The sequence below is a fragment of the Urocitellus parryii genome, chromosome 3, assembly GCF_045843805.1.
Source record: "Urocitellus parryii isolate mUroPar1 chromosome 3, mUroPar1.hap1, whole genome shotgun sequence".
Classification (NCBI taxonomy): domain Eukaryota; kingdom Metazoa; phylum Chordata; class Mammalia; order Rodentia; family Sciuridae; genus Urocitellus; species Urocitellus parryii.
This window is the reverse complement of record NC_135533.1, coordinates 52458918-52598030: the sequence shown is the minus strand read 5'-3', so window position 1 is coordinate 52598030 and position 139113 is coordinate 52458918. Positions and strand designations below refer to the sequence as shown.

Sequence of the window (139113 nt, the reverse complement as noted above, 5' to 3'; positions counted from 1 at the left end):
GGGAAAGCAGGGAAGGGGAAGAAGGGGTGGTGTAAGGACCAAGAGACAGCAGAAGTGCAGCGCAAGGGGCATGGAGGGGAGCCCCGTAGGGGGCCCAAGCAAGGAGCTCAGGTTCGACCCAACACTGAGCGATGCCATGGGATGCCACATAACACTATGAATGCCATCATGGACCCAGGTGAGGAGCCAGGCCCGGGGACTGGAGCACAAAGGGTCATGGTACAGGAGGGCTGGGTTTGGGTAGGGCAGCATGCAAAATGAGAAGGCAGAAGAGGGAAGGGAGGGGATCCGGCAGGCTAAGGTCGACTCAAGGCCCATGTCCAGTGCCAGGTGTCCGGGTTCGGGCCATAAAGGGGGCTCTGGAGAGGGGCAGGGCTGTGTTTCCCATGAGGAGTCTCAGGGCGCAGAGGCCAGCCAATTCTACTCCTCTGCCCCAGGTGACTAGATCCTCAGAGAGGGACCTGGACCAAAGGAGGGCCAAAGGAAGGCACTGTGTGGGGATACCTTGTGTCTGGAAGTGGGGGCGGGGGTAGCTGGGTGGGTGGGGAGCCAGGACCCATTGGAGCAGCCCAGGCTAGGGAGAAGCAGGGGGAGTGGAGGGTCTGGACAGTGCTAGGATACCACAGCACAAGGGAAACAAAGGGGAGGCACAAGAGGGGACTCGACCAAGGGACCTGAAATCAAGAAACAGAAACAAGGACAGGGTCCTCAAGAAGGGCAGCTGGGTGCTCTAGGAAGTAGCCAGACCCAGGAATAGAAAGCTACATGCCAGGGCCCTGGTAGGCCTGGAGAGAAGAGGGAGGGGAGTGAGGGAAGTGGGTGGCACAGGGTGAGGAAGGCTCAAGGCCCAGAAACACTGTAGGGTGTCAGGTTTGGGGAGCAGGTTCTGGGCTGAGGGAGAACAAAGGGCCCAGGCAAGGGGCAGGGCTACGTTTTCCCCTAGGGAGCCCGCAGGGCCAAAAGGCCAGGTTCACTCCTCTGGCCCTAGTGAGCATCCTGGGAAAGGGATCAGGAAAGGGGGCCTGGCAGGGACAGTGACGAAAGGAGGGCCAAAGGAGGGCACAGCATGAGGGGCTAGAAGCTGGGTAATGGTTGGGTGGGGGAAAGGAACCCAGCAAGGAGCCCAGGCTAGGGACCTAGAGGAGGGCCCACACCAGGGGAGAGCAGAGGCGGGCAGGGTCAGGCAGGAAGTCAGCAGTAGTGGGCTGCAGTGCACAGAAACTAAGGGGAGCAGGGATGCCGCCCAAGCAAGGGGCCTGCAACCAATGCCCAAGGATGCACTGACCAATAGGGGCCACCAGAGGCTCAAGGAAGGAGCCAGGCCAAGAAATGGAGAGCCAAGGGGTGGGGCTGGAGCAGAGGGCTCAGGACAGTGGACAGGGCTGAAGAGGGAAGACAGAGGATCTAGCAGGGAGCAGGCAGTCTCGAGGCCCAGGGCCACTGCCAGGAGTCAGGGATCTGAGTGCAGGACCAAAGGCCCAGGGAGAGCAGGGGTCCAGGCGAGTGTCAGGGTTCTGTTTCCCATGAGGTGCTCTGGCCCAGATGAGAATCCTGGACCAGGCACCTGGCAAGGTGGCTAGGCAAGTAACAGGGACAAGAGGGAGGGGACGGGAGGGCTTGGCACAGGGTCGCTGTGGGTGCAGAAAGGGGTGAAAGCCAGGACCCAAGCAAGGAGTCCAGGCAAGGGACCGACCTGACTTAGGAAGATGAGGGACCCAAGTTGGAGGGAGACCACGCAAGGGGAAAGCTGGGAATGAGAGGAAGGGGCGGCACTAGAACAATGAGACTGCGGGCAGGCAGTGAAAGGGGCACATAGGGGAGCACGATAGGGGGCCCAAGCAAGGGGCCCACAGGTCCTACCAAACACAGAACGATGCCACACAATGCTGCTCGACATCATGCAACAGGATGAATGCAGCGAAAGGCCCAGGTGAGGAGTCAGGCCCGGAGTTTGGAGTGCAATAGGTCAGGGTACGGGAGGGCTGGGTGGGGTAGGGGCAGCATGCAAGGTGGGAGGGCAGCAGAGAAAATGGAGGGGATTGCACGGCCCAAGGTAGGCGCAAGGCCAATGTCCACTGCCAGTCGTCAGATTTCGGGCAGCAAAGGGGGCCCAGGTGAGCGGCAGGGCTGTGTTTCCCATAGGGAGCCTTCAGGGCGAAGAGGCCAGCCAATTCCAGTCCTCTTCCCCAGGTGAGTAGTTCCTCAGAGAGGGACTAGTACCAAAGAAGGGCCAAAAGAAGGCTCAGTGTAAGGATACCCTGTGGCCAGAAGCAGGGGCAAGGGTGGCTGGGTGAGTGGGGAGCCAGGACCCATGGGAGGATCCCAGGTTAGGGAGAAGCAAAAGGAGAAGAGGGTCGGGCAGTGCCAGGATACCATAGCACAAGAGGAACAGAAGTGAGGCACAGGAGGGGGCATGAGCAAGGGGCCTGAAATCAAGGGACAGGGACAGAAACAGTGTTCCTGAGAAGGGCGGCCAGGGACTCAATCAAGGAGCCAGGCCCAGGAATGGAGAGCCAAGTGCCTGGGCCCCAGCAGAGCTAGGGAGGAGAGGTAGGGGAGAGAGGGGATGAGGTGGCCCAGGGGGAGGTAGGCTCAAGGCCCAGGTCTACTGCAGGGTGTCAGCTTTGGGGAGCAGGGCCCAGGCTGAGGGAGGCCAAAGGGCCCAGGCAAGGGACAGGGCTACATTTCCCAAAGGGAGCCAGGAGGGCCAAGAAGCTAGATCCACTCCATTGGCATGAGTGAACATCCTGGGAAAGGGGGTCTGTCAGGGAGAGGGAAAAAAGGACGGTCAAAGGAGGGCACAGTGGGAAGTGCTGGAGGATGAGTACTGCTGGAGTGAGGGTCAGGACCCCAGCAAGCAGCCCAGGCTAGGGACCTAGAGAAGCGCCCAGGCCAGGGGAGAACAGGGTAGGGCGGGGCCGGGCAGGCGGGTAGCACTAGTGAACTGCATACAGAGAAACCAAGGGAAGTAGGGAAGTGACCCAAGCAAGGGACCCGTAATTAACGCACAGGGACGCTCTATGCACCAAGGGCCACCAGAGGCTCAAGCAAGGATCCAGGCCAGGAAATCGAGAGCCAAGGGATGGGGCTGGGGCATGGGGCTCAGGCCAGTGAACAAGGATGGGGAGGGAAGGAAGGGGATCCAGCAGGAGGGAGGCAGGCTTGAGGCCAGGGCCAATGCCAGGTATCAGGGTTCTGGGTGCAGGACCAAGGTGCCAGGGAGAACAAGGGGTCCAGGCAAGGGCAGGACTCTGTTTCCCATTAGGCCCTCTGGCCCAGATGAGTATCTTGAGCCAGGGACCTGGCAAAGGAGGCCTGGCAAGGATTGGGGGCTGAGTGGAGGGGATAGGAGGGCTTAGAGCAGGGTCATAGTGGGTGCAGAGAGGAGTGAGAACAGGGACTCAAGCAAGGAATCCAGCCAAGGGACTGACCTGACCTAGGAAGATGAATTACCCAAGGAGACCGTGCGAAGGGAAAGTGGGAAAGGGGAGGAAGGGGCAGCGCCAGGACTAGGAGACAGCAGGTGGGGGCGCAAGGGGTACTGAGGGGATCGTGGTATGTGGCCCATCAAGGGACTCCCAGGTTCAACCCGACATGGAGCAATGCAATGCTATGCCAGGAGACGCCACGGGAGACCACGCAATGCGACGAATGCGGTCAGGGGCCCAGGCAAGGAGCCAGGCCTGGGGACTGGAGCTCAAAGAGTCAGGGTTAGTGAGGGCTGGGTTGGGGTAGGGGCAGCATGCAGGGCTAGAGGGCAGGGGATAGAAGGTAGGGGATCACGCAGAAATAGGGAAAGGTCAGCCCTAGGCCCAAGTCCACTGACAGGCATCAAGGTTCCGGTGATGAAGGGCATGGGGCAGGGTTGTGTTTCCCATAGGGAGCCTTCAGTTCACAGAAGCCAGCTAATTCCACTCCTCTGCCCCAGGTGAGTAGATCCTCAGAGAGAGACGGGACCAAAGGAGGGCCAAAGGAGGGGATCCCTTGCTTCCGGAATTGGAGGGTGGTCAGGGGGAGCCAGGACCCATTTGAGGAGCTCAGGCTAGGGAGAAGCAGGGGGAGGGTCCAGGCAGTGCCAGGATACCACAGTACAGGGAACTGAGAGAGGCATAGGAGGGTGCTCAAAAATGTGCCTGAAATCAAAGGTCAGGGACAGGGTCCTCAAGAAGGATGGCCGGAGGTTCCAACAATGAACCAGACCCAGGAATGGAGAATTAAGCGCATTGGCCCTGGCCAGGGTTGCATGAAAATGGACAGGGCTGGGAAGGGGAGGAAGGGGAGAAAGGGGAGCCGGTGGCACAGGGATTGGAGGGTTTAAGGCCCAGGTCCACTGCTGGGTGTCAGGATTGGGGAGCAGGGCCTGGGCTAAGGGAGGCCAAAGGGTCCAGACAAGCGGCAGGGCTACATTTTCCCAAAGGGAGCCCACAGGGCCAAAAGGCCTGGTTCAGTCCCCTGACCCTGGTGATAATCCAGGGAAAGGGATCAGGAAAATGGGCCTGGCAGGGACAGGGATGACAGGAGGGCCAAGGAAAGGCAGAGCATGAAAAGCCCCAGGAACGATGTTGATGGGGTGGGGGCCAGGACCCCAACAAGGAGCCCAGGCTAGGGACCTAGAGGAGGGCCCTGGCCAGGGGAGAGCTGGGAAGGGCAGAGCCAAGCAGCAGGGTGGCACTAGCGTTCTGCAGTGCAGAGAAGCCAAAGGGAACAGGAAGTATCCCAAACGAGGTGCCCACAGTCCAAGCCCAGGGATGCACAGAGAAAGAAGGGCCATCAGAGGCTCAAGTGAGTAGCCAGGCCAGGGAATGGAGAGCCAAGGGCCAGGGCTGTTCCAGGGGGTTTAGGACAGTAGACAGGGCTGAGGAGGGAAGGCAGGGGATCTAGCTGGGGGGAGGCAGGCTCGAGTGCCAGCACTACTGCCAGGTGTCAAGATTCCGGGTGCAGGACCAAGAACCTAGAGAGAGCAAGGGGCCCAGATGAGAGACAGGGCTCTGTTTCCCATAAGGCACCCTGGTTCAGATGAGAAGCAAGGGCCAGGGACCGGGCCAAGGTGGCCTGGAAAGGGACAAGTTTCAGGAGGTTGCAAAGGGAGGGCATGGCACATGTTTGCAGTATGTGTGGAGAGGGGCAAGAGCCAGGACCCAAGCAAGGAGCCCAGGCCAGGGACCCACCTGACCAAAAGAGTATTAGGAATCCAAGGAGCAGGAGTCCTGCCCTCCAGGGGAAGGAGAGGAAGGGGCGATGCTAGGATGAGAAGACAGAGGGCGGTGTAAAGGGCAAGGAGGGGATCACATTAGGAGGCCCAAGCAAGGGGCCCCCAGGTCAGACCCAACACAAAGAGACACCACTTGAAGACATGCAACACCAGGAATGTGGTCAGGGGCTAAGGTGAGCGGCCAGGCCCAGGGTCTGGAGCGCGAAGGGTCAGGGTTAGGAGTGCTAGCTGGTGTGGGGGCAGCATACAAGGCTAGAGGGCAGGAGATGGAAGGATGGGGATCAGGCAGGGCAAGGTCAGCGCTAGGCCCATGTCTACTGCCAGGTGTCAAGGTTCAGGTGGCGAAGGGGGCCCAGGAGAGGGGCAGAGCTGTGTTTCCCATAGGGAGCCCTCAGGGTGCAAAGGCCTGCCAATTCCACTCCTCTGCCCCAGGTGAGTAGATCCTCAGAGAGGGACCTGGACCAAAGGAGGGCCAAAGGAGGGCACTGCAAGGCGATATTTTTTGTCTGGATTTGGGGGGGTGGGTTGGTGGGGATCCAGGACCCATTCGAGGAACCCAGGCTAGGGAGAAGCATGGGGAGGGAGTGTTGGGGCAGTAATGGGATACCACAGTACTGTCGTAGGGTCAAACGAGGCAAGGCACAGAACATAGCAGGAAACAGTTTTATTTGGCTGCAGCCAAGCTCAGAGTGCACAGCTTTTGCTGTAATTAGTCAATCCCCTGGACCCTGAGTTCAGGCAGTTTCAGGATTTTATACCCAGCATGTAAGGGGAGGGGCTCAGAAGTTCATAGTCTGCAGAAGTTCACATAAAAGCAGCTTTTTCTTTCACTGTTTTGGGCAAGTTAACTCTTCAAGGACAACACCTGAGAAGGGGAGAGCTTTCCTCTCTCTCCCAGTTGTTACCATGGAGTCCAGTTGGTAACTTATCTTAAAAATGTAGACATCTCTGTGAAGCCCAATTCAAGGACAGGGGCCTGTTTGCACATTTCTACAAACTACTATACTGGATATATTTGTGAAAAACTAATAAGTGGGTGTCCAGCACCTGGAGTGCTGGTATCTTCTCGGCCAGTGGCCAAGTAAAACAGGGCGACACAAAAATAGGAAGTTTATCTACATTGAACTCTTGCAGAGACACTTTTGCTGAAAGTCCTAAAATCAGCCATGGTGAAGATTTCTGGAGAAGCCCAGATAAGACTTTTCTGTGGTGAAAGGGGGTGCCTCTTCAGTACAAAGGGAACAGAGGGGAGGCACAAGAGGGGGCCCAATAAAGGGGCTTGAAATCAAGGGAAAGAAACAGGGTCCTATAGAAGGGTGGTCTCAAGCAAGGAGCCAGGAATGGAGAGAGCCAAGTGCCAAGGCCTGGGCCGGGGTCCCATAAAAAACAGACAGGGCTAGGGAGGGAAGGGAAGAGAGAAAGGGGAGTGGTGGCACAAGGAGAGGAGGGCTCAAGGCCCTGGTACACTGCTGGGTGTCAGGGTTGGGGAGCAGGTCCTGGGATGAGGGAGGCCAAAGAGCCCAGGCAAGGGTCAAGGCTACATTTTCCCAAAGGGAGCCCACAGGGACAAAAGGCCAGGTCCAATCCCCTGGCCCTCGTGAGCATCCTGAGAAAGGGATCATGGAAAGGGGGCAGCAGGGACAAGTATGACAGGAGGTTTAATGAAAGGGCCAGAGGACAGTGTTGGTGGGGTGGGGGCCAGGACCCCAGCAATGAGCCCAGGCTAGTGACCTAGAGGAGGGCCCAAGCCAGGGGAGAGCAGGGAAGGCCGAGACTGGGCAGGCGGGCAGCAGTAATGTTCTGTGGTGCAGGGAAGCCAAGGGGAGCAGGGAAGCAGCCCAAGCAAAGGCCCAAAGTCCAAGTCCAGGGATGCACGGAGGAAATAGGACCACCAGAGGCTCAAGAAAGGAGCCAGGCCAGGGAATGGAGAGCCAAGGGCTAGGGCTAAGGGAGGGGCTCAGGACAGAGGACAAGACTTGAAAGGGAAGGCAAGGGATCCGGTAGGGGTGAGGCAGGCTCAAGGCCCAGGGCCACTGCTAGGTGTCAGGGTTCCTGGTGCAGGACCATAGGCCCAGGGAGAACAAGGGACTAAGACGATGGGCAGGGCTCTGTTTCACATAAGGAGACCTGACCAGATGAGAATCCATGGCCAGGGAACAGGCAAAAGGTGCCTGGCAAGGGACGGGGGCCAGGAGGATGGTGACAAGAGGGCACAGCGGGGGTTGCAGTGAGTGCAGAGAGGGGCGAGAGCCAGAACCCAAGCCAGAAGCCCAGGAAAGGACCAACCCAACCAACCGAAGATGAGGGACCCAAGGACAGGAGACTCACAAGAGCCAGGGGACAGTGCTAGGGCAAGGGGAGGAAGGCCTGCACTAGGACCAAAAGACAGGGAGCCACAAGGTGCACCGAGGGGAGGGCACTAGGGGGCCCAAGCAGGAGCCTCCAGGTCAGATCCCACACAAAGAGATGCCATGCCAAGCCATGCGACACGAGTAATGCTGTCAGGGACTCAGGCAAGCAGCCAGGCCCAGGGATTGGAGCGCAAAGGGTCAGGGTTAGGGAGGGTTGGGTTGGGGTAGGGCCAGCATTCAAGGTAAGAGGGTAGGGGAGGGAAGGGAGGGGATTGCTCAGGGCTAGTTCCAAGCAAGTCCAACATTCACTGCCAGGCATCAATGTTTGAGTGGCGAAGGTGATCCAAGTGAGGGGCAGGGCTATTTCCCATAGGGAGCCTTCAGGGTGAAGAGGCCAGCCAATTCCACTCCTCTGCCCCAGGTGAGTAGATCCTCAAAGAGAGACCGGGACCAAAGGAGGACTAAAGGAGGGCACTGTGTGGGGAAATCCTGCGTCAGGAAATGGGGGTGGGGGTGGCTGGTGGTTGGGGAGCCAGGAACAATTGGAGGAGCCCAGGCTAGGGAGAAGCAGAAGTAGCAGAGGGTCCAGGCAGTGCCAGGGTACCACAGCAAAGGGAAGAGGGGAAAGGCATTGGAGGGGGCAAGAACAAGGGGCCTGAAATCAGGGACAAGGTCCTCCAGAAGAGTGGACAGGGACTCATGCAAGAAGCCAGGCCCAGAAATGGAGAGCCATGTGCCAGGGCCTGGGCAGGCCTGGAAGAGGAGAAAGGGGAGACAGGGGAGCAGGTGGCACAGAAGGAGAAAGAATCAAGGCCCAGGTCCACTGCATGGTGTCAGGATTGGGAAGAAGGGACCGGGCTGAGGGAGGCCAAAGGGCCAATGTATGGGGCAGGGCCACATGTTCCCATTGGAAGCCCACAGGGCCAAACCTCCAGGTCCAGTCCCCTGGCCCTGGTGAGCATCCTGGGAAAGGGATCTGGAAAAGGGGACCAGCAAGGACAGAGACAACAGGAGGGCTGAAGGAGGACACAATGTGAAGGGCCAGAGGAAGGGAGTTGGTGGGGTGGGGGACAGGACCCCAGAAAGAAGCATAGGATAGGGACCTAAAGGAGGGCCCAGGCCAGGGGAAATAATGGAAAAGTGGGGCCGTGCAAGTGGGCAACACTAGGGTTCTGAGGTGCAGAGAAGCCAAAAGGAGCAGAGAAGTGGCCCAAGAGAGGGGCTGGCAGTCCAAGCCCAGGGACGCACAGAGGAAGATGGCCACCTGAGGCTCAAGCAAGGAGCCAGGCCAGGAAATGGAGAGCCAAGGGCCAGCGCTGGGGCAGGGGGCTTAGGACACTGGACAGGGCTGAGGAGGGAAGGCAGGAGGGGATCCAGCAGGGGGACAGCAGGATCAAGGCCCAGTGCCACTGCTAGGTGTCAGGGTCCTGAGTACAGGACCAAGGGCTCAGGGAGAGCAAGGGGCCCAAGTGAAGGACAGGGCTCTGTTTCCCACAAGGTGCCCTGGTCCAGATGAGAATCAAGGGCCAGGGACAAGGCTAAAAGGACCTGGCAAGGGACAGGGGCAAGGAGGATGGCGACGGGAGGGCATGGCACAAGGTCGTAGTGGGTGCAGAGAGAGGCAAGATTCAGGACCCAAGCAAGAAGCCAGCCAAGGGATGGCCTTGACCAAAAGAGGATTAGGGACCCAATAAACAGGAGGCCTGGGCTCCAGAGTAAAGCTCTAGGGGAAGGGGAGAAAGGGGAGGCACTAGGATGAGGAGACAGAGGATGGCGCAAAAGGCACAGAGGAAATTGCGATAGGGGGCCAAAGCAAGGGGCCCCCAGGTCAGACCTAACACAAAGAGACACCACGTGAATCAAAGCGACACAAAGAATGCAGTCAGGGGCTCAGGCGGTAGCCAGGCCCAGGGACTAGAGTGCGAAGGGTCAGGGCCCAAGGGAGGGACCTACAGTCCAAGCTCAGGGATGCACAGAGAAGGAAGGGCCACCAGAGGCTCAAGTGAGGAGCCAGGCCATGGAATGTAGAGCCAACGCTCAGCGCTGGGGTAGGGAGCTCAGGACAGTGGACAGGGATGAGCAGGGAAGGCAGGGGATCCAGCGGGGCGGGGTGGGGGGTGGTGTGTGGCAGGATCAAAGCCCAGCACCAATGCCAGGTTTCAGGGTTCCTGATGCAAGAACAAGGGCTCAGGGAAAGAAAGGGTCCCAGGCAAAGGGCAGGGCTCTGTTTCCCATAAGGCGTCCTGGCCTAGATGAGAATCAAGAGCCAGGGACCAGGATAAGGGGACCTGGCAAGCGTCAGGGGCCAAGAGGATGGCAACGGGAGGGCATGGCGCAGGGTCGCAGTAGGTGCAGAGAGAGGCAAGAGCCAAGTCCCAAGCAAGGAGCCAGGCAAGGAATGGACCAGACCAAAATAGGATTAGGGACCCAATGAGCAGAGGTTCGAAGTCCAGAGGAAAGCGCTAGGGGAAGGAGAGGAAGGGGCAGTGGTAGGATGAGGAGACAGAGGGCAGTGCAAAAGACAACGAGCAAAGTGAGCTAGGGGTCCAAAGCAAGGGGCCCCCACATCACACGAGAGACACCACTTGAAGCCTCACGGCACAAAAAAAGCAGACAGGGGCTCAGGTGGTAGCCAGGCCCAGGAACTGGAGCTCGAAGGGTCAGGGTTAAGGAGGGTTGGATTGGGGGAGGGATAGCATGCAAGGCCAGAGAACAGGGGAGGGAAGGGAGGGTATGGCCCTAGGGCAAGGTCGGCACTAGACCCATGTCCACTGCCAGGTGTAAAGGTTTGGGCCCAAAGGGGACCTAGGCGAGGGCTAAGGCTGTGTTTTTCATAGGAAATCTTCAGGGCACAGAGGCAAGCCAATTCCAGTCCCCTGTCCCAGGTGAGTATTTCCTCAGAGAGGGACCTCGACCAAATAAGGGCACTGTGAGGGGCTATCTTTGGTCTGGGAGTGGGGGGTGGGTCCCTGTGGAGTCAGGACCCATTTGAGGAGCCCAGGCAAGAAAGAAGCAGGGGGAGCAGAGTGTCCAGGCAGTGCCAGGATACCATAGCACAAGGGGAACAGAGGGGAGGCACAGGAGGGGGCCGGAAAAAGGGGCCTGAAATCAAAAGACAGAGACAGGGTTCTCCAGAAATGTGGCCAGGGGCCCACTCAAGAATCTAGGACCAGGAATGGAGAGCCAAGTGCTAGTGTTTGGGCCATGGTACATGAAAAGAGACAGGGCTGATGGGGCGGGGTGGAGGTGAGAATGGGTGGTGCAAAAGGAGGAAGGCTTGAGAACCAGGTCCACTGCCAGGTGTCAGGGTTCAGGAGCAGGGCCGGGGCTGAGGGAGGCCAAGGGGCCCAGGCAAAGATCAGGGCTACGTTTTCTTCAAGGGAGCCCGCAGGGCCAAGAGGCCAGGTCCAGTCTCGTGGCCCTGGGTGAGAATCCTGAGAAGGGGATCAGGAAAAGGGCCCTGGCAGGGAAAGGGACGATAGGAGGGCCTAAGAAGGGAACAGCCTGAAGGGCAGGAAAAAACAGGTGTGGGTGGGGTGGGGGCCAGGACCCAGCAAGGAGCCCAGGTTAGGGACCTAGAGGAGGGCCCATGCCAGGGGAGAGCAGAGAAGGGCAGGACCAGGAAGACAGAGCTGCACTAGGGTACTGCAGTACAGGGAATCCAAGGGGAGCAGGGAAGAGGCCTCAGCAAGGGGCCTGCTGTCAAAGCCCATGGAGCAAGAAGGGCCCCCAGAGGCTCAAGCGAGAAGCCAGGCCAGGGAATGGAGAGCCAAGGACCAGGGCTGGGGCAGGGGGCTCAGGAAAGTGCACAAGGCTGGGGAGGATGCTGCAGGGTGGAGCTAGGCTCTAGGCCAAGGGCCATTGCCAGGTGTCAGGCTTCTGGGTGCAGGATCAAGGGCCCAGGGAGAACAAAGGGCCCCGGTGAAGGGTAGGGCTGTTTCCCATAAGGCATTCTGGCCCTGATCAGAATCCAGAACCAGGGACCAGGCAAATGGGGCCTGGAAAGGGAAGGGGGCCAGGAGGAGGGCACTGGGAGGACATGACTGGGGGTCGAAGTGGGCGCAGAGAGGGGCAAGAGCCAGGACCCAAGACAGGAGCCCATGCAAAAGACAGACCCGACCGACCAAGGATGAGGGAACTAAGGAGCAGTGAACCCGCAAGTGCAAGGGGAAAGCACAAGGGGAAGGGGAGTCAGGGGCTGTGTGAAGACCAGGAGATAGAGGGAGGAGCAAGGGGCACTGAGGAGAGCAGGCTAGGGGGCCCAAGCAAGGGGGCCCCATGTCAGACCCGACAGGAAGCATCGCCAAGCTACTGCTTGCGACCTAGGGAACACGGTCAGGGTCTCAGGAAAATGGCCAGGCCTGGGGACGGGAGAGCAAAGGGTCAGGGATAGAGAGGGCTGGGTTGGGGTAGGGGCAACATGCAAGGCAAGAGGGCAAGGGAGGGAAGGGAGGGGATCAATCAGGGCTAGGTTGGCGCAAGTCCCACCTCCACTGCCAGTTGTCAAGGTTCCTCCGGCTAAGGGGACCCAGGCTAGGGGCAGGGGTGCATTTCCCATAGGGAGCATTCAGGGCGCAGAGGCTAGCCAATTCCACTCCTCTGCCCCCAGGTGAGTAGATCCTCAGAGAGGGACTTGACCAAAAGAGGGCCAAAAGAGGGCACTATGAGGGGATACCTGGCGTGCGGAGGTGGGGTGTGGGGTCAGTGGAGAGCCAGGACCTGTGGAGGAGCCTAGGCTGGGAAGAAGCAGGGGGAGCAGAAGGTCCGGGCAGTGCCAGGATACCACAGCACAAGGGGAACAGAGGGGAGGCACAGGAAAGGGGCCTGAAATCAAGAGACAGAGACAGGGTCCTCCAGAAGTGCATCCAGGGGCCCAAGCAAGGAGCCAAGCCCAGGAATGGAGAGCCAGTATGAGGGCTTTGGCTATGGTGCATGAAAACAGATAAGGTTTGGGAGGGGAGATAGGGGAGAATGGGGAGTGGGTGGCGCAAAAGGAGGAAGGCTCAAGAACCAGGTCCACTGCTGGGTGTCAGGGTTTGGGAGTAGAGCTTGGGCTGAGGGAGGCCAAAGGGCCCAGGAAGGGAAAGGGCTACATTTTCCCCAAGGGAGCCCACAGGGCCAAGATGCCAGGTCCAGTCCCCTGGCCCGGGTGAGAATCCTGGGAAGGGGATTGGGAAAAAGGCCCTGGCAGAGACAGGTATGATAAGAGGGCCTAAGAAGGGCACAGCCTGAAGGGCAGGAAAAAACAGGTGTGGGTGGGGTGGGGGCCAGAACCTCAGCAGGAAGCCCAGGTTAGGGACCTAGAGGAGGGCCCATGCCAGGGGAGAGCAGGGAGGGGCAAGGCCAGGAAGACGGGGCTGCACTAGGGTACTGCAGTACAGGGAATCCAAGAGGAACAGGGAAGAGGCCTCAGCGAGAGTCCCGCTGTCTAAACCCAGGGACTCACATGGAGCAAGTAGGGCCACCAGAGGCTCAGGTGAGGAACCAGGCCAGGGAATGGAGAGCCAAGGGCCAGGGCTGGGGCAGAGAGCTCAGAAAAAGTGGACAAAGCTGGGGAAGGAAGGCAGGGGATGCGGCAGGGGGAAGCTAGGCCCCAGGCTCAGGGCCACTGCCAGGTATCAGGGTTCTGGGTGCAGGACCAAGGGCCCAGGGAGGGCAAGGGTCCCAGGCGAGGGGCAGGGCCCTGTTTCCCCTAAGGGGCCCTAGCTCAGATGAGAATCCAGAACCAGGGACCAAGCAAATGGGGCCTGGAAACAGAAGGGGCCAGGAGGAGGGTGACGGGAGGGCACGGCTGGGGGTCACAGAGAGGGGCAAGAGCCAGGACGAGAGCCAGGAGAGCCAGGACCAAAGCCAGGAGCCCAGGCAAGGGACAGACCAAACCAACTGAGGATGAGGGACCCAAGGAGCAAGAGACCCGCAAGCGCCAGGGGAAAGCTCAAGGAGAAGGAGAGGAAGGGGCTGGGGTCATAGCTCAGAGGTAGAGCACTCGCCTCATACGTTCGGGCCCTGGGTTCAATCCTAAGCACCACATAAATGTAAATAAGTGAAATAAAGGCAATGGGCACCTCAGGAACTCACTTGGGTATTCACTCATACATACCTGGGCCACTGCAGGCCACTCTTAACCAGTGGGGCATTGATGCCGTTGGATAAGCGTTTGCATGTTCTGCCGTGCTGTCATATGGCTTAGATGGTCCTTCAGGATAAGATGCTCAGATGCCCGTAGCAGTGTCCAGCTCCATGATGCAATCTTGTATAGCTTTCCATCCTGCCCTGTTTCAGTTTTCCATCCCTGGGTTGTGCTCCCTAGTATCACACTCTAAAATCAACCTGCATACAGGTCTTTGTCTCATGCTCTGCCTTCAGGAAATCCAGATGAAGACAATCTTTGCAACTATGATACAAGTACTCTTATTATCCCAGTTTCACAGGGAAGGAACTTGAGACTGAGAAAAGTTCAAAAACTTGCCATACAGTGGGAAATAGCTAAACCACTGAAATGTAGGAAATGCTCTAGGAGTGACAGAATGAATTTTCCAGGGACCTGGCATTGAATCGGGCTCTGTGGTTTATTTGCAGAGTGACTTTGAGTTGTTCACCCAGTAACTCTCAGATGGATTGTGTGTAAAATGGGGACAAAGGCTCCTCACACCTTGCATGGTCAGAGAACAGATTAAAGAAAGAAAAGAAAGAAATCAATAAGTCTTCATATGTACAACAAGCACTATGCTAGATGCATTAATTTTTAAACCTTCATAAACATAAACAGAGTTGGTTGTTGTTAGAGCTCAGTGTGGCAGCTAAGAGAAATTAGCTGCTGAAAATGAATTGACTTGTTGGAGGTCCCACAGCAGTGAGAAACATATCTACAATGTAGACCCCCTAGCAGTCCCATGGGGGTCTATGATCTTGGCTCCCCCTACCCACTCCCAGACTCCCCAAGGACTTGCTTTATAAAAGGCAGCCAACCAGTGAAGGTAAACTACTTTCCTTAAGTCTGGTAGGAAGACAGCTGTCATTTCCTTGTTCCTTTTCCGGCTGGCTGGCCCTGGCTTTTCTTTCTTCTATGACCCCAGTTCCAGGTCATGGAGGGCAGATTGAGTCATAGCCTCCCTTTCCCTGGCTACAAACTGCTCAGGGGAAGAGCCACTGACCTCTCTTTACTGAAGCTTTCCAGAGGAGAGGACTGGGGAGACCTCAGTCCCTGCCTGGCTGGGGAGGGGGTGGGTGGCCTCTGATTCGTGGTCTTCAAGACACAGAGGGAGACTGTTTTGGCAGGATCCAGAGCTCCGCCTCTAATGTCCTTCTTTGCCTGTGAGCTTGGGGCCCTACTCCCTGACCCTCTGCTTCCCAGCTGCTTGAGGAGTTTCCCAGCCATGGGCCCATGTGGACAGCTTTTCTCACTTCCTCCCTTTGGCCTCCTCCCAGCGCTAAGCCCAGGGCCCAGCCCTGCCCCCTACTCAGGCTCACTCCACAGGCCAGGCCTGAGCTCAGCAACTGTGAAGGGAAGCTGGGACCCAGTAAGGGGAGGCCTCAACATTTGGGGCCAAAACTGGGAGTGTTGGGATGGATAGAGGTGATGAGTGCAGTCCAGGAAAGAAATTCATGAGTGGAGAGTGGAGTAGTTTGGGTGCCCTTGATTTCTGAGACTGGGTATAGCACTTTAATTATTTGTTACTTATTGACTACTTATCATGTGCCAACCATTACTTAAATATTCATATTCTCTCTCTCTCTCTCTCTCTCTCTCTCTCTCTCTCTCTCTCTCACACACACACACACACACACACACACACACACTCTGTGGGATGAAACAGCAGGACCTCAAACAGGCTAGACAAGTACTCTACCACAGAGTTACACACCCAGCCCTTTTTAATTCTCTTTATTTTTATTTTGAGAAAGGATCTGCCTAAGTTGCTCAGGCTGGCCTCAAAATTGCGATCATCCTGCCTCAGCCTCCCTAGTAGATGGAACTACAGGCTTGCATCACCTCTCCTGGCCCTCCTTAGTTCTCTATCTACATAATCTCCCTTTATCCTCCCTGCAAGTCTCTAAAGCCAATATTGTGACCTGCAGCTTACAAACAGGGAAACTGAGGCCCTGAGAGAAATTAGGGATCTGCGGAAAGCCACATGGAGTACAGGGACTTTGAACCCAGGTCTCGAGCTGCTTTTCCCATAAACTCCTGAGATGCGGCAAAGCTAAACTGAGAAACCCTGAAGGTTTCCACTGGCAAGGAGACAGGCAGCCCCAGCCCCAGGAGCAGTGACTTTGTGTTTATGTTCAGGGTCTCATTCTGGATCTCATACAGGAGACATTCCCCACCCCCACACCCGCCCCACTGGGGGCTGCGTCTGCTCTCTGGGTCAGGACCCGCTTGGGGCCCCTGGGCGAGGTGCCCATGGGGAAGCAGGCGCCACGGGGCTGAATGATGGAAGCCAGGGGCCCTCCCTGAACAAAGACTGGGTGGGAGGCGGTCTGTCTCCCCACCCCGCCTCCCCCAGCGCCTGCTGAGCCGCGACCGTAGACAGCAAGGCAAGCCGAGCTGGGCGGGAGGAGCGAGCATGGCCATGGCAGGGGCCGCGCTGCTGCCCCTGGTCCTGCAGCTCGGGAGCCTGGCGCTGACTGCAGGCAGTGTCGCCACTGGAGGTGAGTTGGGAGCCAAGGACCTGGGGACCACAGTGTGTCCCTGCCTCTTGCTCCGTCCAGCCTCCAGGACGCTCTGGGGCCCGGGCTGCTCCTCCCTGCTCAGCCGGGCTGAGCGCCCCTCGGGCCAGCCTGGGTCCTTTCTGTCCTCCCCGTCTGTGGGGCGATCGGGGCTGGGGAGACGGCGACTAAAGCAGAAGTCCAGGAAAGGGAAAGGGCCTCCGGCTATCTGGGCAGAGGGGTTCCTGCAGGCAGCGGTGGGGTGGGAGAGAGGCAGCCCTGAATCTGCGAGTCTGAAGTTAATTATTTGTCATGAGGAAGTGGGGTGGGGGGGTGGGGGAAGGAGTTCGGCCATGGGAGTTGACTCTGAGTCTGGCCCTCCGCCAGGGGACAGGCAGGAATGGAGGGCTTTCTGCAGGGACTGAACAGGGGGAGGCTTAGAGGGGAGCAACCAGGTTTATGCCACTCTTGGGAGCCCTTTCAGCAGGTGTCTCCAGGTGAGGGACTGGCCCTGTCTTCACCTGAGGTCGCCAGAGGAGCCCTTGTGTCTTCCTGACCCCCTTATTGTGCCTGCTTAAGCAGGACTGGAGGAGTGGCCTGGGATGCAGAGCCATAGCAGTAGGGTGAAGCTGGACAAACTCAGGCTTGGGTGGAAGGTTTCAGATGCTAAGACCACATGGTGGGCAGCCTAGTGTGAATGGGAAGGAAATTGGGTCTTGGGGTCATGCCAAGACAAGGTACCATTCCCAGTGACAAGATGACCTGCACAAGAGAAGGAAATGAGAACATGAGAGTGCTGGTGAAGTAAATCTGGGGGCTTAGAATCTCTGATAGGGGTAGGTAGCAGGGCAGGCTGGAAAGATGGGTGGAGCTGGTGAGAGGTCACATTTGAGCTTTTGGCTGGGAGACTTCAGCTTGTAATTCAGAAGGTCACCTGAGAGAGAGGAGCAGCTAGCTGGAAGCTAGGGAGATTTTTTAGCCTCTCAGTAGAGACAGAGGGAAAAGGAGAGGAGGGGCATGCTTTAGGGGGATTTGGGCGGGGTACAAAAGAGAGATGCTGAGCTCCATATTTCTGGCTTAGGTATCTGGATTGGTGGGATGGCATTAACCAAGCCAAGAGGCAAGTTTAGTCTGGAACTAGAATCCCCTCCTGGCTTGGTAGTGGCTGTAGGGGGACATTGTTTCCTTGCCTCATAGGCCCAGTGAGAAACCCTTTCAGCCACCAGAAACTAGTCTCACTAGCGAGCTGAGCTGTGAAAGTTCACTCCCCTCCCTCAGGCTCTTCCTCTCTCACCTCCTCCTGGGACCATCCACTGCCCACCCCCTTCCCCCCTAGATGTCTATGGGAAGCAACCCCTGGAGTCAGCATGTTGTCCCCTGCCTCCTCCTTACTTTCCTGACTCAAGAGAGAGATCAAGGTGAGATTGTGCCAGCAGCCTTCCCACCCTAGGCCTGAATTTAGAGACGCACCCCACTGCTCTGGCATAGCATCATCTAAACCCAGGGAGGTCTGTCTTCACTGGGCCTGGGGTATTAGAGGCTAGTGGAGACCCTGCTGGCACTTCCCCAAAATTCTTCAGGAAATGCAGCCAGGCCCTGCTTTCTGGCCTTGCTTCCTGTGGGATCACCAGACCCTCTGCCACAGGCCTGTGAAAGAGTAGTCAGGCAGGGGTGGGGGGACAACTGCCCCTCCCTAAGCACCTTTCCTGCAGTGGTGCCTTTTTTTTTTTTTTTTTTGACAGGTGTAGACAGGGGAGGGTGGGACTGCTCTCATGAAAAGACTCCTACTAGATCATGGCTACTTCCAGAAGCCCCCTTGTAGGAGTCTAGCATCCCCAATCCTGCACTTGAGTCTGCATTGGCCCTGGACCTTTCCAGCATGACATGTCAGGTCCCTAGATCTTCTTTGACCCAAGAAATGATAGATGATCCTGACATTCCCACCCCATGACAAAGTCATCAGAGATTCAGGGCAGGCTGCAGGGAGGCCCAGGTCTGGATCGCTCTGTGTCCCTAGTAGATCAGTATCCCTGGGTGTCACACCTAATTAGGAGGCAGAGTTGGTCTGAACCACTTTTGTTCCTCCACCTTCTCCCATATCCCCACCCCAGTTTTCACTACCACACCCCCATAGTCTCCGTCCCCTTCCTTAGATGATGGACAGAGTGTAGTTCAGGAGGTGACCCTCCTCCCCTACCTGGCTCAGAGGACAGAACTCAGGAAACCTTGCCAGCCCTCGCCTGTAGGCCCACAGTTCATTCTTGTGTCCTTCAGGTGATGTTGTCCCCAGGGAACCCTTTGGGCTTGCTGACATCCATGACTACAGGCAGCAGGCACACACCCATTCCCTGGCCCTTGCTGGACAGCCCTTGGAGGAGCGGTTGGGACAGCTAGAGGCTGAGGTGCTAGAGCTCAGAGAGCAGGTATGATGGGCAGGGCCCTGCGAATTGGGTAGTATGGCTTTTACATAGTCAGGGGAGGAGAGTGGGCTTGGGTGTGGGTGGCCTGGGGTCCCTAAAATAGAGTTTAAGTTTAAATGCCCATGGAGTGGTTCTTATCGGAATAGTTCTTAACATCTGTTTTTTCATGAAGAACCTACAGGTTCTTTGTTTTGTTCATTCAGATTTTCAGTCTCATGTGTTTGGCAAATATTAAAGAATCCCTCCTACATATAATGCATCACCAGGGAAGCTTCTGGATGGGTAAAGAAGTCTTTAACTATTGGGTGGAGGACAGGTCCCCATTTTGTCCAAGGAGGGACTTGGGAGCTCTGTGTTTCCTGAGAACTATTTGAGCTAAATGCTGATTGTCAGTTTTCCTTCTCATCCTGCCTCAGTTTCTGTACCCACAAATCCATGAGAACTGGGGGAAGCTGAGCCAGTGCCTGCTACCCCTTCCCTTCTCTTCTCCCAGAACAGGGACCTGCAGGAAAGGGTGAAGCGGCTAGAGTCCTGTGAGTGCCACCTGGCCTCTTCCCAGTGCTGGGGGCTGGGACGCATCTGGCCTGAAGGGGCTCGTTGGGAGCCTGATGCCTGTACAGCCTGCATCTGCCAGGATGGGGCTGCACGCTGTGGTCCCCAGCCCAACCTGCCCCATTGTCATGGTTAGTGCCACCCCATCCACCTACTGATCCTGCCTCAGGACCTGGAGATAGTGTTGAGTACCTAAGTGGTGGCACTGTCCCCTCCTCAGGCTGCAAGCACAATGGTCAGACCTACAGCCATGGGGAGACCTTCTCCCCAGATACCTGCTCCATCTGCCACTGCCAGGTGAGTTCCTGTGACATAGCTAGTTGTCCCAAACCTGACCCTCTCACTTGTCCGTCTCACTTCAGCTACCTGTTGACAAAGTGGTAAGCTGAATGTTGGGTGACAGGTTCTGCCTGCCCCTCCCCCAGTCTTTGCTGAGTGGTTCTGCTTTCTGGAATTCAATCCTCACACACTATTTTTTTTTTTTTGGTACCAGGGATTGAACCCAGTGATGCTTAACCACTGAGCCACATCCCCAGCCCTTTTTTGTATTTTATTTAGAGACAGGGTCTCACTGAGCTGCTTAGGGCCTCACAAATTGCTCATGCTGGCTTTGAACTTGAGATACTCTTGCCTCAGCCTCCCAAGCCACTAGGATTATAGGCATGTGTCACATGCCAATCCTTATGCTCTTGATGGTGCCCCGAAATCCTTTGATTTGGGCCTGTCCAACAGTGGCATGGGGGATAGCGGATGGTGGTGGGCTGAGGCTGTCTTCCTTCCTCACTCTATCCTCTGGGTGACCCTCATCGTCCCCACCCTTCCACTTGCCTGGTCTTCTATCTCAGACCTTCCCTGCTTGCCTGTTCTTTCTCTCCCAGCTTCAGAAGCCATCGTCTTTCGGCCTTTTCTTACTCACTCCTCCATGTGAAAGCACTTAGCAGGCACATTGGTACACACCTTTTAATCCCAGCCACTCAGGAGGCCAAGACGGGTGGATTGCGTTCAGGGTCAGCCTGAGCAACTTAGTGAGACCTTGTCTCAAAATAAAAAATAAAGGGCTGGGGATGTAGCTCAGAGGTAGAGCGCCCCTAGATCCAGTTCCCAGTACTGTAAAGAGAGGAGGGGAGGGGGAGAAAGGTCCAGGGGGGAGGTTGGGCAAAGGTTCTTTATACCCTTCCTAGGATATTCCCTCCTGGGAAGTTGCAGGCACTTGTAAGAGAGGGATCTCAGGGGTCAAGGATGATGGTGGTGGGCTGAGGCATGTCTTTTCTGCCTTTGAGCTGAGTAAAACCCGTATTGTCCAAGCCAACTCATCCTCTTGCTCCCTGACAAGCCTAGCCTGGGGAGAGGTTGGGGTTCTGGAGGCCCCGCAGCCACTCTAGTCTGCTTCCCACAGGAAGGAACCATAACCTGTACCCAGAGGCCATGCCCAAGAGGACCTTGTCCTGAGCCAGGAGCATGCTGTGCACACTGTGAACCAGGTCAGCCTGCTGCCAGGCTCAGTTGTCCCTCCTGCACATGTTCTAGGGACCCCAGAGCTGTAGTCTGCCATCTGGGCGTGTGTAAGCTGGCTCCCTCTCTCAGTACTGGAGAAATAAATGATCAGTGCTCAAGTCATCAGACACTGACCCTGGCCCGGGACAGAGCCAGAAACCATAAGGGAGACAGGCACTGGACCTTTTTCCAGTTCTTAGGGAGCTTCTAATCTAGTTGAGAAGATAAATGTATATTTAATTTTACACAAGATCTAAGATCCAATGAATAGATGAGAGGTAGTGTAGAAGGTAGAATATGGTTTGCCAGAGGAAGGGACACAGACCAGCCAGTCAGGGTGGCTTTATAGACAAAGGGTTGCCTGAGCTGATCTTCAAGAGAAAGTGGGATTTCACCAGAAGGAGGAGTAATTGAGGGCCCTTTGCGCACAAAAACTGAGTGGGGAGAGGTCTAAGGCACACATCAGTCAGTGAAGGCTCATGGGAACAGGCTGCTAAAAGCCTTAGAGTCTAGACATTTGTGAGTGTGGGAGGGGGCAATGGGGAGCCATTGAAGCCCCAAAAGTCAGAGTGTGGCATGTTCAAAGAGGTGTTTGGGGAATATTCATTTGGTATGGGCTGGATGAAGAGAGATGGGGCAGGGGCACATCTGTTAGGGCTGTTGTGTAGGCATGGAGTCAGGTATGGCAGAAGGCAATGGAGAGGGTTATGTTTATAAAGGATGGGCAGGAACTGATGACTGGTTGGATTCTAGGAATTAACAGAGATTGAACTTGGGAAACTAGGAGAGCAGTGGTCTAGTGACATGAGGAGAGATGGAAGGAAGAGGAGGCAGTAGCTCTACGGGGGTTGACACTGGTTCCTAGTAGAGAGTGGGGACAGGTTGTCAGACTCAGCAAATAAAAAATATAGGATGCCTTGTTAAATCTGATCCACTTGTGTGTGTGTGTGTGTGTGTGTGTGTGTGTGTGTGTGTTCACTGCTCAATTTGAATTTAAAATAACACCTAATTTTTTAGTATAAGTATATCCCATGCAATATTTAAGACATTCTTATACTAAAAATTTATGTGTTATTTATCTGAAACTCCAATGTTACTGAGTGTCCTCTATTTTATCCAGCAACCCTACCTGGAGACAAGACTCAGCTGGTATTGAGAAAGGAAGGGCAGTGAGGGCTAAAAATGAAGCCTGAGAATTTTGACCAGAGCCAAGGACTAAAGCCTTGGGAGTTGATGGATCTCAAAGAAAAGGGACACTGGTATAGCTCAGTAGCATAGCACTTGCCTGGCACACACAAGGCCCTGGGTTCCATCCCCAGCACCTTAAGAATAAAATTGTACAACTCAAAGAAAAGGACACATACACACAGCTTTCAGGGCATGTGATGCCTCAGGGCCACTGTTAACCTACATGATGCTTTTGATGAAAGAAAAAAAAAGGCACTGCTTTCAAGACACACTTCCCATCTGCTGTGAAATAGAAGAAATATACTGATTATGTTAGAGACAGACCCTTGACTCCTATCTGCTGAAAAGGTGCAATGAATATCAAAGTCTCTGAAGTCTGGGCCTTGAATGGTGCTCCCTTGGTATGGTGCTCAGTCCTCTGGGTCTCTTACTTGTGGGCCTGGGCCTGGTTTTGCAGGCTGCCCTGAGGGCCGCAGGGCTGGGGAAACATGGCAACCAGAGCCCTGTGTCACCTGCACCTGCCAGGTAAGAGAATCAGCACCTGGCCCCAGCCACCACCCACATACCTGCTGCTTAGCACAAGCCAGGCCTGGCCATGTCATGCCAATCTGGGGCCAGATAGGGCTGCTGCCTCTACCCAGGCAATGGGTCCTGAAGCCTGCTAGATCTGCAAGGTCAGCAGAGTAACCCAGCTTGGGCAGTGGAGAGGGAGGAGGGAGGGAGGGCTCAGTGTCTGCCCACAGGCAGGGACCGTGCGGTGCCAGGGGCCTTCATGCTCTGAGCTCAACTGCCTGGAGAGCTACACTCCACCTGGAGAGTGCTGCCCTGTCTGCCGGCCAGGTGACTTCCTGCCCTGCCTGCTCCACCCCCTCAGCCCCAGCGGTCCAGTACCTACCTGGGGTCATGCCTTCCCTTCGGGGGATGTCTACCCTCCCTGCCCTCTAGTGACCCATGTATCATCCTGGCAACCCTCCTCAGGCTGTGAGTATGAGGGACAGCTGTATGAGGAGGGGGCCAGCTTCCTGCCCAGCTCCAATCCCTGTCTCCAGTGCTCCTGCCAGGTGAGTCCCCTGCCACCTCTGCAAGGTCTGCTCTTTTTTGGACAACCCTGCCCCACCTTGGACCATGTTAAACACTCTGTCAGTCCCTCGCATGCCTTTTGAGAGCTTGTGCCAGCAAAGTTCTCCCTCCATCCCTGCCCAACACTTGCCTACCACACCTGCTCTGGGAGCCAGGTCTGGTGGGGTTACAGCCATTGGTGTGTTTCAGAGGAGCCTGGTTCGTTGTGTGCCCCTGAAGTGCCCACCTAGCCCCTGCCCTGAGCCAGTCTTGAGGCCTGGACACTGCTGCCCAGCCTGCCAAGGTGAGAACCCCTGACCCTTTCCTCACAGAGTCCCCAGTGGGGCTATCACACCATTTCTTCTATGGTTTGACCAGTGAGGGAGCATCGCCAGTCTAAGCCTGCTCTGGAGCAGCAATGCCTGAGCTCAAATCCTGCTATTGTCACACAGTGGTTGTGGGACTCTAAGTCCCTTTGTGCCTCAGTTTTCCCATTTGTAAGATGGACGTGATGATATTCTGTACCTCATAGTGTTGCGTAGTAAATGATCATGGTTTTCTACTTTGGGAACCCCAACACAGAAGTCAAGGGGTCAGTCCCCTGGGATGACCATTAGAGGGTAAACCTGAGTTATATGGCAATATTGTAACATAATGTCATAAAAGCTGGGGCCAGGTACCCAGGAAACTCAGGGGAAGGAGAACTAATCCAGCTGGACACAGGAAGGAAAGCATCCCAGAGGCCACTTAAGGCAACACTTAAGGATAAAGAGCAGTTAGCTGGGTGATGGGCTGAGAAGGCAGAGGACATTCCAGGAAGAGGGGACAGTGTGAGTGAAGACTTGGACTTGACACTCAGGGTTGGGGGATGTTCGTGGGACTGTGCACATAGGCACAAATGACCAAGGTTAAAGAGAGGAGTGAGCTGGGCAGGTAGGTGTGCCTGTGCTGTCCAAGGGAGGCAGGGGAACGGTAGGCTAGAGAGGAGGCCTCACCCTGCCTGGGGTTTAGGCCGAGGCATGGCCTGGTCTGGTGAAGGCATGTGAGCAGAGGAAGGAGAGAAGGCTGACGCCGGGTACTAGGCCAGCTCCCACCAGGCCTCTCTGTCCCCAGCCCCAGGCTGCACAGAAGGTGGCTCTCACAAGGACCATGGCCAAGAATGGACTGCACCTGGGGACCCCTGCCGGATCTGCCAGTGCCTGGTGAGTCCCAAGACTACACCTGATCTGTCCCTCACTCCACCCTGCCCTCATAACTACAGTCCACTGAACAGATCCTCTGGGCAGTGGGAGGGGACAGTGATGGAGAAGACTGAATCCTGGGTGCTGTGAGCCCAGGGCCTAGCAGGCACACCTGTGTGCCCAGCTGTAAGCACAGGTGTCTGGCAGGGTTTGTGATCTGTCCTAACTCAAGGAGCTCAGGGGTAGAAGGAGGGGAGGGAGGTGACAGGATATGACAGGCAGAAACTCCCTGAGGGAGAAGCACAGTTTGACTTTGGCACCCAGTTCCATAGCCACTGCTGCATGTGTCCCCTGAGCCCTTGAAATGTGGCTGGTCAGAATTGAGATGAGGTAAGTGTGCAAGGCACATCAGTTCCAAAGATGTATTAGGATAAAACAAAATGTAAAATAGCTCGTGAACATATTTTGTGTTGAAATAATATTTTGAATATATTGGATAAATTGAATATATTATTAAAATTTATTTTCTCTATTTCTTTTTTTATTTTTTTAAAAGTTGGCTCTGAGAGAATTTAACATGACCTACATGGCTTGCATTACATTGCTCTTGGGCAGCACAGATCTAGAACAACTTCATGGAAGGGATGGTATTTGCCTAGACATTACAGGACGAGTCGGATTTGAGGAGGGGAAAGTGGAATAGGGAAGCTAGGGACCCGTAGGCACTAATGTCAGGCAGGTACACAGAGGAGGGTTGTCCCATGGGGGCTGGAGCCAGGGCCAGAGTTTCCTATGGCCTGCTAAAGAGTAGGACTCCATTGTGAAGGCCACTGGGGTGCCCAACCCCACTGGAAACATGTCCTCCCCCTCCCTGTTCACACGGGCCCTTGCCATCTGTAAGAAGAGTCACTAACTGCCCATACCCTGGTGGGGTTGAAAGTAAAGAGCCCAGGGATGGAGAGTGAATTGAAGGGATAGTGTCTGTTGCAAATAGACCCCAAGAATGTAGCAGCAGCTTCCAGCCATGGATACCACGCCAACCCTTCTCTCATTTCATCCCACCATAAGTATGTCTATTTTTTCCAGGTAGGTATAATAAGTCACAGAGTGCTTAAGTAATACGCTAGGTTATACTATATTAATTTCCTGGGGCTGCCATAATAAAGAACCCCAACTGAGTGGCCCAAGCAATAGAAATTTATTCTCCCACAGTTCTGGAGGCCAGAAACCCAAGATCAAGGTGTAAGCAGGGTTGGTCCTTTCAGTGGGCTATGAAGGAGGATCTGCTCCATGCCTGTCTCCTAGCTTCTGGTGGTAGCTGGCAGTCCTTGGCTTCTACAGCACCTGAATCTCCGCCCTCATCTTCTCATGGCATTCTCCCGTGTGTGTCTGGGTCTAAACTACCCGCCTCCTCCCTTTTTTTAAACATTTGGAGATTTCTTTTTTTTTTTTAACTTTTTATTTTAGTTATTGATGGTCCTTTATTATTTATTTACTTATTTACATGTGGTGCTGAGAATCGAACCCAGTGCCTCACACATGCTAATCAAGCACTCTACCACTCTCCCTTTTTATAAGGACACCACTCATAGTGGATGAGGGTCCCACCTACCACTATTCTCTCATCTTTGTTGTTTTTTTCTTTTGGGGGCTGGGGGAACTGGGGATTGAATTCCAGGGCATTCTACCATTGAATTTGCAATCCTCTTGCCTCAGCCTCCTTCCTGGGATTACAGATGTGTGCATCTATACTGGCTAACCTCTTCTTAACTAATTATATCTATAACCCTATTTCCAAATAAGATCACATTCTGAGGTACTTGCATTTGGGGGACAGTTCAACCCATAATAACCTCCAATGGGCAAATGGCTGGAACTCCAGTGCTGTTTCTGCCATGTGGCTGATCCCTGACAGCTCTCCCCTGCTCATCCTGTCCTCTACCAGGAGGGCCACATCCAGTGCCGCCAGCGAGAATGTGCCAGCCTGTGCCCATACCCTGCCCGGCCCCTCCCAGGCACCTGCTGCCCAGTGTGTGATGGTGAGTTGGTGGGTGGAACAAGGTTCTGAGCCCAGAGGGGCTCAGAAAGCTGATGGCTGGCCCAGCTTGGGTCTCCCGTGAAGGCCAGGAGTGAGGCTGGGAGGGGACCCTGAGCAGTCTGGGCACCTCTTCTCTGCAGGCTGTTTCCTAAATGGGCGGGAGCACCGCAGCGGGGAGCCAGTGGGCTCCGGGGACCCCTGCTTGCAGTGCCGCTGTGCTGTGAGTGTGGCTTCCTAGCAGGGAGGGCCTGGCTTCCTGGCCTGCCTGCTGCCTGCTGACCAGACCCTATTGGCAGAATGGGAGTGTCCAGTGTGAGCCTCTGCCCTGCCCGCCCGTGCCCTGCAGACACCCAGGCAGGATCTCTGGGCAGTGCTGTCCAGTCTGTGACAGTGAGTAGGGCCTGGGGTGACCATGGGAGGGGAAGGCACTGGCTGCAGAGAAGTTCCTAGGTGGGTGGACTTGACTTCCCTTGTACCCACTCAGGAGAGTCCCCACCTCACCTTCTCATGGCAAAGTGATGCTGTGGTATGAAGAGGGTGCTGGCAGGGTCTCCAGGAAGACATGGCTGTGTGTTCTTTGTCAGAGGGGAGAATTGATGCCTTGGGGTAGCATGAGGTTTCTCCCTCAGCTGCCAGCCCTGTCCTCTTAGCCTCCTGTCCTCCTGTCCAGGCTGTGAGTACCAGGGACACCAGTATCAGAGCCAGGAGACTTTCAGTCTCCAAGAGAGTGGCCGCTGCGTCCGCTGCTCTTGCCAGGTGGGCAATCCTATCTCCTGCCCAGGTCTGTCTCACTCCTTGAGGGCCTCTTACCTGGCCTTCCTTCTAGGCTGGTGAGGTCTCCTGTGAGGAGCAGGAGTGCCCAGTTGCTCCCTGTGGCCCACCTACCTCTGGCCCCCAGCTCTGCCCAGGTGTGTGTCGGGGCCTCAGGGGAGGGGGTTGGCAACTGCCAAAGGTGCTGCTTCCAGGGGAATGGAGAGGGACCTTGCTTCTTTGCAGTAAAGGGGGAGGGTCCACTAATCATTCCAGAGTGTGCAGAGCCTAAGGGGGGGGGGGCGGTGATGAGCCAGGGTCTCTGTGGGTTGGTGAGGACAGGATAGGTGGGAGGTCTTCCAGTTGCCATGGTGACAGCCCCCCTTGCTGTAGCCTGTGTGCTTGATGGAGAAGAGTTTGCTGAGGGGGTCCAGTGGGAGCCCGATGGTCAGCCCTGCACTTCCTGCTCCTGCCAGGATGGGGTGCCTGTGTGCAGGGCTGTGCTCTGCCCCCCAACCCCTTGCCAGCACCCCACCCAGCCTCCTGGTGAGTACTCTTGCCCAGATCTTGGCTTTCTTCCCCTGCTTTGCCCAACCCACCCTGACCAGCCTGCCCTGCCAGGTGCCTGCTGCCCCAGCTGTGAGAGCTGCACCTACCATGGCCAAGTGTATGCCAATGGGCTGAACTTCACGGATGCCGACAGCCCTTGCCACACCTGCCGCTGTGAGGTACCTGCTGAGGCTTGTGCTGCCCTGCTGAGCCCCTCCTGGGGCCTGCCCCCATGGCCCTCTCCCCTGCTCCCAGGATGGGACTGTGAGGTGCTCTTTGGTCTACTGTCCTCCCATGACCTGTGCCAGACCTCAGAGTGGACCCGGCCAGTGCTGCCCCAAGTGTCCAGGTATGTGCTTATTGCTCATGGTCCCATAAGCCTGATGGATGTCTTTGAAAGCAATGGCTTTCTAAACTATTTTTAGTTCCACACAGCTAAGAATTCTCTGGAACTTATAGGGTGTGGGTGGGTGGAGAGTAGGGATTTATTAACCCTTTGTACACTTCCTCTTCCAATGCCCACCTCTCAGATACTCACATATGCACCTGAATAACAGGGTCCTGCAACAAGTATTTGCATCTGCCATGTAGGAAACTGGGTGCTGGGGTGCAGTGGGACATTATCTCTACATGCATGGAGAATTCTGTGCTAGGGTGCGTGTCACAAACCAGGCACATGTGTGTAAGCTCTTCACCCCTTCACCCTCAGAGACAAAACTGCCTGCAGGTACAAGCTCAAATTCACACACACACACACACACACACACACACACACACACACATACTAGCATACGCTTGGAGCAATATACAAATATACATGCATGCACAGGTGCACACGGCCCTCCTTGGGGGCAGCTCCCAAGCTGGTACTTTCCCAGTGGCTCTGGACTCCATGGGCAGAGGGGCTTTCTTCTGTACCTAGTGCTGTCAGCCTTTGCCCTGTTCCTGTCCCCACTGTATACTTCCCAGACTGCATCCTGGAGAAACAGGTGTTTGTGGATGGTGAGAGCTTCTCCCACCCTGGAGACCTCTGCCAGGAGTGTCACTGTCGGGAAGGCCATGCCCTCTGTCAGCCTCGGGCCTGCCCCAAGGCCCTCTGTGCCCACCCGCTGCCTGGTACCTGCTGCCAGAACAACTGCAGTGGTGAGGTCAATGGGATCCGGAGGGGGTGCTTCTGGTACAGCTCTGCCCCACCTGACAGGCATTTAGGCCTGGGCGCAGCAGAGCCTCCCCCAGACCTATAGCTGCCCCTTCCCTAGGCTGTGCCTATGGCGGGAAAGAGTACCCCAACGGAGCAGATTTCCCTCACCCATCTGACCCCTGCCGTTTGTGTCACTGCCTGGTGAGTGCGACAGAAAAGAGGAGCTCAACAGAGTGGAGGTGGGACCTGGGGAAGTCAGGAGGGATCCACGAGATGGGGTGGAAAGGGGTGGGGGTCTCCTTGGCCTCCTCCCACTCACCGGGCTGGCATCTATCCATCCGCAGGGCGGCAACGTGCAGTGCCTGGCCCGCCGCTGCCCGCCGCTGCCCTGTCCAGAGCCGGTCCTGCCACAGGGAGACTGCTGCCCGCGGTGCCCGGGTAGGAACCGCACTCTTCGGCCGCTGCTCCCCAGGAGCCCTTGGCGCCCCCTCCCTGGACTCTCTTTTTGCAATTTCTCTCCCCGCAGCCTCTCCCGCGGGCTGCATGTGGCCCGGGTTCACTGTCCCTGCCCGCCACCAGGAACACTTCTCCCCTCCCGGCGACCCCTGCCGCCGCTGCCTCTGCCTCGATGGCTCGGTGTCCTGCCAGCGTCTGCCCTGCCTGCCCGCGCTCTGCGCCCATCCACGCCAGGGACCCTGCTGCCCCTCTTGCGATGGTACCGCCTGGGCGTCTCCTCCGGACTGGGCAGCGGCCTCATCTCCTGGCCACTGCCTGCACCGGCCACGCCAGCGCCCTTTGCTTGGCGCCCCCTGCTCAGCCCTGGATGCTCTGCCACCCGGATCTCCCTCCACCATCCGGACTCCCACACTGGGGTTCTCAGTAAAAATGTAGGAGGACTGGGGGTGTAGCTCAGCGGCAGAGCACTTGCCTATGATGCAGGAGGCCCAGTGTTCCATCCCCATCACACACACACACACACACACACACACCCTGCACACAGTAAGGACCATTGTCCTTCATCAGGGCCTGGGAGCTAGCCGCCCACCGCCCCTCAGCCCAGCCCTCGCCCTTCTCCCTAGGCTGCCTGTACCAGGGGAAGGAGTTCGCCAGCGGGGAGCGCTTCCTATCGCCCAGCGTTGCTTGCCACACGTGCCTCTGCTGGGAGGGCAGCGTCAGTTGTGAGCCCAGGGTCTGTGCCCCCGCACAGTGCCCCTTCCCCGCCAGGGACGACTGCTGCCCTGCCTGTGATGGTGAGAGGCAGGGGATAGGGACTGAGGGGAGCCAGGGGAGGACTGGAGAGCTGGGTCAGCATTCTTGGGAAGACCTAGAATACTTTTTACAGAAAGAAAAGGGCTCTGAGCCAGGTGCGGTGGTGCAGGACTGTAGCCCAGCTACTCTAGGCAGGAGGATCGCTTGAACCCCTGAGTTGAGACCATCCTAGGCAATAGAGTGAGACCTTGTATAAGGAGATGGGGGAGCAGAAGGAGCCTCAGAGACTGAACATCCTAGTCTAAAGTCTGTATTTGCTCTTCTCTTTGATACCGTGTGTCTGTGTGATCTTGGGCAAGTTAAATAATTGCCCTGGGCCTAATTTCTTTTCTTTCCCTTTTTTTTGGGGGGAGGGGAGTGAGATTGAACTCAGGGCACTCAACCACTGAGCCACATCCCCAGACCTTTTTTGTATTTTATTTAGAGACAGGGTCTCACTGAGTTGCATAGTACCTCACCATTGCTGAGGCTTTGAACTTGAGATCCTCCTGCCTCAGCCTCTCAAGTTGCTGGGATTATAGGCCTAAGCCACCATGCCCAGTCTCTTTCTTTCTTTTTAAAAAATATTTTTAGTTGTAGATGGACACAATACCTTTACTTTATTTATTTATTTTTATGTACTGCTCAGGATTGAACCCAATGCCTCACAAATGCTGTACCACCGTGCCACAATTCCACCCCCCCCAAGCCTAATTTTTAACTCCTGTAAAAAAGAGTTGAACCAGACCCAGTTCCCAAGTCTTTGTACTAGCTTAGAATTTTTTGCTATACACCTCCTACCAACTGTAGTTTATTTAATACTTTTCTTCAAATGAACTCACTTATTAATTTAAATTTATTTAGAAAGGAGTTATATCATATAGTACATAAATACAATTAAAATATAATATTGTTAGATTCTAGTTAGATACTTTTTCCTGTCAAGACTAGAGCCTGAGGAGCCTGAGATTCACACTCACTCTCCTTTTTTTTTTTTTTTTTTTTTTTGAACCAGGGATTAAACCCAGTGGTGCTTAACCACTGAGCCACATCACCAGCCCTTTTATTTTGAGACAGGGTCTTGCTAAGTTACTTAGGGCCTCACTAAGTTGCTGAGGCTGGCTTTGAACTTGTGATACTCCTGCTTCAGGTTCCAGTGCTGCTGGAATTGTAAGCATGAGCCACCATGCCTATCTTACCCTCTCCTTTTAAAAAGGGCTGTAAGTCAGCATCAGAGAGGAGCCCAGCACAGGCTGACCGCACCATGGGGCCCCATTACCCTCCTTGAGTAACAAGAGGGCTTGAAACAGCATTGGAAAGGGTATACCCTGGGCCTCCACCACCTAACCCACTTGGGCTACTCCCAGCTCTCTGCCCGTGGCCTGCTGAGTGTTTATCTCAGGAACAGATCCTCCTGGGCTTTCTCCTATAGATGGACAGGGGACTTTCTTCAGGCTGTCTAGTCCAAATCCACCTGTCCCCTTGTGGTTCCTTTGCCTCCTGGCCTGGACTGGTCCCCTGCCTTCCTCCTAGGTACCAGGTCTTTGAGGACTTGGCCCCTGCTAGACCCAAGATCAAAACCAAGCAACTGGCTTTCCTCTCATCCCTTTCTTCCCATACCCACCCCTCTCTCTCTCCTCTCTGGAAGGCTGTGAGTACCTGGGGGAATCCTACCTGAGTCTCCAGGAATTCCCAGATCCCCGAGAGCCCTGCAACCTGTGTACCTGCCTGGGAGGATTTGTGACCTGCAGCCGCCAGCCCTGTGAGCCTCTGGGTTGCAGCCACCCACTCACTCCACCTGGGCGCTGCTGCCCAACATGTCAGGGTAGGTCCGCACCTGCCCTTCCATACCTCCTGCTAGGGCTCCCCAGGGCCCTGGTTGCCAGAAATCCAGAGCTTTGCCACCCAGCTGAGCCCCATCAGCCTTCCCCTGATACACACACACTCTCTCTCTCTCTCTCTCTCTCTCTCTCTCTCTCTCTCTCTCTCTGGACTCCTCTCACACCATATCCACACTCACACCAGATTGTCACACCAAATACCTGGTCCTTTGGCTTCCATACCTTCAGACTCTCCAACTGTCTTGCTCTCTTCCTAAAATGCCACGAGGCCCTACTCAAATTGTTTGATGGCTCCCATGCTTGCCCTGGAATCACCAATCAGGAGGGTGTCTTCCTTAGCCTACCCTGCCTGGCCTGGCCCACCTGGTCCCACATCTAGTGTGCCCGTGCCACATGTCTTCTTCCTGTGTGGACAGGATGTTCTCAGCAGTCTTTCAGCTCACCTCTCCCCTCTGCTTCTTCAGTCTTTGGGCCTGAAACGTGCAGGAGCATGCAAATCTTGCCATCTGCAGCCTAGCTGATGGCTGTCCTCCACATCCCTTACTTTCCTCCTCTCCTAGCCACACTGATCTCTCCCTAAGCTTTGAGGGAGGCCCCCAGGCGTGGCTGTGTGTGTGTGTGTGTGTGTGTGTGTGTGTGCATGTGACAGCAGAGGACTCCATTGATGGCGGCCTTCCCATTGCGTTCCCCACTCTGCCAGGATGCTTCTACCACGGGGTCACTGCTGCCCTTGGAGAAACCCTTCCTGATCCACTTGATCCCACCTGCTCCCTCTGCACCTGCCAGGTGAGGCAGTGCCTCTGGGGACTTGGTAACCTTTATCTCTTATCCTCTTTGGAAGGGGTTATCTCCACCCAGGCCACAAGTAGTTCCCTCTGCCTGCAGTGTCTTGGGGGACATGGTCGGGCTTAGGTTTCCTGGGCCAGGGAGGGGGTTGGGGCCTGGCAGGTTTAGTAGGAGCACCTGTCCAAGGGCAGCACAGCCTAGTCTGAAGATGCGATGGAGTGACTTAGGGGTCAGAAGTGGCAGCATGGCCTCTCTCTCCCAGGAAGGTTCCATGCATTGCAAGAAGAAGCCATGTTCCCCGGTTCTCTGCACACACCCCTCTCCAGGACCCTGCTTCTGCCCTGTTTGCCATAGTGAGTCCTCTTCCATGTGTTGGGGCCCCCTCTTCCTTCCCTCCATGTCTGCAGGCCTGGGGTTGGGCAGGGCAGGGAGGCACAGGCCCTCACCCAGGAGGTGTGTCCCCTACAGGCTGCCTCTCTCAAGGCCGGGAGTACCAGGATGGTGAGGAGTTTGAGGGGCCCTCAGGCAGCTGTGAGCAATGTCGCTGTCAGGTACAGCAGGGATTTGGGAAGGTGCTGGGCGAGGCTGGGCCACCTCGCCTCCAGATCTTGGCGGCAAATCTCTGATTCTGCATCTCCTGCAGGCTGGCCAGGTCAGCTGTGTGCGTCTGCGGTGCCCACCCCTGCCCTGCCTGTTACAGGTCACAGAGCCAGGGAGCTGCTGCCCTCGATGCAGAGGTATGCCTGGCCCTTGGGGCTGCCCCATGTTTCAGCCCCTCACCCTGTATCCCTCCATCTGCCCCCCCCACTCTCCCTCAGCTCTTCTGCTGCCTTCCCACCTCCCTGTCCAGCTTCTGTCCCTCTCTTGCCTCTGCCCTTGACTGTCATCCTAGTCTACCTCAGCTCTTCCTCCCTCTCCCTGCCCAGACCACCCTTCCAGGTGCTCATTAGATTCCCTAGAAGCTGCCCCTATTCCTAACCACACCCCATTCATAATAATAATCATGATAATTGACATTTATTGAGCACGTACCATGTGCCAGGCTCTGAGCTAAGCACTTTACTACTATTATCTCATTTAATCAGACTCTTCCCAGATAAGTGCTGCCATTACATCTATTTTACAGACAAAAAAAAACAGAGGTACAGGGCTGGGGATATAGCTCAGTTGGTAGAGTGCTTGCTTCACATGCACAAGGCCCTGGATTCAATCCCCAGAAAGAAAGAAAGAAAATAGAAGTATACAGAGCTAACACAACTTGCCTATGGTCACTGGGGTGAGTAGGTAGCAGAGTTGAAATGTGCATCCTAGCTAGGAACATGAGCCTTTCTTAGCTTGCCTGCTGCCCCTCACCCAGACACCACTCAGCATGGTGTAGTTCACACAAAGCCAGCACAGCAGCCCCACTTGCCCCAGAGGACAGGACGGCAGGACAGGTGCAATCCCATTTAATATAGGGGAGACTGAGGCCTGAAGTTACCTGAGGCACATGGTCATTGACAGCTGTTCATTCATTCCAAATGCATATATTACCCACCTGCTGTATGCCAGTGCTGCCCATGCTAGACAGGGCCTGCTGCTTGCAGCTTGTTCTAGCAAGCAGACACAGAGCAGGATTAGAATCCAGGTGCTCTGACCCCTCCACACAGATGGGAATTCTGCCCCAGCGCATCTCCCTGCCACATCCCTGTAGACCCCTTCCTAGTGCCCACATGTCCTGGGGACCACAGGGGTGGTGGACAGGGGCAGATGATCAGATCTCAGACTCAAAGCTTATTCCTGTCCACCTGGGACTGCAGGCTGCCTCGCTCACGGGGAGGAGCACCCTGAAGGCAGTAGCTGGGTGCCCCCCGACAGCCCCTGCTCCTCCTGCATGTGTCATGAGGGTATCGTCACTTGTGCCAGTGTCCAGTGTGTCAGCTCCTGCGCCCAGCCCCAACAGGGGCCCACTGACTGCTGCCCTCGTTGCTCTGGTACTGGGACCTGGGAAAGGGAGGGATCATGGTGGTCTTACCTCCCTGTGTGCTGGACTGGGCAGCAGAGGGGGTGGCTCTAGGAGAAGTGGTTCCATACTTACATTCACCCCAGTTCCTGGTGAGGGGGACCTGGAGGGAGGATAACCCCATCCTGGCATGATGCCAGCCTGAAAACTCCCTGCTCTCTCTTACCCCACCCCCAAGACTGTGTGCATGACGGTCGGAAGTATGAGCCTGGGGAGAGCTTCCAGCCAGGGGCTGACCCCTGTGAATTGTGCATCTGTGAGGTAGGACGGGTGGAGCTGAGGGCTGGGGGCATCCTGGGGAGGCCCAGCCAAGCCGGACATTGCATGGAGCAGGCACCATGGGAGTCCAAGACAGGAGTGTGACCCTGAAGCCAAGAGCTGAGGCAGGGTTTGGGCCAGTGGGACCAGAAGTTTGGGTCGAGACACAGGGCGCAGGGCCCGAGTGTGGAATGAGCAGTGCGTATTGCTCCTGGTCAGACTGTGGGGTGGGGGGGTAGAGGACGTGGCAGGGCCAACTGGTGTGCAAATGCATCGAAAGGTAATGGTGAGTCATGGAAGGTGAATGATGTCATAGATCAGGAGAGAGGGGGAGGATGGCATGAGAGGACAGAAGGTCAAAAGTCACATGAGGCCCAAGTGACTGAAAAGGGGAAGGGACATCACCTCTGGGAATTAGGACATGGGGTGGGGGGGCTAGTCTAGGGAGACACTCTCTTCAGAGTTGGACCACCCACAGCCTGGAGAATGGCACAGCAAGCAGATGGTGTGCCCGGAGACCAGGGAAGGGGGTGGCTCTTGGCTTTCATGGCCTGGGTCCCACTTCCGGCTCATTCATTCTTTTTTTTTTTTTTTTTCATTCATTCTTGTTGTAGTCACAGCCTGAGGGGCCTCCCAGCCTTCACTGTCGCCGGAGGCAGTGTCCCAGCCTGCTGGGCTGCCCACCTAGCCAGCTTCTGCCCCCTGATGCCCAGCACTGCTGCCCCACCTGTGCCCGTGAGTCCCGGGAGACGGAAGTAGATGAGGGAAGTGCAGCCACCCCAGGTTGATGCTGGAACAGCTAGCCAGCTCTCCTCCCCTGCCCCTTCCCACCCTTTCCTGGCTCCAGGGGACTGTTCTGTAAGCCTTGCACTGGTCTTGCACTGGTCTGAACAAGCCCCAGGGGGAGAGAGGGAAACTGGAGGTGGACCCTTGCAGCTCTCAAGTGGGGTGCAATTAGTACAGCTTCTTGCCCAGCAGGTGGCGCTGCAGGGTGGCAGTTGGCTAGCTGCTGACTCCTCTGGGGTTGTGAGGTGAGGACCAGCAGGGACATTGAATGCTCAGTCTCAGGGGTGGAGAGAGCTATTCTGTTTTCTGTTCTGTTGGTCCCTCCCTCCTTTTCTTTCTTTTTGGAATAATGACTTATAAATATTGGGAGGAAGAATAAAGAAATGTTATTCATTCAAATACAAAAAGATAGTCATATTGGTCTGGTGCAATGGCACATACCTATAATCCCAGCAACTCAGGAGGCTGAGACAGGAGGATCACAAGTTTGAGGCCAACCTCAGAAATTTAGTAAGACCCTCAGCAATTTAGTTAGATCCTATCTCAAAATAAAAAATAAAAAGAACTGGGAATGTAGTTTGGCAGAGAGCACTCCTGGATTCAATCCCCAGTACCACCCCCAAAAGAAAGACAGTCAAATTATTTCTTGGATTTATTTCCTGGATTTAATCCTTGCAGTTTACCTGACACAGCCATTACATATTTGTTATGAAAGCAATATTTTTTCAGCATCTGGTAGTACACCAGCTTTGAAATGATAACCTAGCTTTGCAAGGCAGGCTAATGTGATCCCACATATATAAGATGTGCTTTATAGGATGAGGACCACATTCTCCTCCCTTTTTTATAATTTCTTATTGTGGCAAAATACATATAATGGTATAATTTACTATCTTAACTATATTTAAGTGTATAGTTCAGTGATGTTAAAAATATTCATAATTATGCACCTATCACCACCATCCATCAGGGAGAACTATTCTTAAAATACTTGCTAGAGTGAGAAGTGGACAATACTTCCAGAGATTAGAAGAAGGATCATTTGTTAAGCACCTAATGCATGTCACACACTGCACATAGGGCTTCTAATGAACACTATTTCATTTAATTTTCACAATTACCTTTTTACAGATGAAGAAACTGAGGCCTTGAGAGGTTGATTAATTTGCCCAAAAATGGCACAGGAATTGAGTGCTGGAGACAAGATTAGAACCTGGGAAGTCTGGCTCTTTATGGTTGTTATTCTGTTTGAGCCAAATTATATCAAAGGAAGTAACAGAGAGCAGGTCCAGAAGTCTGGCTGTTCCTAGTGACCTCAGGCTGAAGGAGTCATACTATCAGTTTTCAGGGTTCCCATCTTGATACCTGGCAAAATTCCTTTAGAAAGACCAAACTTTTCTTTGCTGAGCTAAAGGGAAGCACATTTATCCTCCCTGGAGTCAAAATGCTAGTAAGTACACCTTGGGCCCAAGAACTCTGGAGACAGCTAGGGTGGCAGTCCCTGCCCCCGACCCTTCCATCCCCCACACTGGGTCTTGTCTTCACAGAGGCGCTGAGTAACTGCACAGAGGGCCTGCTGGGCTCTGAGCTGGCCCCACTAGACCCCTGCTACACCTGCCAGTGCCAGGTGAGTCCTCCTGCCCTAGGGGCTCTGAATCCCATCCTCCTCTGTGGTCTGTGGGCTCACCTGAACTTTGCTCATTTGTCCTGAATGTCACATCTCACCCACATCCTACTCGTAACTATGTCCTGCCAACTCTGCTGTGCTCTACCCACTGTGTTCACATGACAATGAACAGGACCTGACATGGCTCTGCACTCACCGGGCCTGTCCTCAGCTCAGCTGTCCCCTGTTGGAGCATCATATTCCCCCAGGGAGCTGCTGCCCTGTGTGCCAGGGTAAGTGACCAACCTTGGCCTCACCCTCAGAAAGGATCCCAGGAGAGACATGGGAGGTGGTGACATTCAGGAGGTGGCTTGGGCTCTGCACTCAGATTTCATTCTGTTGTAGAAATGGAGAGGATATCTATATGTTGGGGTGGAGAAGAGACCCATGAGGCAGAGGGAGGTGGGGGATGAAGTCTGGATTTTCAAGTCCTGGCCTGAGGCTTTTCCAAGATCTCAGGAACCTCAGGCCACTAACAGGACACTGCACTGTGGATCTAGCAGCTGGTCCAGAAAAGGGTTCCAGGCTCTGGCCCTTTGGGCCTCTGACCCTAATGACATCTGGCTTTCTGTATATTGATTGAGGAAATCAGCACCACCAAGGTGCTGGTGGAATCGGGTGAGCACTTCCCTACCCAGATGCTCAGAGTGAGCTCCAGGGAGGGAGGGCACAGCTGGATGGCTCCCATTCATTTCTCCTTAGAATGTGTGGTAGAGGCCAGTGGCCGGAGAGTGGCCGATGGAGAGAGCTGGCGGGACCCCAGCAACGCCTGCATTGCTTGCACCTGCCAAGTAACCTGGGAGAAGATGTGGTGGGGGAGGGGTGGACCATATAGATAGACCCAGAGAAGAGCGCAGGGCATCCATCAGCAAATATGGGGTCTTTGAGGGGCTGAGGCATCTCTGTGCTGGGGTAAGGAGTTGGGGGCTGGATTTTATTCCCTGCTTGGATCACAGTATGGGTGTTCTTGTGGGGTAGGGGTAGGCAGCCAGAAGGGGCTGCTGCCTAGGAGGCCCCCAGAAATGTGAGGCCAGGGTCTCCAGGTCTTGCAGAAAATGCCTACAGCAAGGATGTTGTCTGCAGCGGGGTCATGTGGAATGCCACCTTGAGGAGTGCCAGGCCCTTTCCTGTCCCCATGGCTGGCTGAAAGTGTCCAAGCCTGGCAGCTGCTGTGAGCAATGCCAAGGTGAGGGGCCACAACGATGGGGAGGGGGAAGAGAGACCTGGCGCATATATGGGGGAGGTGCCAACACATCGTGTCTCTTGTCCCTTCAGCTCCCACCCAGTCGTGTGTCCACCAGGGCCGTCAGGTGGCTGTCGGGGAGCACTGGGCCGTGGACACCTGCACCAGCTGCTCTTGCGTGGCTGGCACTGTGCGCTGCCAGAGCCAGCGCTGTCCACCGCTTTCTTGTGGCCAGGTGAGTGCTGAGGTTGAGGCAGTGGAGGCAAGGTTGCACCTGGCACTGCCATCCCAGGGCGACAGGGGTGGAGACTAGGAGTCTGAGTTTCCGCTGGGTCTGGGAGCAGACGGGTAGGAGGGAAGGTGCTGTTCCTAAAGTAGCCACCAGGTGGTGCCCTGAGTCCGCTCGCAGTGAGCCCGGGAGCAGGCGTGAGAGAGGCTGGGCGATGGGATGGCCTCCCAGAGCGTGGGCTGGAGCTCCCCTGGTCTGACGGTGTCTGGGGCTGAGGCCAGGACGAGGCCCCTGCCCTGAGTCCTGGCAGTTGCTGCCCTCGCTGCCTACCCCGGCCCGCTTCCTGCATGGCCTTCGGAGACCCCCACTACCGCACCTTCGACGGCCGCCTGCTGCACTTCCAGGGCAGCTGCAGCTATGTGCTGGCCAAAGACTGCCATGGCGGGGACTTCAGGTGCGCACCTCCTCTCCCTTCCCTTTACCCCTACACACTACCTAGCTGAATCTTGTCATACTGACCTTTTTTCCCCATAGTGTGCATGTGACCAACAATGACCGGGGCCGCAGAGGTGTGGCCTGGACCCAAGAGGTGGCAGTGCTGTTGGGAGATGTGGTTGTGCAGCTGCTGCACGGCAAGACAGTCATGGTGAGCAGAAGACCCAGGGAAAGCTGGTCCTGTGTGGTGCACCTCTCTATTCCACTTTGGCCTTTTCTACAGGTGGATGGCAGCCCAGTGGCCCTGCCCTTCCTGCAGGAGCCTCTGCTGTATGTGGAGCTGTGGGGACGCTCTGTGATCCTGCACACCCAGCCTGGGCTCAAGGTGTGGCAAAAGGGAGAAAGCTGGTTGGGGCTGTGCTCCAAACCCAGGGCTGGGGAGTCTTGGGCCTGCTAAAGTTTCTGTATCTGTAGAGGGAGTGGGAGTGCCCTTACATCCTGGACCTAATGAGGTAGTGGAGGTGGGAGAGTTCTGCTGGATTCCCAGGAAAGAAATCGGGCGCAGAGACCTCTGGGGGAAGCCAAGGAGTTCAGCGCCTAGTTTTAACTTGGCTCAGCCACTCCTACACTGGGCTCTTGAGCTACTACCAACCTTCTCTGGACCTCAGTTTTCTCAAGTGTGAGAATGGGGTTCGTAGGGGTCGGGAGGATGTCAACCAAGGTCTCCTAGGAGGTATCTGAGGTTCCTCCTGATTCCTATGTGGAAGAGAAACTTGTTCCCTGCCCCTGGCCAGAAGCACAGCTTACAAATTCTTAAAATCAAGCCGTGTGCACTTCTGATCCAGACTCAGTTGTGCTCTGTCTTGTGTAAGGCCCGAGTGCCCAGGAGACTGCGAATCTCTGGAAGTGGGCTGCATTCCACCTTGGGCCCAGTTTAGGGATACAGATGGAAGCCATGGCAGCACTTCCTGTCGTGTTTGCCCTGGGATGCACCACATGTGCCAACTTGGCCCAGGCCAAGGCAACATCCTCTCCATGGGGAGTCTGCACTTGTTTATCTTCCTCTGCTATTGCCCAGGGTGTGCCAGCTCAGTGCATGGGACCATGATGAACCTGGGCTTTTGGGGGTCCTTCTCCTTCCCCATTTCCCAGACCCAGGCCTCTCTGCACAGGTACTGTGGGATGGACAGTCCCAGGTGGAGGTGAGCGTGCCAGGCTCCTACCGGGGCCAGACTTGTGGACTTTGTGGGAACTTCAATGGCTTTGCCCAGGATGATCTACAGGGCCCTGATGGGCTGCTCCTGCCTACAGAAGCTGCATTTGGGAACAGCTGGCAGGTGAGTGGCACAGGAGCCAGAACCTGTGAAAGGCTGACCTTAAAAAAGTTGCTCACTTACCGTGGGCCTTGGTTTTTCATCTGTAATATGAGGTCAAGGAGAAGGTAAACAGTGCTTCCTTTGCTTTTATTGGAGTTTTTGAGGTTAAAACAAATGACTGTCTGGGAAGAGCTTCAAAGGCCCCACAAGCAAAGATCAAGGCTCACCTCAAGGTTGTTCTCCCCACCTAGGTTCCAGAGGGGCCAAGGCCTGGCCGGCCTTGTTTTGCAGGCCAGGAAGTGGATCCATGCCGGGCAGCAGGTTACCGTGCCAGGCGTGAGGCCAATGCCCGGTGTGGGCTGCTGAGGTCCTCCCCATTCCATCGCTGCCATGCTGTGGTGCCACCAGAGCCCTTCTTTGCTGCCTGTGTGTATGACCTATGTGCTTGTGGCCCTGGCTACTCAGCTGACACCTGCCTCTGTGATGTCTTGGAAGCCTATGCCAGCCACTGTCGCCAGGCAGGGGTGACACCTGCCTGGCGGGGCCCTACACTCTGTGGTGAGGGGGTGATGCCCAGCATTGGGGGAGGGGACAGTGCAAAGAAGGGTAGCCCAAAGCTCAGCCCAGATGGGGTCGATACTTAGAGGCCAGCAAGGAGGGGGCATACAACTGAAACAGTGTTGGGGATCCCTGTGACCCCGCTTTCCACTCTGCCTGCAGTGATGGGCTGCCCCCTGGACCGTGGATTTGTGTTTGATGAGTGTGGCCCACCCTGTCCCCGCACCTGCTTCAACCAGCATGTTCCCCTTGGAGACCTGGAAGCCCACTGTGTGAGGCCCTGTGTTCCTGGCTGCCAGTGCCCTGCAGGCCTGGTGGAGCATGAGGCCCACTGTATCCCTCCTGAGGCCTGCCCTCCAGTCCTGCTCACCGGGGACCAGCCACCCAGCACTCTGCCCAGCCCCAGTTGGGAGCAGCTCCTTGCTTCGCCCTGAGACAGGAAGATAACAGACCAGGACTCATCAGGCCTAAGGTCTCCCCTTGGTGAGCAGCAGCCTCCCTGGCCAGAGCTGTGGAGACAACGCCCTGGTCAGACATGGGGAGCCTGGACCCGTGTCCTGCAAAACCCCTGTTGGTATTGAAAAACAATAAATTCTGGGCCTTCCCAAGACTTCCTTGTTGTGTTTCCTCCTGGTGCTGGGGAGGCGGCTGGGCTGCTTGGAACATGGGGCTCAGTGGTCAGTGTCCTTCAAGTCAGAGGGTTTTGCACAGTCCTCACACTAGTATCCCTGGGCTTCGTCAACTGGCCATTGCTTGGTGCTGTCTGGGGAACCTAAAAGTGTGCAGGAGGACCCAAGTGCCCTGGTCCTTGCCCTGTGCTTAGTCTATGGCAGTACCAAATGCTCAGGTACCTTCTGGGTCACTTTAAGAACTCCATGCCTGGGGAAAAGAGATGATAGGCTGTGATGAAATACAGATACATGTGCATGCATGCACACGAACACTCTTTAGAAACACGTGTAAAGTGTGCATGCACACTTGGGAAGACTCATCATAAGGGGAGAACATCATAGGGGCTTTTGAAATGAACAAGGTCACCAGGCATGTTAGTGCACCTCTGTGGGGGACCAACCTCGCGTGTGACTGAGTTAACTCCCCTGCTGGGCAATATGTTGTCAGGCACCCATGCTGCTAGACTGCCCCGCTCTTCTAGGGTTGGAGTGACTGTGTCTTCATGCCTGGGCATGCTTCCTACAGCCCCACGGGTGAAGCTATGCTCACCTGTTCCTTTGTAATATAACCCCTTGCCCTGTTTAGGATAGAATCTTCCATGGAAGTGCTTTGTGTGTGTCCCCTTCTCTTACTGTGCTCTTGGGTGTTGTCTACCCAGATGTCAGTCAACCTGCTGACAGTGGACATCATGAAGATAGACTCAGCCCCCTGAAACCTGACCCCTTGCCTCATTTGAATAGCTTCTCCTCAATAAAAGGGGTCAGCGCATGCTCTCTCTCTCTTCCTGCAGACCCGTAAGGTCAGAGGAGCCATCACAGTGACTCCAAAGAAAAAGGTATTTGTGTCTCTTGTGTGGTTATTTTGCACAGCACAGTTAGCCCAGTTTACCTGGAGTGACCCCTGAGCCTTTTAGTCGTGAACAGAAACCTAGCACACCTCCCTAATTCCAGCTATTGGTGAGGCTGAAGCAGGAGAATTGCAAGTTCAAGGCTGACCTGGGCAATTTAGCAAGACCCTGCCTCAAAATAAAAAATGAAAAGGGCTAGGGATGTAGCCCAGCAGCAGAGCATCCCTAGGGTCAATCCCCAGTTATCAGGAAACAAACAAATGACAAAGTCAGAATTTGAGCTCTCTTTTGCCATGTACTGCTGGGGACCTTGGAGTTTTAGGGTCCCTGGATGTAAGATCAAGGGAACTCCATTGTCATTTTAGGTCTCTAATGTTCTAGTGGGAAGTGAGGGCTCGGTGATCTAGAAAAGGACACAGCCCAGTCCCTTATTGTTTACTTAAGTAAAAGAGCACTGAGTTGAAATTGGGGGTCACCTTCTCTGCCAGCTCAGCCTTCTCCAGGGGAAGCTGTTCTGAGACCCAGAGAGGAGAGTTTGCTCCATTCACTCCTGGAGCAGTGACAAGGATTCAGTCAGGTGAAGTTACTTATGATGGAAAGGATGTAAAGGATTCCAGACTGTATTAGTCACCTTTCTATTACTATAATGAATACCTGAGCAATTAAAAAGAGAAAAGGTTGCCAGACACAATGTTTCACACCTGCAATTCCAGCTACTTAGGAGGCTGAGACAGGAGGATCACAAGTTCAAGGCCAGAATCAGCAACTTAGTGAAGTCCTGTCTCAAAACATAAAAAGTGCTGGGGATGTAGCTTGATGGTAGAACCCGGGGTTTAATGCCCACTACTGGAAAAAAATTTATTTTGGCACATTGTTCTGGGGGTTCACATCTGAAATCGGTGACCCCATGTTTTGAGCTTCTGGTAAGAGCACTGGATCTAAAAGGTGGGGAATGTGTGTCAGAGCCAACTGCATGCTGGGCCTGGTCCCTCCCAACGTGAGCTGGGAAACAGGAGGAAGCAGAATTCCCCCAACCCCATCAAAGGTACACCTAAGGCCCTCCCAGGAGGTCCTATAGGTCCACAGCACCTCCCACTAGTGATCCTGGCGACTAAGCCTTGTACACACAGGCCTTTGAGGAACATTCAACATCCCAGCTTTAGCCCAGATAGCCTCCTGCATTCAGTCCCTCTCATTATAACTTATACAAATGGTTTCCTCATCTGTAACATGACAGCAATGTGTATATGTGTGTGTGTGTGTGAGTGTGTGTGTGTGTGTGTGTGTGTGTGTCTGTGCGTCTGTGTGCATGTTAGGAGGAGTCCATGGGGTGGCCTGTGGACAGCACTTATCAGTTGATGATGGGCCATTTTTGTGCCTCTTACTGTCACACCTCTTAGTGATGGATGCCTTGCCTCCTGGGAGCCATGTGCCCCCAGAGTGTTTGTCACTGTGGTTGTCTGTCTTCACAGGCAGGGGAAACACTACCACGAGTTAAAGCAAGTTACTCTCTAGAGCCAGTTTCCCTTTCACCCAGGGGCACCCTTCTCCTGAACCACATATCCCAGCTCTTTTTTGTTTTTATTTTGAGACAAGATCTCACTAAGTTGTTGATGATGGCCTCCATCTTACTATCCTCCTGTTTCAGCCTCCCAAGTAGCTGGGATTATAAGCATGTGCCACTGTGCAGCCCTGGATTCAGAGCTTCTTATCTGTAAATTGGGACAATAGCACCTATTCATGGAGCTGCTGAGGAGGTATCCACATGTGCTGCCACCTCTGCCCATCCTAAACACATTTGTACCACATATCACAGTTTGAACGTTCACTGGATGTTAACTTGTATATATGTGAGCCTGATACTCACTGGGGGTTGCAAATGAGCACATGCACACACCTCTTTCTGTCAGGGTCACTCTCTGCACTGTACTCTGCTACCTCCAAGTGGTCTTGGAGTCAGGCCAGAGTCTCTGTAAGGCTCCTATGCCCCAGGCCCTGCTCAGGTGTCAGTCGGCCCTGAATTATTGAGATCAGAGTCTTTGTTTCTCCTTGCTCCTGGTCCTCAGTGCCCAATCCTCCATCTCTCTTCAGGCTCTGATGGCAGAGGCAGAGGAAAGAGGGGGCATCTGCCCTAACCCCTTTCCCATGGCGCAGGCAACTATACCTGGGAGCCCAGGGCTCCCTTGTAGTCCCAAGCAGGCCTTGGCCCTGTACTACCTCATCTTCAGGCACCCTGCAGGCCTAGGCCAGCTCCGGACTGCACTTCGGCAGGTGAGGAGGCCAGATATTGCCAAGGGGTACAGGCAGGAGCCTGATTCTACCTCCCCTCCCATCCCCACCAGGTGCAAGAGGGCCAGGGCTGTCCCCCAGGGATGGAGCTAACCACAGTACTGCTGGAGATGGAGTGGAGCCGGTGGGCCCAGGAGCAGGTAGGGGCTGACCACGGGGGTGGGGGAGGGCTGGCTGGGTGCCCCTCACACTCTGGCTCTCCACCTTCCTGCAGCTCCTCTGGGAATTGGATCTGCTGACTGGAGCAGGGCTGGGCCTCTTCAGGGCCCCTTGGACCCAGTTTGGTGGTTGGAGGGACCAGGCCCAGCGTGCATGGAGCCAGCACAGCCAGGTGAGTAGCAGGATTGGCAGGGGCTTGGAGCAGCTGGTGAGTGGAGAGAGACACTGTGTGACATTGGGGTGGTTGTGGTGTGACCCCCTCAAGGTCACCAAGATGCTTGAGCTTTAGAGACTAACAGCCCTGGATTCAGAGCTCTGCTCTGATGCTCCCTGTGGACTGTGAGCCTCCATTGGCTGTAAAATGTGGACAATGGCAGATCTTTCTCTGAGGACCAGTGAACTCATCCAAACAAGGGGTTTGAACCTCTTGCTACTTATGGGGCCTAGTGTTATTCCATAGCTAACTACTGGCTTGTCAAATCAACTGTGCAGTGACACTGGGGAGACTGTCCACGTGACTGTGTGAGGGAGAACTGTGCCTGGAAGGGTCCCTGAGAGCAGAGGCACTGGTGTCTAGGGTGGCACTAAGACAAACACACTGAGCAGCCCCTGCTGAGTGGGGGGCTCCCTCCAGGGCTAGAGCTGTGCTAACCCTCCAGGAGGGGGATGTTGTGGTGAGGACCCCAGAACAGAGCTAAGAACTGAGGATGTACTTCCCAGTCCCAGCTCAGCCACCAGCTGCCAGAGTAGCTTTGGGCCTGTTGGTAGCCTCTCTGCAGTGGATGGGAAGGGAGAGGGGCCACATAAGGCCACTTATGTGTCCACTTCATGAACACCAGGAGACAAGGATTATGGGGGGCAGGGAGCATCTTAGAGGCTGACTACCACACTAAAGGATGATGCCCTGTGTCCTGAGCTCCCCAAAATTTTCCAGAGTTCCAGGCTGTGGCCTTCATCCCAAACTAGGGATTCCCTGAGCCAGAACCATCAGTTCCCAGAGGGGTAAGTCTTTCTCCCAGGGACTCTGGCACTCCCTTGTTGACATACAAAGTGACCAAGAACCTGGCCTTTTCCCCCTGTCTCCTCCCACAGTCTTGCTCCACAGCCCCTGGAAGGGTAACCTCAGAATTCCAGTTCCAAAATCCAGTGGGTTTAGGGATTAGAGGAGGACACCCTGGACTCAGAGTTTGGGTGTTGGGGTGTTGGGGACTAGGAAGACTGAAGCAAGCTCCCTCCTTTCTCCAGCACCTATGGGGCTGCTGAAGGTGCCTCTGAGGTAGCCCCTGAATCCTGCAGGATGCAGACAGCAGACCCATCATCTGCCGTGGATCTGGGTGAAGCTGGGAGAGATGCAGACCCAAGATGTGGCATACCTACAGAGGCCACACCTGGTATGTTGACAGGACGTGATGGGCAGCCAAGATAGCAGGGAGCCCCTGAAGTTGGAGAAACCAGATTAGATTGGGAGCAGAGAAGTTCTCATCCCAAGTCCAAAGACTTCCATCATTTTTCACTTATTCTGCATCTTGCACCTTTCATTGGGTGCCCAGGGATGGCAAGTCAATTTTATGTGCCAATTCCCTGACTGGCACCAGTTGTCTCAGATGCTGTGCCCGTTAGGGTTTTTAAGCTAAACTGGGGCTCTGTTGAGTGGGCAGGAAATGACCATCACTGACTGCCCAGGGAGAAGGAAGAGGAATAGCAATTCTAGGCCACCTGTTTGCCACCCTTATACCAGGCACTGGGGACATATGGAGAACAATAGATACCTTGAGTCTTTGAGATCAAAGCCCAGTGATAGAGCATGACTCTAAACAGGCAATTAGAATTCAATGGGATGGACACTGTGGGCATGAGCCTGTTAATTTAAAGGAAACAGACTTAAATTATTTGTTAAACAATAATAGCAAAGTCATAAACTTTTAGTTGTCCCATCACACACATGAAAGAAGAGGACTGCCAATGATTCTCTCCTGATTGACAGATAAATTTTTACAAGTATTTTATCTCTTGGGAAGACAGAGATGTCAATTACACTATTACCTGGGAAATAAACTCTAGGAATACAACAGGTGAGCATCTCAGAGACAGGTGTAGGAGGCTGCTTTCACAGTTCTGCAGCAATCATTTCTGAAGTCTCTCCTGAGACTCCTTTGTTCACAAAACCCTTTGAAATTCAGATCTAGTTCCACAGAAACCACACCCCTTTGGTTACTGTTATGAATATTCACAGGTCTCCGCATTGCTTACCAGAGAAAAATGCAATATTCTTGTGAAAGGTTTTTAATACTTATGAAAGCAGGTTCCTTCAATTAGTTTTATGGATGCAGAACATCTCTCCTTCCTCCACAGCTGCAGGAGCAGTGACAGCACATCCCTTTTTTAGATTTCTTTGTTCATTATGAAGACTTGCAGTTTTTTAGGCCAGGCTCTGGCTTAAAATTTTACTTAAGTTTCATTTGATTTTGTTACCAGAAAGAAAAAAAAAAGGAGGGGGGGCTAAGGAGGATTTTAACAACAGGAAAAAGCATGGCACACACAGTGGGTTTCTACTGTGAACCTGAACACACATACCAGGACAAAATGGGGATATCCTTAAGCAGAGGGAGCCCAGGCAAACAGGCCTTTCTCACTCCCAGGCATTGCATAGTGGCCAGCCTTGGCTGGGAGGATGAGGGAGATGGAATTGGCTGTTGGCAGGCACACCTGACAAGCAGATGCATGGCAGGTGATGGAAATAAATGTGGAATAATAAACTGTGACAGCCATGAAGTTCAAGCAGCACTCTCAGGGCTCCATGGTCCTTCATGCACTAGGAGCCCCTTAGGCTTCCAGGTTACAGTTCAGGGGGGAATGTGTGTGAGAAGCTGGGACATGCACAGGGAGTGCTCTCTCAACATTGATCCTTCTCTCTTAGGTCACTTAAAAGAGCTGAACCCTACTACCACTAGCTCTGGGGACTCTGGACCAGGACCCTCTCAGGTTGGGACCGCAGGAATGGAGCTTGCCAGGGAGGAGGCTGCGGGATGCATTGGGGCTGCCTCCTGCAGCCAAATGGAAAAAGGGATCATTGCTGGAGCACCTCTTACACCACATAAAAGGGGTTTAGTAAATTCAGCAATCAGGCAAGGACTAGTCACTGGGGTCTCCAGGCTCTTCTAGGGGAAGGGCCCTGGCTTGGGGATTCCCTCTCAAGCCTGGGCCCAAAGTGCTTTTCATTCCCAGGATCTGGCCCAGAGGGAAGACAGGAGCCAAGAGGAGCCAGCACCAGCGATGCAGAGGCCCCACCTACAGAGCTGGCCAGGGAGAAAGCTGACACAGAAAGCTTCAGAGCCCTCTGTCCTGGCCTTGCAGTGCCTGCCAGCACCCCAAAACACCCCCCAGGGGCTGGGCTCTGGCCTAGGTCAGGAGAGAGAAACTCAGAAACTGCTGAGTTTGCACCCTCTTCAGAGTCAGAGACAGGAGGACCCTATGGGCCAGACAGAAAAGACCCCTCAGGGTCAGCGAGGGAACACCTCCCAGTGGGGGAACAGAGAAGTATCTCAGAGTCAGAGAGAGAAGACATTCCAGGGTCAGAATGGGGAGGCACCCCAGGATGAGAACAAAGAGATTCCTCAAAGAGGAAATAGCCCTAAGTGCCAGAGAAAGGAGATTGGGCAGGGTCAGGAAATGAAAACCCTTCAATCCTGGGAAGCCCCTCTCTCACAAGCATGGGAGGTGACTCAGGGAGAAGCGCCGGTACGGGCTCGGGAAAGGGAGAGTCCAGGCCGCTGGGAAAAAACCACCCAGAGAATGCAGGCCAAGCCCGAAGGCCGGAGTCACAAGGCGGCCGCCGAGGCCGTGATAAAGCCAGGGGCCGCCCGGGATGGGGCGTGGGCTCCTCTCCTGGCCCCCAGGTCCCTGGCCCGACCACAACTCACAGGCCCAGGAGGTGGGATGCTGGCGGCACTAAGCACCGAGGGCTGTGGGCAGCAGGCTACCCAGGGAGGAGGCCACCGTCCCGCGGAGCAGGAGGTGGGTGAGGTGAAGCTCCCGGGCGCGCTCCGGGAGCTTAGGGGCGTTCCTGGGGGACCCAAAGCTTCGAAGGCTGCGTGGCCTGCGCCCCTGGGCGGGGAGAAGGCGCCGGCGAGCGTGAGCGCCGCGCAGCAGGAGATGGCTCTGCAGCGGCTGCTGGAGCTGCATGGCGCGGCCAGGCGGCGACGGCGGCAGGAACGCGAGCAGCAGCGGCTCCGGGTGCGTACCCGCGCGGGGCCGACCTAGTCTCCTGCGGCGGGCAGGCGGGCAGGGCTCCGAGCTGACTGCCGCCTCTCCAGGTCTTGGAACGGCTCCGCATCGCCCGCCACCGCCAAGTTCACCCTCTGGGGCTCCCTTCCATCCCGGCTCAGCTCCCGCCACAGGCAAGAAGAGCCCGGGGTGAAGGTGGCGGGTCCCTCCGAACCTGGCCCCGAGAGCGGCGGAGCGCCGGAGGGGCGGGTGTGTGATGTAGTTGCTACCCTGGCCAGTGACACCAGCTCAGCCATCTGCCTACCTAGGAGGACATGGCCGGGCGGTGGAGCGCCCTGCAGAAGCAGCTAGAACAAGTGCACCTGGAAAGGACCCGGTGGCTGCGGGCGCTCAGGACCAGGTGGGGGGTGGGGGGCAGGGAGCTTTGGGGGGAGTGATAGAGTCCCTTTTCCCTGGCATCTGGATGACAGACCACTGTCTCCCCAGGAATACCCGGAACTTCCAGGAGCTACTGTGGCCCCCTGGCGCTGAGAAGCCTGCATCTGGAGAATAGCGCCCACACTTCCCGATGGCTCTGGGCATTGCTGGGTCTCTGAAGAGATAATTAAGGAGATAGGAGTTAAGGAAAAGGCAAAGACGTCTACCGCCAGGTCAGAAAGGCCTAGAACGCAGCTTCAGGGCCAGGGAAAGCAGACCAGAAACACAAAGCAGCTTCGCCCTACCAGGAGGCCTGTTATTTTTTCTGTGCCTCCCACGGGCTAAAGGTCAGAGGGCCAGATCCCGGGGATCCAGCATTGAAAAGGCCCCATTCTTCCGGAAGAACGACTCTATGTGGCACATCTTGTAGGAGGCCAGTTCTTGCTTTGCTGGGGTACCTTGGGAAAAGATGTCAGAGGCCAGGAATGAGTTCCTGGGGAAGGAACTCAGCACAGAAGCTATCTTGTCTGCATAGCACTAGGACTCTGCCTGTGTTGGATCTACTTTTTGTGAATAAATAAAAAGCTTCTGAGGAGTAGCACTTCAGGAAAATACAGGCTGGATCCTGGCCATTGCACCAGTGGCAACATGACCTGACAGCTGTCAGCCATCATCATCCCCTGCTTCAGGATCCCTTGCCAGCCCTGCTTGTCCCAGGATAGACTGCAGAGAAGGGGCCTTCTACCTCTGCTCCCCTTACTTCTCTCTTAGGGTCCTAAGGGAAATGTGGGAGCTTTTTGGGTAAACTTTCAACTGTGCTGACCACCCACCACCCACCTTTCCTGCACAGGCTCTCAAACAGCTGGGAAAAGATCCAGGACTAAGTGATCTCCCTTGAGATTAGTGGCTCTCAACACCACCCAGCAAACCAGCAGCACTTTTGGAAAACCAAAACTGAGCCGGGGTTAGGGAGCAGACAGCCTTTCTGCCACACCATTTCCACCTATGCCTGACTCCACCCTCAAGTCAGATTTCAGCAACTCCAGTTCTCCAGGTGACCTCACCCCATCTCTGGGCTTTAAGTTACACTTATATTCCAGTAAGCCCTGAATTTACTTCTCCAACTCTGACCTCAATCCTGATGTCCAGACTTTCTCCATTCTGAATGGTACCCCCAAGTAACCCATACTTGCGGTACCATTCACAGCGCAACATCTTCTCCCTTAGATATTTCTCCTTCCAGATATTCCTCCATCCTGATGTCCAGCCTCATTGGCACTTCAAGCCTACCATGGCCAAGCCCATTGTGTCTTCAAGACCCTCCAGCCCTACCCTTTTCCAATCTGGGTGTTGCCATTGGTTTCTCTCTTCCTTTCCCTCCCAGTCAACCCATCCATGTCTCCCTCCCAAACATTCCAAATTGGCTTCAGCTCTACTGCTAATAATCCCTCTATCTGAAGCCACCATCATGTCTTGCCTAGATAACTCAAAATAGATGCCTAATTCACCTGCCAGATCCTATAAATTCCCCTGAAAAGCTATTACTTACAAAAAAAATTATTTTAAAAAGCACTGATCTTCTTAAAACCCTCCTCCAATTAGAATAAAATCCAAACCCCTTTCTTGCCACTTGCTCAGCATTGAGGGCTTCAGAAAGGCCTTTCTGGATAATTCAGTCTAAAGAAACACATGTCCCCCACCACACCCAAGAACTTGTCCTCCCTGGACATTTCCTTGTTGTTTGTAGTCTGACCTTCCATTACAATGTCTGCTCCCTGGCCCATGGCAAGTGCTGTTTGTAATTAATTTCCACAAGGTTGGGGCTCACCCAGCTGCCAGCCATATGTGAAGTTGGTGGTGACGGGGAAGAGGTAGCGCTTCTCTGGCACGTCCAGTTTTCGAGTGTTGAGGTAGTGATAGCGCCCCTGGGAGTCATGGGAGATGCCTTCATACAGCAGAGCCCGAGTTGCAGGCAGTACTGGGTACATTTCTGTCTGAAAAGGAGCCTCAGAGACAGGGCTAGGGGGTTTGGCAGGGACTGCTTTGGGGACAGGTGGCGGTGAGACTTGGGCCTTGGGTGTCAGGGTGGGCAGTTTGAGGGGCAGGCGGGCTGCAGCCTTAGCCTTCTGCTTGGCCCTCACCAATAACCCATACTTGCGGTACCATTCACAGCGCAACATCTTCTCCCTTAGATATTCCTCCTTCCAGAAGTTTTGCCACACTGTGTCCAAGTTGAGCTGCCGTGCCATGGCGCAAGGGAACGAGCAGCTAAGGGGTAAACACAGCAAGCAGAGTTCTTCTGACAGCAGATGGCTCCCTGGGCAGTCACTTGGCAACCAAGCCTCACCTCACACAGGGTAGGGTTCTACTTGCCCTGCCCTCAGTGGACCTCACATGCCTCCCTTCCAGCAACCTGGAAGGTTAAAAACCTTCACCCCAAAACTCCTGTAGGATTAAAACCCAGTCTAGAATTACAGGCTTCCAGGTTTCCTGTGCTTTCTGCTTCTGTCCCTTGGATCAGGCTCCCTCCTCACCCCATGCAGACTGAGGCAGGGGGAACCAGGGACAAGGCTCAGCCATGCCCAGACCCCCTTCCCTGGTCCTCTTTGATCCAGAAAGTTAGTCCTCGTTATAGCCTCCATCCTGGTCCAACTCCTCTGCCTGGCTCTTTGGCAGAACTTTTTCCATCCTTGCCAATCTAATCTCCCCCAGAAGCCTCACCCTACATGTGTTCTTTCCAGCACCCAACCCCATATGAAGAGAAGCGAGAATATTGTTTTAATTTAACATCAATAACGACACCATGTATCAGCACAGGGAAGAAGTAATGGAGAGAGAAGATGGTTGGGCTTCCTGTTCCCTAACCAGCCTGGATTTTAATGGCAGAGCCTACAAACACCTCACCCAGCCTCTCAGTGAAGTGGGGAAGGAGTGGGAATTGAAAACCAGAGGCTTGAAACAAAGGATGGCAAGCCTGGGAGAGGCCTGGCAACAAGCAAGGGGCTACAGGGCTGGGGGGGAGTCCCCTAGCGCAGGTCTTCTGCAGTAAACATGCCCTTGGCCCTGCGCAGGATCGAGTCCTTGGCAGCATCATAGGGGTGCTCCTTGGATGGGATCTCCAGGACAGCTGGAATGGAGCGCTGGTGGGCGTCAAGGGCGTGCCGCACCATCTCTGCGATGTACTGGTTGATGAGGATGATGCCAATGTCATCCCGGTTTAGAAACTGCCTGTGGAGAGAGATGAGATGGGAGTCCAGGGCAGCCCAGGGGGCTGCTGTCTCCCCTACCCAACAGCCCACTCAGGGTTGTGGGGAAATGAAAGTGACCTGGAGGCACAGAGGACAAGAGGGAAAGACTGCTACCCTAAACCCATTCTCAAACCTATCCTTCCTTGAATGAGGCAATTTCATTTAAGAGCTCAGGACCATGTTGGTCAGGGTTGGTTTCTACCTCCCTTGCTCAGAGAGAGAACTGGTAATGAAGATTAGGGTGATGCCAGTGTATTCCATATGCCGCCTTTGTATAGGAAAGGGAGAGGATAAGAATATATGTATCTGCATAGAGATTCCAGAAAGATAAAGAAGAAACTAAGTGGATCTATAGGGGTGGAGGAGGGAGATAAAGAGATACAAGGATTGTGGTGTGATACTCCTTAATTTAGACATTTTAAATATTTTTTTTTTAAATAGGGCTGATGAGGGCTGGGGATGTAGCTCAGTCGGTAAAGTGCTTGCCTCACATGCACAAGGTCCTGGGTTCAAACCCCAGCACCACAAAAAAAATAGGGCTGACGAGACCACTGAAGGCCTAAAGTTCCCCACTGATGAGGGTGGGGGATGAGTCAGAGGGAACACTGGCATGAGCCAAGGACACAGATAGGAAACTCAGCAATGAAGGAATCACACTTTCCAAAAATAAAACTTGCCACTGCAGCCCTCCTTTATTGTGATCATCCTTCTATTCATTCCCTTTTTATTCATTAAAAACTACTGAGCACCTACACTGGGCTAGGCACTGGAGTAGGTTAGACTCCATCTCTGAGATCTCTTATGCCGGAAACATGGGAAATTCTTTTTTGGGGGTGGTACCAGGGATTGAATGTAGGAGTGCTTAACCACTAACCCACATCCCCAGCCCTTTCAATTTTGAGACAGGATTTCACTAAATTGCTGAGGGCCTTGCTAAGTTGCTAAGGCTGACCTAAACTTGAGATCCTCCTGCCTCACCCTCCCCAGTTGCTGGGATTACAGGTGTAAGCCCCCATACCCAGCTGTAAAACTCTTGAAGTGAAATTTGTCCTCCAATGACAACTTGGGTTACTTTACCAAACTGCTTAGAGATCAGCAGACAGCAGCCACCCAGGTCAGGGCCTATTACACACCAGCCAGCAGGAACCAGTCTCAGCCAGCAGTTCTGGGTTGGGCTGTTTAGGGGAAACAGGTGAGTGGTTTCTTCCTGATTCTAGCACAGAAGCCCTGGAGAAGGGTTGACTAAAAGACTAGGAGGCCAGCTTTCTCAATCCTAACCACCAAGACACCTCCTGGATTAAAGGGCATGCCTGCATCCACACTTTGAAGTTGTCATCCTTGACCCAGGGCACAAGTGAGGACTGAAGTATATGGCTAGCAGAATCCAGATGTTCAGCCCACTGGGCTTAGAACAAAGGGAAATTCTAAGGTAGACTGAGAATTGCACAGAGTGTGTACTGGTTTAAGAGAAGCAGAAAGGGCACTGGGTTCCTATTCCAGCTCTGCGGTTCCCTTGGGCATGTGCTTAACTTCTCTAAGCTGCAATTTTCTCACTTACCAGTGGGAATAACCCCTTCCTTACAGGACGATTATGAGCCTCAAAGGGAGATGACTGTACGAGAAAGCGCAAACCCACTCCCTAGGCTCACAGCGAGCGTACGGTTGGAGCATTGCAAGGCCCTAAGTGAAAGTCTGAGACCCCGGAAGAGGCGCTGAGGCTGGCGGTCGCCACCGGCTGGGCGTCCAGACGTCCAGCTATGGCAGGGGCAGGTCATAAACTGTTCCTCCTCTTTCCTGACACACGGTCATGTGAGGGGGAACTCGGTGACCTGAGAGCCCCGCTCATACCGAGTTCCCAAAGAGGACTTGGGGCGCAGAGGCTTCCGCTCCAGGAGGAGTGACCCACATTCCCAACAGGGTCTGACACCTCGGTCCCCGGCCGCCTCCGCCCTCTCCCAGACCCCGCACCAGCAGCAGACGGGCCCGCTCGGCCTCGCAGGGTACCGTACCGGAAAGTATCTTCAATCTCATTGATGGTTGTATCCTTCTCCACCACCAGGAAATTAGGATGGCGGTTCTTGTTAAGCTCCCCTATGCCGCCCAGTAGGAAACCAGTCACCGTGTCCTCGTCACCAATCACCGCGATTAATTTCCCTCTCCCCGCCATCCCCACAGGTAGGTAGAGCTGTCCTGGAGAGCCAGAAGTCAAGGCAGCCCCGCCCCCGCAGCGCGACGTCGAGCCGGCATCGGCCCCTCCCTTCAGACATGCGCAGTTCACCCACACCGCCTCCCGGACATGCGCGTTAGCAGCAACAAGCCTCACCCTGAGTACGCCGCCTGTGCTCTACAGAGAGACCCGTACCAGGGGACTACGATTCCCAGAAGGCTGCACGGCACACTGTTCTCGGGTTCCTTCGTTCCTTCCTTTGCTGGTTCAAACCTAACCCTGTTAGACCCCGAGACCCCAGGGAAGAAAAAGCACTGCTTGGTGTCAAGGGCAAGGTCCGAGTCTGGACCGTGTATGCATGTACGTAACAACTACATGGTTAACAATTACTCAATACATACTTGTTCAGTTAGTAAAGAAATAAACAAGTGGATGATGATACTGTCTGGTAAGATAGAGAGTCAAGAAACAGACAATTACAAAACGTTGTGTTAATTCCTAAAATGTGAGAAGTACATATAAAGCACAGATCCGTGGTAACTAGCCCCCGAGGAGAGAGCCCTCAAAGGACACTTCCCTAAAAAGCTGAGACCTGAAGGACCAGCAGGGTGAAGGGGGATAGAGGACAAGTGGGTGTTCTAGGCACAAGTACGGCATATGCAAAGGTTTGGTGGCTCTAGAGCAAGAAGGGCATTCAAGAAAAGTTAAAGAATCTAGAAGTTTTCTGAAGATAGTTTCCTGAAGCCACTGAAGAATTTTATGGAAAAGGAGGATATCACGAGACTTATATGTTAGAGCTGTGGCTGGAACTGTGCTGTTGTAGAGGCAAGACTACACCAGGAGAAACCAAACTGGGAGAAGGGGTGAGGGAAAGACTAGGAGGCCAGCATTCTCAATTCTAGCCACCAGGATACTTCCTGGATTAAAGAGCATGCCTGTACCCACACTTTGAAGATGTCATCCTTGACCCAGGGAAGGAAGTGAGAACTTGAAGTAGAATCCAGATGTTCTGCCCACTGTGCTCAAGACAAAGGGCAATTCTTTGGCTGGAACTCTGGTACTGCAAATGGAGAATGTGGAGAAGTAGGTGGAGTAGAGAGATATTTAAAGCCACAATGGACAAAGTTGGTTTTTGGATTGGATGTTTGGGGAGCAAGGTAGAGAGACCCAGGTGACTTCCAGGGTTCTTGCCTGTGCAACTAGGTAGATAGAAGCAATATTACTGAGGGAATGAACCTTTGTGAGATTAAGAGTGGAAACAGAGGGCTACCTTTTTTTTTTTTTTTGAGGTGGTCTACCACTGATTTACATCCCCAGACATTTGTTTATTATTTATCTATATATTTATTGAGACGGGATCTTACTAAGTTGCCCAGGCTGGCCTTGAACTTGAGTTTCTCCTGCCTTAGCATCCAGAGTAGCTAGAATTACAGGTGTGCGCTATCTCTGGGATTACAGGTGTGCAGCACTGCACCTGATTAGGCCACATTTTTTCTCTTTCAACAAACCCCCCTAGTGTTCGGCATGTGGTTTTGTGAGTTTAGGGTACTTGATGTGAATGCACATGAATTCAACTTTCTGCTCTGTTACTTTGAGGTTTGATTTTGGACTCCACTGAAATTCATGGCCTTGGTTTATTCAAATAATAGTAGATCCACGTAGCAGAGCTGTTTGAGGATTAAGTGAGAAGAGGACCACAAACGCTCAGCACCCAGTGCCCCTCTGTGGTTCTGTAAGAGCAGCTGGGCTGAGGATCTATAAATCCATCAACCCCCAGGAGAAGAGCAGCAAACTAGCTGGGAAGACCCTCAATTTGGGATTGTGGGGAAATGGGGAGCAGAGAATGAGGAGGATGTGAAAAAGGTTGTTTGTAAAGCAATTGGACCAGTGCCTTGGCTCTGAACTGGCTCTCAACAAGTGATTGGATATTTAAAAGAACAGACCTGTCTTCAATGGACTTGTCAGGTAATGGGACAGCTCTCCATTCATCACTATTCACTCTTAATTCAACCATCAGTTATCACACATGTCACAATTAGGGGCTGAAGACCAAAGATTGATAAAACATGATTTCTGTCCTCAGGAGCTCCATGCAGGACTAAGGGGAAGGTGGGAAATCTCAGGGGAGAGCAGGGACATGCAGTGAAGAGAAGCTCTGGAAGAACCTTTTGGGGGGGCTTATTCAGAATGAGGATAGGGAAGGAACCTCCCCCTAGGAATAATAAGGAAAAGAAGAAACAGAGGAGTAGAGGCAGACAGACCACTAAGGGGTAGGGAGGAGGCGGCAGGAGTTAGGGCCACATGGTTGAATCTTTTCTGGTATCCCCACCACCAGATTCCTGCAGACAGATCTACTGCAGGGGGATCCATTGAATAAAGTGTGTCTCTACCCTCTTCTTCCACTGAATTGCTCATTTATGCATTCATTCACACCTGAATTAGGCTTCTAGGGCCAGGGTTCTCAGGCTGGTAGGGAGACCTGGTCATGGGCAGGGTAGTAAATGTAGCCAGAGATGTGACCCTGGGCAGTGTGGAGGCCTGGGGCACTGATCTAGGAACAAGGAAAGGCCCAGGAAAGCTTCCTGTTGGCTAGGAAAATGAGGGTGTAGAGGCAAGGGTGTTTCTGGACAGAGAGACCAGACTGTAGCTGAGGTTCCCAGGAAACTAGAGACCATGAAGGGGGTTGGTGGTGGAGGGTGCAATGGGGGAGTGAGCACTTTGCTGTACTCACATGGCAGGGAGGCTGTCAACTGAATGGACATGGGGGAGGACCTTAGGGCCCTTTGTAGAAGAGGAACCTTTAGCAGCACCTCTCTAGCTGCAGCATGGAGGGTGGCTGGAGGGAACTGGCCAGGGCCCAGAGACTGATTCAGAGGTTGATGCAGGAGTCAAGGAGGAGGCCTGAACCAGTTAGGGCTGGAGGTGTAGGTGCCACAGACCTAGTATGGACCCAGGACCTGGAGTGAGGGTTCAGGGTTCCCAGGCACCCAGCCTCCCTGCTGTGCAAGGCATCTTTACTGTTTGACTCAGCGGCCACTGGTCCTAATTTGAATAATACTCACCAGGTTAGGCCTTCCAGTAGCCCTAGGGCAGTCTTTCAGAACCCTGTCCGCTTCCCTCTACCATCCACCAACCTTCCAGCTAGCTGACGATTGAGCCCCACCTCCTCTCTTGTCCTTCAAGCTTCTTGCCAATATCTCAGACCTTCCGCCTGCCCCAGGCCCTTCACCTCAGCCTGGGTCAGTCCTCCTGGGAACAGCCATCCAGCCCCTGCCTCCCTGGGACCTGATTTAGTGTCAGTGAACTAAGAAACCAGCTTTAAAGAGCACACACACAAGGAACAGCCATGCCTCTGCGACAGCCGCGCTTTATTTGGAGTTTTCCACCTAAGTGGCTCCCAGCTGAGCCACATGATATGTGCAAAAAGTCCCCCCAGAAAGCTGGGCCTCGCAATGGGTAAAAAAGGCCCTCATGGGGCAGAGCTGTGCAACTGTAAAAAAAAAAAAAAAAAAAAGACAGAGAGAGAAATCAGTCTCCCAGGAAGCCTGGCTTGGGCGAAGTATGTATTGCTTGAAGCCAGTCCAACGTAGCACTTGTTCAGGGACTGTTTTCTTCTCTGATTGTGCTTTCTTTTCCAAGTCCTTAAAGCTCTGGGGTTGTGGCCACCAGAGTGGCTAGACGCAGTCCTCAGGGGCCAGGGTACCTGGCTGGCAGTGTGGTTTGAAGGTGACTTCTCACACATAGACATCCCTAACAGTGTTCCCCGGCTGGTCTTGGCCCCACCAAGAAACTCAGGGCTTCCCAGGTTGCCATCAAGCCACATTCAAAGGAAGGACACTGCCCTAAGACAGACAAGGCCCTCCACCCCGCAAGGGCACAGTGGGGTGGGAGGCTGTGCCATTCACATCACACCCAAGATAGGTGTTTGCAGTGTCTGACTCTGTGCGTGTGCATCTGGGTGTGTGGCGTGTGTGTGTGGCGTGTGTGTGTGTGTGTGTGTGTGTGTGTGTGATTGGCCGGAGGTGGGGGCCGAGGCTGGGAGAGGCACTTCTGGGATTCAGGGCACATTGACTTTGAAGGGGCTTCCAGGAACACTTTCATCACCCCACTTGACAATGAGGATGTAGTCCCCTTTCTCCTTGACAGTGTAGGTGACGTTGTACACTCGGTTCCCCATGTGTTTCACATACACCTCCTCGCAGGGGGTCTTGGGTCCATGCACACCCACCATCATCATGTTGGTGCCTGGAGAAGGAGGCAGAGAGGGAGGACTCGCACCAGCATCTTCTAAGCCATACCTCACTTTCCCAGGGCTCCTTGCTCCCACCCCACACTTCCAGGCAAGCCCATCCTGAGGGATAGCCTCATCTCCCCCTGGAGCCTGCCTGCTTTGCTGCAGTCCACTGTGAAGGAGTTCTTCTGGCCCACAAAGGCCTGGGACAGCCCTGGGCCCCGCGTCACCACTTTGCTGGCATCTGAGGAGAACTTGGGGATGGAACTATAGCTGGAGCCACGGCTTGAAGATGACTTGGTCACAGTCTCCACCAGAACTGTGGATGTTTCATGAAGGCTGTGGCCTCCAGACAGCCGGGGACCTGAGGAGCAGAGTGGGTGGTCATGAGCCTGGTCAGAGGGTTTCCCTAGATTGTAGGCCCTCAGCCAGCACTGACAGCCTTCTGGGCCTATATCATGTGCTCCCACCTCCTGTCCTAACTATGGCATTTGAAGAGCACAGCCCCATTCCCAGTTAAGTTTCCATGCTACCAGTGCCAATTCCTGCTTCCCTCTAGGTCTTGGCCTCGGATAGCTCCATCTCTCATCCTCCTAGCCTTGGTCTGAAAACTTAAGTTAACCCACAGAGTAACTTTTATTTTAAAAAGGAATGTATGTCCAGTTGGGTGTGGTGGTGTACATCTATAATCCCAGCAACTTGGAAGGCTAAGGCAGGAAGATTGCAAGTTCAAAGCCAGCCTCAGCAACTTAGCGAGGCCTTAAGCAACTTAGTAAGACTCTCAAAATAAAAATAAAAAGGGCTAGGGATACTGCTCAGTGGTTAAACGCCCCAGTACCAGGGGAAAAAAAAAAAAAAGGAACAAATGTCCAACAAGTCCTTTAAAGAACTTCAGAAAGGGAAGCTGGCTAAACTTATTAGCAGCAAAAAAATGAGGGAAACCAAGAGGAAGGAAGCTAAGCTAAAACTTGAGGGTGTATTGCAAATAAAAGATTAATCAAGAGGTGGGTCAGAATAGAGAGGAAGAATTGGATTTTTAAAGGTGATTATGCACAACTTCACAGAATGGAATGCTATATAATCTGGGCCCACCTCCATTCCTGGTAAATTGACCATGATGTCTGTGGACAGACTGTGACAGATGTGAATGGGTACTGCAGCTGTCTAGGCTGGGCTGACCTGCATGGACCTCTCTGATCCAGGACACTCACCTGTCACCTTAGCTTTGAAGGGGCTGCCCACGATGTGCTGGGGACCACCATACTTGATGGCAATGAGGTAGTTACCAGGGGCCATGGGAGTGTAAGTGACTACGTGGCCCTCAGGACATTCCCGACAGTCCAACTGCACCTTGGAGGGGCCATCAATGGTGACAGACAAGGCCCCTGAGCCCGCATTCAGGGTATTCACAATGAACTCCGATGACACACCTAGAGACCAGAGGGAACAAGACCTTAGGCAGGAAATGATACAGCCAAAAGCTGGACTAGGCCCCAAGCACCCAGGCCCTCAGGCCCCCCAGGGCAGCACAGTGAGGATTGGGGACTCAATGAGCATTGCCCTTATCTCCAAGGCAAGATAGTAATGATGCAAATCTACCCCTTCCTTGTAAGCTCCAGGCACTCACCAGTAGTGCCTCCCTCAAGCCCAGGACCATAGGCTGACACCAAGCCTGGATCCCCAGCCTGGCTCTGCTCCCCAACGCGGATCTTGAAGGGGCTTCCAGGGATGTGGGAACCATTGAACTTGACATCGATGGAGTGGACACCATTCTCATGGGGGATGAAGCGGATGGTATGCTTATCTGTGGAGCAGAAGTTTGATGGATGAATCTCCCTCCTTCATCACCCCTTCCCAGGAGGGTCTGGCCTGGCAGAGGGTCACAGGGGCAGGGCCAGCTCACCACTATCCAGCTCAGAGACATAGCACTCTTCCACAGCACCTGAGGGTGTGTGCACCCTAGCATCAATCACACCCCGAGCACCATTCAGCTGCACTGCAAAGGATGCCGGCTGGTTCACCTTGAGTCCAGTTTCCTGCAAAGACCACAGGGGACACTCAGAGTCCTGGGAGAATGGGGCTAGATTGGTCCTCTTTTCAGCCTGTCCCCTCCTGCCAGGCCAGCTGGCAGGGAGGGATGGAGGAGGCAGGGGCTGGTCTGTAACTCTCTGCATCCACACCTGCCATGAGGTGGGCACCACCCTAGCCATGCTGGGTTCCGCAGTGGATAAGGGATGATGTGTCCCTGTCCTGGATGAGGAAGCAGAGATCCAATACTATAAAGTGGGCATGGTGGCAGAGAAGTGAGTGTTTGACAGTGCTGTGAGGGCTGCAGGCGCCCCTGAGGTCAAATGTAGAAGGCTGAATGTGGCTGGGCTGGCCAGGGGGCACTTCTGGGAATAGGTGAGCCAAGAAGGAGGACTAAAGGGAGCACTAGAGAACTCTGGGGGAGGGGATTCTGGGCTGGGGATGGAGCCTGGTTCTAGGGTCAAGGGAGATATATAAGGGCTCCTGTGGGCTGACAGGACTTCCCTGAGGGGCAGCTGGAGGGGTATGGTGGCTTGGCCTTCTCCTGGCCCCTGTGTGTCCCTGTACACTTGATAAGGGTCTGATTGGCACATATTCCCACATGACAGAAGTGAAGGAAGTCAGGTTCTCTCTACAGATCACAGCAGGACAAAGCAAACGGGTTCTCAGAAGCCAGGAGAGGCTGTAGCTCAGGCCCTGATGCCACGTGCATTTGCCTAGGAATCCTTAGCCTCTCTGCAACCAGCTTGTTCTTATTTTGTATTGATTATATATATATATTTCTGCAGTACTGGGTATTAAACCCAGGGCCCACATGGCAAGCACTCTATCACTGAGCTACATCCCCAGCTCTACTTTATATTCTTATTCTCATGAAATCATTAGTTTATAACATTCAAAAAGAAATGGGACAAGAAATTTCAGGTGACAATACAAACAGGGAAACCAAACTTGTAAAAGGAAGAAATAAGGCATGGAGTGACACAGCAGGGGCACATCAACAGCGACCCAGACAAGTCCTTCAAGGGCCCCACCCTGTGCTGTACAGTAGAGAGAGGGGACTTCTGCTGACCAGCTCTCCCAAGAAGTCCCTGACCATGCATATTTCTGCCCTCTCTCGGGTGGTAGAGAGACCCAACCCCTGGAACATACCTGGAGGCTGGTAACTGTGAGACGGCGGGCATCATCTGAGAGGGAGGCCACAGGCACCACAAAGGGGCTGTCTGGGATGTGCTCATCATTGAACTTGATGGAGACTTCATAGTCACCTGGGGAGGGAGGCTAGTCAGCACAGGTCCCAGAAATGGGGAGAGCAGGGACATAGCCACCCACTCCAGCATCATCCTGGGACAGACTCATTAGGTCCCAGCCCAGCTCTGCAGACACATTCCCCAGGGGTGGGATGGAAGAAGACCAGGCAGGGAAAGAGCAGGGGCAAGTAAGGGGCTTCCTGCAGTCCCCAGCATTTTCTCCTGGTCAGTGAGCAGAAACCCAGTCTGGAAAGTCAGGTTGGCTCAGCCCCAACCCCAGCATGGACCACTACCTGGCTCTTGGACAACATAGGAGACACCGCAGGAGCCATCTTTGCGGTCCTCAAATGCAATCTCCGCCTTGCTGGGACCCTCCACGGCGATAGACAAGCCCCCTGCTCCTGCTTCTCGGGTCCAGATGCTGAACTCAGCTGCATTCAGGGAAGAGCAAGGGTGGCACTTAAGCACCACTGCCCTTCACACAGGCTTGGCCGTTCTACCCCAAACACCCACCTGGGCCTGCCCCTCACCTGGCACACCAGCCACACCTCGCTCCAGCCCTGTGCCTCCAGCACGCACTTTGTGAGCACCACCTTCACCCAGTGGCCCTACAGTGAACTGAAAGGGGCTGCCGGGCACATGTTGGCCACGGTACTTGACAGCGACTGTATGAGGCCCCATCTCCTGGGGCACAAAGCGCACGCTGTATGCACTGTCCTCCCCTTCAACGATCTCTGCAGCTTCAGTTTTGCCTGACGGGCTGGTCACCTGCGCAGTCATGTCCTGAGAGCTGGCCTCACCTGCAGGGTGGTGGGGGGACATCAGTGCAGCAAGGTGCTGACCCTGACCTCCCTTCTCAGTAGAGTCGCTCCTCTGCTCAGACCAGCCCTGGCTGTCTGGGACAAGTCTGCCAGGGTCAGGGCCTGGCTGATCTCACCCTCCCCTCCTGTCTCAGGTGACAGAAGGCCCAGCTTCCCTAGGTGGACCGGACCCAGCCCAGCACTCTCTGCTCACCCTCCTGCTGCCGGGTGATGCTGCCGAAGGAGCCCAGGCGTTCCCGGCCCAGGAAGTCCCCGAAGACAGCAGGGAACGGGTCCCCACCGACTTGAGTGGACTCCTCCACCCGCACCTCACGCTTGGTCTCCCCGCCCCGGGTCTTGCTGATCTCTGTCCGCTCTGTGCGGGTATACGTGTGGCTGCTGCGTGTGAAGGTGCGAGTCAGGCGCTCCTGGGCAGACACCATCTGGAACCAGTTCCCTGTGAGACACCAGGGAGCCAGAGTGAGTACACAAGGTGAAGAGTCGGCAAGCAGAAAGGGGACCCTGGGGGCAGCTCTGGCCCAGCCAACCCTTTCCCCGCCACCCTGCCCCCTGGGCTCTTCCCAGCTCTACCTGGGATCTTGAGGTTGAGGTCACAGGTGCTGCCAATGGTGGCGATGGAAGGTGCCTGTCTACGTCGGGTGATGCTTTCCTTCATGCGGCCCTCACCAGTCACCTTCACAGTGAAGGGGCTTCCTGTGGGATGAAGGATGGGTAGGATGCACAGACCATCCAGCTCTCAGCCTCCTCATCTGCCCCTGCCTAGCCCTGACTACAGCCTTACCTGGAACGTGCTTGTCAGCAAACTTGATGTTGATAATGTAGGTACCAGGCTCAGTGGGGCAGTAGGTGACTTTGCATGTGCCATCCTCCATGTCCTCACAGTTGATGTCCACCTTGCTAGGGCCTTCAATGCTCAGCCCCAGACCCCCATAACCTGGGGGAAGAATGAGGGTATTTCCCTCAGCCCTACACCACCCACACCATACTGCTCTCCCTGCCCCAAGCTGTAGGCTCTGCCCAGAATGAAGGGCCAGCTCCTATAGTAACCTCCAAGGAGAAAGTGGTACCATGGAAGGAGAAGGGGTGAGCCAGGTACTGTCTGCAAAGGTCCGGGGATAGGCAGTCTAGAAAATTCCCTAAGGCAGTCCTATTGGATTCCAGGGATTGAGGGATAAACTCGGGATGGTTGTTTTCTCTTCAAAGTGAGAAAACTGACAGAGGATATTTACTTTCCTCCAAATGGGTCTCAGACTCTAAATCCCAACAGGGACTATGCAAGGAAGTTCAGGGAGAAGGGTATGACCAAGGGCATGCTGGATGGAAAAGAAGGACAAGTACCCTCTGGAGGGTTCAGCTGGAATGGGGTCACTGTGGCAAGAAGTACCTGCGTTACGAGTGTCTACGATGAACTCTGCCACCTGGAAAGTGTGTCCTTCTGAAAGGCCCTTGCCCCAGACCCGAACCTTGCTGGCATCCCCAATTTCAGATGGCCCCACCAGGATCTTGAAGGGGCTGTTGGTGACATGCTTGCCACTCTTGCGCACGCTCACCACGTGTTCCCCAACCTCCTTGGGGGTGAAGGAGATTCCTATGGAGAGAGGGTGTCAGGTAGAGCGTCCCTGTGAGACCCCCTCCCCCTAAGGTGCCTGTCAAGACCCCACACTCACCAATGTGCCGGTTGGGCAGGCGCTTCAGCAGGCAGGGCTCCTCATTACCGGACGGGGCGCGGATGCTGGCAGTCAGCAGGCTCAAGTCACTCTCTGTGATCTTCAGTGACACATCCGTGGAGGTGCCAACATTCAACTGTGAAGTCCTCATAGAGTCATCGCCTGTGGGGCAGTTGGGGCATAGTTCTATCATGACTCCAGGCAGGCCTTGCCCTTGCAGAACCCCCCAGGACAGACCCTGCTGGGCTCAACAGAGACCCAGGGCCACTCACAGAGGCCCAGGCCCGGAGACTAGTGTCTGCATTCACATTTGCTGCCAACACCACAAAGGGCCCTGCACCCCAATTCCCCATGGTTGCCTCAGTCCCACAGGGGCTAATCTCTAAGTGGACCCTTGTGTATTCAATCCTGAGTCAGGCAGTGCATTGGAAACAAGACCACACAGACCCCTTCCTTGCTGTGTGTCTCTCATCAAAATACTTAGCTTCTTTGGGACAAGTTTCCTCATCTATCAAAAGGAATGACAATACCCAGCTTCTTGAGAGAAACTTGAAAAACAAAATGAAATGTCTTTCAAAGCACTGGGAGGCTGGATGTTTCCTGACTGCTGCACAGAATAGTATTCCTACATTTATCCAAAAATGCCCTCCTCCACCTCAGGGGGGGCATGGGCCCAAATCCCTGAGTGACTTGAACAGGCCGGCTTGCACATATGCTGTGTGCTGTGTGTTGTAGGCTCTGTCCCACCAATATCCACCCCACCTGTGATCTTGGCCGTGAAGGGGCTCCCTGGGATGTGCTTGTCATCAAAGCGCACAATGATGCTGTAGTCCCCAGGAGCCGTGGGCAGGTAGGACACTGTGCAGGTGCCATCCTTATTGTCCTTGCAGGTGATCTCTGCCTTTGATGGGCCCTCCACAGCCAGCGACAGACCCCCTGTAGGTGGAGGGGGGACTGAGATCAGAGATTCTGTCCTTGCCCCTGCACCTGACCTCCCTCCATCCATGTCCCCTGCCTGTGCTCTCCTCACCTTCTCCAGCATCCTTGGTGACAATGGTGAAGGTAGCTGGCTTGTTGACCATGCCATGACTCAGGCCTGGCCCATAGGCACTGACATGGCGGCTGTTGATGGCATCCACATAGAACTGCAAGGGGCTTCCTAGAGGGAGACAGAGACAGAGGCTGGGTCAGCACAGAGACAGAGGCAGCCTGTGTCCCTCTTTGCCCCAACACCTTCCAGCAGCCTACCTGCCAAGCCCTGTATCTCTGCCATAGGAACCTGGCTCATGGAATCCTACCCCCCACCAGGGATGTAAGGTTCCTCAGAGCCTCACGTGCATCTGCACATGGTAGGTTCTCAATAAATATTTATTCAAAGAAGGAAGGCAAGACTGACATGGATGCCAGTTTCTCTTGCCAAATACAGCATGGCCCGACCCCAACTCACCAGGGATGTGGTTGCCATCATACTTGATTCCCATCTGGTGCAGTCCTTTCTCGGTGGGTGCATATCTCACTGTGATGGTACCGTCCTTGTTGTCTGTGATGTTGGGTCTCGCAGTCTTCCCGGAGGGCATCCGCACCTCCCCTGCAGGCCAGACACGGTTACATGGGGGACCCTGGTTTTTCCCACTACAAGCCCCTGTTGTCCCAGGTCTTGCTCCTGTATGGCTCTGGTTTTACTCCAGAGGCAAGGCACCCAGTCACAGCCTGGAGTGGCAGATGAACCCTGAGCCAGGAGATAGATGCCTTGAGCCTAAGTTCTAGCTCTGCGCAACTTGCTGTATGACCTTGAATAGTTCAATTCCCCTCTCTGGGCCCCAGTTTTCATCTTTAGAACAAGAGGGTAGGCCTGGGGTAAGGTCTCTGCCCTCGGGGTCCTTGAGCCTTAGGGCCCCAGAAAGGTACCTGTGAGTTCCCCTTTCTGCACAGTGAAGGGGATGACCAGGTTGAAGGGCCTCAACATGGACTCCAATGGCTCAACAGGTACCACTGGCTCCTCTGTGGCCTAGGCAGGTGAGAGGAAATAGTCAGTGGTTGGGAAAGGCTTGGGAGTGTGACCTGCCACATGACTACTACTAGACAGAGCAAGGAAAGAACAGGATGTTAATGGTAAAACCTGAGAGGGAGGAAAACGTGCCAGCTGTAGGAGGAGAAGTGCCCTGCCCTGGTGGGGCTGCACCTGCCAGCCTCATGCCTGCCTGCCTTCCTAGAGGCCCCAAACCATGCCCCAGCCCTGGCTGCAGAAGAATAGAAGGAAGAAATGAAGAAAGGGAGAAGAGCAGGGTGGGGCCCGCCATGGGAGGCGGCAGTACCCAGTGTGTGGGGCAGGTGCCAGGCCGGGGAGGGACGTAGGGCTGGCGCAGTTGTGGCACTTCAGAGGGCTCCTCCACGTGGGGCAGGGGGTCACAAGCCTGGGGAGGCAAGGCATGGGGCACAGGATGTGGTGAGCCTACAGGACCAGAGCTGACTCAGAATTGCCCATGGACATGCAGCCTAGGGGAGACACCCTGAGTATTCTACCCTTGTTATCCTACAGAACCTCCTCTGGGGACAGTGGCCTGAGGGTTAGAGAAGTTTCTGAAGAGAGGGCTAATGCCACTGGAGCCTGAGGCAGCACTGACACCTCTCACTTAGGGAGACTGTGGGAACAGCAAAGGCTTGATTCTGGAGTCCACTGGCCCCAGGATTCAACAGATGTGGGGACAGGTTATGGGATTCCTTGGGGACACCTTCTGGGATCCCTTACTGCTGCTAAGAGGGTGTGGGCCCCACCCTCTCCCAGTCGCCGTCTAGCCCTGCCATGGCTGTGGAGCTTACCAGCACGTGGAAGGGGCTGTTGGGGATGTGCTCGCCTCCAAAGCGGATGGTGATGACATACTTGCCCGGCTCGGGCGCTGTATAGTAGATGTCAAATGTACCATCATGATTCTCAACCACATCCACATCAAGCTCTGCTCCATCTGGCGTAGACACTGTGCAGGTCACCTTCCCCTTGCCTGCTGCCTTAGCATCCACTGTGATTACAGTCTCCTCTCCGATCTGGATTCGGGGACCCAGGCAGGCACCTGCCACATGGAAAAGCCAGGTCAGGTCAGGAGCTGTGGGGGCTGCGCCCAGTCCTCTCCCTTCCCAGATCTCCCAGGCCCCCAGCAGAAGAGGAAGGCACTCACCCAGGCCATGGCCTCCAATGGACACTGGAAAGAGAGCCAAGTGTTAGGCCCTGTGGCACTCAGTAGGGAACTGGGGGTGGGAAGGGCTGGGGGACAGGATCTTTGGCCACAGGGACTGGGCTGCAGATCTGGATGTGCTTTGAGGAGGTTGGATGGAGAAGGGCAGGGAAGTGAAGTGGGTGCCCACCTGTGACAAGGCACTTGCTGGCATCCCCAGTGGGCAGGGCATGGATGCGGAAGGGCGAGTAGGGAATCTCATCGCCGCCATACTTGATGGTGATGGTGTATCGACCACTCATGTCTGGCAGGTAGGACACGGTGTATGTGCCGTCCCTGTTGTCTCTGATATTGGCCTTCTTGGGCTTACCCTCAGGGTCCTGGAGAAGAAGCAGAGGTCAATGCCTGCCTGTGCCTACAGCCTTCCCAGGACAGAGGGGCTGCACCTGGACTCACCAAGATCTGCACAGTGAGCAGCCCCTCCCCAGCATCCCGAGCATCGATGGTGAACTCCACGGGCAGGCTGGCAGGGATGCCAGAGGCATTGAGGCCAGGGCCGCTGGCCCGCACCTTGCTGGCATCATGGGCTGGAAGCACTTTGATCTTGAAAGGGCTTGAGGGGAAGAAAGGATAGACAGTTGACTGGGGTCCCTTCTCATCTTATGCATTGAGTTCTTCCAACAAATGGACAGGAGTGATTACTCTGGTGCTAATTACAATGCCAAAGTCCCTAGGGCTGTGCTGCTTTAAGGGCAGTGAACTCTGGGGAAGAGCAGGGCGGGGCAACCAGACTGAGTGAGGCTGTGACAAATGAAAGAGGTTCTCCCCAAAGTCTGGCACTGGGCCTGCAGGTGTGGCCCCCGAAGCAGCTCTTGTGGCTCAGTATGGAGAGCCCAGGGCCATCCCTTACCTGCGTGGCACCTCCTGGTCAGCGTACTTGACTGCTACTGTGTAAGGCCCATCAGTGGCAGGGGTATAGTGGACAGTGTGGGTGCCATCTCCATTGTCACGCACCTCTACAGGTTCAGCCACTCCTAGGCAAGGGATGCAGGGTCAGAAGAGTCTCCTGGGACCCCACCCTCCTTCCCTCCCATCTTGTTCCAGACATATTTTACCTGTGGGGCCCAGCACAGCCACCTGCAGGGGGGCTCGGCCAGCCTGACTGCAGTCCACTGTGAAGGTCTGGGGTACCCGGGCCCTGACACCGGCCCCCAATCCTGGCCCGGAGCACTTCACCTTCCCAGGATCGACCACGTCCTTCACAGGCACCCGGAATGGACTCCCTAGGAGAAAGACATTAATTAGTCTTTACCTACCTGCCTGGGAGAGTCTCCCTGATGCCTGGAACTAAGGAGAGGCAGCTTCCCCTGCCTGAGATGTCCACAGGGAGGCCAGACAAACAGGTGAAAATGCTTAGGAACTTGATAAAACAACAACAACAACCAAAAAATAAAATAAAATAAACAAACTGGGCTATAGACTAAGGTTGGGCAAGAAAGCAAGAGGGTGAAAGGTAAAAGTGGCCAGTGAGCCAGTGACAGGGCCCTAGACTGAGTGACTAAGCCCAGTGAGTGGACCTGCATGATCAAGGTCTGGCGCTCCAGGCAAGGGCCTCTGGGAATTAACTGGAGGGGCTGCCACATTCACAGCACCCACTGCCCGGCCTCTTGGCCAGACTCAGAGTACCCAGGCCACCTTCCAGCCATCTGAGCTCCTGCTCCAACATGCTTCATGCTTTGGGGTGCTCCCTCTTCAAATCTGCACATCCAACTTCCCTTCAGTTTCCCCCTCATGAAACATACATCCTGCCATCCTCCCTTGCCTTCCCTGAGCCTGTGCCCACCCTCTTTGCACACCTGGGATGGGCCGCCCCCCAAAGGTGATGTTGACGTCATAATCTCCAGGGGTGAAGGGAATGTACTCCACAGTGCAGCTACCATCTTTGTTGTCTTTGCAGGACATCTTAGCTTCTGAGGGTCCCTCGATGGCCAGGCCTAGGCCCCCAGTGCCGGCTCCCCTGCAAGATGATACCCTCATCAACTCTGCTAGGACCAGTGAGAAGGGCTAGAGAGGGCTGAGGGACAGGGACAGCTAAGGAGGAAGGAGCTACAGGGGCTGACTAGGGATACTGGGGAGGTTTGCTCCTAGGTCACTCCAGAGAGGATGGGGTATGGTGAGGCACAGATAGAGGACAATTGAGAAACACAAGTGGCTCAGATCAAGGGGGCTACAGCCTCAGGTCAAGGTTAGACAAAGTGAAGGATACCTAGTTTCCACTGTGAAGCGATTGGCCTTGTTGACCAAGCCACCCTCCAGACCTGGCCCAAAGGCTCTGACACGGGTGGGGTCACAGCCCTCAGTCACACCCACTCGGAAGGGGCTCTTGGGTACAGCTACATCATCATACAGCACCTCCACCAGATGCACACCTAGAAGTCAGCCAGAGTCAGTCAGGGTCACAGCCCCCACCATCCCTGCCCTGGGCACATCATAATAAGCTCCCAGTCCCTTACCCTCTTCAAAGGCCGTGTACTGCACTCGGTAGGTGCCATCCCCATTGTCAGTCACATAGGTATCAGTCTTAGCGCCAGAAGGGTTGAGTACACGAGCTGTCACGTGGTTGCCACCTGCGGCTGTTAAGGATCTTGCATCCACAGTGAACTCAGTAGTCACCTCTCGCAGGACACCTGGATCCCACAGAGGCACACTTAGTCTGGTGCCAGCCTTCATGCAGTCCCTCTTGACCCTCCCCTCCTCCATGCTGTTCTTCTAAGTACAGCCTGCTCACCCTCAGCACCCCCTGTGAGCTCCATGCTGCCCCCATGCCACTCCCTTCACCATTTGGTGACAATCTCCACCCACATCAGCTGCTTCACCTGCCCTGAAGGGCAAGTCTGAATCTTACATGCCTCTGCCTGGCCCATGCCCAGCCCAGGGTCTGGCCCCCTGCAGGCAGCCCATGTACACCACCATCTCCTGACCGCCATCATCTACCCCAAACCTTTCCCTCTGTACCCTCGTGGGCAGGATTCTTAGCTTTCTTGGATTAGGAATCCCTTGATCTGGTGAGTGCAAGGATCTCCCCAGAAAAATGCTCAGAGGCAGATATCATTTTTGTGACAAGAGTAGAGACCAGTGTCCATGCCCTTATGGTCCCCTTCACTCCTTCTCTGGAGTATCTGAGCACCTATAGATTGAGGCTGCCCCAGTCCTCCATTTTACCTCAGTCCTCAGCTCAGCTTCCCTCCCTCCCTCCTGCTGACGACCTCACTCCTTGAATCCTTGCCCTGCAACTTGATCACTGCTGTCTTTTCCTCTTACTCACCATGTGGCTCCACACCAGGCCCAGAGACCTTGACACCACTGGTGTCAACAGCTGGCTGCACATGGACACGGGTGGGAAATTTGGGGATGGGGTGGCCTCCGTATTTGATGGTGATAGTGTAGGTGCCAGGGAAGGCAGGGCTGTAGGTTATATGGTAGGTGCCATCGGCGTTGTTGTGGATCAGCACCTCGGCCTTGACGCCCGCATCTGACAGAATCTCAATGGTCAGTTCTGCCTCACCCGCCTCCGAGCAGTCCACAGTGAAGGTGGCTGCCTCTCCAGCCTTGCCACGTTCCAGGCCCGGCCCACTGGCCCGCACCTTGCTTGGGTCGAACACAGGCTGGATGGTGGCCTTGAAGGGCGAGCCAGGGATGTGGGCTTCAGCAAACAGGATGTTGATGGTGTATTCTCCTGGCTCTGTGGGCAGGTAGCTGACAGCACACGAACCATCACCATTATCCTGGCACTCGATCTTGGCTTCGCAGGGGCCCTCCACCGTCAGCCCCAGGCCTCCTGTGCCAGCCCCCTTGGTGTCAATAGAGAATGGTGCAGGGGTGCCTACCAGCCCGCCCTTGAGACCAGGGCCATAGGCACAGACCTGGAAAAGGAGAGGCATGTGAGTTCCCTACCTCTGGCCTATCCCAGGCTGCACCACCTCCATGGCTGCCCACCTAACTGAGCACCTTCTACTGTAGTAGCTACCACAGAGTGACTACTTAGAACAATTCCAGGTGCAGACAAGGAGGTAGAGAGATGAAATCATTTGTCCTATTTGTTGGACCTAGAATTCAAGCCCAGGTCTGATTCCAAGGCCAGGCTTTTAATAACTGTCTCTATGGAAGGTCCTGACGTAGGGGATAGTCCTGGCCCTGGACCCTTGGCTGTGCCCACTCCAGGTACATAAGACCTTCTGGCCTCTATCCTCTATCTGTATGAATCATCTATATTCCACCAATTCCTGCCTCCCACCAGCTCCCATCTCCTCACCTTGGAGGGGTCAGGGGGCAGGACACCTTCCACAGCAAAGGGGCTTCCAGGCACTGGGTGTCCATCATAGGTGATGTCCACTTTGTAGGGCCCCTCCTCAGGGGGCATGTAGCGCACAGCCTGGGCATCAGCTCCACCCCCAGGTTCCAGCTTGCAGGGGATAGGTCGTCGGGAGGGTGAAGTCATCCGCACATCCAGCTGGCCCTGACCACCAGCCCCTCGTGTGTTCACAGAGAATGCCTGTTCCTGCCCCACAGCCACCTCTACATGGAGGGCAAAGGACACAGTGAAGAAGAGACTCCAGCCAATTCCACCCCAAAACCCCTCACTCCCACGGAAGTTCTTGCCCCACTTACTGCTGTTGAGGCCTTGAACTTTGACTTTGCTGAGGTCCAGTGGGGGTGCCACATTCACCACAAAGGGGCTTTTAGGGACAGGGTCCCCACCATAGGTCACTGTGACTGCCATATTGCCCTATTGGGTACAAGAGAAGGTCAGAACCCGGTGGCTTAGATACCACCTGGCAACATCCCATGGGCCTTTGTGGACCCTGATGCTCAGAGAGCAAGAGAGAGGACTGGAGGCAGGAAAAGGAAAAGGATCCAGACCCGGGTCTATGAGATTGGAGGAGGGACACCCAATCCCTAGTCAGCAGGACAGGCGAGGGCATGCAGGAGTGGGACACACCTGCTGGACAGCAGTGTACTTGACAGTGTAGGAGTAGTCGTGGTTGTCTATGATTTCAAAGTCCCGCACAGCCTCGCCCTTGGCTGCCCCAGCAAATTGCACGTCCAGTTTGGCCTTGCCAGCTCCCTTGGTCAGCACCGTGAAGTGAGTGGGCTTTCCAACTTCCACACCTGGGAGACCATCCAGAGGTGACAGTAAGGGCCTGGCAACCACTACCCCCAAACCCAACCTCAAACCAGCCCCACTCCCTGCCTGACACTCACCTGTGCGGTTTAGCCCTGGGCCCTCAGCCTTAACCTTGCTAGCATCATGGGACGGGTCTACTTTGATGTGGAAGGGGCTGGCAGGGATCTCCTGGATGTGGAAAAGGCTTTGTCAGGACTTTACCCTGTGGAACACACCCCCGTGCCAGGCTAGATGCTGTCAGTATGCCCCAGGGACCCAGTGGGGACAAGGGTGGCCTCTGAAAAAGTCCGCTGGTGTTCTGTGAGGCATGCTGCCCGCAAACAGGAGGGTTCTGGCAGCATCTGTGTAACTGTGTCTCCCCATCCCTGAGACCAGGTTTCCAGTTGTCCCCATAGACCTCCACCATGCAGGCTTTATGACTATTGATAACTGCAGGCTGGGGTACCTGGTTGGCAAACAGCACCATGATGGTGTAGTGGCCGGCCCCTGGGGGTGTGTACTTGACTGTGAAGGTATCGTTGTCATTCTTGATGATATCAAAGTCAATGTCAGCCTCCGCAGGGCCCACCACGCCAGGGGCACACTTGATACCAATGCTCACGTCACCTGAGGAGAGGCAGGCAGGCAGAGGCTGTGAGTGGAGCTCAACAGCCTCCCACACCAACAGTCACAGGAGCTGTGCCCAGGGGTGCCCCTCCCGCCTGGACCCCACCCCTGGGCTGCTCACACCTTGCCCTGCCTCGCTGCAGTCCACAGTGAAGTAGGTGGGCTCGTTGGCCTTGAGGCCTGTCTTCTCCACTCCGGGGCCATACACCTTCACCCGCTCAGGGTGGCTCCCTTCTCCCACATTCACCTGTGGGCAGAGGTCAAGGCTCAGCTCAGTGCACCTCCCTCAAGGCCCAACCCTCTCCCTGCACCACCCATCACAGCCTCTTTGTGGGAGCCATGAGGCAGGAAGGATGGCAGAGGCCCAGGAATAGCCAAGGTCTGCTATGTGGGCCTGGCCTCTTTCCGGGACCCCTAGCAACAGGCAGGGGGAAAACTTAAAGGACTCACCCTGAAGGGGCTCTTGGGTATGTTGACGCCTCCCCAGGAGATGATGATGGTGTGTTTGATTGGCTTGGTAGGCACGTAGGAGCAGCGGAAGGTGCCGTCACCATTGGGGATCACCTTGATGTCGATGGGGCAGCCATCTGCATCCTGTGGGCAGCACCCAAGCAAGGTTTGTAGTGGCATAGCCACCTCAGACAGTGCACTCCTCGCTGGCCTCAGCACCCCTTCTTTCCCACCTACTAACACCCACACACCCTAGCACTGTAGAACCCAGTGCCACGTGCTCTGTTGGCCAGGGTCCACCCTAGGAGCCAGGAAACCAGCTTAAGGCTATCTGTAAGGCCTGCTCCCCTAGCCTAGGTTGCCTGATCTCTAAAATGTGTTGTTTGGGGAGAGGCTGTACTAAATTGATGTTCCTAGAATAGAATAGAGAGCCTTGTAAAGAAGAATTGATCTCTTGGAGCCTTAAGACCATGTTCATTAACCTCTAGGGGTCAACAGACACCAGTCTGAGAAACTGACTTGAAACCAAATTCCTAGTTGGTGAAATCATCTTTCAATTGCAGATTAATAGTATGAATATGAGTATTTTTGTAAAATACGTTTTTAATATTAGCATCAGTAAGAAAACAGTTTTAAATTTCCCATAGTCCTTATGGGCCCATGACTACTGTGACTTTATAACCTCCTTTTGAGAGGCCCCTGCCTTGGGTAATGACAGCAGTAGAGACTAAGCAGTGCCCTACCTGGGCATAGAGCTTCAGGTCTCCTTTGCCAGCTGCACGAGCATCAATGGTGAACTCGGCAGGCTTGTCCACGATGCAGCCAGTGGGCTCCAGGCCAGGCCCAAAGGCCTTCACCTATGTGGGGCAAGAGAGGGGGGCTGAGTTGGGCCTGGAAGAGGTCCAGTGCACCCCATTCCTGTCCTAATCAGTGTGCAGGAGCTGGGACACACCTTGTCTGGGAAGCAGTCTGGTGGGGCTGGCTGGATGTGGGCAATGAAGGGCGAGTCACGGATGTCCTCGTCATCACAGATGACATGCACAGCATACTCCCCTGGCTCTGTGGGCCAGTACCGCACGTCGCAGGAGCCATCTCCCTTATCATCACACTCTATCTTGGCCTGTGAGGGCCCCTCAATGGAGAAACCTGGAGCAAGGTGGGGAGGGTCAGAAAGCCCAAGGCATCTTGGACTCTTAGGCAGGTACTACACCCCTCTCCCAACTTCCACCCCAGAAACCGTTATGTCTCATCTCCTTATGTTTCCTGATATTCCTCAGATTCCTACTCTCTGTCCCCAAACAATCCCCGGCATCCCTCCCCATTCACACCTCTCCCCAGCATCCCTACCTTCTGCCACCCAGTCACTTACCCAGTGTCCCCACTTCTGTGCCAATGGCCTCCACCACAAAGTCAGCAGACTTGCCCACCTGGCCAGTCTCCAAACCGGGGCCCCAGGCCCGCACCTTCTGTGTTCCTGCCTCTGGGCTCACCTGGACCTCAAAGGGACTAGGACAAACAGGGAGCTGGGGTCAATGCCAGGAAGTACACCTGCCAAAGGCACCCCTCCTCTCTTCCCTCAAATCCCCATGCAGCTCACCTCCCTTACTCTCCCCCATGATGGTCCAGACAGAAAAGCATGGGGCAGGGGCAGCATGGTACTTACCTGCGGGGGATGGCATAGCCACCCCAAGTGATGGTCACCACATACTTCCCAGGCACCACAGGGTAGTACTCGCACTCAAACACTCCATCCCCAGCCTCCCGCACCTTCACTGGCTCCTCTGTGCCCTCTGAAGAAGATGGGGATAGGGGTGCAATCAACGATCTGTGAGGCCCAGCTTCTCTATCCTCTCAAAGAGCCCTTGGGCCCCAAGCCAAATTGGGGACAGTGCTACTAGTGGGCAGAGGTAAAACTCAGGGCAGGGACCACATGTCGTCCCTGTGCATAAGAGCCCCGTATAACACATAGGGCAGAGAGAATTAATCCCAGATTGTAGACCGGGAGGAGCTGATGTACCTGAGATTCCATGGTGCCTCTTTGGAGTCTCTCCTGGTGTGTGTGGTGCTGGTTATCATTGCCCTTAGACTGTCAGAACTATAGGCCATATTTCCTCCCTACACCCCTACCCCCAGTTCCTCAGCCCTGGGCCTTGGTACTCACTTGGCCCCTTGACTGTGACCTTGAGTTCACCGCTGCCAGCACCCTTGGTGAACACCTTGAAGTCAGCCACCTCTTTCACACGCACACCTTTGGGCTGTAGGCCTCGTCCAGAGGCCCGGCAGGCATTGGGGTTGCAAGCTAGGGAGAGGAAGAAAAGGGAGGTCAGGGCCCTGGACAGATTCTTTGCTCCTTGTCACCATCCCCTCACTGTGCACAGTCCTCCTGAGCCCCTCAGAGACACAGGCCATGGCTTCAGGCAACCTTGCCCTGGGCTCTCTTATATTTCCATCACAATTGGAGTTGCTGGGAGCCAGGCTGGGCAGGAGGCTGGCTGTGGGCCCCAGGTCAAGAGGTTACAAGAAACCCTTTATGTGTGGTCCTTAGAGCTGGTGTCACTTTGGAGGAAGGCATGGTACAGCCTAGGCTGAGAGTGGGCTAAGAAAGACAGGGAAGGGCCCTTATGCACACCCAAGGCCATTGACCTAGAGCCATCTGGGCCTTCTCAGAACCATCATAGCAACCTCAGGAACTAAATCATGCCACAAAATATCCAGCAATGCCATGGAACAAGAGCTGTTCCATGTAACATAAAGCCTGACATGGAGCATGGACAATGCATGGGAACCAGACTGCCACAAAGCACTGGCAAGAGTGGGGATCTCAGCCTGATGCAGAATACACAAAATAGCATGGAATACATGATGCCACAAAATGGGCAATGATGTGTAATCCAGACCTACCTAGGGTGTGCCATAGGATGTAGACAATGGCACAGAACCCAGGGCCTGCCACAAAACACATGCCATGGCCCAGAGCCTAAATGTTATCATAGAAATCATCAGGCAAATGGCAGGGAAGCTAGCTAGACCTTCTATGGAACACAGGCAGTAGGGCAGCGAGAATTAATCCCAGATCGGAACCTAAGCCTGTCATAGAATGCCACAGAGTAGGGAAATGAATCTGTACTGTGTGGACCATGCCACACAGCATGGGTAAGGCCAGTCAGTTATGGCCATGCCTGGCCCAGCCTCTGCTGACAAGTACTAACATGGTGCCACTCTCTTGGTCTGGTGCTCGATGGGGTATGGAAGGGAGAGGAGACAGCCAGAGTTAAGTGCAGGAAAAGAATTGGTATGTGTGGGGGGGTCATCAACTGAGGGCCTGATGAGTGGGTGGGGGCTAACTATGTGTGGTCCTGCTGCTTCCCCCTCAAGGGCTCCATGTGCCACCTACTCTAGTTTCCTTCCATGGTCTCCTGACCCTCCTCTTACCCATTCCAGGATGCTCAGGGTGGGTTCATGATAAGGGTAAGATCACCCAGAGCTCTCCCTAGCTGCTCCTTCTGCTCATCTCAAGCCCCGCTACCTACCCCAACCCTGTGGATTAAGTGCCTCACTTTCCACCAATTTGGCAGAATTTGGTGACAGGTCTCTGCATTTTGGCTTTCATGAGGGTTATTGTGAGGATCAGTGAAGGGTCCTTACCTTCTGCCACATGAACAGGGAAGGGACTGCGGGTGATGGGGGCACCAGCGAAGGCCACATGCACAGTGTGTGGCCCCTCCATCACAGGCCTATAAGTGCAGCGGAACGTGCTATCGCCCTTATCCTCCAAGGCCACCTCTACTGTGTCCTGTCGGCCCTGTGGGTCCACAATCACCACAGCAACATCACCAGTGCCAGCCCCTGTAGTACAAAGGATACCATCAGTGCCCACTCTGGAAACACACAGCTGATCCTCATCCTGAGACCACCCAGGTCCCCATTCACACACATACCCATATGCCATCAGGGCTGCCTGTCTAATGTGCCCTTACCCGCAGTGTAGATGTCAAAGTAGGTGGGTTTATTGGCCACATTACCCACAGGTTCCAAGCCAGGGCCACGGGCTGACACCTTGTTGGCATCCCCTAAGGCCATGCCCACATTCACTTCAAAGGGGCTACGCTCAATATTCTGGCCAGCAAAGAGCACAGTCACCTGGGGATGAGGGGTCAAAGGTTAGCTACTAGGGCAGACCAGTTCTGAGAGGGGATAGAGGGGCAGAAGAGAGCCAAGGAGGGCAAGAGATGGATGGCTGGTACATTGGGAAGGGGTGGGGTGTGGGCTGAGGGGGTCCATTTAGTCACAGCCATGAATGAGGATGATGGGAGGGCAGGGGCCCACTGGGAGATACCTTGTGTAATCCAGCGACCTTGGGCACATAGGAGACAGCATATGTGCGGTCCTTGTCATTGTTGGGAACCACCTTGGCCTATCAGGAAGGAAAAAGATGGAAAACCACAGTGGTTGTAGCCCCACCTGATCCCATAGTGTCCAGGGCTCCCCAGCCCCAGGAAGTCCCCATGGTATTGCCTTCCTAGCCTCCAAAGCACAATGGGTGGCTTTGGCAGCCACCTCTAGGCCATTCCTGCTGTTGGTCCCATGGCTTCTGGTTCCAATCCCAACATCTCCAGCAGCCTCTCCATACCTCCTCAGTGTGGCCCTCGGGGTCCTCAATGTAGACCAGCACTTCACCCACGCCTGCATCCACTGTCTGCACAGTGAAATGTGCAGGCTGCAACACGGTGTTGCCCTGAGGCTCGATGCCTGAGGGGCAGAAGCAGAGCTCAGATTATCAGGGGATCCTACGTGTTCCCAGTTCCCCAGGGGGGTTCTCAAGGCTCAACACTAACCAGGCCCGTAGGCAATAGCTTTCTTTGGGTTCAGCTGCTTAGATCGAACAGGGGCACCAGGTTTTAGTTTGGCCTTGGGGAACTGGGACAGGTAGGTCATGACAGAATGCTCATCCACGTTGGGGTCCACGATCTCCTCAGGGGCAATCACCTGCCACAGGAAGGAACAATGTTTACATGGGCTCCCCACCTACCCAGAAGCCCCAGTTCTTACCTGCATCCTGGCCAGGTATCCTTATAGACCCAACCTCCACCCCTGCCCCTTCTGCCCCTATGTCCCACCTCACCCCATATGCCAGTGTACCTGGGGCACCCCGAGCCAGTCGTCTGCCTGCTGCATGGCTTCTCGAGCATTCTGCACAGGCTGGTTGGGATCCCAGGCCTCCCAGTCAGGACAGAGGCCTGGAGAGATGGTGGAAGGAGACAACAGTTAGGGGAAACCAACCAGCCAGAGCACGGAGGATGTGTTCACTAAGTGAACTCCCTCGGTACCTGTGACTTCACAACCCTTCTGGCCAGCTCTAGGCCCCTTACCAGCCAGGTTCTGGCTGCCCCTGACATCCCAACTCATCATGCTCATCACTGGGTAGGCACAGCAGCCCTCACTAGCACCAACAATAAGCCCTTTCTGCCCTGGTTGACGCAGCCTGGCACCAGCCCTACTAGCCAGCCTCCTGCCTGCCCAGGACCCAGTAGAGACCCTGAACACAAACCCCCATGAGGGACCCTTTCCCAGGTCCCTTTTGCCTCATTCCAGCTGCCTCAGGGATAGGTAGAGGAGGTGAGCACCCACCCTTTCCCACACATGCTTCTGATCTGTCCCTTCACAGCTGCCCTGTAATTCCAGCTCTTCCCACACTTCCCACACCAGCCTTAGAGTATCCCTCTCTCTTACTAACTGCCACTTGGGGAAACTGAGGCACTGAAAGGCTTGTTGGAAGAAAATGAAGTCTTCTTTATGGCCATCAAGAGCCCAGCTTCCTGTCAGAAGAGTGCTGAGGCAACCCCAGATCACCCTGTAAAGGGGTGCAGGGTTGGAGGGGCTTAGTCCAGGACAAAGCTGGAGGGGGGCAATGAGCAGCGGTGCAGGGAGGGGGCCAGCTCAAAGGCTGGAATCCATGACTGGCTGGAACAGCTGAGGTCACTGCTGGCAGCCACACCAGTCGTGGGCAATGGCTCAGCAGCTGGGAATGTTTCCCAGGAGGCACCCCCGCCTCCCACCCCTGCTCCCCAGCTGACCCCAGGGTGGGGGAGGATTCCCTGAGGGATTGTGGCTCCTCAGGCAGGGCCAGAGACCTAGGTTGGAAGAAGACCTCTCTTCTGAGAGAAGGGTCAGGAAGGAGCTGTCAACAGGTGGCTCATACTGCCTTAGTATTTTTAGGGCCCTGGTCTTCTCCCACCTGATCAGTCCAGGGCCTACACCCGGAGGAGTGGAGCTAGGTCACCTGTCACTGGGCAGTACCTTGCTGCCTCAGCCCATACCATCCTGAGTTTCAACTGCTTCGCAAAGCTGATCTCACAAAGAAGAGGCCTCTCTGGGTCTAACTGGGACCTTCTTGCTGCAAGCCCCACTCCATCTCCCCTCTCTCAGCTCAGTGGGAATGGTGTCCATGTGGCAGAGTAGGCAGCTCATGGAGCAGGGAGTCCAGGCCTTGGGCTCCAGGTACTTTTGCCACAAACTGTACAATCATAGACAAGTCACTGGCCCTCTCTGGACCTGGCTGTCCTGGCCTATAAAATGAGTTTTAAACATTTTCCTGTCCCTGCAGAATATAGTCCACCCATGGGGTAAGACCTAATTCCAGCAGTGATTCCTGGCTAGAGGAATAACCCTCCCCCAGGTGATCCTGACCCCCCAGGCCCTGGGGTGTACATTCTGACAACCATAAGCCTCAGCACCCCAGCTCATTCCCACTGTCCTTCTAGGCTAAGGGCTCCATGGTATGCCCACTGCCTACTCACCAGGAGCACAGTTGTCCACAAGAGCACCCAGAGCCTTGCCGTCTTGCCAGTCTCGGTTAAAGTTGGTGATGGGCAGCTGGGGCACCTTGTTCTGGATCCAGCCAAGCAGACGCTGCTTAGGTGTCTGTTTGCGGGCATCCTCATCATCCTCATCCTCCCACATGGGCATGGAGATGGAGTAGTGCAGGATCAGTGTCCAGATCAGGCCCAGGATCAACTTCAGGTTCCCATCCACAATAGCCTTGCTGTCTGCAAAGCAGAGGGAACAAGCCGTCTCAGGAGGGACCTTAAGGTCAGACTCCTTCCTCCAGAATTTATCCCTTTCTCAACCTACCAAATTCCCTCTAGCAAGGCCTGGCCCAGAATGACAAGCCCTCTCTGGGTTCCAGCTTCAGACTCAGGCTGCACCTCTCTGCTCCTGTGCAGGTATTTCCACCTCTGCTGCCACACTTGAGTCTGCCTCTGATCTAAGCAAGCCATCCTGCCTTTGGCCTTACTAGACTGCAGTTCTCTTGGGGATATACACTATTTCATTTTGTTTTTTTAACCACCTAACTGACATACAACAAATGGCATATATTAAAGAATACAATTTGAAAAGCCTTGAAAATAGGCATATGCCCACAAAGCTACTGTTACCAATCAAAAATAATTGGCACAGCCATCACTGCCCAAATTTCCTTGTACATACTCCCTCTTGTGATCCCTTTCTCCTGCCTGTTCTTGTTCCATCCTCCCAGGCAACAACTGATCTGCCCTCTGTCATATAGATTAGTATATGTATTTTCTAGGATTATGTATAAATGGAATTATACATTAAAAATACAAATTTATTGGTCTGGCCTAGAATTTAGGAGGGTCTCAACAAAAATGGTTGAATGAAATACTTTAAATCTTAGAGAGGAATGTGATCTGTTCCATTCCATTCACACTCTACCCCAAAGGCCATAAGGCTTTTGGAACAATGGGGTTCTAGGAGGAGGAAAGGGTACATTGCATGCTCAATAAGGCTTGGAAATTGTGTTGCAAAATGCGGGGGGCCAGTCGGATCTCACAAGTGCCCGGGGAAATGTCACTCATGTGGGTTCAAGTGTCAGGCTCAGACAGAGGCTATCCACTATCTTCTCTGAGCTGTTTTCCTAAGATTTTAGAGACCCAACTCCCCTTTAATAGTCAAAGGGAAATGTTCAGGAGGGGAGGGGACTAGAGTATAGATTTTGGAATCCAGCTTAAAGGATAATGCAGGTCTGAAACCCATCAGCTTCCCTGAGCATTGCTCTTAGGAAGTAGGGAGTGGGTGGAAGACTCAGTCTTGTTTATTGATGCTGCCTGATGAGAGAAGGTGGAGCTGGAGGCTCCCCTTTCCTAGATCTTGGGGGAGGGTATCAGGAGACAGGGGTCTAGGGAACCCCTGGCATCCCCCCTCCACTCCACCTGGCCCTGAAGGAAGAATCTCTTGGCCTCCCTGGCCCTGGGGCTTAGCCCTTCAGCTCTCCCACCCTTCACTGATTCATCCTTCCTTCCCCAGCAGCTCCCCAGCCCACCCCTTTCCCCTGGCTTCCCTGCAGCACAATGGTTTGGCAGCTCTGGGGTTCCATGACACACTCACTGCCGGCCTCCTGTGCTTTCACTCTTTCAAACACACAGGCCCACAACACTTTCACACAATCTGGACGTCCCAGTGCCCCCAGCCTTTCATGGCCCTTGACAGCCTCCAAAGCTAGGGTCTTACACACCCAGAAGTGCTTCTTACAAACTGGAGCCAGACCCTGGGAGGGAGGCCTTGAGGCTTCAGGATGGGGGTGGGTGAGGTAGAGAGGGGGTCATTCATGTTTGCTGGAGAGAAAGTTTTTCCCTAGCAACTGGCCCTGGGCCAGACAGCAAGTGGTCCATGGTTTAGGGCAGGAGAGAGGCATCTGGGCCCAGAGTCCCACCCTGGGAGCAATGACCTTCCTCTCCCTCGCCTCTCTCTAGGAGGCCAGGCAGAGGGGAAGAACTGTATTCTACCCAGGCTTCTTCCTGTGCAACAACCCACCAAATCACCATTCCCTCTGCCTGGGGATACCCCCAAAGGAATGGGAGGAGCCAGACAACTAGTCCTGGACACCCCTGCCTGGGGGGGGGATGGAGAGAGGAGAGAGAGGGCTGGGCCAAGGGAGGTGCTGGGACAGCTGCTGCCCCCTCCAGCCCCTCCTTCGGCTATTGGCTCCCGGAGAAGGAATAGCAACTGGGGAACAGCTGCGGGACAGGGCTGCCTCATAGGCCTCTTTGTTCGGAGGGGCTATGGGGTGGTGGGGGCCTTCACAGGGGTGCTAGGAAAGAAAAGGCACACAGCTTCTTCAACCCGGCCAAGGACCCCACCTCCAGCTCCCACTCCAGGCCCTGACTTCCCTTCTAGGAAGAGAAGTGGAATGTCTTTGTGACCCTTGCTCCCTCAGGTGCCCAAATGTTCAGTTTCAGTCCGAAGACAATGCCCAGGAGACTCCCCGGATAGCCCCTTCCCACCAATAAATGGAATGGGAAGCCAGAGAAGCAGGATGCCCCCCTCCTCCACTGTGGGCAGGTTCCTTTATGTCTCCTGGGGTCAACCAGGCTGGTGTCTCAGCCCCTCCCCGCAGCCTCACCCCGGCCCAACAGCTGAATTGCTGACAGCTTATCTCATCAGCGGGAGTGAGCCACTTGGCCCAAAGGGGGTTCAGCTCCCCTTCCTCTCAGCAGGAACCCAGGGAGCTTCCCTCCCGCCCCCAAACCAGTGCTGGCTTCTTCCCTTCTACTCGGATCCGGCCCCTCCATAGCTGAGCCAAGGGGGGCTGGAGCCAGGCACCGACATGGGGGAGGGGAGAGGTGCACAGGGGAAGGATGAGGCCTGGAGAGGGGCCTGCTGCTCCCACAGCTGGGAGGGAGGGGAGGCTGAGTGGTTTCTATAATGTTTTGCAGAGGCCTCAGTCCTTCCCCTGGAGACCCACCTGGGACAGTCAGTCCTACTTTTCAAATCCCAGCATGGAGTGTGATGATGACCCCAGGGCTGGCTCATGTGTGACCCACCCCCCCTAATTCTTCTAGCCTTCAGCCCCACTACACACACCAGGGTCCCCTCCCCCACCCCTTGCCCTCAGGCTTGTCCTTCTGGAAAGCTCAGAGACATCTGCTGTGTCACGGAGACAGGGCTATTTCCAGGCCAGGCAGGAGGGGGTGAGGGGTGGCAGTATTGGGACAGGAGGAGGTAAGGCCTAGGGAGGAGACTGGACAGAGCAAAGGGCCCCAGACTGACCTCAGCTGCTAATTCAGGAGGGCTGGAGATGGCCCTGAGGGAAAATGAGGGTGTACAGGCATCCAGTTATCTAGACAAGACTCTGGGACAGCCTGTGTGGGGGCACCTAATCCCATGTACAACTTCCCTAGAGCTGAGGCCGGTCAGGGGGCCCTTTCTTAACACAATAGAGCTCTCATGAACTCACTACAGGGGTGAGGTGGGAGTCTGTCCCTGGCCTCCAGCCTACAAGGAAAGGACAGGTTATAAGGGGAGAGGCAGCCTCTTGCCACTGGAAGCCCACCCTGGGAATTCTGGGCCCCCAGAGCTAGAATGCCTCCCCACCCCCACCCAGCACTGACACACCTTCCAAATCTGGTTACACTCAATGACTTCCTCCCCTCTGCAGGACTTCCCCTCCCTCCTCAAAGCCCAGACTGTTAGCTACAGCCAATCCCAAGCATAGGCGGTGGGTTGGGGCAGGGCAAGGACAGGCAAGAGCCCCCCTCCAGGGAAGGCTAAAGCAGGAGGGCAGGCAGGGGTTAAGGTTCCCTGCCTTAGCTCAGTGCCTTTTTAGGTTTCTGAGGCTGGGCTCTGCCTGCCCCATCCCAGGACTGAACCCAGCTGCAGAGCACATGCCTACAGAGGGCCTCAGTGGAGCTGACAGGCCACCAGCTTTCCCGGGCCTCTGAGCTCAGAGAGAGATCCAGGGGGTGGTCAGGATCTGTCTTCAGTCTGGTCTTCCCCTTGGAGGGGCTGGGAAGCCATTTGCTTTTTTGGGATCCGGAGTATACCCCCAGAATCAGCTATGGTTACTGGCCCTTTTCTCTCAAGCATGCATAGGAGCTGTTCAATGGAAGGAAAGGGGACAGCGAGGGAAGCAGGTTGGTGGGAGAGCTCATGGGGAGGTTGTAGCTGCAGGGCTCAGAAACGGAAACCTCAGGACTTCCCAGGCCACTCAGGGAGTGCTCATTGTCCTGAGAGGGGTGTCAAGGTAGTGCCCAGGTGGTCTGCATTGGTTGGGGGGAGAGACCAGGCCAGGGTCCTCCCCCTGGTCCCCATTCCTATCTCATCTCTCAGATCCTGATGGGCCCACCCGAACCTATATCCCCTACCCACATGGGACCACCTCTTCCCTATTGTGACCATGCCCTCATCGCCCACACTGACCGATGGACACGAGCTTGATGTGCTCGCGCTCCAGGAACTCAAGGGCCACAGATACGTTCTCCAGCTTCATCTGGCGGAAGTTGGGACGCGGGTGGAACTTGCGGTACATGCGCTTCTGACTGAGCACCTCAAGCAGTGCGATGAGGCGCAGCCCGTCGCTGAGGTCGCGCTGCAGGTCGGTCAGGCGCTTGCCCACGCACTTGAGGTGCTCGTTGCACCAGCGTGTAAATGTGTTCTGCTGGATCTTCTTCCACGGAGCGTCCTCTGCTAGGTCCTTCTCTGTGGACGGCATCTCGTCCGCCTCGTCGCCCAGGCCGAGGCCGGCGGCGTCCGAGTAGCCACTGTTGTTCATCATGTTGTCGGAGCGGGGACGGGGTTGCGTGGGCTGGGGGCTTGGACTGCGGGTGCTAGCGAATGCTGTTGGGCGCTGTTGGGCTGCGACCGCGGGACTCGCTGTTTTGCTCTGCGCTCTCTTCTCCAACTTCTCTTGCGCCCTGGCTGACCGGGTTCTGTGGGCCTCCTAGGCTCCTCTGCGGCTCTCTGGCTCTGGCTCTCTCTCTCTCTCCGGGGGCGGAGCGGTGCTCGGGAAGTGAGGGCCAGGCCGGGCCGGGGGGTTTAAGAAGCCCCCGGGCCGATGGCCCCCCCCAGCCGCGCCCGCGGCCCCCGGGTCCACGTCAGAGCGCCGGCCTCCCAGGAATGCCGCCCGGCCCGCGGGTGGGGGCCGCGCCAGCCCACGGCCCCGCCTCCGCCGCCCCTCCCCCACGCGGCCTGCCCGTGGCAGACGCTACTGGGTTGGGGCTCCCGCCCCCTCCGCAGGGTTCCTTGGCTCTGGGAGGGCGGCAGTGCCCCACACGCACCGGCATTACAAAACTAAGTGTTAGATAAAATATGCTCCCTCCACATCCAGCAGGGATTATAGAGATAAATGGGGAAACTGAGGCCAGTGGTTAGAGCTAAACACACTGATAAGGTGCTGACAGAAGTTTCTGGACGTAGCGAGGCTGTTGACAAGAGCCTGGGAATCTTGGCTTCTAGCCCAGGGCATTGTCCACCTGTGGACTGGGAAGGGAAATTTGTGTGCTTGCACAGAGATGGCCTGAGAGGAAGGAGATGTTACCCAGGCCAATGAGGGGGAGGAGGAAGGTGTGGGGTCTTTCCTCATTGCTCCTCTTTACAGGTAGAATAGCCTCATTTGGAGCCCAAACTCAAGGTCCTAGGGAAAAGACCAAGGATCCTGCCCTTGACTCAGTGTCCCTGTCACCAGTCGGTTTGGCCTCATCCTCTGAGAATGAAGCTGAGCTCAGGGAAAAGGTACTCAGTGAGTCAGACTGTGTGTCCCCACTCCGGCCCCCTCCCCCGAGTCTGACTCAACTGAGGTGATGAGAGGGAAAGGAGAGACTGCCCCTGTGATGCCAGGGAGCCCCCTGGGCAATATGCCCATGTGGGCCACAGGACAGATCCTCTCAGGGAAAGGGCAGGTTAGCCAGACAGAAGCAGGGAGAGCCCTGGTGGAGCAGCCAAGGGGAAATGTGACTGAGGCAGGTGGGCAGGGCCCGGGGCAGAGTGGGCAGGGAGAACCCAGGGAGCCAGGCAAGATGCCTAGGCAGAACTGGGTTCAGAGTGAGCCAGAGGCAGCTGGAGGCTTGGGGAGTGGTGACAGCGGGGAAAGTGAGGCACTAGAAGCACTGGTGGGGGATGAGGAGAAAGCCACAGAACATATAAGGAGAATATGTATTTGGCAACTCGTAGCACACATTGACTCCAAACTTCCTGCCCTCCTTTAAGCTTCCTCTGCTTCCCCATCCTTCTAGACCCAGTAAATTTAATTGGGGAGGAGGCCATGTCTAAGCTTGATAGTCCCCAACTCAAGACACATGGTGGTTTAAGAACTGGGAAGGATTATGGACTTTGTAGGTGAATCATTCTAACTTCTTTACTCTTCCCAAGCCTGGTGAAAAGGAAGGGTATGGTATAGGAGACATCTAGGGGAACTTTCACCAAGGGCAGAGTGAGGGCAGTACCTATTATGGACTAACAAAGAAGTTTAGGGTTTTGTGAGGGCCAGTGCTTATGGTGACAGGGTTCCATGAATCATTTATTTCTCTTCTCATGTAACGAGACTGCCTAGTCCTTTGGTAGAGAGGGGGAGGAGTGGAAGGGACCAGAAACAGAAAAGGGACCTGCTCTGCATAGCTGGAGGGGGTGTTGTCTGGGGGCCCTGATAGTGACAGGCGAGGTATAAATAGCTTGGGCCCTGCAGCTCATGTTCTGTTGGCCGCCTGTGACGAGGTACTCAGGAATTCCACTCTCCTATTGGCAACCCCCTCTCCTTGTCTCCAGAGCTCTCATTCTCTCTAAACTATCTTCATCCAATGGCCAAAACCACACATCAGGTACTAGTGCTGTCCACTTGAGAGGCTGAGCTCTCTTTAGAGAGATGCCCAGCTCAAGATACATAGCTGGGTCTCATAAGGAAAGTGTGGGGGGGGGCAGAGAAGTCAACTTCTGACAGCCAACCCAAAGTGCCAGGAGCTCAGGGTTCCACTGTTGTCTCTGGAGCCTTGATGAAGAAACTGAGGTTCAGATCTGAGAAATGATGGATACCTTTCTGAGCTGCTGGGGAGGGGAGAAAGGGGTCAGGTGGGGTTGCCTGGGGCTCACAGCTCTTCTATGGAACCTAAACATACATAGTCCTGTCTGGTGGGTGTCATTATCAGAGGTACCCAGTCAGTCAAGAGCTGGAAGGGTTCTTTCAGGCATAGTGGCACATACTTTTAATCCCAGTGACTCCATAGGCTGAGGCACCAGGATTGCAAGTTCAAGGCCAGCAATTTAGCAAAACCCTGTCTCAAAATAAAAAGGGCTGGGGATGTAGCTCAGTGGTAAAGCACCCCTGGGTTCAACTGACCAGTTCCAATAATAACAACAACAACAATAATAGTGAATTAGGTGGGAGGGTTCAGAGCAAAGCCAGGGAAAACTCCCAAGGATAGCTTGCCTTGCTCTCCTCTCTGACTCATTATCTCACTATCTCACTTGGGAAAGATCAGTGTGTGGGTCCCAGAGGAGCAAGTAAATGGTCAGCAGAGCAGGGTGCAAAGTGCCAAAAGATGATTCCCGCCAACCTCCCCAACCCCAGAAACCTGAGCCTGTTGCTCTCCAGGATAAATCGGGGCCTGACTCAAGCCCCAGCAGCCAGTCACAGTCAGCCTACCCAGGCACAGGCTGGTGACTCAGCCCTCAATATAGCCCATGAGCCCAGGCCCCAGGCCCGGCCACGCGGGCTGGAACAGACCGTGCACAATGCTGTCCTGGGACCTGCCAAGTGGGGCCCCTTCCCCAGGGAGAGCTAATGTGTTCCTCCCCAAGCCAGGCAGGGATACCGAGAGGGGCTTACTAGGGGTTTCATCAGTTGAGTACATGGGGCTTTGCTGGCTGGGGCCACAGGCCGTTTATAGCCCCCTGACTCATCACCCGCTGACCTATCTCAGGAGACCAGGTTGCCTGGCCTTTCATCTGGGCCTGTCTCTCTCATCAAGGGGCACTGATTGACAGCCACTGACATGGGCTGTATTTAATTTGGGTTGAGCCAAATTTGCCTGAGTGGATCCAGTGGGCCATGTTTAAAAATCTTGTCTTCCTGGAACCAGGGACATTCCTGCAGTCATTTGATGATTCTAGGCTGGTCAGGCCCACAGCAGGCACTGGCTGTGGCTCTGTCCCAGGTGGCAGGAAAAGAAAGATCCAAAGGCTTAATTCCAGCCTCTTCATTTCTGGTTCTATAACCTTGAGCAGGTTACATAACTCTTTCAGGCCTCCCTTTCTCATCTGTAAAATGGAATAACACCCTCAATAGTGTTTTTTTAAAAAATGTGTGAAGATGAGAAGAAATAATATGACTAGCATGACACCTGGCATCTAATAGGGGATTTTAAAAAAAGTTAGTTTGCTTCCTCTGCTGGTGTGTGTGAGTTCGTTCTAGGGAATGAGGCCCTTCCTCACAGCTGTGTCCATAGCCCTGCAGATACACGGCCTAGATATCGACACTACTCCCCTCACCCCTTTCCTCCATCCTGATACACCACCTGCCAGAATCAGAACCAGAGTTACTGTACTTCATAACCACCCACCCCAATAGCAGCAACTGGTCCTTGGCAGGGGTGGCAGTGGTGGGTTGGGCAGAGATAGCAAGGCGGGCCGAGACTGTAGACAACGGGTAGAAAGCAGTTATACAGAGGGTAGAAGCCAAAAGATGGAGGCTCATGAAGGTGTTTGGGGGTTCTTGGTTCTAGCCATACCAATGCCAGGGTGCATGCCTGCCTGTAGTTTCTAAGACATACTGCTGTGGACTTAAGGTCACTCCTCCTCACTCCACCCGTTTTTAAGTTATCTCAAACAAATGTTTAACAAGGAGACCTCTTTCACATGTTTTGGTAACACTGATCAATAAGATCAGGTGGCTCCAGATTCAAACCAAAGGAAGGGGAAGAGATTCTAAAGTGCACAGAGAGGGGCAAGTGTCCTAAAGGCTGGGGAAAGGCAAGCCCACATTCCTGTCATTATTACCCAGAACCTCATCTCCATCTTGGTTTCTAAATCCAAGTGATCCTTGATTTCTTAGCTTATCTAAGTGCTACAGCAAAATATTGTAAACTGGATAGCTTATAAACAACAGAAATTTCTCATTTTTCTTCTGGCTGGAAAGCTCAAGGTAAGGCACATGCAGATTCCTTGTCTGGTGAGGCCACCCTTCCTCATAGCCATCTTCTCATTGTAACCTCACATGGCAGAAGGGGTAAAGGGGTCTGAGTTCTCTTTCATAAGGTAACTAAACCCACTGTGAGAGCTTTGCCCCACTTCCTAATAGCATCATCTTGGAGATTAGGATTTCAACAGGAATTCTTGGGAGCACAGACATTCGGGCCATAGCACTTGGCTATAGGTCATCTTCTGGTCCTTTCCAAATTGTTTTCCAAGAAATTGTTGGTGAGTAAACTGAATAAGCAGGGTCTCACTACCCTCAGAATCAAGTAGTACCAGGTAGCTACAAAGGAATTTCTTGAATTAGGTAATGACTGAATACATAAAACGTAATACAACTGGTGAGGGCAGTGTTTTTCAAATGTTATTAGGCATACTAATGACCTACGTGTCTTGTTAAAATACAGATTCTGTGTCAGGAGATCTGGGGCAGGACTGAGACTCTGCCTTTCTAATAAGCTCCCAGGTGATGTTGATGCTGCTGGTCCTGGGTCACTTGGAATAGAAATGGATTAGGCTACCCTAAATCAGGATGATCTTCAGAGAAGAGTCACTTGAAAAGAAAAAGAACAAGTGGCACCACCCTCAGTTTGCCTGGTCACAGCCATGTTTATAAGGGGCTGGTCCCAGTGTTGGCACTGACTCTAGTCCTGCCAGAAGGGACTTCTAGTTCAGTTATCACTTCTCTAGGATGGGTAAATGGGTAAATTTGAACTCCTCATTTTACATGTTCTTGCTGTTCCCCCTAGGCAAGGGCTGGGAAGAAATGGACTCATCTGGAGCTCAGCAGCATCCATTCAGCATCCATCCATGCTCTGTGTCCATACATTGCTCCACATGCTTGGTTGAATGGAACAAAGTCCTTTGGTGGCAGAAAGAAGAGTCCCTAGGAAACCAGTGGTCATGGGGGTTTAATACACTCAGAGTCTTTCTTTCATGTGCCAACACTCACAATGAGAACAACCAATCATAAAGTGGAACGAAGGTAAACAGGAATACACATAAATTATCTGGCCATTCTGCTGTCCCCTTATGTCCTGCTCTGAGCTCCAGGAGGCTGACCTTGAAAGATCATATCAACTGGGCACCTCTGCTCTCTGGCTCCCTGCTGGGTTCAGTCAACCAGAGGTACCAACAGGAAGCAGGCAGGTAGGAGGAAAGGGCTAGGACTAAAAAGTCTTGCCTCTTCCTCAGGGCCCTGGCACTGCACTCCTGCTTGGGGTTCCTTTTGGGGCTTCAGCTCTTGCTTCCTCCCCTCCCCTTCCAGTGGAGGTGGCAACAGCTTTCCACTAGTGCCAGGACCTAGCTGTGTTGCCTTTCCTTGTTGGCTCTCCTAACCCTGCCTTCTGTGCTTAGTTCCTTCATTGATCTCTTTTAGTTAGTTTTGAGTATCCTGTTTATGGCCAGGAACTTGACTGATGAAAAAGTCATCTGAGCAAACCCCTTGAGTCACAAGGACTAATCCATGAAGACGCCCACACAGATCTTCTTGGGGAATCCTCATACAGGGAGGGGTATGGGTACAGAAAACCTAAGAGGAGGTCTTTTGGACCCCCTCCATTTTCCCAAGCTCAGAGTTCCTTGAGCTAAGTTAACAGGTACAGACCAAACCCTCTGTGATTTAGCTGGCAGCACAGGGAGCCAGACTTGTTTCTGAGGTCATCTGTAAGGTGAGAAATCATATTTAGGAGCCAGATCCTTACGTGAAGTACTTGGTTGAAGGGGAGCTGCTTTGTTCTGGTTGTGTATGAAGCATTTAGTAAATAAAGAGCCACAAAGTCTCATGTAATTGGGTTGATATTTAATTACAAGGAACCCAGGATCTTATACAAGGCAGGAGATGGGAGACAGCAGCTCCCATAAGCCTTTCCAGCTTCAGTGGCTGAGGCTAAGGAGATAGGTGGGGACACATGGGACATGAGTGAGGTGGGAGCTCTGGCATAGTGTGTCCTGCCCAAAGGTGAGGGTGGTGGCTCCTGGGGATCTGCCCTTTCGGCTGGCCCAGGTCTGCCATCACTCCATGAGGCAGAACTCTGACTCCTGCGGTCGCATGCTGGGTAACACATACAGAGCCACAGCTGCAATAGCCAAGAATGCCATAGGCTTCCACATCCCAAACATGTTCTGTGGGGACCAAAGAAAAACGTGAGTTTCCAGCCTTCTGAACCCTTCCCAAAGCCAGAAATCACCTGCCTGCTTGTGCCAGAGAGGGACACCTCAGGAACATCATGGTTCAGCTTCTCTCACCTCCCAGGTAAGCGGTGGAGATCACATGGTCTCTTCTTCCTGACACTAGATATGGGGTGCAACACTGTACATGTCACCTCAGGTGACACTTGTGTGTAAGTCTTCCTTTCTCCCCAAACAATGAGAATACTGGTCCTTAAATGTGGAGGCAAGCTCATGGGCCAGATTGCAGATCTCCACGAGGATGCTTGAGAAAGGGTAGATGCTGTAGCAAGAAGGGAGAGGGTAAAGCTGGATCTTCAGGGAAAGTGGCCATTCCTAGTAAGCTTTGTGAAGGAGAAACAACTCAGAGCCAAGAGGAAGGAAGGGAAGTGAAGGAGTACAAGTGCACAGGAGGTCCTTTATACAGCCAGACCTTATGCACAGAAGGATGTCAGTTCAAGGAAATTCAAGGGAAGTGTTAATTGCCCTGAGAAGCAAATGTCGAGTCACCAAATACCCTACCCTAAGTGTGTGGACTGGCTTCCTAGCACATGTGTTGCAGTATGCTGAGCCTTCTACACACTGCTGGCCACTGGTGAACTCTGCTGATTCATGGACAACAAATAACACCATCAGAAGAGATCCACAAAATACCCTTTAAGAAATGAAACCTCAGATAAGAAAATAAAAAATTGGGGAAATAGTTCCCATTTTTGTTACTCTTTTTACTTATTATGTGAAAGATGACATTTTAATATTGAGTCAAGAGCTATGGCATAAAGTAAAAGGATGTCTTTTGGTAAAGATGGAATAAAATCCATTAATAAGAATACATTTGCTCAGAGAATAACTGATCTAAAACAAAGATTTTAAGATAACTATAAATAACAAAGAAAATCCTCTAAATTTGTAGAAATAGTTACACGGTAGAACAAGAAATATCTAATAGAAAGCAAAAATAATGTTGGAAGTGCATATACAGACTAATCTACAAAGAAAATAACTGAGAAAGGTGCTAGGAAAAATGTTTACATGCATAGATGTTAATATCCTGATGCACATTGCTAAAAATGTCAGTCTAATGTTCTTAAAAGGATGAAAGAGCTGAAATCCATAAATGCTAACTGGTGCACTATACATTGAGCAGAATCAAGATTCTGGACTGGACACATAAAGGAATGGTTTGGGTTTTCCAAAGGAGGAAGTTATAGGCTTCAAGAAATCACAGGCTTCTAGAAATTGCAGGCTTCTGCACTGCATTATTAAATTGATAGATCAAGGAAATCATGTTTTGAGGCTTAACCAAAGTGTTTGACAAGATTTTTTCTTAAAATCCTTGCAGATAACATGAGGAAATAAGATTAGGATGACCATTTGTTAAGTGGTCAATAAGCTAAATAAAAGAGAACTGGCACCCTAGAAGTTGGATACCCACTGTTCTGTTCTTTTCTTTCTTTCTTTTTCTTTTTTTCTTTTTTTCCCCCGGTACTAGGGATTAAACCCTGAGGCACTCTACCACTGAGTTACATCCCCAGCCTTTATTTTTTATTTTGAAACAGGATTTCACAAAGTTGCCCAGGCTGGATTGAAACCTATGATCCTCCAGTGTCAGCCTTCCAAGGAGTTGGGATTACAGATATGCACCACCACTCCTGGCTTGGGTCCTTGCTTGTGACTTGGATGAAGTCATCAGGAGGATAAAGTCCTCCTGGTGGGCTTGTCACCCCTGAAGATAACATGGAGCTGACAAGGAAAGTCAACATTTTGAAAACAGAGGGCCAAGATAAAAACAAACAAACAAACAAAACACTCCATAGGTTAGAACAATGGACTATATCTGATATGGATAAAAGGAAATTTCTACCTTTGGATCCAAAACAATCAAATGCTAGTACAGAATCAGAAGGTGATGCTTAGCATAAGCAATGTACAAAGGGGTTTTATAAACAACACATGAAGCAAATCCATGACATTAGTTACCAAAAAAGCTAATGAGATTTGAGGTTGCATAAACAGAAGTATATGGCATCTTCCTGCTACTTGGAGCCAACTAGAGAAAAGTGCTCAAAATGGGGAAAAAAATGATAACAGGAAATGGAATTAGAGTTTTTATCTGTAGCTAATATTAAGTCCTTAAAATCCAATTCATAATTTCCAGGCTTTTAGTCACCTCTCTATGCCTCAGTTTTATCATGTTTAAAATGACAATAGTAGAGCTTCCTCCTAGGGTTGCTGTAAAGATCAAATTAATTAATATATGCAGTGATAGAGGGGTGTCCAACACACAGTATGTCTTATATAAGTTTATGCTCTTTTTGTTATTGATACTTTATGGTACTTTCATATACATTCACTTATCTGATCCTCACAGAAGCCTGGTGAGGAACACAGAGCTTAGTCAAACATAATATATTTGAGGAAATTAAGTTCAGATGACACATTTTGCCAAGATAAAGCTTTGTAAGAAAAGATAGACTAGACCAAGCTCTCCTCACCACTTGTCAGTCACACATTCTACTACACTATGCTACCTCAAGTCAGAGTTTAACAAGAGCTCTGGGAATAAGAGGCTGCTGCCAGAGGAACTTTAGGCAACAATTCTTTCCTCTCATTCTGATAGGGTCTGGTGAAAGGCTACAGCTGGGTACTTTGGGTCTTACATTATAGGTACTGAAGACATCTGAGGGTGTGCAGTGAAGGAAAAGATGTAAGGAGAGACTTCTGTCACTAAAGAAGCTAAAGACTGTCATGAAGTATAATAGGAAAGAGAGAAGAAGTGATGAAGAGAAGGAAATAATTAGGGAAGTGAAAAAAGGAGGGACAGAAAGGGAAACAGTGAGAAGTACCATCAAAAAATGCTTCGGCTGCCCTCCAAACCTGTGCCTTAAGCCAACTACACCTCACTTACAGGGATGTGAGAAGAGAGGACAGGGGAAGGAATAGCGTATGGGTTCCAGAAAACAGGTGGAACCCCAGGGCCATGAGACCACAATCTGCCTCATGAATTTGGTATTCCATTGACAGATAAGGTTACATGAACTGGGGCCAACTGGGAGGTGCCCAGAATGTATCAGTCTTGATTTCCTAAGAATACTTACATCTGTAGCTAGTACAAACTTTTCATTAGTACTGTATTCTCTTTAGAAAACTTAGCTTAGGAAATCAATTACAATGGAATCTGGCCTCCAAAAGGGATAATCAGAGAACTAAAAAATATTTCCTGGTATTCTGTTCTAATTTTCCTGAAGACTAGAAGTACCAAACCAGAGAACTTTTCAAGACAAGGTGCACAATATGGTTAGGGGTTCAGTTCCACTTTCATCAAGGTTGAAGGATCAATTTAGGTTGCTCTCATTTGAATGCTCCTGGGGAGATCAGAAGAATTAAAGCTCTTCCAACCCCTTCCCCCCCCCATGGGAAGAGGGAGTGACTCCTTATTTTGTCATCCTGCATAGAAGCAATGATGAGAAATTGGCTTGGGGGTTAAAAAAGACAAAGAGGGCCCAAGGCAGCCTTTCAGACAAACATCAGCTCATCAGAAGTAGTTGGGCAGCTTTGACAGTAGCAACAGTGCTGGGTTAATCCAAGTTTTTCCCAGCAAAGGATAGAAACTCAAACCATGCCTTTAGTAAACATTCCAACTCCCTGTGCATTCTGTACTCCATGAAGACATGCTCGAGAAGTTATAGGCATGTGACAGCTGGAGGAAAAGCCGAAGTAAAACAGACCTGAGCATCACCTGTTGTATAGTGGCCAAAGCAAGAAGCAAGCAGCTGAGAGGAAAGAGGAGGAAGCAATACCAGTACCTGCGTTAGGATGATGTCTCAGCCCACCAGCACCAGAGCAGAGCCGATATGACCACCAGGCCTACAAGAGGCAAGGAGAAGATGGGGGGATCGGGGGCAGGGGATGGCTGCAACACGTCAAATGAGAGAAAAGCACAAGGAGAGACCAGGAGATGTGAAATGGTATGAAAAGACATAAACACACGAATCCAACAGATAATGAAGATGAGAAAACAAAGGGGAAAGAGAAAAGAATCCAGAGGTTAAAAATCATGTAGGGTAGAGCAGTAGCATTTCTTCTCTGCCCCTGGGCCCTGAGGAGAGCAGAGGAGGAGTTCTTCCCACTGGCAGCCTGCAGAAGTCACAAAATTGAATGGGTTGAGCAGCAGCTAGATCCACATCTGGGGCAAGGCCTGTTTTCTGTCTTGTTGTGTACTTCTCATATCTGGTCAAGCAGGAGTTATCTGCACTTAGACCTTTGTTGTGGGCTGGACTCTGGAAAAGTGAAGCTCCAGAGTAAACTGAACTTCCTTAGAGAAATAGGGTGGACACTTCCTAATCACTCTAGGAAAAGCCTGTCTTTGGCCAGGTCATCTGGCTTATTTTCTATCAAGTTTCTTAGAATTTTAAGCTCTAGTTCCTATGATACCCTAGGAATCTTGTACATTAGTTGTGAGACAAAGTGCACTAACACTAAAGACAATGGAGAAGGGTTAGTTCTTTGACAAAACAGTTGTCTAGAGAAACTGAATTTTATAGGCAATAATAAATATACCATCTGAGTGCCCCACAAAAAGAGAAAGTACAGGACCCACTGGGGCAAAGGGGGTAACTCCATACATAGACACAAGGAATAGACTTGATTTTGAAGTACAAAAATCAGATCTGGCTTTATAAATGTGGTCCCTCAAGATTTCTATGAGGCTCTGAACCACCATGTGGTAGAATATGAGGAGTTCAAAGAAATGTAGCAGTTGCTTCTACTGTCTACATCCTAGGTAGGAGTCCTCTGCCACAAGGTTAACAGAGAACTTCACAATGGATCCTTAACCAATGCTACAGAATGAATGACTGGAAAATTCCAGATATCCTTAGAATTGACTGGGTTATCCTAGCACAAGAGACTTATTTCCTTTCCTGTGTTTTGAGGGACAGAAAGGACCTATACTATAAACTGAGGACTTTCTCAGGAAGTACTCAAACCCCAGAGCCCCCAAAACACCCAGGGCAGGAATTCAGCTGGTAAATACCTATACAGATGGGCCAATTTTTAAGATGGAAATACTTCTGTACAGTTGGTAAATTATGCTTGTTATCCTGGCATACCTCCCCCCATAATACCTCTACCATAATCTCTCAAAGATCCAACAACCAAAGGGGTTAGGGCTATAGCTAGTCATGGACCAGATAAAGCCCCTGTTGTAATCACTCTTATCACCCCCCCACCCCACCTTCATGTCCTGCAGTATTTGGAACCCAATGGGTGGCACAAGCCTATAAAAAGAGATTATCACCTTCCCCATACCCCCTAACAGCAATGACAAAGGTTAAGCCTAATATGGTACCAATGGAAAATAGGACTGAGTGACTTGCCCAAGCTGACAGAAATGCTCCGTAGAAGGCCTCACACTATTAAGGTCCTTCATGTATTGCAAAGACAGGAACGAGGGAACCCTCTTGACAGAGAAACATAACAAGGGCTACTATGCAAATGTAAGGAAACAAGACTCCAGAGATCCCATCTTGGTCCTCAGAAAAGGTGGTCATTGTGAGATGGTTCCATAACAAATTGGTCTAAGCCTGCCATTTCCCTTAGAGGAACTGCACTCTCCAACCCTTCTCCATACCCAGTTCCCTGAGTACCAACCCTTGCACTGGTTTGCCTATGCTCTGATAGAAGCCCATCCTTGGCAGGGCCAGTCCTGAACACCAGGGTGCCTGAGCCCAAGGCCCATTTCCCACTTGATCCAACCTTTGGTTGTGGTTACCTTTTTACTTTCAGAAAGTTTAAGAGGGTTGTTTTCCTCAGAAGTCTCAGGGGAAGAGTCATTGTCGTCGTCTTCTTCATTATCTTCTTCCTTATTCTGTTCACTGTACTCTTCATTTTCTTCCTCGTGATCTTCTGTTGTCTTAGCCTCCTTAGCATCTGTTGGCTCAGTAGCTAGCTCATCTGAGTGAAGCTCCATGGTTTCCTCTTTTGTTTCTTCCTGTTTTGGCTTTCCCACCTCCTCTTTCTTTTCCTCCTCTTTTGCTAGCTCATCTAATTGGCTCTGGCTAGCCGTGTAGTACAGTACCACCTCCAGAGACTGCAAGGTGGAGGTAGGGCAGGATGAGGGCTGCTGTTACCCATGAAGAATCCTACTCTCCTGACAGTGCTGCACTATCTTCAGAAAACTCTATTACATCATGTTACTGTGCCAGGATGTAGTGCTATGTTCTCGGACTGCATAATGTGGAAGGTAGTCACACCTAACCTCTTGGGGCCAATACTCTAACCGGCCATTAAGCCCTTTCAAACAGCTCACAATTCTTGGGCTCTGTGCCTCTGCTTTTCCTTCCCACCCCTCAAGGTGACTCTTATAGTGCCCAATCCTTTCACTTATTAGTACACAACTATTCTGAATAAATCCCTTTCCCTGTATCTGGTTGGTCTTCTCTTGCACATGTAACTCAGGAAGAACAGAGGCCCTGGAAATGGGGCTGGGCCAGTGGGAACAGTTGTTCAGCTTAAGGCACTGCATCCTCCCTTCCCACCACTCCTGAGAAAAGGGAGTCCCAACTACTGGTGACACTTAAGGATCCCAGAAGCCTTTGTACAAGAACCTCACCTGGCAGAAATGGCCGTGGAGATGATTATTCCTCCCAGCTCCTCCTCCACCCTCCTAACAAAATGGCTGCTAGAGCTGTGACTCACCTTTGTGTTCTCAATGTTGCCCTCAGAATTGTCATAGGATGGCTTGGTCACCTTTTTCTTTTTAGCCCCGTTGGCATTCTTGTTCATGTTCTTATTACCATTCTTTCCCCTGGCCTCTTTGCCAACATAGGACGACTTTCTCTCTTTGAGCTGGTGGAGTTCTTCCTGGCAGCACTGCAGTTGCCCCTCCAGCTGCTCCTGCACTGCCAGGAGCCGCCCCTGTTCATCCATGCTAGCCTGGTACTGCAGCTGCAGCTCCCGCAGCTTGCTCTGCAGTTCTTTGATCTGTTGGTAGTGGGGCCAATTACCCAAAGCTGGGCCCTTGCAATAAGCCTGGGCCCTGCTTGGAGGTCACTGCTAAAGCCCATGAGGAAGTAGACAATAAAGAAAACATTAAACTGGAAAATAAGCCTCTTAAACAGTTTTATAAATAGCTTTTCCCTAACTAGAGGCATCTGAAATTTACATCTGACCAGATTTATAAAAAAAAAAGTCTTAAATTATGGGTTTTTTTGTTTTGTGGGCCTTTTTTTTCTTTGCATAACTTGTCTGGGGAATAATAATTTATATTATTGTTTTGATGGGAACTCCTATATCACCCAACCCATTTCTCTCATAGGTATGTTGACTTAAGGAGCTATGTTGCACACATCTGAGAATGTACTAGGCTTCCATACCTTCCCCCAAGAAACAGGCAAATTAAAACCCAGCTCCCTAATCTCAGGTTTTGTCTTCCTTGGGTGATGGATCCACCTGGTGGGCACTACTTGGTCTAGTGATCTTTCCCAGATGCATAGAGACCCTTTCACAGGAATGTGAACAACATCAGAGACAATGCCTCTTCTCCCATCCTAGCAAATGCAGAGCACTTTTCTTGGCATTATTGAGAGATCCAAAAGAAGATGTGGTCCTGTCCTTGAAGTATTTATAGTTTAGCTGGGGAGACTGGACAAATGCATACAAAATAATAAAGAAAATTGGAAAGTGAAAAAGTATAGCTCCACAGAAGTTCTCTAGGACATAGAGCAAAAGAGAGAAGTAATAAAAGGAAGAAGAGGATAGTTCCAGGAGAGGTGTCTAGATGACTAGCTCAGTGGGCACCTGAGAAATGTCCCTCAGATTGAGTGGTGTCCATCACATGCAGCAAACTGCCTGGCCTGCTGGAATTCAGTCTCCCTGTCTGCCATATATTTGTATTCTCTCTGAAGTAGCCATCCCCTCCTCCAGCTTTCGGGACTCCTAGGAGAAACCCTGCCTCCCTGGCATCAGTTACCTCACTCCTGTCGTTCTGGGGGGCTGCAGATTTCTCCAGGCTTTCTATGCACTCCTTGAATTCCTTTTCGCAGGTCTCCAGCTCTTCCCTCAGCGATTTCTGTTGATCCAGCAGCGTGCTCATCTGCTCTTGCAGTCGGGAGTGCTCCTCTTGGCTAACCTGGTACAGGGCCTGCACTGCCTGCAGCTTGGTCAGCACCTTGGCCACCGTTTCCTCAAAGTGCTGCAGGGGGTAGGGGAGCAATGACAGCACCCCAAGAAGCTCTGACTCTGCCCCACACTTTGCTAGGCCCTTCCCTACACACAAAACAGTGGCCACAGGGATCTGAAACTGCCCAGGGAGACACTATTTTTCCCCACAAGGAGTACCTGACTGTGTTGATGACAGTCCTCAGTCCTAGGACTGGATGGGGGCACCTCTGTAGGAGAGGGACTGAAGAGGAGGCAGGGCCACCATGAGTAAAAGCCTTGCTTGCTTCCAGGAGTTTCCCAGGTCAGCTCTGACCCCATTCCCATCTCACTTCTTGTGCCCTTCCCCTGGTGACATTTCTCTTAGAAAGACAAGAGCCTATAATCCCCTGCCTAACCTGAGGATGGTTACCTCCATGTCTTCAGGCACAAGTGGTTCCTCATCAGCGATGCTGCTGATATAACTCTTATGATAACTGTTAGAACTACTGGTGGTGCCATAACTCTTCTTAGAGATGATGCTGCTGACACTGGAGAGGTAACTCTTTGCAAAAGTCTCACTGGCACCCATAGTGCTGGCATAGCTCTTGAGGAAGGACTCACTGCTGGCCTGGCTGGTACCATAATTCTTAAGAAAGCTTTCCTTGCCATCAATGGTGCTTGCATAACTCCTGTGAAAGTTCTCACTGCTGGGAATCACACTGTCAGAGTTCTTCTTGCAGGACTCAAGGCTCATTTTTATTGAGGGGGACTGCTCTTGGAGCAGCTGCATTTCTTCCAGGCAGAGCTGCATCTCTGCCTGCAGCCTCTTCCGCTCCTCTAGGAGCCTCCCATGCTCCTGCTGCAATAGCTCCTGTTCCTTCTGACTGGAGATATACAGCGCCTTCAGAGCCTGTAGATCTTCCAGGAGCAACTTGGACTGCCAGGGGTAGGGGTGGGAGACATCACCATTACTCTAAAAGACATTTCAGTCCCAGTGTTTAAGTGCATACCTAAGAGAAGTGCATACCTACCCTTCAGACTCCCCAGACCTATATCTTTGACTTAAGCCTCCAGGTGATTGGGCATGTGTCAGCTTTCTGTACATTTGGGAAAATATTCCCAGGGCAGATACTCCATGATTTGGGGGTTCCCACTTCTGCTGGTTTCTGCATTCTGGCACACCCTTCTCTCCTGAGAGCAGCCTAGTTGTCTCAAGGACATCCTGGCTCACTACCTCACCCTCTTCTTAGTCAGGTGTATCCATTATCCTGACCTTTAGGCTTGGTCTTCTACCCAACCCCTAATGTTAAAACCAGCTCTGGATTCAAATGTGCACCTCTAAGTAAATCCTTCCTGAGAAAGTATAGGCTTGGAATCAAGGTCTTATCACTGGTCCTTTACTTCCTGCCCTGATTCTGAACCTGGCCTCCTGGGCATGTTTCCCAGCCTCTCTGGGCCTGCCTTCTTGGCTACTTATGCCTAGGATGAGATCTGATCAGTTAAGGAAATACTTTATACCTGGTTCCTGTCTCTGTGTTCCCAGGCTTTCAGCCTAGATATTTGATGCCCCTGGAATGTGACCAAGACTCATAGTTTGAACTACTGCTATTCCCTAGTTCTCCTGTTCAGTTTAATATTTGAAGGAACAGATTCAGCCTAAATTAAAGCTATCCACCTGCTCTTCCTTCTTCATGCTGAGACCTCAGACCAAATCTATCTCCCAACTCTGAATAGACTCGCATGGAAATTTCTGACTGTGTGACCTCAATATTCCTGACCTCCTGATAAGAGCTTGAGACAAACCAATTTTCTGGTCTAACACTCCTGATCTAGCCCAATGAAAAGAGTATAGTCAGTACTGAGAACTCTGCATAGAAATGTTTCCTTTGGAGATGAATGGGCTCAGATTAGCCTCATAGAAAGCAGCAAAAGGTTATATAGATTTTAAAAATGGAGAAGTGTACTTTTGAACTCATAGGAAAAGGATGACATGCTTAGAGTCAGTCCACAGGAATCTAAACAAACACTGAATTGATATTATAAATCTTGAAAATGATATCTCAATGGGACTGAGTCCAATGGTCAGATTACAGACCTCTAGGTCATCCCAGCTTTGTTTTAAGTGCTTGCAGGACTTCAGCTGGCATGCCTCTGGGTGAGGTCCCCAGTGCATCTAAGGCCACATCATAATGGAGCCTATGGTGGCTCTGGCTGGTGAAGGTCAAGGCTTCATCTGCCTCCTGCCAAATAGTCCTTCCTGACTCTGACCCTTCTGGGTAGCTTCTTTCCCTGCAATGCTGGTATGCTCTGGTGACCCATCTCCCTTTCTCTTCCCATGATTACCTTGTTCTGACCAGAATTTGAGAACTTATGCTTTTTGGCATCCTGAGGATTTTCCAACACTTCCTGGAAATGAGACTCTTTGAGACCTCGTAGCTCTTCATGTACCTCTAACTGTTCTTTTAGTACACACTCTTGGTTCTGTATCAGTTTTTTCTGTTCCTCCTGCATGCCTTGGTAGAGCAGCTGCAGCTCACATAGGTCTTGTAACTTTGTAAGCAGCTCCTGACTCTGAGTAGAGCAGAGGAAGGAGGAAGAATGACAATTCAATGGCAAGTCTTAAGCTCCCCCAATCTTTGTTGTTAGTTTCTTCAAACAGTCCCCTGGGCATAGGATTGGGGGAGGGGGTTTTCTATGAAGACCTACTCATTGAGTAGCAACGACCTCTTGTTTGTGAATGTATTTTGTAGTTAACAAAGTACTTTCAGGTGCATTTCCTCAAGAGGTACTAAAAGTAAAATGTTGCAGATTCCTGAGCATAAAATGTATTTTTAAGATTTAAAGCCCTTATGAGGAAAAACCTGAATTAGCTCTGTGGATCTGTTTAATGTGGGGAGATTGGGAGAAAGGAAGGAATGTCGGCTAAGAAAGGAAAAGGTTCAATCCCCACCCATTTATGTTTCCCAGGGACAGTCACAGTTTTTCAACGCAGCCTCTTCATAGGCAGCAGCCTTTAACTAGCTGTGGATACCTTATTAAAGAGGCCACACTTGGGTGTGGGGTATATGAGCCTGTGCAACTCTTCCTGCAGCTGGCCCTGCTCCTCCTGCAGCCTCCTCTGATCCTCCAGGAGTTCACACTGCTCCATCTGCAGCTGCCCCATCTCCTTCTGGCTGACCTTGAACTTGTCCTGTAATTCTGTCAGCTTGGACACCAGTGCATCACACTGTGGGTAGGGTGGGGCATGCAGGCATGGTTACTCTGTGAAGTACACTTCTGGGGGGCTAGCAGAGCATTTGTGTGCTCTCCTGCCTCCTGTGAATTCCCAGGGTCTCCCTCCCCATTCAGTCACCTTGAACTGATCATCCCATGAAGACTGGGCCTCCATGCTAAGGGGGGAGCCCCAGCAGTCAGCAGGCTGCTCTGGATGGGCAGTGGCTTGTTCTAAATTCCCTGTGCCAGTCCCTTCAGAAAGCAGACTGAGCGTGAGTGCTATCAATGCCCCTCCCTTCTTCCTTCCTGTCTTCCTGTCTCTGGCTCTTTCCTTTGGTGTATTAACTACCTTCTCATGCTGACAGGAGCTCCAATTCTGATTACTTTCATTAGCATCAGTTGTTTTTGAACCTAATCATGCTCCTTATCAATAAGGACTTAATTTTACTCTAATTTTTCCCATTTTTGTTTTCCTAATAATCTCTTAAAAACTTTACAAAAGTATGAGCCACTACTATATTTGGTTTAAGACTAAATCATTCTATGATTTCGTCTTCTAAGTCCTCTAATATCAAATGACTCTCAGTGCTGTTCTATGACTACAGAACAGATTAGCTTTGTATGCCACCATGCTTCTCCTTTCCCAAAGACTTTTATGAAGAGGGGAGGTGACAAGGAAATCATGTATCTCCTAAACCTGTGCACAGAAAGGTAAGTAGACTGTAACGTTCCCTCTCCTTATCTCCTAAAGGCCTCTCCCTAGTAGGAACACTGATGTTGGCCATGGCAGGGATTGCTGTGTATTCTGGCAGAATTCTTGGGCCTTTTCTCCAACATGCTTCAACACCTTTTCACTTCCTATCAGTAATCAGGGGCTGAAAGCACTCATCTGAGTAATGGCATTGGTTTGCCTTTTTTTTTTTTTTTTTTTTTTTTTTTTTGGTACTGGGGATTGAACCCAAGGACACTTAACCACTTAGCCACATGCCCAGCTCTTTTTGGTATTTTATTTAGAGACAGGGTCTCACTGAGTTACTTAGGTAGGGCCTCACTAAGTTGCTGAGGCTGGCTTTGAACTTGCAATTCTCCTGCCTCAGCCTCCAGAGTTGAATTATAAGCATGCACCATCACACCCAACAGTTTGCATTTTATATACCATGGAAAAAGAAAAAGTAAATAAGGTCTTATTTGTCCTACTAGGATTTAATACTAAAAGCAATTGAGATAATAGTAACACTCTATTCAATTTAAGAAGGGCAATATCAAGTCTTGGGAATATCACCACACTAAATCACAGAATAAATCCTGGAAGAGTCTAGGTCCTTCTAATACTCAAGCAGCACTCTAGACAGAGTACTTGCAATCTGCCTCAGAAAACTGGCTCAGCTTTCTAGTTCCAACAGTAACATGAACCTATGTGTATGTTCTTCTCCACAAATGGCCTGATATCACTGCAGTTGCTAAATCAATGTGCAAACATCTACATACATAGAATTATGCGTGAAAACAGCCAGGTGTGTAATTGCTGGGATCTAGATGTACTTTGCGCTCTGGCAACATGTGTCTCTGCCTCTTTTTGCTGCCTAGGAAGCCCACTAAGGCTCTTGATTGAGGACTTCATCTCTTGCCGCTGTACCTCCTCTCTGCAAAGCAGATGCCCAGGAGTGCTTTTCACTCTGCACTGTAATTACCTTATTGAAACACTTTCCCTTGTCCTCAGGAATGTTCTGGGTGTTCTTGAGCTCTTTTAGTTCCAGTTGGCAGAGCAAGAGGTCCTGCTCTAGCTGGTTGGACATGTGCTTCTGCTGCTCCAACTCATTCGCGCTAGACTCGTACAGCTGCTTCACCTCACGAAACTGGACTTGAATCTTTTTGTTCTGGTTGGGAGAGGCAGGACCGACCATCATCCCAGGTAACCTGCTATGTACTTTGGGGACTGGGGTTCCATCCTCCCATCCTTTCTAGCTCTGATTTCATTCTAGCCAAGGAGACCTCAGATGGACCCATCCCTAATTGGCTCAAAACCCAGTACTTGTAGGGCTTCCTTTTTGGGGGAGTTGGGGCAAGAAAGGGGCTTCCTAGACTGATTTTCTGATTTAAAATCAAAGGAAGCCGTGGGCATTGTGACTCCTACAGAAGGGATTTCCTGGCACACCTCTTTGCTCCCTTACCAGGAGCTACTCCACAGAGCTTCTAACACACCCATATTTCTGTGCTCTCACCTCCCCAAGGGTCCTGCCTGCCTACACTTTCCATCACCTGGCCCTCCTATTACCTTTTCATCACTTTCTTGCAAGGAGGCCACCATATTCCGAAGGTGCTGCAACTCTGCCTCATGGCACCGCAGCTTCTCCTGCAGCTGATGCTGCACTTCCAGTAGCTTTTCCTTCTCACTTGAGATGTTCTGGTGTTGGACTTGCATCTTCTGGAGCCGGCATAGTAACTCCTGCAGTGCAGGGGGCTCTGGGCAGCACTGCAGGGTCCATAACCTCCTGCCCTTCTGCCTGATTCTCTCAGCCACTGACAGGCTATGCAATTACTCCTCCCTCCCTTCACTTTCTGCTTGTCCTCTGACCTAAGGCAGCACTTGAAAGGGGTTGGGGATATTCACATGTGGTACTGCCTAGGCAATGGCTGGACTTATTTGAAACTTTACTCTTTATTTACCTTTCCAAGACCTCAGACAAATACTCTGGATCATTCCCTAACCTCTGGGTGCTGTTACCTTCTCACTTTGGCTCTCTATAATTGTGGATTTCATGACTTTAAGCTGCCTGAGCTCAGTCTGAAGCTGCACCTGCACCTTCAAGAGCTCGCTCTGCTTGTCCTGGCTGGCATCATACTTTTTCTGCAGATCACAGAGCCTGGTCTTTAGCTCCTCATTCTTGGTGGGGAGGGTAAGGGAGGAACAGTCACTCTCAGGAAATAGCAGACCCCTCTTCAGGTCACTATGGTCCTTTTCAGGGGCAGATGGCTTGAAAAGATCCCTGGGTCTATGATTTGGTTTCTTTGGCAAGGCAGACACTCAACAATGACCACCATTTCTAGAATGCCATGCTGTGTGGCTTCTATAACTGGCTTCTCCAGTAGTCTGGGACCCTGATTGTAGGGCAAGGGTCAGCAGACCTTTGCCTTTTGCTCTTTTTGTTTAGCCTCTGCTGAAGCAGTGACTCCATGCAGGCCCTCCTACCCTTCTAAGTGCCTCCCCTGGCAGTGTTTACCTGCATGACCGTGTGAGATGACTGAAACCTAAGCACCTCATTCTGGGCACATTTGAGCTCTTTCTGCAGCCGTTTCTGCTCCTCCTCGCTGACACGGCGATGATGCTGTAGCTCTTGCAACTCACAAGACAATTCCTTACACTGTGCAAGAAATGAAACAGGGAGGCTGATTTATGACAAGTGTTATATGTGCTCCAGGAATACGTTTGGGGAGAGTATGCATTCCTTTGAAATATAGTCAAGTGTAACTTAACAACATGGACTTATGCTCAGAAATGTGTTGTTAGGCCATTGAATCATTGTGCAAACATCACAGACTATATTTACATAGACTGTAATGGTATAGCCTATTACACACCTAGGCTATGTGGTACATATACATATGGCATAGGCTATTGCTTCTAGGGCTCTGATGAATTAAACATCAAGATCAAATGAAGCACAAGAGAAAACAATTCAATAAATAGGCTGAATAACATGGAATACATGGAAAACTGTATAAAAAAACTTTTTTGTTATTTTTCTAAGTAGGAAGAGTAACTCTAAAATAATAATAAAAATACAGTATAGTAAATACATAAACCAGTAGCATAAGCACTTATGATCATTATTAAGTACTGTATGTACCTGTATATGTTGTATTTTTATAGGATGGCAGTGCCGGTTTGTTTATGCCAGCATCACTATGAGTATGATGCTGTGTTGCACTACCACAGTAGTAGGTGATAGGAATTTTTTTCAGCTCTATTACAATGTTATGGAACCACCATGGTTTATGCAATCCGTTAGTGATCAAAATGTCATTATGTGGCATATGGCTATATTTACATCAGGCAAGTTATTAAGACCCTAGAACACTCTCTACTATCACAGTGCACACCTGCTTTATTAGCTCTGTGCCTACCATAGACCAGGAGAAGGTGAAACGAAAGGGTGGAAAGGGCTTGCTTCCCCACCCTCAAGAGACCTACCTTACTCTGCATGTTATGCATCTGCTGCTCAGCATCTAGCAGCTGCTGGCGCAACAAATGCATTTCAGGATCAGGCTCTAGGAAATCCACTTCTGAGGTCTGAGACTCTGACGATATCATACTCTTTGCTGTTTGACACTCCAGCCACTTCTCTGTTGCTTTTCGTGTCCTGAAAACCAGAACCCACAGACATGTTTGGAGGAACCCTGCCTCGTATCATCATACAAGTGTGCTCAGTTCTAAGGCCTTCTGTTTAGGCCAAAGATAGTTAGAGACCTATTGTGATTCGCTCCTCAAATAAACATGTTTTGAAGATTACAGAAAGTCTCCAGAGCCTCATCTGCAGAGGCATGTTTGGCTCTGAGACACCATAAGAGTGCCGGTCCAGTTGGTTTTAAGGATGGGCCTGGTGTCAAGTCAGCTAACAGCCTGGAGGCTTTGTGCCATTAGACTGAATCATGTCTGTGGGGACAACAAAGGAATCTCTTCTGATCTACTCTAGGGCAGAGCAATGCTGAAAATGGAAGAAAATCAAATTCACTGAACTCTTGTCCTGAGACAATTGGGTAGGATCCCATGTTTGCTTCCAAATGGTCTCTGTACTCTTGGGATACCACAGAAAGGTCTGGCTCTCTGGGAAGACAGGAACACTCATGACCCTGGCCTCTGCCTTTCAGGGAATTCCCAAGACAGAATTTCAGTGCCCCTGCCTCCTGGTTGTACCTCTCACTCTCCAGCTGGGCTAGCTGCCCTGTGAGGCTGCTGTTGCTCTCCTTCAGGGTCCGGTACTCCTCATTCAGGAATTGGTAGCTGTCCCGCAGTTGCTGTAATTCTTCTGCAGATAACAAATGGGGAAGACGTGAGATCATTAAGGGGTAAGGGGAGCACTGATATTCAGCCCCAAGCTTTTAGGAGCTCTTGAGGGTTTAAATAAGTTTTGGTTTATCATATATAAAGTTCTTGCTTAACTTTATGATTTCTTCCCTACTATGCTTTTAGCACAAAAAGTTGGGAGGTGTGAAGTTTTAGATATCAGTCTGCCAGTCCCTGCCTTTCAAATACATCCAGGCATTTTGAATTTCCTTTACTTCTTTTATCACCACACTGAAGACACTGGCCTAAATGTGATCAAATAATCTTTCTAGTGGCCTTTTATCTGCTGACAGAAAAGCCCATTCCAACCATGCCCTATCTCATTCTCAAGCATTACAAGAGAAGTGCTCCAGCACATGTCCTTAAGCACCAGTTAGCAATTTTTAATGCTGTGATGATATAAACACCACATTTTATCTTTTCAAAATTAAGAATCATCTTAGAACACTAATTCTACTGACATTTGAGGAACAAAAACTTGCTCTAATTGTACCTATAGTACCTGCTGGAAGGTTCAACACTTCAGTCATTTCCAATGTTTCCTCTTTGTTCCAATCAGAAGTCCTTACAATAGTGCAGATTGAAAATTAATAGAGCTAAGTATTAGACTTGATGGTTTTGGTCTTAAATGGGCATTTCATTTAATCCCTGAAATAACCCTGTAAGTTTTTTTTTTCGTTTAAATAAACTTTCAATTTTGGAAAAGTTTTATTAGATTTATAGGAAAGCTGAAGATAGTATCAAGTTCCTTGGGAGAGTTCTTACCCAGTCTCCTCAAATGCTAACATATGACATTAGCATGGTACACTTGCCATGACTAAGGAATCAATATTGGCATATTATTATTCCCTAAATTCTATACTTTATTTTCTGCATTTTCCCTAGGCTTGTTTTTCTATTTCAGAATCCCATCTATCTTTAAGGTTTTATTAACCAATCTGGAGATATGGAGACCTCAGATATAGAGGTTCTAGAGAGAGAATAACCTAAGTTCATCCAGCTATTGAGTAGAGCTTTATTTCTGAACTCTGGTTTGTTTCACTCCAGCAAAGGCCTTTCCTCTGTGCTAGCCTCCCTCTCCCAGCACTACCAGGCCAAAGGCTCTTCTGAGAGCCTTCATATATCTGGGAAAACTTGCAGTTCTTTGATTCCTTGTTCATTGCCTCTGCTTGACCTGGCCAAATATAGGGCTTTCATACTCAGATCACAAATCTAGCCTAGTATAAAGGTAGACTCTGATGTCATGAATCTTAGCAACTAGCTGGAGACTATCTGAAAGCAGCACTGGAAGCTTTCACGTACCTCATGAATTACTAGAAATAACCTCCCTTCCTCTCCAGCTGTTTTGTGCTCTGATTTTTTGCCCCCTAAAGTTTCTACTTTGGGGAAAGCTAAAGAAGCATAAGAATTGCATCCTGGGACCTGGAAAGGAGAACTGGAGGCCTCCCTAAAGTGGTTCAGGCAAAGTGCCACGATGCCACATAAGCAGGAAGAGTTCCCCAAGGTGACAAGTCCTTGTACACTCATCCCAGAACTGGGCACTTTCCCAGGAAGGGCTTTCCCATAGTCAAATCAACAAGTACCCAATGGCTCTCTGGGGAAGAATCCCCAGGGCACATCTCCATGGTACCATTTCTTACACCACCATGGACTGCTTATAAAATATTTGGGTAAGTTTTTCTACACTACAGTCTTGAATTCAGTCTAGAAGTTTTTTTCCTTAGAGGTTTTCCATGCATGATATAACACAACTCTTCCTCCATCTTCCTATCTATGATCTCTCCTCAGCTTGACTTTGCTGACAGAATAGGAGAAGGGCTTGCACTCATACCTTGCAACCCACTAAAGTCCGTAGGACTACTGGTTGATTCAGAGGTCTTTGTTTCCATTTCTGCACGGAGCGAGGCAATCTCCATCTCGTAGTCCCCACGAATGCGTTCCATGTCCTCAAGTTCATTCTGCATTCGGCAGAGATCCTCCTGCAGGGATGCCATGTCACTCTCATGTTCACTCGCAGAATCTGCTGCAGCTTGCCGCAGATTCTGGATCTCGGTCTGGGCCAACTGCAACTCCTGTTCTATTTCTTTAAGTTCACTTTCTTTCTCACGCTCTAACAAGGAAATCTCCTCCCGTAGATGCCGTAGCTCACCTGCAAAGCCCAAAGGTTGAGTTAAGTGAACTAATCTACCATGTTCTATAGATAAAAAGTTCTAGGCAGACTTATTTCTTGTCTGGAAATGGCTAACAACCTAGCCTCTACCTTATCAGAGAAGTAAAGCATCATATGGCATGGAATGAAAGGAATACCTGAGAAGGGAACACAGTGACTCTACAAGGCACAGCAGGAAGACAGATTTTGAGGCCTCACACTGAAAGCAACAACTTGGGCTACTATAAACAAGTTCTCCCAGATTCTTCTAGGGAATTACCTGACAGTCAAACACAAACCTAATTGACAATATTTTATTGATACCCTGAGTCCTAAAAATTCCCTAACTAAAAAGTTTTCACAGATTTTTCACCTATTCACCCTCAAAGCTTAGACTTTACAGAATATACTAGAAGTACTAGACCCAAAACAATATGAAATGTTGATTGATAAGGGATTGATGATGTTTAAATAGAATATCATGCAGACCTCTAAAAGAAAGTGGCAGATCCATAATGAAGATACAAAAAGACTTCCATATATGTGAACTGGAAAGAAAAATGAGCCAGAAAATGTAAGGCATTACCTAATTTTTATAAAAATATATTTATATATAGCATAAAACACACAAATGTACAAAGACACAAGAAAAGGCACAGAAAAGATCTATGCCCCAAAATCCTAAAGAGCAGTTGTTTTAGAAGAGTGGGAGATGTTACAAGGTATTCCAAATCATATATAGGTATGCTGTTTGGTTTTTGCAACAAGTCTCTATGTAATAATATATATTCTTTTCAATTTACAAAAGCAGTGTGTCAGAGCTCTCTGTATCTGTGGAGCATCTTATGATTTCTAGACATAGGTACTCATCATCTAGGATCAGGAGAACCCAAAGGTGGATGAAGAATAAAAGGAATGGACACCAATAAGAATTCAGGATTTAGGAGGCTGGGGATATATAGCTCAGTCAGTAGAGTGTCTGCCTCGCATGCACAGGGCCCTGGGTTCAATCTCCAGTACCACAAAAAAAAGAAAAAAAAAATTCAGGATTTAGAGACCAGCATTAGGCAATTCATGAGGACTAGGCCAGAAGTGTCAGGACCTTCCAACAAACCCTTTGCAGGACATATTCTCCCCAAGCCCCATCTTTAACTCCTGCTCATTCTACTTACCATTAAGAGTCCAACTTTCCCTAGCCTCTCCCCCAACCTCCTCAAAAAGCTAAGGAAATTCCTCTATTAAATGCTCTCATAGCACCTTAAACTTTGCAGTGAGTGTTGTGTAGTCTCCACCTCATTTAGTTGTAAGTTTTATAGACAAAGAACATTATGGTTTTGCTCACCATTATAGTTCCAGGACCTGGTATTGTGCAAAGCAGAATGCAACTCAATATGTATTTGCCATATTCAGGCATAAATGAGGTAGAGGTTCACATATTCAATAAACTTGTTTCCCCTATGTGTACAGAATTATATGTTTGGGTATTTTTTAAAAATCAGAAGAGAACCTAGACATTCTGTGGGTAGGGCAGTGCTGGGGATTAAACCCAGGGATCCTCTAACACTGAGCCACACCCCAACCCCTTTTTATTTTTAAGATAAGGTCTAGGTTTCAGAAGCTGGCCTCAAACTTACAATGCCCCTAGTCTTAGTCTTTCTAGTGGCTGGGATTACACACATGCATGCCCCATTAAGCTTGAGAACCTAGACATTTTAAAGGCAAATTTAGGGTGTGGTGGCCTAGCTGCAGTCCAAGAATCTGGGAGGCTGAAGTAGAAAGATCACTTGAACCCAGGAGTTCAAGACCAGCCTGGGAAACATGGTGAGAACTTGTCTTAAAAAAAGAAAGGAGTGGAGAGATAAGAAGACAATGACAAATTTGGGCATACTGCAGATATAGAGGCTGAAGGGACCAGGCATCTCAGGGGAAGGTCTACCGCCCTGCCCTAGGCTTGTGAACTCATATGTGCTGTTCTGGTCACTTTTTTTTTTTTTCCTAGCTGTCTCCTCTTCCTGGTCTATTGAACAAGTATTAGCTAATGAACTGTACCAAGACCAAGTATGTCCACTTAAGTTCTCTGACTCCTACTTGACTTTTGTGTGTGTGTGTGTGGCCGGGGGAGGTATTGGGGCTTGGACCCAGGGACACTCAACCACTGAGCTACATTCCCAGACCTTTCAATTTTAAGACAGAGTCTCCCTAAATTGCTTGGGGCCTTGCCAAGTTAACGAGGCTGGCCTCGAATTTGTGCTTCTCTTGCCTCAGCCTTCCAAGTCGTTGAATTTACAGGCTTGTGCCACTGTCCCAGGTGTGACTTCCTATTTTAAAGGAAGAAAGTCCTTCCTCCATCCCTACTACTGAATAGCATAGAGAGTTCCATCTCGGAGCTCAGCCTAGACGGGAAGATGCATGAGTAAATGGTCATTAGGATAAAGGCTCTACAGCCTGAGGTGGGCTTCCTGCTATGGCAGACCAACCTCCACTCCCTAATATGCCCTTGACATCAGGGTTCAAATCTCCTTTCAGTACTCTTCAGCAGTCCCAGCTCCTAGGCCGAATGAATGTGTGGAACGGGGCGGGGCGGGGCTTGCAGGCCCGCAGGACGGGGCCCATCCGAAAGTTGGGAGTTGGAAAGGCCCAAGCTGGGTTCCAAAGTGCTGGTGCCAGTTGAATGTGGAGCTGTTACCCTCGGGTGAGGCCAAGGGCCCAGGAGTTGGGCTGCAAGGCAAACAAGTTGATTCTCACTCACTGGTTATGGCCTCCATCTCAATGCCCCCCCCTCAAGAGGTCTCCCTGGGGGGCCTCCCGCCGCCGGCCGGGGTCCGGGCCCCCGGAGGGGCTGTGGCGGCCCGAACCGCCTCTTAACACCAGCTGCCTTTGAGGCCGCGCGCGCGCGCCCCCTCTCGACGGAAACGGGCAACGCGCGTGCGCGCAGACCGTCTCAGGTTCCCTCCAGCGGGGCGCGGGGCTCGGGGCGCGGGGCGCGGGGCGCGGGGCGGCCATCCAGGCTGGGACCCCTCCCTGGTCGAGATCTTGGTGATCCTGTAAATCCTGGGAACAATCCTGGTAAGGACCGAAACTCTCTAGAGTACTGTTTTCCCTGGTAGTTCAGCTTCTCTTAACTTCCCGTCTGTTGGAAAGGAAGAACGCTCCATTTCTCCAAGCTATGGCTACTACTTTTTTTGGATCTAGCGGATCTTTTCCTTCAAAAAAAACATGATCTAGCATTTCCTACCTTATAAAAACAAAACAACTCTCCTTTGACCCCATTTCTCTTTGCCTTGATTCTCTTCAAAATGACCAACAAAGTGATCTGTACTCACTTTTTCTACCTGACCTCCTATTTCCTCTTCAACTCCAATCCAGTCAGCACTGATCTGCACTGAAATGTTTCAGATTCTCCATCTCCCTAACTCCAAGGGTCATCTCACTTGCCTTAGCAACTTTTGACCCAGTGGATCATTCTCTCTTTGAAGCATTTTCTGCTCTTGGCTTCCAGGGCATGACAGTGTTTCAGGAATCTCCTGTCACAGTCTCTTGTTCATTTCTCCTTCAATAGGAGTCCTAAATACTGGAGTGTCTGCAAATTGGACCCTTCTCTCTCCTCCTCTGGTATTTCTCCATGTGACTGTGTGGTTATCTCCATGTGACTGTATGGATCATATTGTATATGTTATACTGATAAGTACCAAATCTCTATCTTCAGCCCCAATTTCTCTTCTGGTCTTGGATTCATATATCTAGTGGCCTCCTTAACATACTTATTTGAATATCTATAGCCATTTCAAACTAATCAGGTAGAAAACCTAAATGGTTCCCCTATTCCCCAAATTTGTTCCTTGCCAAGTTTTTCTTGTCCCAATAAATGATGCCACCACTCACCCAATTTCTCGAGGTAAACTCATCTTTCATGTTTATTATCCTCCATCCAATTCATCAGCAAGTCCTAAGGACTTCACCTTCAAAATATATTTCTGAAGCCCTAATCCAAGCAACCATCACCTCTAGTTGGGCAACTGCAATAACTTCCTGATCAGACTCACTGTTTCAACACCCTTTCTTTCTATCCAGTTTCTATCAGTGGCCAAGTGCTCTTTTAAAAATGTACATAAGATTATATCACCCCAGCCCTGTCTAACACTTTCCCATGGCTTTCTAGAACACTTAAAATGAAAGCCAGACCTCTCTGCTAGTCTACAAGACTCCCTGTAATCTGGCCTCCACCTGCTAACCAGAATTTAACCTTACCAAGATCCCCCACGTATACTTCACTCAAGCCACCAGGACCTTTGTTCTGTCTCTCAAAAACATGAAACTTATTCTCACCTCTGATCCTTTGCAGTTGCTGTTCCTTCTGCCTGGTGTGCCTTTCCCTCAGATCTTGAAAGGCTAGATCCTACTCATGATTCAGCTCAAATGTCACCTTTTCAAAAAGGACTTTTCAAACCACCCTAGCTAAAATAAACTCCTATCTTATCCCTTCTCTGTGTATCATATTGTTATGTTCATAACATTTATTGACTCCCATACTTATGTTTTCTTCCTTTCTCCATTAGAACTTACTCTTCAATAGAGATTTTGTCTGTCCTGTTCATAGCTGGCCTTTCAAATATAAAAGCTCTCAATAAATAGTTGATAAGCAAATTAATCAGTGCCATTTTACAGATAAGAAACTGAATCTCAGTGACCTTCCCCAGATCACAAAATTTGTAAGTGAGAGAGCTGGACCCAAAGGGGAACCAAGACCACCTGTGGGACACATCTGCCATTTTTCTTCTCTTTGTTGCCACATTTCCTGCATCTCCCTTTGCTTATATCTTCTGTCTCCTTCTCTTTCCCTCTTCTATACCTTTTTAATTTTTTAAAAAAAATTTGAGACAGGGTCTCACTAAGTTGCCAAGGGTCCAAGTTGCTAAGGCTGGCCTTGAACTTGTGATCCTCCTGCCTTAGTCTCCCAAATCACTGCGATTATAGGTATGTACCACCACACCCAGCTTCTCTTATAGCTTTGCTTGCTTCTCTCTAGGCCAGCTTTCTGGACTTCCTTTTTTCTTCATTTATACTTTCATTTGGCTTGATCTCAGTTCTCCCCAGAGAGTCCCTACTGTTTTCTAGGGCAGCTCCCCCAAAACCTTCTGGAAGACCAAAAAAGTAACCAAAGCTGCCTCTTTATTGGGTACTGCAGTGGAATATGGGACTCCTGCCTTGCTGCTTTTCCAGAGACAAAGGGATGTGGGTGTTGGAAGAGAGGTTTGTGGGAGCTACAAGCTCAGGTCCTAAGGAGCCAGAAAAACACCAGAAAAAGGCATTTGGTTTGGAATTCAGCCTTGATCACTCACCCCTGGCACTGACCAGGTGAACAAGGGACAAGGGATATGGTGTGAGGGAGAAGGTTGAGAAGAGAAAGGCGTGAACCTGAAAAAATATATGAGGTAGGAGGGCAAGAAAGGGAAGAGCCAGGTGCTGAGCCTCATGCTATAATCCCAGCAGCTCGGGAAGCTGAGACAAGAAGATAATGAATTCAAAGCCAGCTTCAGCAATTTAGCAAGGCCCTAAGTGAGACCCTGTCTCTAAATATAAGAAAGAGGCTAGGGGGACTGTGGTTGTGGCTCAGCAGTAGAGTGCTTATCTAGTATATGTGAGGCTCTGAGTTTGATCCTCAACAACACATAAAAATAAATTAATAAATAAATGTATTATGTCCATCTACAACTAAAATATATTTTTAAAAAGAAAGAAAAAGGGGCTGGAGATGTGGCTCAAGTGGTAGCGCGCTCGCCTGGCATGTGTGCGGCCCGGGTTCGATCCTCAGCACCACATACCAACAAAGATGTTGTGTCCACCGAAAACTAAAAAATAAATATTAAAAAAATTCAAAAAAAAAAAAAAAAGAAAGAAAAAAAGAAAGGGGCTGGGATGTGGCTCAGAGGTTAAGTGCCACTGGGTTCAATCCCCAGTACAAAGAAGAAGGAAAAGGAGAAGGAGAAGAAGGAAGAAGGAGAACAGAAGAGCCAGAAAGAGATACAAAGAAAGAAATTCAGGAAAGAGAAGAATGGAGAGACAATGAAATGAATTGAAAGAAAAATGAATTGAAAGTATTGCTTTAGGTTATTCTTGTCTTCTATGCTTCAGCAAGCCCCTAGGATAAAGGTAATTGGGTAGCAACTTAGATGGTCACCTCTCCACTGTCACAATCAGGGTGTTACCTTGGAGCTGCTGGATCTGCTTGGTGAACACTTCTGCCTGCTGGGCACTGGCCAGCCGTTCATCCTCCAGGAGCCCTGCAGTGAAAGGGGGTATCAGCTGGGAAGCACAGAGCCTTTGGGTCCAACCATCCCTGCTCCGCCCGGCATCACAAGTGCTCACCTTGCAGCTCCAGGGAGTCATCCTCATGCTGCCCTGCCAGCTCACGGGTCTCCTCCAGCTCTGCCACCAGCTGGAGCACCTGTGCCCTCAACTCCTCCAGCTCTGTTTCTGTGAGGCTTAGGCCCCGGTGTTTGCCCAGTGACAGGGAGCCCACACTGCCACTTTTCTGTACTTGTTCTTCTTCTTCTACTTCTTCCTCCTCCTCTTCTTCCTCTTCCTCCTCATAGAGAGCTGGGAGTAATACCTCCCCTAGGAGAGACATCCCACCAGGGAGTCAGTGGAACTTCCTATCCACAGTCTTTCCAGGGCCCTCCAAAACCCTCCACCCAGGACCAAGATGGTAGAATAGTTTCATCTGGTATCCCCTAAGGAGCCCCTGGACAGGACCTCACCATATTCATGATGAGTCCTCAGGTATAAGGGCCAAGTTTGGAAGCATCCTCTCTAAAGTCTTTTCTGGTCCAAGATCACACTTGGTGGCCCCCTTCCACTGCCATTGAGCTAATGAAGCAGCCAACTTTTGGGTGAACTTTGACCAGGTGAACAAAGGACACAGGAATGTTTGGTTATTCTAACAAAGTTTGCATAGGAATGCCTGGTTCTTCTAGCTTGGTGGTCTGGAAGTGGGCCAAGTAGTGAAGAAGGATTCTGACACTGCCAAACCATCAGGCTGATGAGTTAGAGGGTTTGTAGAAGGTTAAAAAATTACCCAGATGGCTTGCAAGACATTAGCCTTTCCATAATAAGAAAGCATTGACTGTTGGTGGGTAGAGAAAGAAAACATTGGAATGAAACAATTCCAAGTCTCTTTTTGCAAAAATATTGGGGCTCTTTCAAATGTATGTTAACAAATATATTTTTGGAATTTTCTAAAAGGTCCACGTGGCTTTTTCCTGCTGGGTGTCATGAGGTTCCCGCTCCCCTACTGACCCAGGAGGTTTTCAAGGAAATTCTTAGGTATTTCCATTTAAAAGAAAGTCTGGCATCTTAATGCATAAAAAAACTGGGGTTTGGTGCTGGTCCCCAGCCTCTGGTTGGTGAGCATCCCCTCCTTTACTGCAATGCAGTTCCTGTATATAGCAAAATCTTGTCTGTGTGGGAAATGTCTGCTTTGCTTTGAAATTCTGAATCTTTTGTCTTACTTTCTCTAATATCAGCTGCCTAAGCTTCATCTGGGACACTTGTGTCATCTGACCCCCTCAGAGGGAGCAGAGCTGTCCACATTGAATAAGCAGAGAGGCTTATTGGGGACACTTCATAGGAAGTCCTGGGAAATGTGTTGGCAGCAACTGCCAAGTCAGAAGGGTGTGGTGGGGATGCATGCATGTTGAGAGGTTGGCCTCACCCTTTAGGCTCTGTCTTTCAGGAAGGAAGATATTCTATAGAGAACCAAACACAAGACTTCCATTAGAAGTTAATGGTGGTGGCCCCAGAAAGACAATTCACATGCTCATGTTCTTGCTTTTTAAAATAAGAGACAGCTTGGGATCTGGGTCGTCAGGCAGTGAGAACAAACCCCCTGCCGAAAGCCTGCTTCAAAGCTCTGTCCAACGAGGCCTCTTTCTCTATCTGGCAGCTCCGCCAGGACATACAACCTGGTTAGCTGGGCGATTAGGGCCCCAAAGGGATGTATTCTGAACTTCCATCAAAGCCTGAACCCTGGGGAGGACTGGAGCTCAGCAGCGAATGAGGAGGGGCCAGAGGTGAGCTGAGGGAAGGGCTGTGTCCGGGCTCAGAGCTCTAGGGTCAGAGGGAGGAAGAGGGAGGGATAGGAACTGGGGGAGGAGGGTAAAGGGACAGAAAGCCTTTTGAGAAGACTCACCTTCCATGGCTTGCATCCCACGACGTTCCAGGGACCCCCAGCGTTGGCCTTTCTTCCTCTCACAACCCTCAGATACCTCATAGGAGCCTAAAGTGGTTACTGTGGGTCCTGTGAGCAGGAAGAAAGGAGGTACTGTGGGATGCAGTGGGGACTGCGATGCAGAGGACAGAGAAGGCATGACATCTAGCCCAGGGAGCCCCGGGACTTGTCCCAGTGGAGGTGCCAGAGTCTGCTCTGCTCTGTGATTACCCTCCTTCAGCCACCTCTCAATGCTCTAAATGGGGTGGGGAACCCAGACCCGCGCTGCCCAACCTCATCGGCACCCCTGTTCCAGGCCGTTCCAGGCTCCTCTTCCTTGCAAAGACAGAAAGAGGGTGTGTGTCTGTTTACTCTGGGGGACAGGGACGCGAGAGGCTAGAATGAGAGAGAAGGCAGGAGCCAGGGAGGAAGGGGCTGAAAGGGGGCGGTGGCACGCGGAGGGGAGGGAGGTGGGGCGGCGTGCGCTAAGGGGCAAGGGCCAGGGCCGCTCCCCTCCTTCCATCCCCACCACCCCACCCTCGCCGGGCACTCAGGAACCTTCGGGGCCAGAGGAGTGCAGACTCTCGAGTCCCTGAGGGTTGGAAGAACCATCTGGCTGAAGAGATATTACGGCGAGCGCCCAGGGAGGAGCTGTCAGGGGGAGGGAGCCTCAGGCCGAAAGATGGAGACCGAGCCGGGGTGAAGGCCGGGATGGAGTAGATAGACTTAGGACAGAGATCTGGGGAGCAGTGGCGACAGGAGCACTTGGGGGTCGGGTTGGAGGAGAGTGGGGAGAGGAAGCGGGGCGGTGGGAGATTAGGAGGGGAGGCTCTGACCTGGGCCCGGGCAGCTCCAGCCCGCGGCTCCCGCGCCGGCCCCGGCGCCCGCCTCCATGGCCGCTCCCGCCGCCGCCGCCGCCGCCTCCCGGAGCTGAAACCGCAGCCGCGGGGCCCGGGACCACGAGCCGGGTGCGCAGAGAGGGAGGGCGGGCCGAGGGGGCGGGGCCAGGCCCGGCCACCTGACGCAGGCCCCCGCCCCCGCCGCCCGGAAGCCCTTACGGTCCCCGGCGTGCGACCCCGCAGCGGAGGGCACAAGAGGGTGAGCGCCGGTCCCCTGTGTCCCACTCCTGCCTGAGAGAGCTCAGGGAGCGGCCGAGTCCAGACTATCGACGTGAGCTAATCTAGGTTTAAGGCTGCTCCGAGAGGGAGCGACAGGATCCACTGGTTCTGGCCGCGGGTCTCACATCGGGTCAGCTGCGCATAGGGACACCTCTTACCACACGTCAGAACGCGGTCCTGTCGGGTGACTGGGTCAGAAAAGGAAAGGATAGAGTGTTTCCTCCAAACGCACAGACGCGCCCCCTCCTGCTCCATGCAGGGCCGAAGTCCCCACCTCCGTAGCCAGCCTGGACCCCAGCCCTGCGCGGTGCCTCTTGCGTCCCAGATCGGTAACAAGGCTAGAGGAGGAAAGCCGAGGCCGAGATAGCTGGGCCCCGAACTCTCTGCTTTTTCAGCGCCTCCCACCAAGCCAGAGCCAGCCACAGGTTTAGGAAGGGAGGCCCCAAGCAGCCTTTGTGCCCGGTGTCCAAGGCCTCTTCTCTACAAGGGCCTGCCAACCCTTTGAGCTTCAAGCCCCGCCCCCGCTGTGTCCTGCTGGGGAGTGGGCTCTACTAATGTTCGCTCATGTAGAAGGGAGTTGTAGAAGCCCAGAGGGCTTATTTCATTTACTTAAACGTTCATTCATTCAAGAAATGACTACCTCTACAGCATTTTGCTCTCCAGGTTCCGCAGGAAAGAAGCTCTTCTTTGCCTGCACATCCCCTGCTTATTCTTCAACCCTCATTTGGGAGTCACCTCTAGGTGGCCTTCCCTGTCGTTCAGAATAGAAGCGATTGGTTATACTTGGGACTCGGGGCTTCCCAGCACACTGAGGAAATTGGTGGGAGACTCCTAAGACAGTGACACTCACTAATTCTTTTTTTTTTTTTTTTTTGCATAACCACTCCCAAGGTCTGGGCACATGTTGTGTGACTTTAGTTCCACAGGCTCTCAGGCTCATAAGCTTGCCATGTTCCACAAGAAAGAAGCATTTCTTTGCCTGCACATCTCCTGCTTATCCTTCATCCCTTTGTTGAGAGACAACTCTGGTGCTCCATCTCCTCTCCATTAGATGCTCCTACCTGTCCTCTGTCTCTGAGTGGCACTAATCACTCTGGGTTTCTGCCCACCAAATCTGTTAAAAGTTGTAAACTATCTTAGTCACCCTTGTATCTCCAATGTATAACAAAGTACCTGGCCCAAAGAAGATATGGATAAACATAAATCTCCCAACTACCCAGTTAATGCTCTGTTTTATTTAACATTGGATCTCATACTTGCAAAGTTAAATATTTCCTATCAGTAACAATGTCCAAAAATCCATCTCTCTCTCCCCGTTTCTCCTGTCTTTCTGCCCATTTCTCTTCTCTCACTCCCCAACCCTGGTGCTCTGAAAGATGAACACAGAATGTGTCATTTACTCCCCAGAGGACAGATACATCTTCAGATTCCCATGGCCTAGTAATTCATCTGTGGGTGAAGAGTGTTGAACAAGCCCATCCAGACTCCTGCAGAGGGTCTGCCTAGACTCCAGGAACAGGGCAATTATCAGGATGGAAAGGGGCTGGCATTGGGGACTCAACTTGCAGCTCAGGAGACTGACAGAGACTAAATCTGGAAGCACAATGGCTCTTCACTCCAACCCAGCTTCTTCTGGTTCTGCCTCAGCCAGCAAGGCCAGTTTAGCATTGGCCTTGACTGTTGTGACCTCTGGGCAGATGAGAGGAGGGATAGGGAAGAAATTGTCAATTGTGACATCCAGGGTTCCAAGCTCTCTTAGGGAGCTCTGATCTTGAGTATTAGGACTAATCTCTCCTTGGCTGCCACAGTGTGGGTCACCAACCTGAAACAGTCCATTTTCAGGAGCCAACTGGTCAAACCATGTTCAGACTAGTGCTGGGTTGAGGGTGAGGGTGAAATTAGGAGACAGGAGAATAAAGCTTGAAGGTTGGGAGGAAGGTGGGCGATGGTCCAGGGATGCATCTCAGAAGGGCAGGAGTGGTGGGCATGTCAGCCAGGTGATCATCTTAGGGGATAATCTGAATTAATCCTTATAATCCCTGGATGCAGGACTCAGCCTCCCTCCTAATCCCATCCCAGGAGATCATCCTCTCTGAGGACTGATGTAGTCATTTATCTCCTTTACCCTTATTTCTAAATGCTTAGATCCTTTCATTAAAAAGAAAAAAATAAATATTTGAAAAATGCTGGAACGCACAGAGAATAAGATAGCAATTAACCATGTACACAGACTGAAACACATTTATTTCAGAGGAGCCCCCTATTTATGATTTTATAGTTTTACTTGAGATGTATATATCTTCAAACAATCTAAACTTTTGATTTGTGTTTTTGAAATCTATCTGAATGGTATTATATTGTACACTTTCTTCTGCAGATACATTTCTCAATTATTTACATTTACCCATGTTGTTTCACATAGCTCTAGTTCATGAATACTATTTTATTGCTGAATAGACCACAATTTATTTATCATTCTTTTGCTAATTGAATTTAGTTATTTCTAGTTGTCCATATTAAAAACAATGCTGCAATGGACAGTTCTGTGCATGCCTTCTTGTGTGAGTATTTCCCCAGGGCAGATACATAGAAGTAGAATTTCTGGGTCACAGAGTAGGTGCATCTTAAACTTCACTAGTTGTTGCCAAATTGTTCTATAAAATAGCAATTTAAACATTAAAGAAGCAATTTAAACACCAGTATCAGTGGCTATATTTATTTTACTTATCTTATTTATCTCCTGGCCCCTGCTGATTTAGAAATTACACATTCTATTTCTGTTTTTTTTGTACTGATTACCTCTTTTTATATTTTCTAATGATTCTTACTGAAGTCTACAGTGAGTCACTGTCATCATACTTTTCCTGAATAATAGAAGGAACTTAGGACATGTAAACTCTGATCTTCTTTTCCCATAATTCCTCATATTTCAATCTGTTGTTTTCGTTTTACCTAATTTCTATGCCCACTAAGTCTCACCACCACCTCAATGCTTGTATAGATTTACTAACATATTTATAAAGTCTTCTGTTCATTTCTTCTTACATTCCATTCTCATTCTCATTTCTGCCCTCCATTTCTTCTTGCATTTCACTTTTTCCTTGTAATTTCAGTTCCCTTCTTATGAAGTATATTCAGTTGTGACATTTCAGGGAAACTCTTTGAGTCGTAAGCATTCTCAGTCTTTGTCTTAAAATGTCATTATTTCACACACTTCATATGGAAATTTAGTGTCCATAGAATTCAGAATGACAGTTTCTCTTGAGCTTTTGAAGATATTTTTCCTATAATTTTTTGCTACTAATAAGTAACAGTGATATTTTTTCCATTTATCTATAATCTTTTGTTGCTAATAAGAAGTCAGCTGCTAATATGATGTTATTTTTGTAGACAAACAGGCATTTTTTCCCTTTCTTATTGTTTTTAAGATTTTTCATTGTTTGTCTAGTATTCTACAGATTTACCACTGTGTGTTTGAGTCAGGACTCTTCAACCTGAGAACCTATGTTTTTCATTCCATTATGAAAAATTCTCAATATTATTTATTGGAATATTAAAATTTCCCCATTCTCTCAGTCTCTCATAGGAACTCTGATTATATATGTATATTAATGTGTCTCATACTTTCCCGGTGTTTTTAACTTATTCTTTCATATTTTCTCTCATTACTTTTCTACTTTTTTCATATTTTTAAATGAGTGCATCAGTTCTGTCTTTCAATTCACTAATTCTGTCTTTAACTGAGTCTAATCTACTATTTAATACATCACAGAGTCTTTAATTTTAATGGTTATATCTTTCACTCCTTAATGTTTTATTCATTTTTCTTCAGTACTATGGGTTTTGTTTCATTATATCCTATTTTCATTACAGTTTGTTTTATTACTATTAATCTTTAATTTTTTTTTTTTTTAATTTTGAGTCAGGGTCTCATCTAAGTTATCCAACCTAACTACAAACTCATGGTCCTCCTGCTTAGCCTCCTAAGTAGTTGAGATTACAGATGTGCATCACCACCCCTGCTTGCCTTAATATTTAATACTTTTAAGTATACTTCTTACATAGTGTTTTTCATGTTGTATTATATGCACTTCTTGGAGTGATCTTTTGTTTGTCAGCTTTCCCTTATGATAGATTGCTTCCTTGTCTAGTTTTATTTCATCTAGGCCAAACATGGGACTGAAATTACCTCAAAATTGGCATTGGGGGAGTTCCTGCAAGAATATGCCCCAAACCATCCCAAGATGCGACTGGTTAGGACTCCAAAGAAAGAAGCTCTAAATACCAGGGTGGTCAATTCAACTCACATATAAAGTAGGCTGCTGAGTGTCCTCAAGGAAGTAAGACAAAGGTTCTTCTGCCTAGGTATTTCCACAATGAGGGGGTCAGGATGTAGAATTCATATGAAGATTTAAGGGATTTGATTGGGGATGGAGCTAGATTCTGTGTGTTTAGCAGCTTAGGTTGATCTTTCAGTGTTTTGAGCAACAACCTAACATGTTTATCAATGCCTGGAAATGTTCAGGGGCTCAGCTTGGTTCAAGCCTACAAGGGCAGCATGCAACTGGCTAGGTCACAGTTATCAGTGCCTTCTGTATTTTTTGGTAAGGACAGAGGAAAAAGTGAGAGGGGGGACCCTGTAAGTTGATGATATTTTATTGTAAGTGCTCCTTCAGTTGGTTCTCCAGCACCAGGGGTATTTTGTTTTGTTTTGGCGAGAGTTCCATATGCCCTATCTTATGAAAACATTCTTATAGAACTTTCCTTGCTTAGATGTAGTATTTCTAAGGGTTTCAAGGGGCCTAAACCAGGTTTACATTTAATTTATCTGCCTGGATCCTGCACAATGTAAATAATATACAATACTTTCCCTTTATCTATGTTCTAGGACTCCCAATGGATGCCTGAAACCATAGATAATATATATATATATATATATATATATAATCCTATATATACTATGGTTTGTTTTTGTTTTTTTCCAGTACATAAATATCTGTGATAAAGTTTAATTTTCAGTAGTTTCTCCTTATCCACAGTTTTGCTTTCCACAGTTTCTCTTACCCACATGTAACTGTGGTTTGATAATATTAAGTGAAAAATTCCAGAAATAAGCAATTTATAAATTTTAAATTGTATGCCATTCTGAGCAACATGATGAAATTTTGCACCATCTAGCTCTGATCAGCCCAAGATGGGCTATCTGTCCACTAGTCACTTAGTAGCTGTTTTAGTTTCATCAGATTGGCTTTTGCATTATCACAGTGCTGTATTCCAATAATCCTTACATAGTAGGCAAATGCTACATCACCATGTCTATATCAACCAGTTCACTTCATCTCATCAACTAGGCATTGTATCATATCACATGATCAATAACAGTGAGTACAGTACTATAAGATATTTTGAGAAATGTCACATTTTCACAAAACTTTTATTATATTATATTGTTATAATTGTTCTCTTTTACTGTTATTAATGATCTCTTACTGTACCTAATTTAGACAGTAAATTTAGATATAATACAAGCAGTTGGTGAGGCTTGGGACTTTAATGTCTCAGAGTCGATTTGTATTTCTACCCTTTTCTCTGGTTCCTTTAACTGGTAGATGTAATTTTTAGTTCTCTTTATACAGGCGAGGTATATCTTTGATGTTTTGAGCTTTATGCAGGAAATTCAGTTCCTGCTTCTTGTGTCTGGAGGGATGAGGTCATATGTTCTGTAACTGGAAGTATTAAAACAGAGCTCTAGGACCCTGAGCATTTAATTGTGTGTGACTCCTGCTGAGGACATCCTCCTCCTATTTTTTCTTTGGCTTTGCATTTCTTCTTTAATTCTGATATGTGGAAATTTTCTTTTTCTAAAATGTAAAATTTGTCATTTCAATATTTCAATTCTGTTTTATCCAACAGCTCCGTGTATGTTTTCAGGGGTGCTTGATGAAGGGATAGATATATTAGTCCAGTCTGTCATGGTACCAGAATTTCCACTGTAGATGCTCTTTATCCTTGTGTCATTCCTAACAATCTCTATTTCTCTAAGGCATGTTGCAGTTTCTGAATTAATCCTCCCAACAGCTCTGAAAAATAAATATTGTTGTTCCCATTTTACTGAGGGGAAAACTGAGTGTAAATTTTAATCCTAGCTTTTGGACCATGAGTCCAGCATGTTTCATAGCTTGGATTTTTTACATGGAGAGATTGTCTGTTCTTGACCTTGATGCAGCTCAGTTCCAGTCCCCTCCTTGTCCCTATCACTAGCTCTTTATCCCAGGCCCTCTGAGAGGCTGTCCTTCTGTCTAATCAAATGCAACCCTTTGACTCTAATGTTACCACTCTTGTTTCCTCATCTGTCTACCTTACAAGGTAATGGGAAGGATCAGGTGAGAGGATTATGTGAAAACACTCTGCAAACTGAAAAGTGCTATACAAAGGAAATGGGTACAATAGCAACAAGGGGTACTGGGACAGTACACAATAGGAAAGCGACCATTTAATGCCTTCCAAAGGCCAGGCAGTGTATACTGAGATTTAAACATCTAACTTAATCCTGTAACAACCTCTAATGTTCCCACCCTGTGCCAGCTCTCTCTTACCCAGTTTAGCCTCTGTGGAAATAAGATGGGTACATAATGGGAATAGGCCAGGGGAACTAGAAATAGAAAAGAATAAATAGGGCTCGTCCGGGATTTGAACCCGGGACCTCTCGCACCCTAAGCGAGAATCATACCCCTAGACCAACGAGCCACTGGCAGTTGCATCTGGCCAGATGTGTCTTCCCTGCCACATCATCATCATTATAGCAGCAAGGCTCATTTGTGGTCCTAGGAGTGGCCTCTTTCCTCCTTCCAGGCTGGCTCCCAGCCCAGGCCGGCAGCACTCCAGCATGCCTTGCTCCTGGGTTCTCTTCTGCTCTTCCCCAGCCTACAGAAGTCACACACACACACACACACACACACACACACACACACACACACACACACGCCTGCCTCTGCCCTGGGGCTCCAGGCATATTTATTCATCCACATAGGGTTGGTGAAAGAAAGGCATGAAAGCATCTGGGCCAGGATAATTACCACTGTCCTGGGCAACCCCAGGGCTGAGTGAGCCGGTCTAGGAGCTTTCACAACAAATTAAGAACCATCCTTCTTTCTTATCTCATGATTAGACTACCAGAAAAAAATTCTCCACACTCTTTAGACTCTTAGGTGAGGACACAGAAGACTGTCGCAGCTCACCTCTGAGTAGGTGACATTTACTAAATTACTCGTTTCCTCATCTGTCTACCTTACAAGGTAATGGGAAGGATCAGGTGAGAGGATTATGTGAAAACACTCTGCAAACTGAAAAGTGCTATACAAAGGAAATGGGTACAATAGCAACAGGGGGTACTGGGTCAGTACACAATAGGAAAGTGACCATTTAATGCCTTCCAAATTAGATTTATACATCTAATTTAATCCTGTAACAACCTGGTAAGACTGATGATTACCCTCAGAGTAAGATAAAGTAGATTGTCTAGATTTTTAATCTGTATCTGTATTCATCTGAGTGCTTAAACTCACCTAAATTCAGCTTATTCACATTTATCTAAATCCAAAGCCTGTTTTAAATGTAGTATACACAGCTATCCAAACTTTCTAGAAAAACAGAGATAGGGACTACATCCTATACTGTAGGATAGTATAGCCATATACTAAGTATAGCCATACTCCCCTTCCCACCCCCCAGCCCAGCCATCCTGCTTATTACCCTGCTGACAGAAGCTGTCTGGTAGAACTTGCTCACTGCATAAGGGAGGCCTGGATGGGGCTTCTTCAGGTGGGTAGGACACACTCCAAAAGAGGATGAGAGGTGAGGCAAGGTCCTTGTAGGAGACACTGTCGGCTCAGCCAGGCTCTTTCTTGTCCTTCCACTGTGCCTGTACCACATCCATCACACCTGGGGCCCTTGTTTTCTTCCAAGGAAGCTGCCCTCTGTGAGCTGGGAGCTCCATCGGGAAGAGCGCTGCCTTAGTGGTCTTTGGGTCTAAGCCAGTGTCCAGCCCTTGGCAATTCTAACAGTGCAGATTCTGTGAGTGGGCCTGTGAAAATGCTAACTAGGTCAGTCTCCTTTAACCCTCAGCACAATGGCTATAATCATCACTTCCCAAAATGTCTGTGGAGTGCATGAATGTGTGGGAAAGAGTCTCACAAGTGGGCACAAAAAAATCACTAGTGGCCACAGACACTCAGGCCACACCTCACCACTTGGCTTGGAGAGGAGACCATAAATTTGGAGGGACCTGCTGGCCCTCTCTCCTGTTGAGCAGGCCTCCTTGGGAACATGTCCCTCTCTTGGATAGTTGGGGAGGAAAAGCCTACTTCAGAGAACGGATTGATCAGGATTCCTTTGTCCTCAGGCCATAAAGTTTTGTTATTTTCACACAGGAGTGTCTGAACCAGACAACTGGCTCTCCTCAATAACATGGTCAGAGTGAGACATAACAGCTCATCTATTCTCAAATCGAAGAGACTTTTTTGGATAACTCTTTTTGAGCTTTAAACTGCCTTATAAATAAAAGCACACTTGACATGTCATCCTATGACCTCAGCACACATTCCCTAAATTGTTCCTCTTAGCGGTATGCCAGGGAGTGATGCTGCTCAAAGCTAGAGTTCCTGGGGGGACTTTGCTGAAAATGTTTCAGAGCTGAGTAGAGGGTTGGATCACAGCCAGTGCTTCTCTCCTGGGCGGGGGATGGTGGTGCCGTTGAACTGGGGGGCAGGATTGTTCTTCTTTATGTAGCCTCTTTGGAGCAGCATTCTGTTCACTAAATACCAATAGTCCTTTCTCTGCTGTTACAACAGCCATAAAACACCTTGTGCCCTCTCAATGCCTATTTCATGGTGGGGTCAGAATGGGGGAAGAGTGATGCTCTGGTAAGAATCCATTGGTATCTGCTTTCAATTTATTTCTAATATTACTGTGCCCTTGCTCCTTGAAGTAGAACTTAGGACCCCCATTGCTTGTTTGTCTCTGCATTGAAAAAGACACAGATGAAATTTTCTAGGGAGATTTGTAGTTCTACCTCCAAAACTTCCTATTCTCTCAGGCATGAGGATGGCTTTTTGCAAGGCAGATTCTTAAGTGAATTCTCATTTCCATAAGAGCCTGTCAATCCTTCCTTCATCTCATCACTTATGGGGAAATACTTAGGGGTCAGGATCCAACAGACAGCGCTGCCACAACATGTCTTCTCAAGTTCACTGTTACCTCCTCTGCATCAAAATTAGCAGAAAGCTAATGCTGGTGGCCTATCAAACGGATTACTGAGTAGCTGGAGGCTACTCCAGATGGGAGAAAGTAACTATTTTTATGTTTTTTTTTTTTTTGTGTGTGTGTGTGTGTGTGTGTGCTTTTTGAATTTTGAGCTCAATCAATTTTTCATCTATATATATATAGTCCACTCAAAATAAAAATTAATTTTTTAATGTAACTTAAGATGTACAATGTCAGCCCTACCAAAAGCAAGTAAAGCTGGAGGCTATAAAGGAAGTATTCTTGTGTGAGAGTGCCTAATATTGATCACAAGAGTCACAAATTTATCCTGAGTTAATTTGAGCCTGATCTCATAGTCCTACAAATCTTCTTAACCCCCTGCGTTGATAAACTTGATCTATTTTTCACTGATAAGATTATGAGTTGCTGTCCTCATGGTTTTCAGAGACTGGCTGAAATACTAATTGTTTTTGTGCTAATTATTTACAATAAAGTAATGCTTTTATTATGGGGCAGACCGCTCAGAAAACATACCAAGTCCATTTGGAGAATCTTTATTTAGCCAGCCAGCCAGCTGGCGACTACTCCCTGCAGGACCCATGACTGTCTCTGCAAGGAACAGCCTGGAGCCTGAGCATTTCAGGGGCTTTAAAGGCAAAATCTGCAAAAAAAAAAAAAAAAAAAAAACACAACAACACATCCAGGTTGACACAGCTGCAAGCAAGCAGGGGGACAGAAGCTGAATTGAGCAGTTAGCAAAACAATGGCATTTCCCTCAGGACTTTCCAGATTGGCATAGCAGCAAGCAAGCAGAAGGGAAGTGGGTCAAAATGATCCTAGTTGAGTACAAGTTAGAGAATGGTTACTAACGTCTAGATAATCAGTCTCTGATAAGAAAAATGGGAACCAAAGAGAGAACAATGTTACATTGTATAAGAATTGCTGTTTTGTGTTGCCAAACATACTTTGCTAAGCAACTATTGATGGTACAGAGGTGGAGTGTTCCCATGGGAGAAGCTTTTCTTATATGACATGGAGTCTCAGGGTAAAATGAAATTTGGACATAGCCTGGCCATAACGTGTTGTCTTAGTATGATCCCTCCCTTATGTATGTTTTGTCCAGTCACCTGCCATCTGCCACTGTGGACCTCTGGACTGCTCTGATCCTGAGTGACCTTAACTGTCCATACTCCATCTGATAGAGAACAAGGATTTTAGGTTACTCCCCCCAACTTTGCCCCTCTCAGAAGGCAGCAGTTTGGAGATGTCCTTACCCATTTTTCCATAGCAATGGAATGTAGAAATTGACAGTGGGGAAATGTAACAGTGGATTACTTTATGCTTTGAATATAACCCTTGCTGCTCTGCCACTACAACTTAGTTTTTAAGTGGACATATTTCCTTCCTTTCCTCTCTCCCCCTCCATACTCTCAGGGGAAACAGGATTAACTTTCTTCCCCTTCCTAGGCAGTTTTATCTGTCCCTGAGTACATACCCACCATAGGAACCAAGTACTCTAGACTATAGAAGATCTCAGAAATGACTCTCCTAAATTAACAAGTGAATTACAACTCCAGACAGAGAACACATGGAATGTAGTCCTTGAGTCACTTCTTTAAAAGCCCCCTGTTCCTGCTGATGGGTAGAACACAGCCTTTGGGACAGAAGTCTCCTGTGTTTCTCCTTTGCTAGCAAAGCAATAAACTTTTTTTTTCTAAATAAATAAAAATAAAATCATAAAATACTAACAGAAGCAATAATTAAGAGAGAAGTGCACTCTAAGCCTCCAGATTGCCAAAATTTCCTATGGATCAGAGGAGCAGAGCCTGTGGCCTCACTCACTAGCAAATTCACAGCATGATCATATTTCAATTTCATTCCTGACTCTTTAACTCTTCCATGTTGTTTCTCTCTCATTCTTATATTTGATTCATGGTTTCTTTATGTCATACTTCCTGCAAGCCTCCCTTAATCTATGTCTGGATAAAGAGGGGATTCAAACAAATAAACTCCTAATGATAATGAGGGGGAAAAAACCCCTCCTGAAGCTATTCAGAAAATATCTACTTTACTTTTTTCTGGACAATTAGAATGACTGGAAAAACAAATTGCCTCTTGACTGTTTTCCATTCAATTCTGGGCATTTATAAGTCTAAACCTAAATCAGAGCAGGGCAGGGGTGCAGTGGAGAACAGGGATTTTATCTCTGCGGACAGCCTTGGTTAATATGACTAGGCAGGTAGTGATAGTTTGGATAGAGATCAGGGATGTGTTAAACATCCTCTGAAGCACAGGACTGCCTCCACAACAAGTAATTATCTGGTACAATATGTCAATAGTGCTGAGGATGAGAAACCTAGGTCAGAATATATATCACATGACCTTCCATAAAGGCTTAAAGCCTTCGTGTGTTGTTTTGTTCCTAAACTAATAAAGAAACTTTGACCTGGAAAGAGCACTGTGTCTATTATATGCACTTGAATGCATCCATTTTTTATGTCATTACCCTCCATCTCACCTCATGCCCCGCCTCCTCCTACTCAATGGCTTCAATACCTTCGGGAAGTTTTGGTTCCGGGTGGATGCCGGTGAGACCCTGTGCTTGGGTGATGCTCTTTTTGGCCTGAGCTCCTCAGGGGAGCATCTTACCTGGGGCTGGGTTGTGCCCAGCTTGGGCCAGTTTTCCTCCCTCTGATGCTGGATGGGATATAGTAGGAGGGGATGGTCTGGGGAGGTGTCAGGATAGGGCTAGGAGAGGCCAAAGATGTAGCTACTTAGCCTGTACAGTGGGAGTAGAAGGGCCTCAGTGTCTTGTACCCATGACAATTAGACTCTCAGTTGCAGAGGTAGGTGCCTTGGCAGCATCCTGCACAGAGTAGAGGTTGATTTGCTCCATTCAGGTTAGGCTAACTCACAGGCAATGTGCCCTGCCGAGGAATAGGTGCCTTAAAGTGGCCTCTGGCCCTTGTATTCTGGTGGGCTTGAAGCAGCCTTGCAATTTCTGAACCCTTGATTTGATCTCTTCAGTAACCTCCACGGGAACCTATCTGGGTGAGCATTTGTATGGGGTTATGTTGTGCACACGTGAGAATGTCCGTCTTTCAAAAATAACTGACTAGACTCCAATCTGTTCTTCTAAGTTAGTGGTCAGGGGAACTCAGTAGATATCCCAGTCAGTCTAGAATATGGCTTTGGCTTTATTTTTATTTATTTATTTTTGGTACTGGGAATTTAACCCGGGGTGCTTTACCACTAAGCCATATCCCCAGCTCTTTTTATTTTTCAACTTTAAGAAAAGGTTTCACTAAATTGCTGAGGCTGGCCTCAAACTTGCAATCCTTCTATCTAAGCCTCCTGAGCTGCTGGGATTCCAGGTGTGCACCCCTGTGCTCAGCTGGCTTTGCTTTTATTAATCCACATAGGTAGCAGAGAACTATGAGGCTAGTGGAAGGCTGGAGGCATGTCAAATCTGCAGGCTTCATCCAGACTGGGTGACCAGTATATCCAAGGCCTTTGAGAGCCAGCCTCCACAGGTGACTGGTTGGCCTAGTGGCCACTAACACTTCTATAAATGTGTAAAAAGGAAAATGGTAGAAAGGTAAGGAAGCTGGCTGGATTCACTATGAAAAAGTCATATCAAACTCCACTCATTTCCTTTTTTTTTTGAGAGAGAGAGAGAGAGAGAGAGAGAGAGAGAGAGAGAGAAGAGAGAGAGAACTTTTTAATATTTATTTTTCAGTTTTCGGTGGACACAACATCTTTATTTTATTTTTATGTGATGCTGAGGATCGAACCCAGTGCCCCGCGCATGCCAGGCGAGCACATTACTGCTTGAGCCACATCCCCAGCCCTCACTTCCTTTTTAAGAATTTTGATAGGGCCAATAAGATGCATTATCAAATGGGACCCTAAGGCAGATAGTATCTGGATTTCTGGGAAACATGTGACACTTTCGTTGACCAAAGAAAGAATATCATCTTGAAAATAGTAGGAAGATGAAGGAATGGCTGAAGAATGGCACCCAAAGTTGTGAACCAGGTATGAGGTCTTCAGTGGAGGGCCACAGTGCTGTGTCTCTGGCTTGTCTAATGCCCTCTCTCCTAGCAAAGAGGCTTGGCAGGGGAAGGGAAGAGGAGTGTCCCTATGCAAATGGGTTTCTTCTGCATTAATACGTTCTTTAGGGGAAGATCATATCTATCTTCAACTTGGGCTGAGTCAATAAACTCTGATGGTCAGCCAGACTTAGAGCTTTACTCTATTCCTTGGCTCAGAAGGAATGACGCCAAAAGGAGTTGGAAGAAGAGGGGTGGGAAGAAGGTCTGAATCAGTGGCACAACTTCCCTTGATTTCTAGTAAATACCTGTGGCTGGGGCTGAGCCAAGCAAAGCAAGGATTTCATTTTTTTGTCCCCACCTAGGCTAGGATGAAAAGTGGAGCAGCAGAGCCTGTCCTCTGATTGCATGCTGTGTGACCATGACAGAGACCAGGTTGGGAGAACCACCAGTGGCCAGGGTGGACAGGCCTTGGGGATGTGCAGGACCTTGGAGAGGCGGAGCCCCAGCACCTCCTCCTATAACTGCAGACCTCACAAGCCCATACTCAGAGCTTTCCTTCTAGGGAGCTCTTCCTCCTACTTGGAAGGATTTGTGTGCTATGTATTTAGAAGGTGACTTGAAGCCAACACACTGGTGAAACTTCACAAGGGTCTGGCCAAGCTGGAATAATGACACGTCCAACAAGATGAGATTTGGAGTGAGCATAAGGTCCAATCTACAGGCGCACTTATGTGACCTCATGTGTGGAAGGGATTGCTTTTATTGACTGTGAGTTCACTGGGATATGCACAGCTGCCAAAGAGTCCAGAGCAGGCTCAGACCCCATGATAACAGCCATGACAAAGGGGAAGGCCTGCTCACCCCTGGCACAGCCCCAGCCCTCTGCAAGATAATCGTAGACAGAGGCAAAAGGCCTCTGAGCCTGGGGCCTGCTCATATTTAGCCTGAAGATAAGGACATTCATGTACAGAATAGAGTCTCTGGAGAGTGGTTGGTGATGGGGAAAAGGGATGAGGTGAACTGAGGGAGGGTCCAGGGGAGAGTTAGTTGGGGAGGGTGCTGGGAAGGAAGGTTTGGTATCAGTACCAAGGAGACTTTTGTATCTGTTGGAGCTGTCCAGAGATAGAGCCAGTGACCTCAGGTGGGAGGGAGGGTTCTGCTTCTTGAAGTAAATGTATATTTTGCATTTAATAGGCCCTGGTATAACAGCTTCATAGGGAATTTCTCATACAATCCTTCAACAAACTGGTGATATAGCACTAAGTTCCAATTTGCAGATGAAACATAGGCAGAGGGAGACCAGTTCCCAAAGTCACTCGGTTAATAAGTAATAGAGTACAGTTTCCAATCTGGGTAGTATGACTTTGGAGCCCCCATGACTCCTCACTGTGGTATTCTGTCTCCTGGTCCTGAAGAATTAGAGCATGGGCTGGAGAATGATGTTTAATGATTCACTCACATATTCAACACAAAAATTAAGTACCTGCTATATGCCCCCAGACACTGTACCTGAGCTTGGGTAGAATGAATAAGACACAGACGCTAGCCTCAAGGAGTTTGCCCAAATTAGCATCTTCTTTTAAAAAACTTCTCTTCCTATAGCTGGTCTGGTCTCCTTTGGACCTATCCCAACCCCAAACACTGGGTGGCATTTCCATCTTAAACCATGTTGCCCTCTTAGAAGCTTGAAAGAGGAGAGAACATACCAATCTATGCAACAGAAACTTGATATGGACCTTGACCTTTTGAGGAATACCAGGGGCTTCATATAAATTTACTAGGTAACAATAAGCACCTCCATGGATTTCAGTTTCCCCATTGGCAAATATCTGCTCCTTACAAATCCCAAAATTCTAATTAGTTTTGAAACATACTTACCTCATTTTTAGTATCTAAGAATTTTCAAAATGGTGATGGTGAGTGATTCAGCAATTGTATTAGTGAGTGAGTGTGTGTGTGTGTCTCCAAAAGAAATAAAATCACTATATCAGTGAGATAACTGCACTACCATGTTTATTGCAGCACTATTTATAATAGCCAAAATAGGGAATCAACCCAGGATTCCACTGATGGATGAATGGATAAAGACAATGTGATATATATACATACACACACACACACACACACACACACACACACACATACACACACACACACGCATACACAATGGGATGTTATTCACCCATAAAAAAAGAATGGAATCCTGTAGTTTGTGACAACATGGATGAGCCTGGAAGACATTATATTGTGTGACATAAACCAGGCACAGGAGGACAAATACCCATGTTCTGATTTATATGTGGAACAGTTGACCTCATACGAAAGTAGAATGTTAATTATCAGAGGCCAGAAAAGGTAGGAAGAAGGCAGGGATAGAAAAGGGTTAATTAACAGGTACAAAAATGCAGTTAGATAGGGGGGAGTACAGTACAGAAGGGAGACTTTAGTAAACAAGGATTTATTGTATATTTCAAAGTAGCCAGAAGAGAGGATTTTGAATATTTCCAATACAAAGATATGATAAATGTTCAGGATGACATTTTTTGCTAATTATCCCTGATTTCATCATTGCACATTGTATACATATGTAGGAATATCACACTGGACCCATGGATATGTATTATTATAACATGCCAGCTAAACATTTTAAAAAGGGATCTGGGGGTGTAGCTCAGTAGCTCAGTGATACAGCTATTTGCTCTATGCCTGAGGCCCTGGGTTTGATTGTCAGCAATGCGCACACACAAAAGTTTATAAAATTTTAAATGATAATGGTAGCTAAATTCCTGCCATAAAGGGGCTGAAAAACTCCCATTTCCCCAGTTCCTGTTGAGGAGTTACTTGGAGAGAGGAGAGAGCTCTGTGTTCAGTTTTGCTTCTGATTTCACTGATTTTTCTCTATTCATTTTCAGTTTTATTATGTTATGCTCTTACCTTTAGTATTTCCTTTCTGTTTATTTTGGGTTTGTTTGTTTTCTTGTTTGTTCGTTTGTTCACTCATTCATCCATCCATCCATCCATTCAGTCCTGGAGATCAAACCCAAGCCTCTCCATATGCAAAGTACATGTTCTCCCACTGAGCTATACAGCTATCCCTTATTTTGGATTTAATTCTCTTTTCTTTTTCAGTTTCTTCTTTTCTAATATAAATATTTAAAGGTATAGATTTCTCTTTCAGCACTACTTAGCAGCATCCTCAATGTTTTTTCTCCCCATTATTGGGAATGGAACCCAGGGGGACTCTGCCACTGAGCTCTACCACAGTCCTATTTTCATTTTGAGACAGGGTCTTGCTAAGTTGTAGAGGCTGGGCTTGTACTTACAATCCTGTTGCCTTGGCTTCCTGAGTTGCTGTAATTATAGGCCTGCCCCACCACCCCTGACTCTCAATTTTTTTTTTTTTTTTTGGTACAGGGAATTGAGCCCAGGGGCACTTAACCACAGAGCCGCATTCCTGGCCCTTTTTTTTTTTTTTTTTGTATTTTTTTGAGACAGGGCTTGATAAGTTGCCAAGGCTGGCTTGAGGATAGAACCCAGTGCCTCAAACATGCAAGGCATGCACTCTACCACTGAGCTACAGCCCCAACCCTCCAAGGCTGGTTTGAACTCACAATCCTCCTGCCTCAGCCTCCCAAGCTACTATTTAGATGTATATTCTTTTTTTTTATAAGTGTTTGGAGAATGTCTAGATAGCTTTTTGTTATTGTTCTATCTTCAAGTTCACTGATCAAAGGGATCCAGTGAATTCTGCATTGCACATATTGAACTTTTCAGTTCCACAATTCCACTGGTTCTTTTTCATTCTTCCCATTCTTCTGTTTAGATATGTTAACTCACAATGACCATCCCCCCCACCCCTTCAGTCCTTCAGCTGCTTAAGGTCCTTTCTGCTGGTGCCAACTTCTAGGTTATCCATGGGTCTGGTTCTATAGACTATTTTTTCCTTTGGCTATGAGTCACACATTCCTATGGGTGCTTCCCCCCACCCCACCCCCACCCCCGTCATTTGCCTTTTAGTATTTTATTGTATCTTAGACATTGTGGATAGTATACTTTGGAGACTAGATTGTTGAGTTTCCATTTAACAGACAGTTAAATTACTAATTGATGACCTTGAACTAGAGGCTTCAAGTTTTATCCTTTGCTATTATGAGTCAGCTTTGGTTTTGCCTTAGACTCAGGGCAAATCTTTAGTTCTGGAACTAAATATAGATTTTAGCCTTATGACTTTGGAGTTTTATTTATTTTTTAATTAATTTTTTTATACTGGGGGTTAACTCAGGGGCATTTTACCACTGAGCTATACCTCCAGCCCTTTTTTATTTATTTTGAGACAGGATCTCACTAGGATGCCCAAGCTGGCCTTGAACATTTAATCCTCCTACCATAGGCTCTCAGTGGCTGGGACTGCATGTGTTGCCATCATGCACAGCTTTTATTGGAGTTTCAAATGGAAAGCCTGAAGTATTTACCCAGTTCTTGGTGGGATTCTTTTGTTTGTTTTGGCAGTGCTAGGTATTGAACCTGGGTCCTAGTGCATTCTGGGCAAGTGTTCTAACACCTCAAGTTGGAGGGATTCTAACTCAGACTTACTCTGTTGCAGTGGGTAGTAGTCAAAACCTCTAGTCAGCTCTTTCAGGTCTCCAGCTGTTGCCATTTGCTGAGCTCCTTGAAGTTTCCTCCATCCATAATTTGGCAATCGGCCTTTGATTTCAGGAGGATTTAATTAAATGCAAAGGCTTCCCCTTTTGTGGCTTGACCATTCCAGGAAATCTATCTTCAGTTTTCAACTTTTCTAGAGTCCCCAAATCTGTCCTCTGACTCTTCAAGCCCTAAAAGGCTGGACTTTCTGCTAGAGTTCTAGCTGTCCTATACCATAGGAACTGGGAAGTGCCCCCAAGAAAAATCTTATTTAAGTGTAGATGGTTCCTTTAAGGGTTGAGTCCCCTCGTTTCTGTGTGCTTTGTGATAGTTTAAGTGTTTTAATATAGTTGTTTTTCATGTCTTGCTGAGAGTTTATAATCTGCTACCTATGTGGGGTTCATCTAATAAACTACTCTGTCATTACTAGATCATCCTTTCACTTTGAAGTGTCCCTTTTAACTTATCTGTCCATATTCTACCGGGGTGAGGAAGAAAACACATTCATAAAAGATAAAGCGTGACGTTGAGTCCAAATGCAGTTGGAACTTTTACAGGGGTCACTGAGGCAAGCTTCCCAGAAGAGGTCTTTGAGATACACTGGGGGCTGAGCAGGATTTTAAGGAACAAATAGAGGATGTGTGTGGCAACTTGGGCTCTGCTGAGGGCAGGAGTTGACATAAATGTGTTGTGAGGACAGTGAGAAGACCAACCTCAACCTGTCTAGACAGTGGGAAAGACACTGGGTAGGTTCGATATGAAGAAATGGAAGAAGCTGGCTCAAGGATGTCCT

The 139113-nt window shown here is 51.0% G+C and overlaps 5 protein-coding genes and 1 non-coding gene across 13 annotated transcripts; 1 reads left to right on the top strand and 5 right to left on the bottom strand.

Moving 5' to 3' along the window:
• The first annotated feature begins 16130 nt into the window (after positions 1-16130).
• On the top strand, positions 16131-41326 carry Kcp (kielin cysteine rich BMP regulator). The gene is made up of 40 exons (XM_077796427.1): positions 16131-16215; positions 18487-18635; positions 19126-19315; positions 19405-19481; positions 20581-20665; positions 22845-22927; positions 23136-23229; positions 24045-24127; positions 26052-26145; positions 26285-26364; positions 26441-26534; positions 26815-26900; positions 26971-27052; positions 27288-27440; positions 27516-27622; positions 27699-27792; positions 28413-28586; positions 28703-28785; positions 28929-29022; positions 29111-29299; positions 29664-29834; positions 31481-31657; positions 32374-32459; positions 32722-32812; positions 32928-33010; positions 33103-33196; positions 34259-34432; positions 34640-34722; positions 35334-35454; positions 37053-37132; positions 37305-37404; positions 37874-37962; positions 38255-38357; positions 38447-38589; positions 38865-39037; positions 39118-39229; positions 39302-39403; positions 40191-40355; positions 40586-40892; positions 41055-41326. Exons 1-40 carry the CDS (start codon positions 16131-16133, stop codon positions 41324-41326), a joined length of 4902 nt encoding a protein of 1633 aa, XP_077652553.1.
• An 8522-nt stretch (positions 41327-49848) lies between these two features.
• Spmip1 (sperm microtubule inner protein 1) lies at positions 49849-51749 on the bottom strand. The gene is made up of 2 exons (XM_026411662.2): positions 51329-51749; positions 49849-49958 (listed from the first exon to the last, which is right to left on the bottom strand). The coding sequence occupies exons 1-2, from the start codon at positions 51747-51749 to the stop codon at positions 49849-49851; spliced, it is 531 nt and encodes a 176-aa protein (XP_026267447.2).
• Positions 51750-52255: 506 nt separating this feature from the next.
• On the bottom strand, positions 52256-54994 carry Atp6v1f (ATPase H+ transporting V1 subunit F). The gene is made up of 2 exons (XM_026411679.2): positions 54758-54994; positions 52256-52728 (listed from the first exon to the last, which is right to left on the bottom strand). Exons 1-2 carry the CDS (start codon positions 54913-54915, stop codon positions 52527-52529), a joined length of 360 nt encoding a protein of 119 aa, XP_026267464.1. The 5' UTR covers positions 54916-54994; the 3' UTR covers positions 52256-52526.
• A 3268-nt stretch (positions 54995-58262) lies between these two features.
• Flnc (filamin C) lies at positions 58263-86238 on the bottom strand. Its single transcript, XM_026411665.2, has 47 exons — positions 85541-86238; positions 81121-81369; positions 79463-79560; positions 79159-79309; positions 78954-79072; positions 78660-78737; positions 78301-78463; positions 77969-78169; positions 76485-76622; positions 75987-76113; positions 75693-75829; positions 75276-75469; positions 75067-75180; positions 74324-74467; positions 73997-74120; positions 73713-73873; positions 73345-73435; positions 73082-73251; positions 72751-72868; positions 72395-72657; positions 71408-72005; positions 70596-70769; positions 70349-70511; positions 69939-70099; positions 69198-69365; positions 68993-69116; positions 68539-68695; positions 68273-68462; positions 68086-68109; positions 67733-67980; positions 66821-66920; positions 66360-66500; positions 65943-66071; positions 65675-65848; positions 64913-65074; positions 64630-64833; positions 64027-64179; positions 63816-63938; positions 63439-63681; positions 62955-63224; positions 62718-62855; positions 62327-62442; positions 61050-61182; positions 60774-60950; positions 60358-60576; positions 59301-59510; positions 58263-59160 (listed from the first exon to the last, which is right to left on the bottom strand). The coding sequence occupies exons 1-47, from the start codon at positions 85893-85895 to the stop codon at positions 58973-58975; spliced, it is 8082 nt and encodes a 2693-aa protein (XP_026267450.2). The 5' UTR covers positions 85896-86238; the 3' UTR covers positions 58263-58972.
• A 5863-nt stretch (positions 86239-92101) lies between these two features.
• On the bottom strand, positions 92102-120157 carry Ccdc136 (coiled-coil domain containing 136). 8 transcript variants are annotated; one of them, XM_026411670.2, is made up of 19 exons: positions 120082-120157; positions 119228-119335; positions 117406-117654; positions 117246-117320; positions 110722-111039; positions 108741-108852; positions 108018-108186; positions 107047-107187; positions 106101-106271; positions 105517-105702; positions 103644-103838; positions 102956-103183; positions 101043-101549; positions 100443-100664; positions 99170-99454; positions 98244-98561; positions 96277-96337; positions 92549-92753; positions 92102-92425 (listed from the first exon to the last, which is right to left on the bottom strand). In XM_026411670.2, the coding sequence occupies exons 1-19, from the start codon at positions 120137-120139 to the stop codon at positions 92107-92109; spliced, it is 3927 nt and encodes a 1308-aa protein (XP_026267455.2). In that variant the 5' UTR covers positions 120140-120157; the 3' UTR covers positions 92102-92106. The 8 variants fall into 8 exon arrangements, with proteins under 8 accessions (XP_026267455.2, XP_026267457.2, XP_026267458.2 ...); XM_026411672.2 differs by lacking the exon at positions 98244-98561; XM_026411671.2 differs by lacking the exon at positions 92549-92753 and having other exon boundaries at positions 92107-92425.
• Positions 120158-127038: 6881 nt separating this feature from the next.
• Positions 127039-127110, bottom strand: Trnap-agg (transfer RNA proline (anticodon AGG)). The gene has a single exon. It is a non-coding gene; the product is annotated as a tRNA-Pro (tRNA).
• Between the last annotated feature and the right edge of the window lie 12003 nt (positions 127111-139113).

Coding starts and splice junctions, on each gene's coding strand:
- Kcp (XM_077796427.1), top strand. CDS start 16,131: ATGGCCATGGCAGGGGCCGCGCTGCTGCCCCTGGTCCTGCAGCTCGGG. Junction 27,441..27,515: donor GCACCCCACCCAGCCTCCTG/GTGAGTACTCTT, acceptor CTGCCCTGCCAG/GTGCCTGCTGCCCCAGCTGT. Junction 33,197..34,258: donor CTGCTGCCCTCGATGCAGAG/GTATGCCTGGCC, acceptor CTGGGACTGCAG/GCTGCCTCGCTCACGGGGAG.
- Spmip1 (XM_026411662.2), bottom strand. CDS start 51,749: ATGGCACGGCAGCTCAACTTGGACACAGTGTGGCAAAACTTCTGGAAG. Junction 49,959..51,328: donor CACATATGGCTGGCAGCTGG/GTGAGCCCCAAC, acceptor TCTTTTCCCAAG/GTACCCCAGCAAAGCAAGAA.
- Atp6v1f (XM_026411679.2), bottom strand. CDS start 54,915: ATGGCGGGGAGAGGGAAATTAATCGCGGTGATTGGTGACGAGGACACG. Junction 52,729..54,757: donor GAGATTGAAGATACTTTCCG/GTACGGTACCCT, acceptor CTCTCTCCACAG/GCAGTTTCTAAACCGGGATG.
- Flnc (XM_026411665.2), bottom strand. CDS start 85,895: ATGATGAACAACAGTGGCTACTCGGACGCCGCCGGCCTCGGCCTGGGC. Junction 65,849..65,942: donor CACCAAGGATGCTGGAGAAG/GTGAGGAGAGCA, acceptor CTCCACCTACAG/GGGGTCTGTCGCTGGCTGTG. Junction 64,180..64,629: donor CGTAGACACTCGTAACGCAG/GTACTTCTTGCC, acceptor TTCTTCCCCCAG/GTTATGGGGGTCTGGGGCTG.
- Ccdc136 (XM_026411670.2), bottom strand. CDS start 120,139: ATGGAGGCGGGCGCCGGGGCCGGCGCGGGAGCCGCGGGCTGGAGCTGC. Junction 117,655..119,227: donor TGGGATGCAAGCCATGGAAG/GTGAGTCTTCTC, acceptor TGTCTCTCCTAG/GGGAGGTATTACTCCCAGCT. Junction 105,703..106,100: donor TGCAAGAAAGTGATGAAAAG/GTAATAGGAGGG, acceptor TCTCCCAACCAG/AACAAAAAGATTCAAGTCCA.